The sequence below is a fragment of the Drosophila hydei genome, unplaced genomic scaffold (assembly GCF_003285905.1).
Source record: "Drosophila hydei strain 15085-1641.00,03,60 unplaced genomic scaffold, DhydRS2 tig00008125-arrow-arrow-pilon, whole genome shotgun sequence".
NCBI classification, from domain to species: domain Eukaryota; kingdom Metazoa; phylum Arthropoda; class Insecta; order Diptera; family Drosophilidae; genus Drosophila; species Drosophila hydei.
In genome coordinates, this window is record NW_022045835.1 from 451,559 (window position 1) to 576,441 (window position 124,883).

Consider the following 124,883-nt stretch of genomic DNA (forward strand, 5'->3'; position numbering starts at 1 on the left):
CGAAGTAACCGAAGTAACCACTGGCACCAAGGGAATCCCGCAACGATATCATTTCTACTTTGCTTCCATCAGCAATAATTTAGTTGTCACGCTGCCATCTCTAGTTATGCAGCTCCCATTCCCAGGAATTGTCGACACATACACACCTGCACACGCACACCTGCATTTATATATATACATATATATATATATATATATATATATATATATATATATAGATAGCTAAATAGTTGCGTTTTGGGTGGACGACGTCGCATCCAGCTGTGCAGCAGCGCCTCGTGTGTCAATGGCCACACACGAGCCCCATTTGGAGCTGGGTGTTGATGGCCAATGGCGAAGTTAGAGTAGATATATATATATATGCATATATATAGTAAATATATACATGTGTGTGCATTAGCATCTGCATCTGCATTAGCTTCCAGCTGCAGCTGAGCGCATGCGATGGCCAAGTTTATGAATTATGAGCGTGTCGCGTGAGATTGAGCGAGAGTTGTAGTTGGATCTCGCATGGTAGTTGGAGTGTGGGGGCAGAGCTCTGGCAGCTCTTGCAGCTCTTTGGCTGTGTAGAACACGTTGTCTCATTTTTACGCTGCACGCCAATTTTGGGTGAAACGTTGTTGTACATTAACTGCCAGCCCATTTGTTAGAGTTGCCCGTTTTGGTACATCTCCGCTATCACAACGAGCATCTGCTGTGGCGGACTCTTACGGCTGGGCCTTAGCTGCTCACTTCATCAGTTCTTCACTGCTTCACTTCGTCAGTGCCTCACTTGTTGCATGTTGTGCTAATTGTAGTGATCATGTAGCTCTCTTATGAGATAGCAAATCGAATGCCAAATGTGAACGGGCCATAAAATGTCAGCTATGAAAAGAATTGTTTGATATTGATATATGTATACATATGTTCATATGTATATTTTTTTATTTATTAGAAAAATATATAAAAAAAAAAAATTAAAAAAAAATATATAAAAAAAATAAATTATGAAAAATGCTTAAATTGCATTTTTTCGTAATTTTTGGTATCTTTTTTTAAGCTACTTATATTTATTTATTTGTTTCTATATATATATGTATATATGTTTATTTATTTTTCTAAATAAATTATAAATTCTAATATTTTTTTGTTTTTTATTTATTTATTAATAGAAAAATATATATACAAAAAATTAAAAAAAATATATAAAAAAATAAATTATAAAAAAATTTTTAATTTCATTTTTTCTTAATTTTTGGTATCTTTTTTTAAGCTACTTATTTATTTATTTGTTTCTATATATATATTTATTTGTTTCTATATATAATTTATTTTTCTAAATAAATTATAAATTCTAATTTTTTTTTTGTTTTTTATTTATTTATTAGAAAAATATATATAAAAAAAATTTTAAAAATATATATAAAAAATAAGCTTTCATTTATTATATTTATTTGTTTCTATATATATATTTGTATATATATGTTTATTTTATTTATTTTTTTAAATAAATTATAAATTTTAAGTTTTTTGTCTTGTACTATTTAATTATTTTTTATTACAATTTTTCGTCATTCATGTCAAAAACGTGTAAGAAAATTGAAGCTATGAAAATAATTGTTACATATTAATAAAAAATCTAATATATATTTTTGATAAGCATTTTAAATTGTTTTTTTTTTTTATGTTGTATTTATTTATATATTTGATAAGCTTTTTAAATTTGGTTTATTATTTTTTTCATTTTTATTTAAAATTTTATTATGTTTTATTTTCATATTTTTTTATTTATTAATATATATATATTTATATATATAAAATCATTTTTAATAAGGGATATAAATACTTTTTTATTTATTTATTTTGTAAAATAAATGTATAAAGATGTATATATTTTTGTATTATTTCTAATTTCTTTATATTAACTAAAATAAAAATAAAATTCTTTATTGTGTTTTTTTTTCAGGCAACTCAATTTAGAAAGTCTAAAGTTCTTATGCCTGGCTTAAAATAGAAAAATGTGAATATATAAATATATGCACTTTATAAATATACATTTTTATTTCTTTTTTTAAACTTGTTTCTTCAATAGAACTCATTGATTTGAATTTATGATTTCCTGGACAGACACAAACAGCAACAAAAAATACAAAATTTGCAATCGACAGATCAGTTTTCTGCTACGCACAGCAGGGCCATGTCAAAAGAATTGGAAAGAAGTGAATGTCTGTCCGTGTTGATATTTTTGAGAGAGTGGACCCACCGCATGGCCGAATCAACCAGTTCAAGCGCGCAGTTGGATAAAGCCTTGGCCATAGCCAGATCGGCAGCTGCCATTCCTGCAATTAGGGCAGCTCCAGCGCCGGACGAACGAACAGACATCCATCGATCCATCCAGTTGGAGCTGGCCAGCGACGTGTCTGTATGTCGACTAATGATGATAGTTGCAGCCAGATCTCTGACGATCGAGTGTGAAGCATCTGCGTCCCATTTGATTGACAACTGATCAACGTGCAACGTGCAACGTGCAACGTGCAACGTGCAACGTGCCGACTGTCCAGCTTTGATGCTTGAATCTGTTTTCCAACGCTTTTGGAGGCATCCTTTTAGTCACGTAACAGCCGCTAACTTGATAAGCCATCGATATAGAGTTTTTCTTCACTCGTATACCCTGAGATGGGGTAGCTTAGCTCTAGCTATGGTTTGTCTATATGTCTATATGTCTATATGTCTATATGTCTATATGTCTATATATCTATATATCTATATATCTATATGTCTATATATCTGCATGTCTATATGTCCTACTTCATCATCTTCTGTCGATTCTCTGTCGGACATCTTCAATGGGTGTTCACAGGGTATTTCATCAGCCTCGCTGCAGCGGCTAACTGTGCTTTTCTTTTAATTTATTTGAACCGCATTTCCGTGCAGCACTTATAATTAAAAATATAAAAAGGAAAAACCCGTTCGCCTTACAAATGGGCCTCTCATATGCGGTCAGATAGTTTAGTCAAATTGCAGACGCCGAGGCAGTCCGATGGATCGTTGCAGATAGCCTGAAACTCTACACTGCAATCCTCGACTGCTGCATTTGCAATGCAAATTAGAAACGGCAGCAACAGCCCCTCCCCCTTGGGCCCGACTATCCCCCGCCGCCCAGTACTGCCCCTCTTCGAGCTTGTAATCGAGCGTCGATTCAATAAAACATTTAAACATTAAACTGCTTTTATGCAAATTGCCAGCGTGCGCTTAATTTTCGATCCAGCTCTAGCTGCATCCCCCCCTACCCCTCCCCCTCTCTCTCTCTTTAGGCATCCGGCTATGAAGATTCGCTTGAATTATCTTTAGATCGCATGCATGTAACACCTAACCCAGCCTCCAGCCCCCGAAGCACCTGTCGCTGATAACATCTAGAGTGGATCGTCTACAATTTAACTTAACTGTTGCTCCCTCTCCCTCTCTCTACCCCCTCCTCTCTCCCTCCCTGTTTCTATCTCTTTCTGCTTAATGGCAGTGGCTGCCTGGCTAATCAATAGCTTATCGCTATTAATCTCTGGCTTCGATTTACCTTTGGCAGGCAACTTTGCTACTCGTTTTGTAGCTGCTGTTCCTCGTGTTGCTGCTGCGACTGTAGAAAGTTGCTTGTTGGATTTGCCTCTGCTCGAGCGTCTATCTTTACACTGGGCTCTGTCCCAGCCTCTCTCTTTCAGTCCTGCCTCAGCGTCACCCTCCTCCTACCCCTATCCTGGTCTCTCCTCCAGCTTTTGTTCCATTCTCTTCTGCTTCTGCCCCTCGTCTGCTATTCTAGTCTCTCCTTGAGCCTCTACCTGAGTCCCTCCTTTCCTTGCTCTTTTGATAGAGCTTCTGCTTCAATCTCTGCTGCAGCCTCGTCTTCAGCTTCTGGCAGTCTAGGCTCCTGCTTCACCTAGCTCAGCATTTACCTCAGCTTCCCCTCCAGTCGCTCTTCTGAGCTCCTCCTCTTCGCCTTCCTCTAGCTCTTCCCTTCCTATTCCTTCTACTCCAGCTCTAGCCTCTACCTTAGTCTCCAACATTAGTGCCTCTTCCACCCAGTCCGTCTCAACCTCTGCCCCACTGCCACTCCAGCTTCTCTCCTAGTCTCTAACTAAGTCATTGCTTTTACCTCTTCACCAGTCGCTGCCTCAATTGCTATCTCAGTCTCTTCATCCTCTGCCCCACTCCTAGGCCAATTCATTAAACATCCAATTGCTGTCGCCTGTTTGTTAAATCGCTTACACGACCATTAACTTAATTGGCAGCTCGGGTCAATTTAATGGATCGTTCAGGTCAACTACTTAAGCAGTAAGCAGCTAGACCAAAGTGCAGGCTTCTTGACTTACGTGCAGCAGGTGAGAAAGGTGTTGGCTTAAGCTGTGCGGCATCGATAGCATTCAATTACCAAATTGAAGAGGTTTAATTATGCTGTACTTATATAGAATACAGAGGAAGCAGTAGCCTGAAGGCAGGCCTATCTATGTATACTAATTATAAATTTGATAGAGACCAATTCTTGATAGAAATCTCATCTAGCGCTCATTATTATATGAAAATAACTATGAAATGAATTATTTTCAGTACAAAGCGCAATTTGATATTTGATTGAAAATATGAAATTAATATGTAAAAAATTTCAAAATGTTAAAAAAGCTTTTACATTAATAAAAATTAAATATATTAAAAAAATATAATAAATTATATATTATATATATAATAATAATAATAATATATATATAATAATAATAATAATATATATATAATAAATTATATATTATATATATATAATAATATTTATAATTTTAAATTTTCATAAATAAAACTACAAAAAAAATATATTTTGTATCTTTTAAGCATTTATATTATTTGAGTATAATTTACAATTTTTTTTCTTATTTTAATTAACATTTTAATATTTTATTTACAGAGTTCATGTTAGTACTTAATTTTCTTATATATATATATATATATATATATATATATATATATATATATATATATATTTTTTTTTTTTTTTTTAATAGTTTTTCTTATGTGGTTTATGCAAAAGTATTGAGTATTTTAATAAACCCATATATTCTCAAAAGCTTTAAATGAATTCTTTTTTTCCAGCAAAAGAAATTCCTTTCAACTTTTTAAAACGTGTTTAAAATTTATGAAATAAATAATTATATTGTATCTTAAATCAATAAATTTTAAATAAGCTATAAAAAATTTAAATTTAAATAAATTATTATTGTTTAAATAATTATTAAGAAATTTTGATAAAATCGTAAACAAAACAATTATTAAATAATTAACAACTAATTTTAATAAATTTTGAGTTTCAAGTTTTTAAAATATTTGTTTCATATTTTTTCAATTTTTAAAATATAATATAAAATATAATATATGTAAAAAAAAAACTTTTATTTAAAAGTTTTCTTTTTTAAATATATTATATTTTCTAATTCAATATTTAGAGTATTTTTTGCTACAATTTCTAACTACTTTTAAAAATGTATTAAAATGTTAAAATGTTTTTTCTTTTATTTTTAACACACTTTTATAAGTTATATAAAACATTAACAAAAATCTTAAACAATTTTTACAACGTAAGAAATGTCTTTTGGTCATGTGAAGTTCGCATTAAATGCGAATTGGCTTTGATTATTTGTGAACAAGTTTGCTGTAATTGATATGAAGCTAAAGTTCGCAATTTATGGGCCAAGCACACACGAGCTGACAGCCACACACACACACGGGCGAAACTAGCTGTATATATAGTGCACTATAATCTGATCCGTTGATGGTCATCAATTTGCGCAGCGCATACGCCCTGTAGGTCAGGCGAGACGCTAAAAAAAAGCTGAAAAATTAAACCGCTAGACATATTTATGAGGCCAGTGCAGGAGACAGAGGAGCAGCAGCTGGGCGGGACGGGGCTAGAGGAGCTGACTTAACATGCGCCTGCCGGGCGGCAATCGCATCGACAGGCACAGCCGCAGCATCCGCCACAGCATCCATGCTCCATCCAGCCTCTCCAAGTCTCAGTCTCTGTTTTGCGTCGTCGCCAGCGGTTGGCGCGTGGGCAGCGGCTGTCGCCCGAAGTGGATTTTCTGTTCAACAAGTAGTTTATGATGTTTTTGTCAATTCATGGCAAAATTAATGACGCTGCAGAAAATGCACACACACACACACACACACGCACGTAGAGCTGGGAGGCTGTGGCTGGGTTGGAGCAGCTCTCGAAGCTGCGCAAATGGGCGAATCTGCTTGAGGCTCTGCCTGCGCCTGCGCCTGCGTCTAGGCGTTAAAAATTGTGGCCTATAAAACTTATCGAGCTGAGCTGAGCAGTTGCTTTGCCCATGCCCCCTCCCGCTACGCTACCCTCTGCCAGCCTCTGCCAGCCTCTGCCCATCCTCTGCTCAGTCTGGCAGAGTCTGCATTTAAAAAATGCCATTAGTCACATTTGTGGGGCACAGCGTCGCAGTTGCCGCTTGTTACCATGACTTGTAATTTTAAGCATACCCTAAGAACGTGCCAAAGAGGGTATATTGATTGTGTGATAAGGCATGTGACGTAAATGTTATCAGATATGTTAATAAGCACCTATAAATTCACCTTTCTTATATCTAACATTTAGTTTTTCTATAGATATTTTCAATTTCTTTAATGAACCCAAAAATTGATTTAGAAATTTTTTTTATTTTCTACATAACTCGAGAACTATAAGCGCTAAAGGCTTCACATTTTCCACATAGATGCTCTACCAGAAAGCATATCGATAAATATATATCTTTTTTTGATTATGCCTAGCCTATATGATTATCTTAAGCATAACTCGAGAAGTTTAAGAGTTACAAATATGAAATTTGATATTTGGTTGCTCGATACCTAAATTTAGATATATAATATTTCTTTTTTTAAAGTGACCAACCGTAACGTGGTATTTCAAAGATATCTTAAAGCTTTTTCAGCATAACTCAAGAACTATAAGAGCTGCAGACATACAATTTGGTATGCTGACGCGCGTTAGGCATACATTATCAAATAATATTTCTTTTTTTTGGAATAACTGTACCTAAATGGCTACTTTTTGATTCTCAGCCTCTGCTTAAGGCATAACTCGAGATCTATAAGAGCTAGACATATAAGACTTGGCATGAAAAACTTTTGGCATACCAAATTTAATTTTAGTATAGCTCAAGAACTTTAAGAGTTGCAGCAAACAAAAGGAAATCAGAGTCGAGCTAGGGTATTCGCCAGTGAGTCACGTCGGTGTCGGGCTTATTTACTAGTTCGACTAAGTGCAACCCGTTTTTCGCAGCCCCCAGGCTATGAGGAGGGGCGTGGTCAGAAGGGGGCATCTGCGTGCTTTGGTTGTGGCACACAACACAAAAATATTTCTATTGCCGTTAATGGCGTTAATAATTTTTTCTGAGTCGAGAGCCGAAGAGCAGCAAATGCAAACAGCAAATGCAGCTGGTAGCTGGTTAGCCTCTTGGCTGCAGCTGCAGCAGCTCCTTGAAGGCACTCGAAATGGAGTTTTGGGTAGGTGTGGATTAGCAGCGGGCTGTCATGTTGAAGATGACGTTACATAGCTGCGAGTGACAGGCGGCAAAAATGTCTAAAGCGAAATACAAAAAAAAAACAAAAATACAAGATACAAAATATAATTATGAAAAAGGAGCGCTGGGCGGCGCCTAATGCGAAATTAATTGAAAAAGTAAAGCTAAAAAAAAAAGAAAATAAAAATAGCTAAAAGCTGGGCAGCTGCTCTACAAGAGCGCCAGCAGCAAATGCTATATCGAATTTCGCTCTGGTAGCCAGCCACTTGTCATTGCACGTAATCCGATACCAGAGCGCGGCTAGAGACTAGAGACCGAGCCACTCAGGCAGAGGCGGGCATAAGCACATGTTGAACAAGCCTTACCAACAGCAGCAGCAGAATGAGAGGCATCCCAAGTCGACGACACATTGCAAGGCAGGTGCAAGAAAAAAGATGCTGCTGCATGCCTCATTTGCTGGCATCATTTGCTGTTGGCAGCGGACATGAACTGCTAAAACCCGAAACCAAAAGCCATAAAGCCAATGCAGTTAGCCAATCCAGATGTTACAGTTGCTAGATTAGATCAGGCAAGAGCTGTTAGATGGAAAAGATGTGAGATAGGAAAGATGATCTTGAAGAGCAGCATAGAAAAGAGTTTCATTTGGAATATTAAAAGGAAGAATTGAATGCTTCATAGATGCCGCTGCTGAAAAAAAAACAGCCAAAATAGAGATACATAAGCTAGATGAGATCAGCAAGAGCTAGGAGAGAGCTTCAATTGGTAGCACAGATTATAGCCAAATATTTCATTGGCAAAGGTCAATTGAGAATTGGTATAGATCGTTGGGATGTGAATGGCTGTGTGCGCACTTGTTTGTTGTTGATTTTGATTTTGGCTTTTAGTTTGAGTTTTAGTTTAGTTTTTCATTTTCTTTGGGTTTTTGTAATCACAAAATGCGAGAGACTCGTTTTTTTTTTGGTTGAGCTCTTTGACAAATTCGGCAAATGGCAAACTACAAAACCAGCCTCAAGCAGGGGAGGCAGACGTGCGAGGGGGGCGTGGCAGCGTGAGCTCTAGGCTCTAGATTGCCACAATTTATTTGCGCATAAAAAATGCAGCGTGTAAACTCCAATTAGACGCTAATTTTAGCATACAAATGCATTTAAATAAAATGCAAATGTGCGTGCAGGAAACTGAGTGTGTGTGAGTGTGTGTGTGTGGCACATTCACCTGGGCTAAGGCTAAGGCTAGAGGCTTAGCAAAGTGAACGGCTGCGCCTATTAAAGCAATCAATAAATGGCTGACATGCCCAGCCAAAAACACCAACAAATAAAAATATAAGATAAAAAGAAGTTTAAGCCAGCTGCTGCTGCTGCGGCTGCTGCCCCCGCATCCGCCTTCGTCTTACGGATGTAGTCAGAGATTAGGATGCTGTAAGAAAACCAAAAATATATGTGACACTGCCAGCCTAGCTGGGCGTGGATGCAGGCAGCTCAGCTATCAGAGAGAGGCTAGAGATGAGAGCGTGACACGAAAATTATCGAATGATAATAAGAAGTAGGGCAGATGGGGAAGACAAAAAGTTAGAGAGAGAGAGGAATGTAGAGGGAAAGCGAAAGAGGCAGAGAGAGAAAGTTAAAGATATAGAGAGAAATATAGAGAGGGAAGGGAGGATAGAGCGGGAGAAAATCAAATTAACATGTTATTATTTTCCTAAATATATCCAAAAGGATTGACAGAAAGTAAAGAAGAGAGACGCAAGGTAAGCCAGAGTTAGAGGAACAAAGAGCCAGAGAAATAGAGAATAATTGACTTATTAATATATAATCGAAAAGATATATTTATATATATATATATATATATATATATGTCTATAAGGATCCAAATAGAGAGTTAGAGGCAGACAGCTGAAAGAAGGGTAAACAAGATAGTAAGATAAAAGATAATTTCGCAATACTTGGATCCAATTTGAACATTTTGCTATAATATAAACATTTTATTTTATAGATATAATAATAGATAAAAATAGGTAAATATAAAAAGTACTGGGCACATATATATTTAAGTACTTATAGAGTGAATACTGAAGCTGCAAATCAATATTGAAAATATTTCAATATATTTTTCTCTATAAGAAGAGCTTAAAAAAGAAAACAATAAAAACATATTCATAAAAATATTTGAAAGAAATAAATTATTAAGTTTAATAAAATTGCAGAGGAAAAACCCAGTTCAAAATCCCCCAACTCAGACACTTTGATAGCAACAAGTTTTGTGCTGGGATTTAATCTTGCGCTTTTCTTGTTTATGATATGTAGGGACTGCTATATAAAAACTTAATTTATATTTTAAAATTATGTAAAAAAATTAGAGCTAAGCCAAGCTTAGACAAACCTAAGCCTGGTATGCAGTCAAACTGAATTCAGATATATAAAGATTTAAGTAAATTTGTAATCTTCAAAATCTGTGATCAAAATTTGTAATATTCAAAATCTGCTAACTCCGCTTATTTCATAATAATTCTAAAAATTCAATTTTCACTCTCGCAAATTTTCTTCTCCAAGTACTAGATGATTCTTACAATAATTTCCCTTCAAACTATATACATATAAAATTTGAATTCATATCAAAATGACTCAAATTCGAATATATTTCTCTAAATACTCGCACCTTGTCGTGCTGCCACCCACGCACTCGTGTCACGAATTCCACTTTAGAGTCTCCCAGCGGAAAAACAAAATTGAAAAGCCTTAAAAAACCTGGATAGACAACCCGCAGGGTTCGCGTGACTGGGCACAAATATGATTTGGCAATTATATGCGATATATAGTCGTACACCCAGCGGGCAACGAGAGCGCTATGGGCCACGAGAAGCTATGGCCCACGTAGCAGTTGGCCACGGTAATTGCCAATTATGCGACGAATCAAAGCAGCCAAATTTGGCCAAAAGAAAATCAAAATAAAGTCAGCTTTTTATTGCAATTCTCGAGAGTTTGGCCCCAAGCAACAGTTGCCGATCAATGCAAGCAATCGAGAAGAGGGTATGATGTACGTGTGTGTGGCTATGGGACAGGTGGTATGAGGCAAGAGGAGGTAGCTGCAACAAATTATTCTATGGCTGGAGAGTTGAAATTTTAATAGATGTTTCAACTGAGCTAGAAATGATTCATTTGTTATCGATATTTCCTCATAATACTGCAATATGGAAAAAAATCGATTTGGAAATTTGGTTTTTTGAGCATAGCTCGAAGACTTCAAGAGCTAGGCACATGAAATTTGGTATGAAGATGCTTGCTAAGTCTACCTAGATATAACAAATATCTTTTATTGGATACCTAGTTCAAAGACTGTAAGACTTAAAAGCTGGAGAACTATATGAGCTAGAGATATCAAATTTTGTATGTGTGTGTTTCTAAGTTTTACTTAAGCATTTAAAACACCTTTTTTAAATTCTTTCTTATAGCTGAGTACTTACAGATAATTTAACCAGCTTTTTAGGCATAACTCAAGAACTTTTAAAGTTAGATGCCACAAACTTAGTATGTATGCGATCTTAAAGCAAGCACATAAATAGAAGTTGTCACTCTTTGCATAGCTATTTCTAACTAGTTATTATTTGGATGCTTCATTCATTTTTCAATATAACTCGAGAACTATAAAACTTAATGACATTAAATTTGCTATGTAGAGCACTGTCAAGTATTTACAGAGATACAATGTCTTACTACTGAGATACCTTATTCAAAAACAATAGCAGCTGTAGCTATCAAATATGATATGTTGGCTAACCTATAGCATTTCGCGCTCTGAGCGCTGCACCCGCCTTGTCTCCAGGGTAAATGCCAGTCGCTTACACCACACGCTCAGGCACATTGTTGTTGCTGTTTGGCTGCTTTGTTGTAATGAAGTCATTATAAAATATTGCGTCCAATGCACGCACCGTGCCTGACCAGGCCTGAACCGGGGCCGCTGGCTCGCACGGCCATTGGCCATAAATTCTCATTCGTTCGTTTTCGTGCCGGGTCTCTGAGCTCTCAACCTGTCACGACAGCTGGGCCACGTCTAATCTAATCCAATTGCCAAGTCGATTGTCTGTGTGTGCGTGTGCGTATGTGTGTGTGTGTGTGGAACCAGTCAAAGTCTTGCAACAAGAGATAGTGTCGGCTGCTACTCCTACTCCAACTCGAACTCGAACTCCGACTCCCACTCCCTTTTGCCCACAGCTCGCTCCTTTGTGCTTTTTATTAATGCCTGTAGCTCATTAAGCTGACGCTGGGCAGCCCATAAATTCACCTGGCGCAGCTACTCCAGCTCCGACTCGAACTCCAACAGCAATCCCAGAGCCAAATCCCGCTGCCAGTTGCCACGCCGTTGACTGATCGAGGTGTCAGAGTCGAGCCACCGATCTGGGCCGCAGCTTTATGACTCCACTTGACTGCAACTGACACACACTTTGTTTCAGCTGTCGCCCCTGCTATCCGTGCTGTCTTGCTGTCTAGCTGTCCGGCGTACATGTCTGTGCATTTCAATGATCTCCTTGGTGGCCGGTGGCCGGTGGCCAGCACTCGTTAACACTGCCTCTCTCCCAAGGGCTTCATTTGGCTAAACTAGCGCGCTGTGCGCCCAATTTTTAATCAACTGCACAAACATTGATTAATCATTTTCACTGTGACGCAAAAGAGGGCGGTTCCAAAAGTACTATAAATAGTATTACAGATGATATAAGCAGGGCAACAAATTGATACAAATTTATGCAAAGCAATTAATCCAAGTTCAATCAGCTTTCAGTCAACCCTCGTTTAGATTCTCTGTAAGCTTCTATGCAAATTCAAAATATATATTATAGACAGCTTTTTCATATAACTGATAAAACTAATTGAAAGGTAGCTAACAGGTAATATTTATTTAATTATAATACCTTCTCAATATGCATGCAACTATGCGTATACGCAATATTTATAAATATATTTTTATGCATCTATAAAGTCATTTTAAATAAATATTTATAAATATATCTTTTATGATTATGAAGGACTTTTAATCAAATATTTTGCTGCATAGTAAATTTTGAAATACATAAATATAATATTTATTTTTAATAATTTAAACATATTCCTATTCTGCGTATAAGCAATATTTATATACTCTCAATATATTTAGATATATTCCATTTAAATTTGATAAATTTCATTTTAAGTCACCACAAAATCCAATCAGTTTTTGGTAAAGGGAAAGGGAAATTTAGTGAAATTTCTAGGAAATTTAAAAGGTATATTATTTGAACTAAATGCCAAAAATAGAGGGGAACTTAAAGAGTACATTTGCGTAGAGGGAAATTTAGCGTAGCATGTAGAGGGAAATTTAGTAAGTACATTTTATAAACTTGGGATATTCCCTTATCCAACTAGATATTGCGATTTCCAATTGGATACACAGACATTATCAGATCTATTAAAAGTCGGAAAATTTGATTGATTCCTACATAATTCTCTATTGTATTGTTTTGTACTAATTTATATTGCTTTCTTCTACTTTATGGTTTGTTCTAAATACATATATTTATCCGCCTCGTTCCTTCTTATACCTTTACAGCTTCATTCGCTTGCAGCAGCAGCAGCACATCATCTACTTGCTGCATCCAATTTAGCTCAATTGCGGCTCTAAAGCCTCATTCAACCTTCTTTCACTTTAGCAGCTGTCTCAGCTGCACATTAATCTTCACACCAGTCTACTTAGCTATATGTGGCTTATGGTGTTAATCCTCTGCATGGGCATCGATGCGTATACGTAATATGGCACATACTTAAGCTTGCCAATTACTTTTTTTTAGAGATTATGGTAGTTGTGGATAGGGGAGGAAAAAAAACTGAGTAACATATATTGGAAGAGAATGTTCAATAGGAAGCTAAGTTTATGTATGTAGTTGGATTAGCTATTAAGAGGAGGGGAGGAGAGTGAGAAGGAGAATGAGAAGGAGGGTGAGAAGGAGGGTGAGAAGGAGAGGGAGAATGAGAATGAGAATGAGAATGAGAATGAGAATGAGAATGAGAATGAGAATGAGAATGAGAATGAGAATGAGAATGAGAATGAGAATGAGGAGAATGAGGAGAATGAGGAGAATAATGAGGAGGACAATGAAGAGGAGAATGAGGAGAATAATGAAGGATACAGAGAATGAGCAGAAGACTGAGTAAGAGAATCCGCATCATTGGTATATCACAATATAATAATAATTAGCCCTATGCTAATGATAATGCTAATAATGATGAGTTTTAACAGAAACATTTCACTACAAAGTGTTCGCTAGGGTATTTAATGCACTGCCAGCTGGCTGATGTCGCTTGAGAAGCTTCTTTTGTTTGCTTCTCATCTCCCACATAATGATGCGCGTACGTCGTGAAGCCAACAAAGATGCCAGCGGCATCTGATTGACATCAGTAAACGTGGCACGTAGCTCATGAGGCGACTTTTTTGCTGCTGATTGAAGCGAGTTACAAGCAGCCAATCACACACGCACATATATGTAGTTAAATATATATATATATATAGTTAGATAGATATATATATAGATGGATCTGGAGTATTCAGTTTTTTGTTGTGGCACATTTAAAGGCGTCATTATTAGCGCTACAAAGGAGGCACTAATAATTGTTTGCATTTCAAATGGAAGCGCCTCACTAATTGGAACAGTTGCTGTTGCTGCGGCTGCTGCTGCAGTTGTTGTGGATGTTGCAAGCCTTTGAGTTTTGTTATCACATAAATTGTGCGCACAAATCTTGATCTGCAAATCATTTTCGACAACTTTACGGCCGCGCGCACGTTCAAAAACGTGCATAACTTTTGAATACACTTAAAGAAAAAAAGCCTATGAATAAATTACAATTTTTGAGGGCATATAAAAACCATATGAAACTCAGTGTTTAAAATTCCTCTACTCAGCTTATGACATTTTTCAAGTAACTTGATACTTGATGCTTAATGTAAAATTCAATTTGAGTCTTAAGTAAACCTTAATCTCAAGCAAATCGGTTTATATCTTATTTAAAAGGATACACTCAAGCATAAAATCCGCAATTAATTCATTCAAAACTTAGTCTAAGTTCTCCTCAAAATATATGTATTCTATATATATTGGAATTAATATGAGTTTATGTTTGATTTAAAAAACAATATTGACTATCATAGTTCAATCTCTCAACTGCATAACTGAATATATATAAATATAACTGAATATATATAAATATAAACTGAATATATATAAATCTGCCATTGTTTTTAATTTTGAATTAGCTTAAAAAATATATTCAAAAATATTCTAGAGTTTGATCTTCTAAGCCTGAATTATTATTATTTGAGCTTGTAATATTTTCAACTAAAAAAAATTTCTAGTACATGGAACCTGTATTATTTTAGTAGACTTTTCTTCAACTGTCTATTTTTTCAAGACACAAATTTCTAAGTTAAGCAAAAAGCTCTTTACTTTTCAAATAAAAATTTCAAATAAAAATAAAGTTAAAAAAACTTGAAGTAAAATAAAGTAAAAAAAAAATAAAGTGAAGAAGTGAACTTGCACTAAAAATAATAATTATTTGATTTAAGTTGAAACTAGATTAAAAATACTTCAAATAATATTTAAGGATTCAGATTCAGTACGTTAAGTTCTATATAACAATTAACTACTTGACCTTAGATTAAAAACAAATATGTATTATCGCCTCATTTAAATAACAAAAAATATATATATTCAATATTATTTAAAAAAAAACCTGTTTTAAAAATGTAAACCAAAATTCAATTAAAAAATTATAAACTTGAATAATAGATTTAAAAAAAGATAAATAGATTGGAAAAATTATAAAAAAAAATTATATAAAAATTTACTAGAATTTTGGTGAAATAAATTTAATGCAAGCTTTACAAAGGCTTGAGCTAAGTAATTGTTGAGTCAAGCTTAAAAAAAAGTAGAATAAAGTCTCTAGCTTAAGGAAATTAAGAATTAAAATTGAAATTGTGAATTGAAAATTTCAGCTGAAAGAAAACAAATTTGACTTAAATTAAAAATTTGAATAGAGCCAAATAAATATGACTTCGACTTGAAAAAGAAGCTTTAAAAATTACTCAATAATTTGAACTTTTTTTAAGCAACTATGAAATACAGCTAAACACAATTGATTTGTTTTCAGTGTATTTCTTTTTTTAGTCTCCTTTTTTTGGCCACGTTATCTGTTGCTTAGATCAAAAACACGCACACTCACACTCGCACACACACACACACACACAACAGGCACTTCACTTTGTTGAGCACATTTCCTGTCTCACTTTTTAGCAGCTCCTACAAAAATATTGAATTATTTACGGGCCCAACTAAGCTGACATTTAATTTAAGTGCCAACACCAGCGCTCGTGGTCCAACTGGAACGGCGAGCTCCAATTGGAAGAACTGTCTGCACTAATGAAATTTATGCATTTATGCCAACGGGCTTAATGTGGAGGATGTCGTCCGTATGGATGCCATGATCCATGTTAATGTCCATCAAATAAATGTGACTCTGCGGCTGTCAATTCGATTGTTGAACATGTTGCAAAGTTGCCAAGGAGTTGCAGCAACGACTGCGCCGCACTGCACTGTGGACTGCACTGCTCTGATCAATTTGCAATTAGCCGCACTTGCAACGGTTTGGTTTGGATGCCCTGCGACACTTGCAACAAACAGCAAAACAACAAAACAGCTGCGACGTTTCCCGTGAGAAATTTCAATTATTTTAATTAGCGTTGCGATCCGCGCGGCTGCTTTATTAGGCGACGACAACAACAACAACGACTGAACGTGGAAGGCGATGTTAGCGCGTCTGCGTCTGCGCAGAGTCTGCGATGGCGACTGCGACAGCGTCTTCCAGTTTGCCGCTGTTAAGCGCCTGCGGCCAATTTCCGCTGCCGCCGCACAGTGGAACGAGTCGGGCCGGATGGTGTGACAAAAAAATTAAAATTTTAACAGCAAACATTTATGGACAAATGAATGTGCAGAAAATTGAGCGCAGTTTAAGAAGCCAAGCAAATATTTTTGTTAGCAATTGCCTTTTACAGGCAAGCTCATACCAAAAGCATAAACAGGGTATATAGATGTTATATATGGCTTACAAATATTAAGTATCATTAAACACAAAGCTTCTTTTTGATATTCAGCACTGAAGCTGGCCCTTCCATTCAGCGCGTGTACAAAATTTTGCATAACACAATACACTGTGCGGCGCTGACTGCGCTGCTGGCGTCGCTGTTCGCTTGGAATGCCAGCGTTGATAGCGGTGTCAGAACAGGATTCTGGATTCGCTCGTTGCTAGTTGAAGTCGAAGTCGGAGTCGGCTAATGACATGTTTTGGATAATGATGACGGGCAACGGATTGGAAGGAGTCCAAGCGACGATGGCGATAAAGAGTGGAACTTAATTGAAATTGATGAGACACTGCGCTCAGCGCTCAGCGCTGGCCATTCGGAAAATTACGTACAAAGTTGGCAACGTTTTGGCCAAGCAAATCAATCTGCATGCCAGCAGTCAGCGACGACGGCTAACTGTGTCAAGACACCGGACCACCCGGCAGTTACGATTCTACTTACATATAGATAGATATATATATATATGTATGTGAGTGCTGCAATTCCAGGTGCTTTATAATTGGCCGCTGCGGTGTCAATTGCAGCGCCAGCGCTCAATTAATGGCAAACCTACGCCGCCTGCAGCTGCCAGCTCACTGACTCCCCTGGGAGTTGGCAATGTGACTTGCTGCTGGGGCTGCGCAGTCGCCTGCTGTGCACGGGAATGCCAATTTCAGCAATTAACAACAATGGCCATAAATGCGTGAAACGCATAAACTGACTGGAAAGCAGCCAGCAAAGGTAAGAGCGAGACAGAGGGGGAGAGAGGGAGAGCGAGAGATGCGTTTGCAATTCAGCTATAGCAACTTCCAATGTTTAGCGGATTATTCTCATTGGAACGGCAATTGGTGTGCAGCTTTATGTGCTCACACGATCTCCAATTTGAATTTGAATATGAATTTTTGAAACTTTGCAACGCCATTTTGTTTTCTTATTGGTTTGCGCTGTGTGCTGAAATAAAAGTAAGCGGTAGCTGCGCTACGCAGCGCACCGTGGCGACCATTGACCGAGCCAAAGGCCAATGGCGCACATTAATCAACAGATCATATTCGTATATTGGCCATTGTTTATGCAGTTATTAGGATAAATAACTTTAAAAATATGATCGGAACAGTAGCACGACTATGAGATGCCCTGTAAAGACACGCAAAAGGTACAGCTTAGGTTAAAATATAACTGTTAATGGTTGCTGAAATATGCATCAAGTCTGATGAGTGTGTTGAACGACTCATAGATACCCTGTGAATATGAATTTAAGGGAAATGTTAATAATGTTAATGGTCTTCAAGCATTACCATTAATGTTAACTAACAGCTATGTTAAGTTAGCAGTTTGTAATCTATTATTGCTGTTAACTTACATCTCTCTCACATCTGTTAGCAGTCTATACGCCTTGCATACCCCATTTAAATAATTTACAGCGCAAAGCCAGCAACAAATTAGTCCAAAAATCTTTACTGTTTTTTTTTCGTTTTGCCCTTTGGCTGAAGCTGAGAAACTGAGATTCAATTTATTTATTCACTTTTTTCTTTCGGCTTCAACTTCACGTTTTTTATGATTCAAGGCGCTGCAATCAAAAAGCCAAGTTCAATGACTCAATAAAGATTGATATACAAGTGTGTGTAGGTGTGTGTGTTGTTGAAAGGTGTCTAAATAGCTGTGAATGGCCTGTCTGGCTGTGTAGGGTCTGCGTTTGATGCATAGCTGCTTGAGTTTCGCGGCCTTGATTTAATTTGTTGGGCAAATGAACTATTTAACAAGATCTTTTCATGTCAGCTGTCAGCCGCAAAGCAAGGGGAGCATGCGAAACAAAGGGAAGAAAAAGAGGCAAAGCTAACGGACATTCTGATTTCATTTCCTGTTAGTGCGCGGCAACGTGTTTGCATTGTTTTCTAACTGCACAGACATGATTCACGGCACAAAGAAACAGTAGCTGAATAGCTTATATAAATATATTGATAATATCATCCATGACATTTCGTGCGAAATGTGTTACAAATGCAGTCAGAGCAGAATTCGGAAACAGACACGTTCGCCGCACTAAACAAGTTTGATTATTACGAAACACGGCCGTTGAAATTAAAAATTGAAGACATTGTAAGAAACAGAGAAAAAAAACACAGACACCGAGCTCTGCTACCTGTACAGCTGGAATTATTTGCACCTTATCAAATAAAGTACAGACACACACAAATTAGAATATCTATCTTACAAACAGATCGTAAACATCTCTCTGCCCACAGATCGAACGATATACATACATACAAGCACACACATACACAGACACACACATGTACACACGCACACATACATACGTAAATATTCAGCGCGCTTCCATTCTGTTCACTAATTCCAAATCTTGGAAATTAAAGCGTTTTTAGCACGTCAAACGCAACTAAAACGCGTTCCAAGTTCCAGATCCCCGCAACAACAACAACAACAACAATGACAGCAACAAAGGCACTCACTACAACAACAAAAACAATGCATAGCCGAGCCGAGGGCCGACGCACGTTCGCTCGTTGGGGGGCTGCTGCTCGTGTTTAGCGGGCTTTCGCTTTCAGTTGCTGCTCGTTGCTGCGTCCGATTGGTTTTGTCTTTTAGCTTCGCTGTCCGTTTCGCTGTTCGCTGTTCGCCGTTTTCGCCGTGTCGCTATTCGCCGTGTTGCCGCTGCTGCGCTGCGCTGCTCTCGTTCACATTGAGCCAACGGTAAAACGCTTCGATAACTCAGCCAAATCGATAGCGCACAAAAATGTATTAAATTCTTAGATCCTGTGTCCTGTGTCCCGTGCTGTGTTGTGTTGTGTTGTGTTTGTTTGAATATGGATACGCAGGAAAATCATCGCGGTTCGGTATCCTCGAATAAGTCACTGGAAGTACCAGTGACGCCGTCGCGTTCGCCTAAAAAGGTATCCTTCTCCGACGAGCTGCCTGGCAGCCAAGTACAAGCCGAACCCAGCGGCGTAAGCCAAGTGCTGCAGCAGGCTTCGCAATATCTGGAACGTTTGCACGGCGCACGCGATTTTCCAGTCGAGGATGTTGAGCCACCACCCGCTGTGCTTCAATTGGATACGCAATCGGTGCAGCTGGAAACGGTAACTCAGACACAAGCCTCTGCCGCCGCCGCCGCCGCCTCCGCCGTCGCTGCTTCGCCGAGCATTCTGATTGGTGACGATGGCAATGATTACGCCAATGGCAAGCAGGAAGTGCCGTATGATCAGCCGCAATCGAATTTGTACATGGAGCGATACAAGCTTCATTTAGATAAAAACTGCAGCTCCATGGAGCTGGAAGCGCGACGCGAGAAGCAGCGCTGGCTCTTGATATCGGAATGCAGCGCCCGCTTCGGCGAAGGCAAACACACGCGCGAAGCATTTCGCAAGCTCTTCCTCGACGAGGTACGATTCATCTATAGTTGCATTAATTACTCTCACTATACTATATACATCTAGCTCTATATTATACAAAGGGAGTATACAAAGTGGCTGTGTCTGTGGCAGATAAAGATAAAACTACATTAACATACAGTGAAAGCTCTGATAACGAATAACGACATGCTAAAAAGCCAACGACTTAATTTTGTAGCTGTGAAATGCTTTAATTAGACAATTTTTTTGTGTTGAAAAATTTAAGATAAATTAAAGATAAAGTAAAACTAATATGTTTATAAAAATAAATACTAAGTAAATTAAATATATAAAAATAAAATGAAGAAGTTAAAAGCTTTTTAACATAAATATAAATAAAAAATGTAAAAATATAATTACAAACTTAAAAGTATATTAAAATATTTAAAATTGAATTTAGAAAAAATTAAATAAAAATTTAAAAAAAAATAAAAAATTTAAAAATTTTAAATTTGAAATAAAAGCATACAAAAAAATAAAAATTTAAAAAACAAATAAAAATATAAAAATTTTAAATTAGAAAAAAAGCATACAAAAAAATAAAAATGAAAAAAAAAACATATAAAAATATAAAAAATTTTAATTAAAAATTAAAAAATAAAAAACAAATAAAAATATAAAAATTTTAAATTAGAGAAAAAGCATACAAAAAAATAAAAATTCAAAAAAACATATAAAAAATTTTAATTAGAAATAAAAAGAAATAAAATACAAAAAAAAATAAAAATATTAGAATTTTATTTAAATTAAAAGTAAAAGTTTAAATAAAAAAACTTAAAATGTAAAAATTTCAAAATTAAAAAAACCTGATTAAAACAATAAAAATTATAAAAAAATATGAGAATTAAAAAAAAACAATATTTCATGCCCCAATTTTTTCAAGTAATGCCATTTCCAAATATATTTTGCTTTCGTAAAAATCATAAAATTCTTCTGTTTAAATAAGCCTCAAATATTACTCTAAAAGATACATAACGCAAGGATATTTAAAAATTAGTCTAAGCTCCGAAAACTCTCATTTACGAATTATATTGTTAAATTTATATGTTAAATTTTTTCATATACAAAAACTAAAAATTTATTTATTTAATAAAAATAATTTCTACATTGAATTATTAATTTCTGTACATACATGATATTTATAATTCAGTAATATATACAAAATATATTATATACAAATGTTAAAAGTTATTTTAAGCTTTCTTATAATTTAATTCACAATTTTCTAATTGTTTACATTTTTTGTTGCAATATCTTAAAACACGTTTTCAAGTAGCTTGCTTCATGGCCAATAATCTCTTTATTCTTAAAAATTAATGATTTTAATTATTTGGTATGATTATATTAAAGTTTATAACTCAGACAGAGCTACAGACCCACAGACCTACCTTAAATTCGGATTAGGTAAACAACTGAAAAAAAAACTGAAATATTTTCTGACGAGTTTTTCTTTTGTCTGTTTATTTTTAAAGGTAAAACTGGAACCGTAGGGTTTTTAGCTAAAGATAGCTTTTACCGTGTGTGTGTGTGTGTATGTATTGACCTTGTGCTACATATTTTGTGGTCCTTTACCCGCAGCTAAATATTAAACTCGTTTATTTTGTTGGTTTTTTGATTTATGCTGTTTGTTGCAGTAGCCCTCTCCCGCGGTCTCTCTCTCTCTCGCTCTCTCTCTCACACGGGTTTTTAGCTTGCTTTTGCATTTTGAGGTTACTTGACTTATGTGCGCTTTAAAAGTCAGCCTTCTGTCAAGAGTGATACCAAGGTACTTTACTTTTGAGGCTTTGGGAATAGTGGGCCCCAATGCAACGCTTGGGCAATCTCCTCTTCTAGTGGCGAAGGTAGTATGTACAGACTTTTGTGCATTAATGGTGATACACCACCGTTTTGCCCAGCGTCCGAAAGAGTCCAGATATTTTTGTAGTGAGTCTGAAGCTTCTTGCGCAGATACGTGACGTGATAAGATGGCGGTGTCATCTGCATAGGTCGCTATGAGTACTGCATCTGTACTTCCTATATTTGGCTCGGGAGTTGGCATATCTCCTGTGAATAAAGTATAAAGTGTTGGGCCTAGAACACTACCCTGTGGTACTCCAGCCATAATTGGTCTAGTCAAGGATACTGTTTGCCCCCTTGACACTTGGAAGGTTCTTCCAATAAGGTATGAGGATAGCAACGCGAAAAATGGGGCTGGAAGGGTGGTCCTCACTTTCTGCAGCAGTCCCAGGTGCCAAACTCGATCAAACGCCTGTTTGATGTCTAAAAAGACGGCAGAGCAGTACATCTTTTCTTCAAAGGCTCCAAGGATATGGTGCACAACTCTGTGAACCTGTTCCGGTGTTCCATGCTGTCTCCTGAAGCCAAACTGATGGTTTGGAATGGCCTCCTGGCGTCCCAGATGTGTCAGTACTCGTTCCAGAAATATTCTTTCGAATATTTTGGAGAGTACTGGCAACAGGCTAATTGGTCTGTACGACTCAATTTCTCCCACGGGTTTGCCAGGCTTAGGAATCATCACAATCACGGCGCGCTTCCAGCAGGCTGGAAAGTGCCGGATGCGGAGCATGGCGTTGTACACCATAGTTATGTAGTCTATGGTGGAGTCAGGCAGTGCTCTAAGGACTCTGCCGTTTATTAGATCATATCCAGGGGATTTTTTTGCCTTCACTCTTCTGATGTGTTCAAGAACCTCTTCTTTTGTACATCCAGTTATCTGGTCTTCAGCTGGGAGGGGCGAGAGAACGATGTCTTCTGTTGCTTCGATTTCTGAGGCCTCTGCGGTAATCACCGGCGTGAATTGGTCTTGAAGGTGGTTTGCAAAAGCCTCAGCTTGAGCTTCGTCTCCAATGTGCCAGGAACCAGAAATGCTCCGAATGGGATGACGTCGTATTGGCTGCCGTTTGAGCTTTCTTGTAAATTTCCATAATTGAAACTCTGCGTCAGTGGGCGATTCAGCTCGTACCAGCGCATCGCTGATACACCTCTTTTGAAGCAGGGCGAGAGCAGCTTTAAGATGCCTCGTGGCTTCGTTGTACATGGATTTGGCATCAGGCGTGCGTAATCTTAACCAGCGTCTCCTGGCCCATCTTTTGTGTATTAGTAGGTGTTGGGCCTCCAAGGTGAGGGGGATGTTGTACGGAGACTGTTGTCTTGTTTGGCAAGATGGTGGGGCGGCTTGGTGCGCAGCTTTGACTATTTCTTCCTGCAGTTTGTTTGCTGCGTAGTCCACGTCTTCAGGAGTGTTAAGTTCCATTTCTATGTGCAAAGAGTAATGGAGCTCGCGCCTAAAGACTCCTAAATCTGATCCTGCTGGCAGTAGTTGTTTCCTAATGGGCAAGGGCTGTGGCTGCGCGTGGATTGTGACTATTAGTGGCAGGTGGTCAGAGGATAGGTCCAAGGATTCTTCAATGGTCAATTGCCGGTCACAGATGCCTTTGTAGACAGCGAAGTCGATTGCCGAGGGCCTGTGTCCATTAATTGGGTAACGGGTGGGGGCTCCAGTCGCCAATATGCTGAATTGTAAGTTTTGAATCGCCTCAAATATGACTTCTCCGCGACGATTCGCACTATTGCTTCCCCAAAATGGGTGCCATCCATTCCAGTCGCCGCCGATGAGGGTCTTATTCAACCTTTGGCCTAGAACCTGTTCCATGTGATGATCACACAGACCAGTGTTTGGCGGAAGATAAATTGACGCAACTTCGATCGCTCCAATAGACGTAGGCAGGGTGATGGCTGAGACCTGCATTGTTGCGTTGCAAATTGGCAGTAAAGGTGTATGCGGTATTGTTGCTCGTATGAGGATTGAGGATCCACCAAAGCAGTTTGCTCCTTCACCATGAGCCTGATAGTGTTCGTATCCGAAAATTTGTGTAGTGGGGCACTCATGAGTTTCTGTTATTAACATTATATCTATGTTTTCTTGTGAGAGAAACGCAGCCAGTTCCTGAGTCTTGTTTCTCAGGCCATTGGCGTTCCAGATACCCACACGTAAAGCCATTATTTGTAGGCAAGCTTGGTTATGATGGCCATTAAACTGTTTAGCATGGTTGCTTGTTGGGATTGTACTTCTCGCATCGCTTTGAGCTCGGCATTAATTGCGTCAAACTGACGTTGTTGTTGCTGAAGCATTTCAGTGAACAAAGTGTCACTTGTGGTATTCTTATTTGACGGTCCACCTCTAGCGGCCTGTGCGTAAGAAACACCACTAATAGGCGTTGCAAAGCTCGTGGCTTGGGTAATGCTCCGGGGCCTTGTAATTTCGGAAGCAGTACTCGGACCCGTAGACGGTGTTTGTGTGGGACTCCTTTTTTGTGCTGGGGATTGCAATTTGCGCAACCGCTTGTATACTTGGCAGCCCTTATAGTTGGCTGGGTGCTGTAACTCACAGTGCACACAAGTTGGTGCCTGGTCCTTTTCGCGGGTGCAGTCTTTGGATGCGTGTTTCCCGGCGCAACGCACACATCTGGGAGCTTTGTGGCAGTAGCGTTGTGTGTGTCCAAATTCTTGACAGCGATGGCATTGTGTCAGGTCGTTGTATCTTCTTGGCAGTTCCACTGTGCAGCGTTGCCTGCAGACAACTCGAATGTCCAAAATTTCTTTGTTGTTGGGGGCCTGAGCCACGTCAACAAAAAATATATTTAGCGGTGTTTTGTCCATACGGCTCAGTGGGTTGTGCACATTTGTAATTGTGTGGCCTTTGGTTTCCAATTCCTTTTTAATTAGTGTTGTATCAGTGCTGGAGTGAAGCCCTTTGAACACGACTCTATATGGTTTGTCCTCCTTAAGCTGGTAGCAGTGGAACTCCAATTCCAGCTTAGTAAAGTGGTCTATAACTCTGCGATAGTCCTCACTGCATTGGGTTAATACACCTATGTTATTCTTCTTTGGCTTAATTACGTATGATTTAGCATCAATTACTTTATCTATTATCTGTTGAAGTAGGGCCACAGACTTGATGTTTGGACACCATATGGGGGGCGGACGAGGTTTCGGTGTAGTTTGCTGGTCGGTCAATACTGGGGCTTCTGGAGCTACAGGTGATTCGCTGTAGTCTTCATCTTCTTCTACGAGCAGTGAAAATCGATTTTCTGATATTAATGCTGCATTGCTGGTGCTTGGTTCGTCGAAGATGAGCCTTTTCTTGATGGTTTTTGGTGAATTTGGCTGTTTACGTTTCGTGTTTTTGTTGTTAGTGATGCCTTGCACGGAGGCGATATCTATTTTTGAGTTTATTGGCATGATGGAGGCTTGCCTATTTGCCATCACAACGTTAAGCTGGGCTTGCATTTCTGCATTTACCTTTACAGCTGTAGCGAGGTTATTGACATTAGATGTCATCGCGGATTGTGCTTTTGAGTGCAGGCGCACTCGCGCCAAGCGACGAAATTTCGTAAATTGCAATTAAAGCAATTGAGTTACGCGGAAGCAAGCGATAAGAAAACGCTGCGTGTGCGGTTTTTGTTGCTGTTGCGTTGAAGAATGCACCGCAAAGTTCTATTTTTAGAACTCTGCAGCAGTAGAGCTTAAGCGAAGGCTGTTCGAATTCACGTCTTTACAGGTCGAACGACTGATCGCGATTGACTTTGCGTTGTAGTCTATAAGAAAGCTGCTGAACCAGTCTCCAGGCCCAGGCCAAGCATCAAGCTCATCTCTTAAATATGCACATTTTTTCAACGGGCTGGGCAGCTATCGCCCGATCAAACAAATATACATACACACATATATACATATACAAGCATATATAGATATATGCAGACGCTAAGTATCGTGCCATTGAATGTCATTAAAATATATTAATAAGCATTTAATTAACGACAAAGCCATTCGATTATGTTCGCACTGCCCACAAAGGCGCATAAATCAAAGAAGTTTCTAAACAAATTCTCTTCAGCAAATAGCAGCTGTCTATCAGTAGATATATATATATATATATATTTATATATATATATATAAAACAATAGCCAATAGGCAGGTTGTAAATACACTAAATTTATGTGAACACTAATTGATTGTTAAGTAAACTCATTTATATATATATATATATAGAGAGAGAGAGAGAGGGAGAGAGAGCACATATATCTATCTAGAATTAGCTAATATAAGTTGAGTTTATTTTGAATGTGCTCATGTGTTTTGATTTCGCTTCTTTATGATTCTTTTAGGAATTTCAGCAGAAACTTTTTCAGCTTTTCGATCTGGAACGTAATGGATACTTGCTGCAAGATCGCTGGATCGAGCATCTCAAGGGACGACTAACGTAAGTATGCCACTTATATACATGTGTGTGTGTGTGTGTGCAGACTAAGCCATATACCCTGTAACTGACCACAATGACTAATCGGGCATATATTTGATCTACCCAGTAGTTGATTCAGCTGTGCAAGCGGGTATATTGGTTCGGTTTACTCTACAACTGCTAGAAGTAATGATCTGATTAAAAGCAAAACTCGAATACCCTGTAATTGTTGCAAGCTGAACATATTATTAAGAGACAAATGCTAGAAGTGAAGTTGTCGTGCTCTGTTTATACCCTGTAACAAAACTACAAAATAAATAAGTTTTATAAAAGTGTTCAGCTGGTTGTAGACTGTATTGCATTCCTACTGATATATATATATATATATATATATATATATATATATATATATATATATATATTTGTAGGTAAGAGATATTTGTTAACAGCTGATCCTATATATTATACCCTGTAAATGACTGAGTAAAGCAGCAGGCAAACTCACTTTATAATGTCCTTCGTCAGCCCCTAGTCTGCCCTACGCATGTCTATATAATAATGACTTGGATACAGCATTTTATTTGTAGGATATTTAGTTGCTATTCACTTTCAGCTAGATCGAATTTTAGATTTTCTTTTCAAGCTTCTCATTTGCCTGTTTTCAAAGCGGTGCCAAAACAATTAGCTCGATGCCAGGCAAAAAAGCTGTCTCACTCTGCCACTCCTCGTTGCCCCCGGCTCGATGCACTATCCTCGATCTCAGCATGTCACACACGCACATACCATACCCGTAGCCAGACCCAACCCAAGCCGAACCCAGCTGCCCTGCTCCAGCTTCCACACCAGCCATCTCCATTTCCAGCCTCGTTTGTGCTGGCATTCCAGCTGCGCTGCACTTTGCACGCCAACTGCCGCGACGATGCCATCGCCAATGGTGATGCTATCTGTGTTGTATGTTAACATATACAACAGCTAACATAGTCCGCATGCCCGCTGCCCCAACGCTGCCCCCCACCCAACCAAGCCCCAGCAGCTCTGGCAGCGACTGTCACTGGCCCGCCTGTCGTAATGAAGTCATTCAAAATACAAATATAGCGTGTCGAGGGAGGCGATAGAGCAGGAAGGCTGGAAGGCACCAAGCTTAGGTTGTAGCTGTAGCTGGCTGAGTTGGCCTTGTTTGACTGCAGACTATGCAATCATGCTGAGGGAGGAAGTAAAGAACGTGGCAGGCTGGAAGGCGGCGGACTGGAAGGCTGGCAGGCTGGAAGGCTGACAGGCTGGAAGGCTGAAAAGCTGGAAGGCTGGAAGGCTAGAAATCTAGCAGGCTAGAAGGCTAGAAGACTGGAAGGCTGGAAGGCTAGAAAGCTGGAAGGCTAGAAATCTAGCAGACTGGAAGGCTGGCAGACTGGAAGGCTGGAATGCTGGAAGGCTGGCAGGCTGGAAGGCTGAAAAGCTGGAAGGCTAGAAGGCTGGCAGGCTGAGAAGCTAGAAGGCTGGAAGGCTGGAAATCTAGCAGGCTGGAAGGCTGGAATGCTGGAAGGCTGGAAGGCTGGAAGGCTAGAAATCTGGCAGGCTAGAAGGCTAGAAGACTGGAAGGCTGGAAGGCTAGAAAGCTGGAAGGCTAGAAATCTAGCAGACTGGAAGGCTGGAATGCTGGAAGGCTGGCAGGCTGGAAGGCTGAAAAGCTGGAAGGCTTGAAACTGTCTTATAAACTAGTAGCTCAAGCTACGAGACTAAGCCTCATGACTTACAAGCATATCACGGGAGTAGATAGCTGAGATTGGAGAGAAGCTGGAAAGATGGAAGCTCTGTCTATAGACGTTGTCGCTGAAAGAGTTAGGAGAGTGAAACTGGAAGACTAGAAGCTTTTGCTCAAGCTCTAGCTCTAGTACTAGAAAGGAGATTGAGAAGGAATTTCTCGATAGGAAGTCTGGACATGCTTTTCCTCTACCTCAATATCAAAGTTGAACTGTCTTCATTTTTTTTTTTTGGCCCTACAGCGATGATCGTCAAATGGACTTTGCGGAGCAAATCGAATCGGTGGCCTACGTCATCTGCGGCGAGAAGAGCCAAGTGAGCTTCAAGAACTTCCGCGATATTTGGCATACAAGAGGCGTACGTATATCAAGTACTATATAAGAAGACTCCTAGTTAGTTGAGTTATTTTGCAGATTTTGGATAAGCTCTATCGCTTGATTGACATCGATGGCACCAATCTCATCTCAACCAACCAGGTCATGGAATTTATTTCACATCTGACAAACTCCAGGTAATGTTATAAAGAGAAGTCTGAATGTAATGGGAACTCAAAGAGTCTGAGATGGGAGATGTAGACAACAATAGATCTTAATTTTACTGATATTCCTAGCACTAAATATATATATAATATATATGAATATATATAACGATTCATCATCCTTCTCATCATCATCCAACTCTTTGCCTTTAGACCCCGCACAGGCTTCGACAAGAGCTCGCTGGCGCGCTTGGAGCAGCTCTTTCGCAACACTGTGGGCAATGAGCAGGAGATACGACGCGAGGAGTTCCAAAAAATTGTCACCTCCAAGAATGTAAGGGAACTAAGCCAGTCAACTATGCACAACAGCAGGATTAACCCATTTGCATTGCAGCCCTTCTTTACGGAGCGCGTTTTCCAAATATTCGACAAGGACAACTCGGGCTCCATCTCGCTGCAGGAGTTCATAGATGCCATACATCAGTTCTCAGGACAATCGGCTGATGACAAGATAAGGTTTCTCTTCAAGGTCTACGATATAGACGGTGTGTGCGTTGACTAGCCCAAGAGAGGCCATAAGTAATTCGCATGATATTTTCCAGGCGATGGTCTCATACAGCACAAGGAGCTGCACGATGTGATACGGCATTGCATCAAGGAGAACGGCATGGAGTTTTCCGAGGATCAAATTGAGGATCTAACCAGCGCCATGTTCGAGGATGCCGATCCGCATAACAGCGGCGAGATTACCTACGAGGCGCTCAAGAATCAACTGCACAAGCATGGCGGCCTGCTCGAGAATCTCAGCATTACGTAGATAGAGAACTTGTTGGAAGGTGCTGCGGATATAGATTTCATATTTCTCCTACTTTGCAGCATTGATCGCTGGCTGGTGCCCATCGCCGAGGAGCTGCCGTCTGGCAGCAAAACGTCGCGGCTGTGGCACACAATACCTCACCAGCTGACGCTGGCCTACATGAAGAACAACCAGGTGTTTGTCACGTATCTGTTCTTCTACATTGCCGTCAACCTCTGCCTGTTCATCTCCCGTGCCATACAGTATCGTGCCAGCAATGGCTTTGTGATCATAGCAAGAGCTTGTGGTGAGTAGCCGAGTTGATCTGAACTCCTCTATAAGCGGAACTCCCAGGCAGCCTGGTCAATTCCATTAGGAGTCTAGCTCCTGTCAGTTAGCCACCTTAATCCGGTTTCCTTCTGCACACAGGGCAGTGCCTCAACTTCAACTGCGCCTGGGTCTTGGTGCTGATGCTGCGCCACTCGCTGACCTACCTACGATCGCGTGGCTTATCGTCGTTTCTGCCGCTGGATCATCATGTCTATCTGCACAAGCTGACGGGCATTACCATTTCGGTGCTGAGCCTGGTGCACACGATAATGCATCTGTTCAACTTCTCCATCATTGTGATCAACGATCCGCAGATAAACGCCGGACATTTCACTATAGGCGAATGGCTGCTGACCGATCGCCCGGGCTTGTTCGGCCTGATACCGGGCTGTGCCAATCCCACGGGCGTGGCCCTGCTGGCCATATTGATTGTGATGTTTGTCTGCTCGCAGCCGTTTGTGCGGCGCAAGGGCAGCTTTGAGGTCTTCTATTGGACGCACCTGCTCTATGTGCCCTTCTGGATACTGACGCTCTTCCATGGGCCCAACTTCTGGAAGTGGTTCATGCTGCCCGGCTTGGTCTACATTGTGGAGCGTGTGCTGCGCTTTGTCTGGATGCGCGGCGAGCATGGCAAGACCTACATTAGCTCCGGCCTGCTGCTGCCCTCGAAGGTGATCCACCTGGTCATCAAGCGGCCCTTCAACTTCAACTTTCGGCCCGGCGACTATGTCTTTGTCAACATACCAGCCATTGCGAACTACGAATGGCATCCGTTTACGATTAGCTCGGCGCCGGAGCAGGAGGACTATATGTGGCTGCACATACGCACCGTGGGCGAGTGGACGAATCGCCTCTACCGCTACTTCGAGAGGGAGCAACAGAAGCTGCACAAGGGCGAGGTGAACACGCATATGCACGCGATACCAACACCCAGCTTCATGCTGCTCAACGAGGCACGCAATCCAGCTCTGGCTGAGATCTCGCGTCCGCCTGGCACGACGACCCCTCAGACGGACTTCCTGGCCCGCACCATGGCCAGCCGGGGTGGCAGTCCGGATGAACAGCTGCCGCCGCCACGTCCACCCAGGCAGCATCGCAAGCCAGCAGCAGCTGCGCTGGAAGCCCCAGCCCCAACCACAGGCGTCAATCGCATTAGAAGCATTAAGAAGAGCCTGCAGCGCACCTTCTCACGCAAAGAGTCGGAGCCGAAGAACTCAGGCATAGCCAATGGCGCCTTCCTGGGCGAGACGGAGCGCGAGCAAGCGAGCCACAAGCAGCGGCCCCTAGAGAAGAGCATTTCGCTGCCGGACATTAGCATGAAGAGCAAGAAGCGTAGTCGGCTTAAGGCGTAAGTTTTAGCTAAGATTGCAATTGGATATACCTCTCTCTCTCTCTGTCTCTCTCTCTGTAAGCCTTGCTGGGATTCAGACATCTGTGCTGCTCTCTATGAGCCTAGATAGGCAATATATATTCTATCCTATCCTTAGACAGCTCAGATTCCTACGTCCCTCTCTCTGTCTCTCTTTCTTCCTATCAGCCTAGCCTGGAGCTTCCTTTCTCTCTCTCCCCCTCTCTCCATAAGCCTAGCTGGGATGCATACATCTGTGCCGCTCTCTATGAGCCAAGATAGACATAAATATTCTATCCTATTCCGATTCCTACGTCTCTCTCTCTCTCTCTTCCTGTCAGCCTAGACTGTCGCTTCCTTGCTCTTTCTCTGCCTCTCTCTCTACCTCTATGTTAACCCTTTCTCTCATTGCTAGCCTAGACACAGCTCTCTCTCTAATATCAACCCCCTTCTGCCCTATCTCTAATTCGAATCCTTTGCAGACTGCGCGCCTTGGGTCGCTCCGAGTCGGAGCGCGCCTTTGATGACCAGCGCTTGAGACGTGCTCGCAACAATAGCGTCGGCCTGGCCTATTTGAGTCCGCAGAACAAGTCGCTGGCGCAGAGTTTCCGTTACATGCGCAACAAGCCCACCATCATAGCCTTCAAGACGCCCAGCCTGGAGCTGAGCGAGGCACAGCAAGCAGCAGCAGCAGCAGCAGCAGCTGATAGCAATGGCAGCATGGAAGTCAGCTCAGCGGAGCAGGCGGAAGGTGGCTCGGAGCAGCTAACGCGGCTCAGCCTGTGCGCGGAGCAGAAGCCGCTGGAGGTGGGCAGAAGCTAACAAACTAATCCCTAATGCCTAAGACTAACCTAACAAATATTGCTTGCTCTCCAAGGATAACACAAACACGGGCAATCGAAAGTCGCGCCTGCGTCGACCCACATTTCTGCGCACGCTGTCCACCTCCATAACTAATCGGGGCGGAGGCGGCGGAGGAGGAGGTGGCGGCGGCGGCAGCTCCACAACTAACAGCGGTAGCAAGGTCACACTCGATGCAGGCGTCATGGAGGTGGGCGTCATACACAGAGCTAAACACACGCTAGACTAACCCTAATCCTCTGCTAATCCCTGCACCGTTTCAGATCTTCATAGATGGTCCCTATGGCGCTCCGTCGAGCCACATCTTTGGTGCTCAGCATGCGGTGCTCATTGGCACTGGCATTGGGGTAACGCCCTTCGCCTCGATCTTGCAGTCCATCATGCATCGCTACTGGAAGGCGCGGCACAGCTGCCCGAGATGTCAGTTCGAGTGGGCCAGCGAGATACCCAAATCTGTGATGAATCTGCGCAAGGTGGACTTCTTCTGGATCAACCGGGATCAGCGCTCGTTCGAGTGGTTCGTCAATCTGCTCTCGCAGCTGGAGATCGAGCAGGCGGAGCTGGGAGGCGCCATGGAGCGGTAAGACCCAATGAATCCAAACAGCAACTAATCCTAACGGAGGTTCGCTCTCTTGCCAGCTTCTTGGACATGCACATGTACATAACCAGCGCGCTGCAGCGCACGGACATGAAGGCGGTTGGACTGCAGCTAGCTCTGGATCTGCTGCACGAGAAGGTAATGAAGACCTGTTTAGCCCATGATAATCCGACTCTCACATTGCAACTCTTCTGCAGGGCAAACGGGACCTCATCACTGGCCTCAAAACCCGCACCAATGCGGGCCGACCCAATTGGGATAAGGTCTTCAAGCAGCTGCAGGCACAGCAGAAGGGCAAGGTCACTGTCTTCTACTGCGGTCCACCTCAGCTGGCCAAGACGCTGCGCGTCAAGTGTGATCAATACGGATTTGCCTTTCGTAAGGAGTGCTTTTGAGTTCGCCAACAATTCTCATTCCCATGTCCATTCCCATTTCCATTCCTTTTCCTGCTCCCATGCCCTTTGCCTTTATCATTCATATTCACTTCCATCTTCATCTTCAATTCCCGCAGCATCTCCAATCCCAATCCCAATCCATCTCAAAACCCTACTCAATACTCAATTCATATTCATCTCAATTAGGTTCTGGGTTTGTTTTCTATTTGTTCTATTTATTCGTCCTCGTGCTTTGTTGCCTCATTCGCTATGCGTGTGTCCCAGCTTGTAAATATATCTTTATATATATATATATATATATCTACGTAAATGCATTATAATAAAAAATTGTTATTCTATATGTGGGTTTATGGTTGCGAGTGGAAAATGGCCATGTGTTGTCTTTTGGGATATGCTAAGATTGATTATGAATAGTACAGTGATCACTCGCTTAGATGAACTAAGAGAAACAACATAATGATGAATGCCAATTAAAATCCCTAAACGACGAGTCTCATAAATTACAAACACAAATCGAATCCAAGTAGAATAATAATTAACATCATTGCTTTAGATCATATATATATATATATTTCTCAAAATATATATACATTTACATTCATTGACAATATTATTGAACATCCTTTGCAAGGATCTAGTCAGAATTTGACAAACAATTTATGCTTAAATACAATTCTAATCAGTAAAAAAAATCTTAGATCTTTCGGGCAGTTATACATGCCGAGCGTTCACTGTACTACAGCCGCTGTGTGTTGTCCACTTCTTTAAGTTAGCCTCTCTTAATTTTGCATTGCTGAAGTCTTAATGCACCTTTGCAGGTGGCTCCGAGTTCTACATCTGAGACGAATTTCTAAGCAACTGGCTAGATCTTAACTTCATTTAAGATGCACACACACTAACACACACACACGCACACACACCTAAATAAATGTACTAGCAACTATTTGGGGACTTCAGTGCTTCAGCCAGGTGGTAAAATTAATATTGCTGGGCCTCGACTTGCGCTCAATGGTAATTGTCTCATCGTCAATGTTATCCACATTGTAGAATTCGCGCAGCTCGGCTATGGCCGCCTCCTCGATCTGAGTGTGAACGAGCGATTTGTTGCGCATGCGTTCGTAGCTCTCGCGTTGACGGCGCTCATCGGCGAGGATCTGTGAGAAGCTATTGCCGGGCTCAGGCGGACTAGCTACCTGGCCACCACGCATCATATTGGCAAACGAAGTGGGATCTGCGCTGCTGCCCGTCGCAGCTGCAGCTGGTGAGCTGAACGGCTCGGCGTATGATGAGCTCGGAGAGCTGGCTGTGACGCCCCAAGCATTGGGCACTGGCACAGGTGCGGAGCTATTCAACTCCACTGGCGCCCGCCAGCTTTGCGACTCGGACGAGAGACGCTTACGCTGCTTCTGCGACAGCTTAGCCGACTGCGGCATTAAGGAACTTAAGTCCAGATTGTAGCTCTTGCTCAAGGGCGTGCTGCACTCAGCTGAACTGTTAGCTGACGGCGGTGGAGGCGTTGCTTCCTTTATATGCATGGCACGTGGCGATATGGGCACAAGCTCCGGCGACGGCTGCTCCTCCTGCTTGAGCACGCTGTTGACCTTGAGCGCCGTCTCGGCCAGCTTGCGCTTTTGCTCCTTTTTGTCCACAACGCGCGACCAGTTCTTAGCCTCATTTGCTGCTGACGCTGCTGACTCGGGCGATGTGGCTGTGGTTGCTTGAGCTGCTCCTGTTGTTTCACTTAGACTCAGCGAACGCATCATGCTGGATATGGCCTGCTGTTCGTAATGACGTGCATCCTGTTTGTTGTGCAGCTCCTTCTGCTTTTGCTTGCTGGCCTCCTTTAGCTTGGCATCCTAAGAAAAGCAAAGTGTTTAGGTTAGTTAAGTGTGTAAAGGACTTCAGTTTTATATTGAGCAATTGCCAAAACGAACCGCATCCATTCGATAATCCAAATCGACTTCGCAGCCATCAACAAAACTGAGCAGCAGCTCATCTTCAATTGCTTCCGAAAACGGCGTGATCTGTCTATAATCGAAGACCGACTGAAACATTCCCCGATAGTGGTCATTGAGTCGCTGCAGTGTATTCGGCTCGCACTGCTCGATGCTGCGGTAGCAAAGAACACGCGCCAGATTCTGGCAGATGAAGTCGAGGCAGCCCTGCTGCAGCAGCTTGCAGTTGTACATCGTGGCAAATTCCAGCATCTCACCGCACTTCCGAATGCTAATCTTATCCAGAATCAGGGATTCACACACATTCTGCAGCGATTCAATGAAATACTGATCACAAAGCGTAATCATATTATACAGAAACGTTTCCGTATAGTTCTGCTTGCAAAATGCCTCCGTATCGAGGCTATAGAGATAATCCAGCACTGGCTCCAAGTACTCAAAGGGTACGCCATCAAAGTGAACTGTGGTGCGCTCGGCCCACGAGTGCATGAACATCATTTCAAAGTATTCGAGACGCGCAACTAGAATGCATTTGTGCGCTTCTAGCACTTGATTATCCTCGCAGACAATGCGCACATCGTAGAGCTCTGGATATTGCGAGCGTTGCAGACGATTCAAACGCTGCCGCGGTGGCATGGGGAATTGCTGCTCGGTGAGGTAGCTGAGGAAGATTAAAAGTATAAATAGAGAGAGTCTAGGAGTGGCCCAATTGCTCACTTGTTGACATATTTGGCCAGCTCATGTAGTTGGAACTTTTCCAGATGTGCATGGAACATTTCGCAGACGCGACTGCGCTTTGCTGGTTTGCTAGGGCCCAAGCTCTGCTGCAGGCAGTCAATGTCTAGCAAGAGAAAGCGAGTTAGTCAGTTATTCGAAACTCTTAAGCCAGCTACTCACCCTCCTCTGTGGGCCAATAATTTGTGTAGATATGCTTCAGCACCACTTCGAACATTTTGCCCGTTAGATTCTCAAAATTTAAATAGATATTCTTATCCAAATACGCGCGTATGAGTTCTCTCAAGCCGGGAGCACGTCCAAAGACTATGAACTTATGGGCCGCAAAGCGTTCGCCATCCACATGAAAGACTAAATCATGCACAGCATCCGCTTCACTGGTGTCATGGTAAAGTTTCTTAAAGCTGTGCTCACGTCTGGGTAAAGCGGGTTTTCGAAAGTATTTCAAATGCGATTCTTGAAGCACTGCAAACGAGACGAAGCTCTCATCGCACACAATGTCCACAACACGATCCACATTTGGCACACGCTGCAAATCGATGCGAATGTAATGTTCCCTAGAGATTTCTGTGCGATGCTGGTCATTATTTTGCCATATATCCAAATTGGGCTTAGATTTCTCTTGAGAACTGGCGGGCAAAGCCAGCTGGTGGCATTTACCACGATAAACGCAGCCATCCATGGAGAGCAGCAGCACCTGATTGCATTTGTACAAGATGCGCTTGATTTGTGGCATGCGAATGGGCGCGAAGATGCATCTGAAAAAGGCAGCTTGATTAGCGATTGCAGAGTTGAAGTAGGTTCAATTATAATTGCCTGTAGAACTGTTGCGTATTCTCATACCAAAGAAAGACCACATTCGTTTCAGTTAACATCAACAGCTTTAAAGCCGCCGCAGAGCCTTTTGTGGAGTTTTTTATATGACCACCCATAACAGAGATGCTCTTTAGATGCTCATAACTGTAAAGGAGAAACAGTTAGCGACTATAACTTTTAGCATGAAGATAACCAACTTCGGTGTCTTGATTGTCCTTGGCTTATCCGCATAGAAGAGCAGAATCAACTTCTCCTCGGTGTAGACAACGGTCGCCGCATTATTTGCCTCCACAAAGCGTATGCTGGTGCGATCCGCTAGCTTTAGCTGAGGGTTGGAAGAGCAAGCCTTAGTTGTGTTTAGCAAATCTTTTAGTTTGCTTACCAATGTGGGAGCTGCAATAATTTTTGTATACGCCAATGTATGTCCCTGATGGGAACATAGTGCTTGTGTATTGGATGAGTGTGGTGTAGCATAATTAAAATTATGACTGCGGTCACTCAAGCGCTACTGAAGTTGTTAAATATTATATATATATATATATATATATATATATATATATGAGTATGAGTATGTATACACTTGCATACGTAGTTAAAGAAAATGGAATAGTTCAAAAAAATGAATAAGTTCATGTGCACGTAATACTTGTTTACATACATACATGCATACCTACATAAATATGCTGCCAGTGCATAAGTATGTTTGCTTGCTTGTGTGCAAGTGTGTGTGTGAGAGAGGGAGAGCAACGAAGTTTCTCTCGGTAGCTGCTGCTCATTTCGTATTAATTTCTTTTTATTTACTTTTAGTTCACACAGATCAGGTTTTCCAGTCATCAAGTGCCTGTCCTCGCTGCAGCTGCATTACATTACATTTCTTCGTCTCCCTTTTAAGCATATTATTCTAAGGTGCGAAAGAGAACAAGTGGATGCCTGACTGCCTGACTGGACAGGTTAAATGCGAGAACGCAACCCCCGGAAATGCCAATAGAAAAAACTCGACCATAAGCAGAAGCAGATAAAGCGCCTGCATAAAGAAAACAACGATCAACAAAAAACTAAGAAACAAAACAACATAAAAGAACCAGTGCTGCGTGTATTTGTGTGTGTAAGAGAGTTGAACTAAATCAATGCAGCTTTCTGCACTGGAACTGCAGATAATACACACACACAAATCCAAATACACCAAAACACACACATGCACATAATATTTGGCACAAATTGAATGAATGGAATAATTATGTTGTGATGGGCTCGTGTTCGTGTACACGGCGACACTTTCTGCTGTCAACATGCTTCCTGCAAATGGTAAGTGTGTGCGTGAGAGAGAGAGAGAGACTGCCATATGGTTGACCCTAATATTATTTTATTTCCCTATTTTTTATGGACATGCAAACAATGCTTGATATCTGTTCCCATTGTTAAACAATCGATAGATAACGATTATCGAACGCCAGGTATTCGACTTTCTCGGATATATGTGGGCGCCCATATTGGTCAACTTTTTTCAAATATTATTCATCATATTTGGCTTCTATGGTGCATATCATTTTAGAATCAAATACATTATAACCGTAAGTACACCCCTAGCCCAGGCAGCCAGAGATAACAAATCATTTGACGATAACCCAAATTTGATTTCACAGTATTTATTATGGAACTTTGTGTGGATCGGCTGGAATGCGTTTTTAATATGCTTCTATTTGAATGTCGGCAGCCTGGATAAGGTAAGCAATTGGGGTCAAAACACAAATAACATATGGGAAATAGGGTTTAGGTTGATTAAACATGGTATTTATAAAGTAAAAAAAAAACGATTTGCTTTTATGAGGCAGCAAATTGTATTTGAAAAGATTTTCTTTAAGTGAAGTAAACAGCTTTCAACCTCTTTTAGATGATTAATAGAATCCATTTATATATATGTTGATATATTCATCAATCTAAATATATACGTGTTTGTACATTTAAGTCTTACAAAGGTTGTTTTTAACTCCTTCTCAATTATCGGCTTAAGAGAGTCGTATCACAAAATCTCCTATACTCTGTAGACTATTTTATATATATTTTTTTATGTAAATTATTTTATTATATAAATTACTTTCTCTTGCTTTTACTTCGATATAGCTCTATTATAATATCTTTGCTTATCAATTCTCTACATTAATTTCTCTCTTTCGTCTCTTTCCTCTTATAGGATGGCGATTTGCTTAATATGGGCACTGGCAGCGTCTCCTGGTTCGAGGCGAATGGCTATGGCTGTAAGCCCACCTATAACATCACCTCGGATGATCCGTTTCGACCTTTGAGGCCGGAGCGCGTGGAGGATTGTCTGTTGGACTATACGCTCGTTGAGGTCATACATTCTGGTGTACAATGCGCGCTGGCGGTGAGCAAACTATATATATATCTATATAAACACACACGTATATGTATATATATATATATATATGTTAATCAATTTTAAGTGCTACGAATTGTCATCAATTGTCTGACTCTTTCTCTCTCCCTGTCTGTTTAGCTGCTGGGCATACTTGGTGCGATTCTAATCAGCTGCATATTTCTCGATGAGGATGACAGATGTAAGTTGCTGCAAAGCACTACAAATTCAAAGCACATACAACTATGTATATATATCAATATATATTTGTCTAAAAGTCAAGCACTCTTTGGTAATTGGTTTCTAACAATTTGTAGATTTGTCTTTTGATTTAACCAACTTTTTGTATATATATTTTTATTTCTTATAATAATTTCCCAAAGTTCCCAAAATCTTAAGCTGAATGTTTGTGTACGCAACGACTGTCATGTTTATATATATAATTGTTAAACTATATATTTATTTATAAACAAAAGAGAAGTGAACTGTGTTATGTTATATGAATTTCAATGCTTTGATATATACAAAAAAGAAAACCTGCCCGGAATGTCTTCCATTTTGTTGTTTTTGATTAACCTAGCGAAATGTTTATAAAACGAATGTGAAACAAATGTTATGAATAGCAGAAACAACCATATGCCATATACATATATACTCTATACATTTATCACAAATCATATACCATATCTTATACATATATATGCTCGTGAACGTAATCTATGTTATAATTATGTTATGAATCCAGTGAGAAGAGCAATAATTTTTGATTGTTATTTAATTGTTAATTGCTTTTGCTGTTTAATCGCACACACACACACATAATACACACTTTATTTGTATTTTATTTATAATGTTAAAGCATCTTAAACAATTTCTGGTTTACAGTCGATTTCATGAACGGCGATGCGAAGAGTCCACAGCACACCGTCGTCCATCCAATGTACGTGAGCTATACAAGTATACCAACAACGTCTGCAAGCGCAACAATGCAATCAAATAAGCATATGCAGCAGCAGCAGCAGCAACAACAGCAGCAGCAACAGCAGCAGCAGCAGCAATACTCACTGCAATTCTATCATCAACACAGACACAAATCGAGCAACAACAACAATAGCAACAACAGCAGCTACAATAATACACTCAGCAATGTTCATCAACAGCCACAAGCACAGCAAGCAAATAACCTTAATGCATACCAACCACATTTAACCCACACAAGTGGCAACAACAACAACAGCAGCAGCAGCAACAACAACAACAACAACAACAGCAACAGCAGCAAGAACACTCGCAGCAAGTCGCAGCAACCACAACTGAACCACATTGAGAGCCAAAACAAAGAGCAACAGCAGCGCAAGCGTCTCTATCAAAGCAAATCACCTGCTTTAAACTCTGTCAGCCCCATGTCCCTGTCCATGTCCATGTCCATGTCACCGCAGACAACCTCCTCGCTCTCATATGCCTCGCTGCAGAACTCGAATCCACAGCTGAGCAACAGCAATTATAGCATTTGCAATGATACGTCCAGTGGACATTTCGCACGCATTCATCATAAGCCCAAGGCTCCCAAATCTTTGCCAGACATCAAATATGCCCACGTGGCTTTGGCCAGACTCTCACGCAATTTGGAAGAGGATGAGGATAGTTTCTCGTTGCACAATTTATCGCCCAATGGCGACAATGGCGTGACCTATGTGCCCTTTCAGAGTCCCACACCCAATAGCTTGTTTGTCGAGAATAATAATGTGGGCACGCCGCACATAGCCTTCAGCTCTCATCCACAACAGGCCAACAACAACAACAACAACCATTATCCATATGAGCAGCATGGTTTGCCTTTGCCTTTGTCAACCATTTCCAGCTATAAGCAACTGCCACGTCCCACACAAATACCGCTGCCCACTGTGCCCATACATAGCTGCCATGTCGAGCCAGAACCGGAGTCGGAACTAACCCTGTCGCCTCCGCCTCCTCCTGTGCCACGTCCGCATATCTTTCAGCCACGTCTGGGTCAAGCGCCCTACCCTGATCTCTCGCCCGAGATAGCCGAAAAATATGCCATGCCCACACAGCATGTGCCCAGTGGCTCGCCCATGGTGCGTCGCAGTCAGCGTCGACCACGTCCACATCCAGCTCCGGCCAATTTCTGTGATCAGATACGCGACACACCACCCGGCTATATGTTGCGCGCCCGTAGCCAAGATCAGCTGGAGGAGCAGCAGGCACCATCGCAGTCCCAATCGCAATCGCAATCGCCATCGCAGTCAGCGCCGCATGTCAATCGACGCAGCGGACGCAAAGCTCGTCCGCGCTCCTTTTGCAATTCCATTGTGGGCGCCCAAGCCTAAAAGCATTTCACACACAGATCCTCATTGTGCTGCATTCCTTTTGACCAAATCTTATAGACTTTTAGAGATTATTCAGGCGTTACTCGCTCTTATTTCAACCGAAGCTGCAGTTGTCTCTCTCTCTTTCACGCTCTCTTTGACTCAAGTATGTTCAGCTCCTTTACAACTCTTAGTGTCTATATAACCATCTCTCTCTCTCTCTCTCTCTGATAAACATATATAAACCTCTACTGCGGGTGCTGGGCCAGATTTGCCGCTTGTGTGTCATGTGTTTGTCCATACTAACTAACTGTATATTACGATTTAGTATGTGTTGTCATCTTTTTTGTTGTGGCTAACAGAGTTTAATTTTAATACATACTACGAGCACGACCTAGGCACACTATAGATAGGGACAGATTACGCGTGCTCGCTTTAAGTGCAATGCAAGAGAATGGTTTCGACTTCCAAAAACTGTTTCCAGTTACAGTTACTGAAAAACAAAAACAAATATTGATCTGTGCTCAGTTTAGAACTGTTCCCAGCTGCAATGTTAAGTAACAAGCGTTGAGAACAGTTACATGCTTAGCTGTAGACACTTAAACCAACTGTTCACAGTTGTTTACTGCTGTTCCCAGTTTCAGCAGGGAACACACCAATACTTAGCTCTACTCACTTTAACGAATTGTTCTCAATTGTTCACTGTGTTACGGTATAGCCACATTTTAATGAACTGTACCCAATTGTTGTCTGTTTATATGCTGTTGTTCGCAGTTCGAGTTTCAGTTTGAGTGTAGCGTAGATTGTAGATTCACTGAAACAAACTATACCCAATTTGTTCTAAGTAATCTATAGGAACAGACTAATACTAAACTGTACTCACTTTAAGTGTCATATAAGTCACAGGAATTGCATTAATCGAAGCTGTTCCCAGGAATTGCTCCCGCATGATATCGGAACACTCTCAATTATATCGAATTCCAACTGCTCCAATTGCAGCTCACGCAAATGGAAAACAGAAAAGTTAATTTCTTACACTTAAAGAAATTTAATCTAGAAAAATGCACAAAATAACGAACATTTTCATTATAATTAAATGAAAAAGAAAGTTAAATAATTTTTTGCGTCTAGATTTGCCTTGCATAGCACTTGAAGTGGATAAAAAATAACTAGATTTAAGCTAAATATCGGATGCCTTGATAGCCATTCACTGAATTATGTGACAAACACAAAACAAAATACATACATACATACATACGCGCTCTCATATGAGACTTTCCATAATGGCTGCAAACAACATTATGAAATGTGATAGAAAAATGTTACAAAAAAGAAACAAACACAACAATTGAAACGAAACGAAACGACATGAAACGAGATAAAGAAAGAAACTATAAACTGGGAAGGGAATATAATGGGAAGATAAACGTAACGCTAAGCGGAAAGTCCAAATGCCTTCATAATTTTATGTTCAACTGTGATACTACATAACGATAACAAATTATTAAAAACACACACAAAAAAATGTCACAAAAATTGTTAAACAAAAATCAAAATATTTAAATTTGCCAATGCAACCAAAATGCCTTTAAAAAGAAAACTTTTTGTTGAAAAAAATATAAAAAGAAAGAAATTTAAAAAATTTAAACGAAATTCGTTATACATATAGATATATCTATATATACATATATATATCAATTGTTAAGACTAGTTGTTAAGCTTTACACAAGAGAAATTCGCTAATTAGTTAATAGGCAGAACGATCTATATAGTATATATATATATATATGTGTGTAGTTCTACTTATAGAGTCTATATAGTTCTACGAGCTGATTGCGTGCCAATATATATTCTGCAAAGCGTTTAACCCTCTAAAAATATTAATAATAAATGTTCATTTACACAAAATGTTTTTTGGCTTTTTGTTATCGATCGATCGTTATCGAACTATATATAATCTGGTTAACTGGCTTCATGTAGCTGCTATCATCTAACTGTATCTCTCTGTCTCTCTCTCTCGTAGCTAATCCTGTATACATTTTAATCACACACACACACCAAAAATCAAAATCTAACAATGCTCAGGTAACTGCTGTTAACTTAGCTAGCTATATCTGCATTACAATACAATTTATCGATCATCGAACTAATTTCTTGTATTTCGTTATCTGCAGTGAAGCACATTAGCAAGCAGTCGAAGCATCGCCAGTCGCTGTATTCCATTGATATAAGCGATACGATACGACATCGCACGGATGTGATGTTGGGCTTTGGCGATCCACACGATCAGGATCAGGATCAGGATGGCGGCGAGCTGAGTCCGAAGCCCATGACGCCGCGCCGTGTCAAACGGCGTTCGGTCATGGCGCGCGGCACGCATGGCAGGCAGTCAACTGGCGGCGGAGGCAGCAGCAGCAGCAGACGCTCGCATCACGGCTCCAGCAATACGTTGAGATCGAAGCATGGACATGGACATGGACATGGCGACAGCAGCAGTGGCAGCTATGTGCGCAGCAGCACGCGTAGCTCGCGGCGCAAATATCAACAGAATCCGGTGACCAAGTTGCTCGATCAGCAGCAACAGTTGCAGCTGCAACAGCAACAACATCAGCAGCAGCAACAGTTGCAATTGCATCAGCAACAGCAGCTGCAGCAACAGCCGCAGCTGGGCTCGTTTCATCGTCAGCGCACGTTGACAGCTTCCAATCTGCAAAGTCTCAATGCGGACATCGCCAACAATAGCAACAGCAGCAGCAACATCAACAACAGCAACATCATGAACAATAGCAACTTTTACCACAGCTATCGCAAGAATATACCACTCGATCCCATATACTACAACACCAATGGGCAGGGCATGTTGCTGGAGCAGCAGGCATCGCCGCCATTGCCACCGCCGCCGCCTCCACCTGCACCGCTGGGCGGTGGTCACTACAATCCCAGCTATCAGCACTCGACCACACAGCTCAATGATGTTGGCCACGCCAGCGATGAGCTGTATAACAATCGTCCGCCGTCTGTGCGCTCTAGCTATTCCAATTTCCATGGCTCACGCCCACTCTCCACCGCCTACAACAATGCGGAGAATGTTTTCGTGGGTCTGAGCGGTGCCAGCGCCAGCCCGCCGCAGCCGCCCTGCACGCCGCCACTCTACCAGCAGCATCCACTACACCAACAACAGCAGCAGCAGCAGCAGCAACAACAATATCTGCCGCCGCCTGTGCCAGAGCCAGCGCCTGCTTATGTCAGCGCCCAGTCTCATATTAACTTCTCAAAGCGTACTGCCTCCAGGGAGAGCATACGCTCCATGGCCTTTCTCAATAATGGTCCGCCTGCCTACAATCTTAACTATCATACGCCGCCTGATTCGGAGACAACCATGTGAAGAACCAGTAACAATTATTTATAGCTAGCATATGAATCGTTCAACAACTAATGCATCGTTCAATAAGTTAAGACCATCGTCTGAGTCATCCAATAGCAATACTTTCATATGAACGAATCATTCAATAACTTAAAGCTATTATTCGAATCAATACTTGATTAACTTAAAACTATCAATTGATTCTATAATGACTATCATATGTATTCTGTATTCAAGAACTTAAATCATTCAAAACGTCACAGCTCTCATATGAATGAATCATTTACTTACTTATTCATATCAAATGATTCATTCAATAACTTAATTTAAAACATAAAAAGTAATAGTTCAGATATATTATAAATTGGAATCAGAATCATAGCTATCAATATCATTAGAATCCTATAAAACTCTGATATATGAATCCTTCAATAACTTATTGACATCACATGGATTCTTAATAAGTTATTGAATGTCAAAGTTGTCATATGAATCATTCAATCACTTATGCATCAACCATCAAAGATCTCGATTGATTCGAATCGCACACTATTTATATCGCTATATATATAGTTAACTGTAAGCAATCGCCCACAAACTAAATGATAACTGTTTACTTATATCTTATACAATTATCGCTAAATGTATTTAACGTTAAATCTAAATTAGTTTTTAAGCTTCTGTCGTTTTACCAAAGTGCCTTTGTATATATATATAAAAACAACAAAAATAAATAACTCTTTTGTATGTCAATTTTCTATTTTCAATTTATGAATTTAGATAGGAAAGTTGATGTAGATATGTACATAAAGATATGGTTAACTGACCTTAAAATGTCATTTGCTCAGCGTATATAGATTATTAAGTGTAAAATTCTAATATAGATATAGAGATATAGATATAGATATAGATATATATATAGATATAGATATAGATATAGATATAGATATACATATAGATATAGATATTTATATCTTTAGATAGCTAGGGAAAGTTTATCTTCATAACTCGTTTGTAGTGCGGGCTGTAGAAATTGTAGACCAGACGTAAAGCTTGATATTTTTATATATATTTATAGGCACACATATTTAGATATATATATATATATATATATATATATAAGAAACTATAGTTCAGCTGTTATTCCTTGCGACACACTGGAAATAGAAAATAAGTTAAAATTATATATATGCCATAGACTTAATTCAGGTACTACTCACGCTCATCTGCATCCCAGCCCGGTTCCAATTCCAGTTGCCTATTACGCTCCTTCAGCCAGGTGAAAAGCGGTGCAAAGTATTCCAAGATGCCACGCCCACTAAGCTTACGTTCACGTGTGGCTATAAACATGACATCGCGCCAATGTTTGCTGGCGCCCAGTTGCATCATTTCCCTGTATGAATAATATATATAGATATATAGTATATGGATATATCACCAAAGTCGAGCAGGTATATATACCGCATCATCTTTCCCGCCTCAGAGCTGTTGTGAAAATCGCAATTGTGCAGAGGATAGCTAGGATCTCCGGGCTTATATTGATTGCTAGCGAGGCAAAAGGCGCGATAGAACTGAAAGCCAAGGACCTCAGAAATGAATTTTCTGTGAAGGAATAGAAAGAACTGTGTAAAGCAAAGAAGGCAAAGAAGCGGAAACTTATGTAAGACAAGAGAGGCTATATAAGACTAGGAAGAGTATGGAAGGCATTGCAGACTGTATAAGACTAGAAAGACTATATAAGACTTGGAAGAATATATAAGACTAAGAAGACTATATAAGGTAAGAATTTCTATATGAGACTATGAAGACTATAGAAGACAAGAAAGACTATAAGACTTTGAAGTCTATAGCAGAGAAGATAAACTATATAAGATGAAGACTATATAAGATTAGACAGTGTCTGTAAAGAAAGACAAAAAACTATTTGAGACAAGGATCTCTATACCAAGAAGGACTATATAAGACTTGGACGACTATAGCACAGAAGGTAGACTGTATAAGATAAGGAAGACTATGAAGACTATATAAGATTAGACAGTGTCTGTAAAGAAGGACAAAAAACTATTTGAGACAAGGATCTCTATAATAAACTTTCTTTAAAGGAAATGGAACTGAAAAATAAGCCAAAAGCCTCTGTTATCAAATAATTATTATAGGCAATTCATATAAGTATTCCTGCCCACCTCGTGTTCGATCTCTCTGGCTGCAAGCCGCGATAAAATTTATAGTCCAAGTCAAAGTCCCTAGCAGTGCGCCATATGGGTGGCTGTACGCCCGCAAATTTGTCCTGCAGACGCCAATAGGCGCAGTTGTAATCCTGGACGCCAATGCGACCATCCATGACATCCACGAGGAATTTGTCGTTGATGAAATACTGCGGCACAGCCAACAGCGTGTGAACGCCCATGCGAAAGAGTCGATTCAGCGATTGATTCTCCGTTAAGCTGTCGTTCAATAGGATATAGAGACGATGGAGGTGACGTGGCGTGCCCGAGGCCAGAACCGCGGTCTCGCCTAGAGCAGCAGCAAAGCCCGGACAGGGCTCCGTGTCCAAGCCAAAAGGTAGCTCGCGTTTGTAGAGATTGTACTGCAACTCCGCCATGGTGCCATGGGTTTGCATCAGCTTCTTGTAGTTGGGCTTCGGACAGTAGCGCATCGCCACATCCGGTGGAAAGTAATAGACTTGGGACTTACAATCCGGACCGCCTTCATCATCATTCATGCGTCTCAAGAAGCGCTCGTAGAAGTTGCTGTAAACGAAGAGCATAAGAGTTGAGACTGCGTTGACTGACTAAGAGATACCCTGTAAATGGGGTATTCTATAGCTCACTTGGACATTTTATTGAGACCCAGCAACTCGAAGAACTCGACGGCCTTATTGTTAATCTTAACAGGTGTGACGAGCACCTCCTCCAGACGATGATGCACTGACGGCAGCTGATCCTTGGGAAAGGGCGTGCGAAAAATCTGATGTGAATACCAGGCCTGCGACAACATCTGGTCGAAAACGGGCGCTGAGATGGCGCCGTCATCTTTGAAATTTGCCTTGGGATAGGCCAAAATAGCCGAGTGCCTCAAGTAGGCGTGCATTTCTCTGTAGAGCGGCATTATCTCCCAGATAACTAAGGAATATGGATGAATTTATAAATATACATATATACCAGAGGTCAGTCAATCAAACAACCAAATTTGTATTCAATCAATCGAACGACTAAGCCTTCAATCCTTCAATCAATCGATCAATAAGTCAGTTGATCAATCGATCAATCGGCAAGGCAATCAATCAATAAGCTATTCTATCTGCAAAGCAATCCAATCAATCAGTCAATCAGTCAATCAATCTATTACGCTTCTTATCAGTAAGTTTATTAATCAATCAAGACCCTTTGCTCAGTTAACAGTCAATCATTGCACAGAATAGCAGTCAATCAATCAATGAGTCTATCAGTCTATCAGTCAGTCAATCAATCAATCGTACTTCAATCGCTTAAGCATTCATTGCATAAATATACATTTCCAGCTACTCTTCCATCTCTACCCAGTACATCAATCAATCAATCACTCCTTCTGGCACTACTCTTATCAGTCAATCAGTCAGTCAAGTGTTCAGTTGATCAATCAATCAATCGGCAAAGCAATCAATCAATAAGCTATTCTATCTGCAAAGCAATCCAATCAATCAGTCAATCAGTCAATCAATCTATTACGCTTCTTATCAGTAAGTTTATTAATCAATCAAGACCCTTTGCTCAGTCAGTCAATCAATCAATCGTTCTCCAGTTGCTTAAGCATTCATTGCATAAATATACATTTCCAGCTACTCTTCCATCTCTACCCAGTACATCAATCAATCAATCACTCCTTCTGGCACTACTCTTATCAGTCAATCAGTCAGTCAAGTGTTCAGTTGATCAATCAATCAATCGGCAAAGCAATCAATCAATAAGCTATTCTATCTGCAAAGCAATCCAATCAATCAGTCAATCAGTCAATCAATCTATTACGCTTCTTATCAGTAAGTTTATTAATCAATCAAGACCCTTTGCTCAGTTAACAGTCAATCATTGTACAGAATAGCAGCCAATCAATCAAGCAGTCTATCGGTCAGTCAATCAATCAATCGTTCTTCAGTCGCTTAAGCATTCATTGCATAAATATACATTTCCAGCTACTCTTCCATCTCTACCCAGTACATCAATCAATCAATCACTCCTTCTGGCACTACTCTTATCAGTCAATCAGTCAGTCAAGTGTTCAGTCCGGCTATCAGCTCTATTAGTCGCTCCATCAGTCTATCAATCAATCAATCAATCACGCTATCATTGATTAAGTCTATCAATCTTCAATCAGTCTCAATCTCTGACAAATTATAATATTCCATAAAAGTTTTCATATAGTTGTCGCGCCTTATCTTACCCTCCTCCATTTCCGCCTGGAAGTTCTCCGTGTCATAATACAAATACCAAGTTCTCGATGGCGTCACATGCCCGTTGTAGGTGGCTGCGATGCGCAATAGACGCACATAGTCAATGAACGTGGATCTGGCCGTATCCTTGTCATTGATAGCTGTGCGCCAGTTGAACCAATTCAGCTTCAGATCTTCGTACAGCTTCGTGTGCATATTCTGATTGTAGAGCTGCGGGTACATGGCCAACGGTCTGCGCGCCGAGCAGTCATCATTGGAGCAGACCAAGGCGCCGCTGATGAAATTCTGCATAGCTCGCAGCAGGTCCTTGGCCTGTTCATAGTTGTCTGGCTTCAAGCCCTGCAATTGCAGCTTAGCCAAGCGCTGAACGCGTCGCCGTAGCAACGGATCCTGCAGCTGCTCGACGGGCACAACACTCAGATTGGCTGCCAGCTCGTAAGCCAGTTTGTAGGTCTCTGTTTCCACTTCCTGTTTGCTGGGCGCCTGGCCACCCAGCGGCGATTTACCTTTCGAGGTGAGCTGCAGAAAGATGCGACGACGCATATCCCATATACGCAGCATACGCTGCGTGGCCATATCAAGTATACGCTGTGTAGACGCCTCATATTGACTGGTATGATTCGATGTGGGCGTGGCAGCGCAGCAGGCAGCTGCCAGGAGCAGGAGAAGGGCCAGTCTATGCCAGTGCATGGCGGAACTGTGCACTGCTGGAGCCTTGAGTAAAGCTGCCCCGCTTCAAGCTTATTTCCGCTGAGCAGCTGTTGCCGATAACTCAACTGAAGTCGTCTGTGGCTTATCAATTCTCAAGCTGCGTTGTTGCTTTACGCTCATTAAGTATTTGTTCACTGCCTCCAGATCTTCTAGAGCTGCGAGCTATACGAGCTCTCATTGCGCACTGAGCAAAAGATTCGATTGTGTTCTCCTATAAGGGCATAAAGCTACGATCGAGTGGGTTGCTTAAGAAGTACACACAAATTAATAACATTAAAAAAATAAATCATAATTAAAAATAAATAAAATTTTTGTTTATTAAATTAATTTAGATTTGATATAAATTTAAATTTCTTGACTCACAAAATGTAATAGTTTCTTGGGCAGCAACTTTTATTACCACCCACTCTCTACAAAGATTTTGAGCAACATTTCTTATCAGCTTGAAGCTCAAATAGAATCCATAAGCGCAAGCTCAAGCTTGCGAAACCGTCAGATCTAATTCAAATTTATGAGAATGGAAGAGGAGAGCAATAAACAATCAAACAATCACAGAACGTATGGAAGCATATAACTAGAAAAGTAGAAATATAGCAACACGGAAACAAGGGAGCATGCCTCACATATCCCAACAATACATACTCTACATACTCTACATACTCTACATACTCTACATACTCTGCATACTCTACATGCTCTACATACTCTACATACTCTACATACTCTACATACTCTACATACTCTACATACTCTACATACTCTACATACTCTACATACTCTACATACTCTACATACTCTACATACTCTACATACTCTACATACTCTACATACTCTACATACTCTACATACTCTACATACTCTACATAGTCTACATACTCTACATACTCTACATACTCTACATACTCTACATACTCTACATACTCTACATACTCTACATACTCTACATACTCTACATCACTATTGAGTAAAGCACAATCGCCTACTTGAATTTATGAGAATCGAGGAGGAGAGCACCGACTATGAAAAACATTTGATTTAAATTGTGGAGCTGTGCAGTAAACGTAGTCTACTTTTTGATTGGCTATCAAAGAACACACATGCACATCCATTCACACTCTCATTCACACACACACACTCACACACACATATTTAAATAAGTTTGTAGTTAAATATGTAAAACGTAATTTATCCGCTGTGTTGCAATTGCATTGAGATACCGTTGCAAAACACTTCACCTCTCCTTCGCCCTCCTCCGTGCTCAAGGCCAAAATGAAATGAAGTATACGCCATGTGGCACACCGGTTGAAAATTACAGTTAACTTGGCTTTCGATTGAATGGCGAGCAAAGAGCTGGCGTCGCAGCATCCAATTCATCTTTTGTTAGTCAGTGGCCCATATTTTGGGCTTAATAATTTTGACGTTTTTAGACAGCGGCCTGCGGTGCAACAGCAGCAGCAGAAGTGGCAGCAGCAGACGCAGTAGCAACGACAGCATGAAGCAAAAATAGTGGGAAATTTATTATGCCCAGCAGCGCATTTGTTTATGCCGGCAGGAGTAAAAACAAAAAAAACTGTGGCAAATCGACGCTGGCAATGTCGAGTTTAGCCGAGTCGAAGCCACGTTTTCCTTTTCTTCTACTGTTTAGCCTGGTTGGTCGGTTGCTTTTGACATTTTGGCCAAAACATTCGCCGTGGGTCGCTGCGACACGCACATGGCACACGCCACTGAGAAGGAGAGCAAACGAGAGAGCGCGCGTCCTGGCATGTGCGCAATAATGGGAAATTTGTTTGGTACTTATTCGTCTGGCTGCTCTGCAGATTACGTCAAACGGAAAGGAAAACCCGTTTGCTCGCAGTCAGTCACCAACGAACCTTAGAACCGAGCAGTCGCCATTGCAATGCACGCGTCCGTAGTGCGAGTCACACAAATACAAAAGAACAAATAAAATATTACAAAAAACCAAAAAAAGTCATATATATATACATATATTATAAGAAAAGACAGCACACTGACACATACACACAGACTGAGGGACACACACACACCTACCCACACACACACTTAGCGAGTCTGAGAAACAGAGATTTACAAGTGCAAGCAGCGAAAAAGTCTTCTGCGCCCAAAAATAGAGTGAAATGTGCATATTGTTGTTGTTGTAAAGCAGGATATAACGGAAACTAACCTACATTTTCGCGCTCTTTCGCACGCTTTCGCACAAGCCAAGACCAAACTAACACATACACACCAACGAACGAATGAACGAACAAACACACACGCACACATTTACAGTAACTGTGACGCCTGTGCTGTTGCGCGCTCGCTCGCACGCGCTTAAAACCAGAAAAAGAAATCAACAGTAAATTGTAATAACACTTCTCAGCTTAAGGTGTGTGCGTGCAACGCCGCCGTCGCCGTTGTCGTCGTCGTCGTCGTCGTTATTTGTCGTGGTATGCGTGTGTGTGTGTGTATGTGTGTCAAACAATGTGCGTGCCAGCGCTGTTTTCATTTTTGTTGCTCTTGCCAGTGCCGCTGTGCCTGCTTGGCCAGCATTGTTGCATAGAGAGTCGCGACTAAAATAAAAATGTAATTAATGTAAAATATATACATACAACAACAACAACAACAACAACAACAACAAGAGCAGAAGAAGCAGCACTAGTAGTAGCAATCGCAATAATCATAACAAAAGTGTGCCCAGCTGTGGCCAATTGAAGGAGCCGCAGTAAAAGAAAAGAGAAGAAAAAGGAGAGCAGAAAAGCAAATTGCAACAATCGAATGCAGCCTGCATATGTATGTATATATGTATATATTAGTATGTGTGTGCGTGTACATATAAATAGTAACTAGTGCATTGGGCAAATTGAAATGTAAATACACACAAACAAACATACACACACACACACACATATGCGTACGCGTGTGCGTGCGCTTGTGTGCATATCCTGTGCGTTGTTCAGCGATTACATAAAGAAAATAGCAACAACTACGACTACAACTACAACAACAACAACAGCTACAAACAAATGCAATGAAAAGCAATTAAACATGTTTTAAGGTAAATCAGCGAACAGTTTCAATGCAGCATATGTATGTGTGTGAGTGTGTTGGCGAGTAGGTGTGTTGGTGTGTTGGCGTGCGTGTGTGTATGCGTTTGTTTGCACATGTGTTGCCAATGGTCGAGGGGGCGTGGCGTTTGCTGTGTGCGCTATTGCGGCCTTTGCGGTTGTGGCTTGTGGCATTGCCTTACTTTTTGTTGTTTTACTGTTTCTGTTTTCGGTTTGTTTTTTATTTTTGGCCCATAAATTAGCGCTTGATGTGCTGCACTTAACTAGCGCACAGACGAAGAAGGCAAGCAACGAAAGGCCAACAGTGTAGCATAGCTCAAGGCGCAGGCCAGCTTCCTAACCAAATGCCCTGAGGTCACGCCCAAAAAAAAAAAAAAAAAAAAACAAAAAAAAATTAAAATAAGCGCCGCCACGTAGCTACGTGAGCTGCTCTTATTGTTGTAATAAAAAATATATTTTGACGATTTGTGTGTTAAGCAAAAAAACAAACGAAGCAGTGCAGGTGAGCCAGAGAGAGTGAGAGAGTGGGATAGAGAGACTGAGAGCAGGAAATAGGGGCAAAGAGAGGAGGTTAGCTGGCATACCGCAGGAGTTCCGCTAACTGATTTCTGTGCGCTGCTTGGCCATTTGCTTATCGACTGCCGCACGCAGCAAAGAGACAGTAAAACCTAAATTAACGTACAGCTTGCTGTTGCTAGACTGCTTATATATTATTATCATTAGTATATTTGATAAGAGACAGTGAAGCCTCAATTGAGGAACAACTAGAATATCTTGAAAATACTTGAACTTGCTTAACTCTATTTATTGAATTGTTCAACTTGCTTTGCTTAGCTCTACATACTGCATATATGTATATAAGAGGCAATAAAAGCTTCATTAAAGAACAGCTAGAAACAACCGGAGAGAGCTGTCAAAGACTAGCTACATATAATATATATTTATATTCTACATTTGTTTATTTATGAATATATTTAATAAGAAAGCTCTAGCCTAGTGTGCCCTGATACGACGATATCCTGAACCCCGACTGATCATACCGCATAGCTTGTATCAGTCCATACACTATACTTAGCAAAGATACGATACAATAATGCTCTATTGATATACAGCTAGTAACTGTGAAGGATACACTGCACAACTGAGTTTCTATTCTCGTTTTCTATGTGTAATTTTTGAAACTACCCTCGTTTCTATAAAGACATATTTTACTATGTAACTCAAGCAACTTCTTACCGCTTCTTATCGCTTCATTGTTCACTTTCACATGCCTTCACTGTACATAAGTACACACAGCTCCCGCAACTCTCACTCGCTTAGGCAGGCTTGCCTTTATGACTGCATTGTTGCGCACTCTTGACACCTGTCCCCCACCAAGTACCCCTGCTCCTTGAGCACACTGCCCCCACTATCTCACGCTCATTCAATCACAGTGCGGCTTCCGACAGGAGGCTGGCACGACACACCTGCCTGCAACTATGCGAGCTGCTGTGCTGTACTTGATATTGAATATTTTATGGCACTTCATCTAACGTTTTCCATTTCGCCAGCGTCAGCGGTGTCAAGAAGTTTTGTAAAACACAACAGGAAGCAGGCCTACCTACCTACATATACAACTAAACGTAGCACCTAAGTCAACCAAACACACGCACACACACACACACACACACAAAAGCAGTTCACAGCATCCGAAGCTTGGCCTCCTTCGGCTTGCCTTTTGCTGTTCGCCATTTATCAATTCTTGTAACTTACTTTTAGTTGTGCGTGTGCGTGTGCGTGTGTGTGTGTGTGTGTGTTATGTGTGTTTAGTGGTGTGTGTGCTGCCATAATGTTAATTAACTTTATCTTTTGGTAAAGCTTTAAGTCTTAAAGCGTGCACATTTTCCGCTTCTACATGTATTCTTCCTTTCTCTGTGTCTCTCTCTCGCTCGTTTATCTTTTCCGCTACGCACATTACGTATACGTTACGTAAACGTAATGCGCTAGCAAGCTTACATTACGCATACGCCGCGTAAGCCTTCGTGTAGGTGACTTAAACTGCACATTATCTGGCAGCCAATTTCCGCTTAATGAGCAGAGACAATTGAGCGGAACGCAAGTCGCTGACAGACAGAGAACATGACTATATATATGTATATATAAAATGTGAAGATATGGAATTGGCCTTGTAACGTTGTCAAATGTATTCTAATTTGGATGCGTAGCGCAATTCACTTGTAGAAGCCCAACTAAAAGAGTTACCAAACTAATAAGTTGTCCTTTTTCTTCTACCCCAATTTCTTTGCATACCAATTGCCTGCAGTAAGCCCTGACTACAAAGCACAAAATGTGAGGCCAACAACAACAATAACAATAAACGAGCCAACAACAAAGTATCAGCAACAAAAGGCAAAGGCGTTGAGCCATGCCCATTATTGGAAATACCCGTCAGACTCAACAGATTTGCATAGCTAAAGACGCCGACCGAAGGATGTCAAAAGGAAGGACATGAGGCAAATCCAAAATGTTAACAAAGGCGACAATATTAACGCTAAATGCGACGATCCCAATGTCTGAGCAGTACTAAAGTGTGACAGAGACAGAGTGAAAGACAAAGAGAGACAGAGAAACAGACAGAGAGAGAGAGAGAGAGAGAGAGAGAGAGTGGGCGAGTGGGAGAGAGCATGCAGCTGCGTTAAGAGAGCAACAACAAAAGCAAACAAGGATATTAACGAGGACAATCAGTCAAGATGAGTGATGATCAAACGCTTGCAGCACAGAATGATGATAAAGGTAAGTTCATAAAGGTGCCACAAGCACACACACACACACACACACACACACAGACAGATTTATATATAGTATATAGTAGTTGCCATAAATATCGAGTATGAAACAGATTGTCGAGGCGAACGACGCCTGGTTTGAGTTGCCATCAAATCTGCGCCCGGTCCTGGGCCATGCATATCAAATGAGCCCCAGCCAAGAGGGGAGCAGATGGGGGCGCGGAGGAGGACTCCTCTGACACCCAGCAACTGGCCCAAAGGCAAACAAGCAAGAACCACGCGCCAGCTGGCTCGACTAAGAGATGCCCTGTGTGGGCAGAATATGCTTAACAAACATTAAATCGTATATATTCTATATATATACACTATTCCTTGTAAAGTATTCGACTAAAGGATACTCTGTAAACTAAGGCATTGATTGTAGCCCTCGAAAACGCGTAGAGGACAGCAGTTGGGTATAGAATATATCTTTAGCATACATCTAAGCACACATAGTAGATAGTATATTAATCACATTAGAGTTATTTACAAAGTATTCGACTTAGAGATACTCTCTTTTGCGCTTGCCCTCAGTTTACAGAGGTTGCAAATGGGAAGAAGTCAACATTTCAGTGTATATAATGCTCTAATAATATGCACTGATTTCTATTAACACTACCCAAAAGTTATACGACTATAGATACTCTGTTTTGCAATTAAGCTTAGATTATTCAGTCTAAAAGGGTAAAAAGTTGGCGTAGAGCTTATAGCACATAAGTATATATATAATAGATATATTTGGTATGTTAAAGCTGTTTACAGGGTATTCGACTAAAAGATACTTGATTAGTATTTGAACCAAGTTTATTGATGAATAGAAGCGTACGAAAGGCACAGTGAAACGGCCTTCAAGTATAATCAAACTCATATATATTCCTTCTGTTGAGTCAAATTCTAGGGTATTCAACTAAGAGCTACTGTCTTTGTGTATAGTTAGTAGACATTAAAGTTGGGATGAAGAATCAGTTATTTTTTCGCTGTTATATATTCTTGTTATTAAACTGTTTACAGGGTATTTTGTAGTCTTATAACGGCTACTAGTTTGGCCTAAGGATTATGCAGGCAGTATAAAAATATAATTCGATTGTCCAGCGAAAATGGGGACATGGATTACAAGTCCAGCGCGATGCAATGCAACCCAATTCCGCCACTAGTTACAGGGTATAACAACACGCAAAGCTAAAAGCTGTGCAGGGATTGGCAATGAAGCCGACATTAGAGCAGGGGCCACAGCATGGAGCAGGGGCTACACCAGGGGCCAGTAAGGGGCACATCTGCATGATGTGGGCGAGTATTTACGGTTAGCTGCTGGTGTTGTGTGTGCGTGTGTCGCTTGCTGCTTTTTTTGCTTTTGTGGATGGAGGGAGGCAGGGGGCAGGTGTAATCAGGAGTAAGGGCAGTCGGCTACGTTCCGGACTCGTGCTTGGCTCATCAGCATAATTAAATAGCCATTGCTCATTGTGTGTGCAGCTCAATAAAATTTGACTCAAACTCGAATCAAATATGCCACACACTAACTCACACACACACACACACAAAGCTTAAGGAGCAGCAGAATTTGGAGGCTGTTTAAATAAATGATAAACTAAAAACGCAATCGCTGGGGGAGCGACTAGCCATCTCTGTCAGCCACACACACGCCGCCTCTTCCTCCACCGCCCTTGCTAATGACTGGCCATAGGTTACGCAACGTGGGGCATGGGGCATGGGGCAAGGAGGGGGCACTGGCATTGGTACAATTGCCAGCTGGGCCAATTGTTTGGCCTTAACGCAAACCGTCGCTCAGTGCAGCGGGAAACAATGCACAAAGGCCAAAGCGCAGCGCGTGAGGGGGCGTGGCATGCAGCGACAACGGATTACAAATATGAACGGAAACGGAAACTAATTAAATATGTAGAGCAAACTGTGCAGCCGTTTACCTTGGACTGTATTCTATTTTATTTAAATTTTCTTTTTATTCCGTTTTTGTTTTTCTGCTTCGTTTTTTATTTTTGGTGGCAATTCAATTTGCCTTCGGCCAGGAAGCGTACAGTAAAAGAAAGAAAGTGCAGCACGCTGACTGGCAATTATGTCACACACACACACATACACACACACTCACATACACACATGCAGACTCCCAGTCACCATTGAACTTGTGCAAAGGTCTGCACAGCTGCAGCGACTTTTAACATGAATGCAACTGGCGACTTGCAGCTTTGACTGGTTTTATTACCTCTTAATGGCTTGGCCGCGTGGGGCATGATGATTTCATGATAAAGCAAGAAACAGGTAGAGGAAAGAAACGGCGTAGACAAGTTGGCATATTTCTTAGTCAGCAGATAATAGCACAAGTTGCAGACATTACTCGAAGACCTGCTCAGGTCTTCAGAGCTAGAAAATATTTCACTTCAATGTTATAAAATTTTACATGTGTTTGATGTTCTTAAAGCATGCACAGAATATAAAATATATTTCACTTTTTCGAAACGCAATCCTTACTCGAAAACTTTGATAGCTGTGGCTATAAAATTTCGTATGTAAATGCTCGTAAAATATACAAAACAATATATACGCCATTGATATGCCCGGGCACTTGACTTGAGCAGTAAAGTAGTTAAGGTATGTCCAAGCTCATAAAATATATAAAGCGATAAAATATCTCACTTTTTATATATTGCAAGCTCAACAACTTGAAGAGCTACAATCGAGACAGTGGGCGCAAAAGGACGCTTCAAGTATGAATGGATATATGAGAATAGTTAAAGATAGATATAGATCTAGATGTCTGCCTTAAAGGTAACACAGTTTGCTATCTGAGCTAATGCTAAGCATTTATGGATCGAGAATAAATTAGTTTTTACTTGCTTTACTTTACTTACTTTTTCATATCCAAACTTTGAGAGGCAAAAGATTTTATGTTATTTTATTTTATTTAATTTATTGTCTAACTCAAGCTATATCCAGCTAAAGTGAATCGACATTGCATATTATATATAACTATATACATATTTCCTATATAACCAGGCAGCCTGATTCTATTGTCAGGGTATATTATAGTTGTGCATTGCCTTTTAAGAGCGCACTTGTTTGTTTGCTTTTTCATTTTATTTTTGGTATTTTTGGAAAAGTCAAGTTTTGCTACATAACTGTGCCGCTGCACCTGTGTGTGTGTGTGCACAATTTCCTTTTGACTTTGTATCTGAGGCGCTTTTGAGAATCATTTTGCTTCCGCATAAACTTTAGTCGCGCATCTGCCGAAGATGTTGCAATCAGGTTATTGTTTGTAGGAGATGCTGCTGCTGCTGCTGCTGCTGCATTATGTAATACAGGGAAGATGCGTTGGTTGCATTTAATGTTAATGTGCGACCGCCAACCGGTTGCCCATCATTGGAGCCCTGCTTCCCAGTTCCAGTCTCCCAGTCGCGCACTCCTTCTCTTTCCCTCCGTCGCTAGCCACATCTGTCTCTTTCTGTTTCACTCTCACTGTCTGCTTGGCTTAATAACCCGCTGCTGTGTTGTCGTAGTCTCGACTGTTAATCTTCATCAAGCGTTACATACGAACTTGATTTTCTCGGATAGCTAACGACCTGTACCGTCTGCCCTCTGTAGCACATATGTGTATAAACTAAAAAACTATAGTAGAAATTATTGTATTCAAAATGCATTTCATATGCTTTTTACCTAATCACCGTTACTAGCTATACCCTCTAACTAATTCCGGGTATAGCGAATACTCAAGTCATGTTTGACAAGGTTTCCCTTTGTCAGCTTTTCATTCATTGTCCAGCCCAGGGGAAGCACTTCAACTGCAAAGCTTTCCATTCATAAAAGGCATTAATAATTAAAATGATTAACATTTATTATATCAGTTACTTCCTACATTTATTTGCTCAAATCGATTGACAATAGAAAATATTGTAAATAAATTTGATAGAGGAGAAATAGTTTAATTCGATTTTGATTAGCACACTCTGTGTAGACATATATATATATATATATATATATATAGTCATATATATATATATATATATTAGTCATTGGTTGACCCATGTTTATTTCAATTTATCAATTGAACTCAGGTGTATATTTAGCTGTCTAGCTGAACTCTACTGTCTGTCTACTATCTGTATGTATCTGTATGATATGCTATGTATCTAATTGTCTATATATTTATGTATATGTAACTATGTATGCAAATCTACATCTATATACATATTTCGATTTGTTGTTTTGCTTCTGTATCTATGTGTCTATCTATCTCTTTATTTATCTATCTATTAATCTCAGAATATCTCAATGAATACATTTTGATATTTCGATACTACTTCTTTCATGGATACTACTCTAACAATCCAATAGTCGATGCATCTTGAAGTATCTATCTCTCTATCTACGTTCTATCTCTTTATTTACTTAGGTATCTATAGTCTATGCATCTTGAAGTATCTATCTTTTGATCTACGTTCTATCTCTTTATTTACTTATGTATCTATCTATCTGTTGAGCTGAGTAGTTATCTCTTTTTTTCTATCAATATCTCTGTATTTACATATGTATCTATATCTATATAATTCTTTAACAATACATATATATATTTATATATATATGTATATATATCTACATATGTAGCTATCTATCTCAACTCTTCTCGCATATATCTGTCTCAATGCTTCTCTAATTTTTCTATTATTTCTATCTCTCTATCTACATTTGTATTTTACTAATATATACTTCTCTCTCTATTAGTCTTTCTCTATATCTTTATATGCACCCATCTATCACTTCTCCGTTATCTATCAATCTATCCATTCATCTACCTATCTATCTCTATGCATCCACTTAACTATTTTTTTATAAGCTTACATATCTATCCATGTATACGAGTATCTGTATCTGAGCAACGTTTACTCTATGTATCTAGCTGTACATCTAGGTATCTACTCATCTAACAATCTACGCATCTATCTACCCATTGAAATTGAATGAATTTTATCTACATCAAGCACATATCTCTCTGTTCATCTATTACTACTGCTATTACAAAAGATCTTCAATCTTAAACTCATTTTTAACACATTAATCACATTAATCTTAGTCAGTTGTAGCTGTTACATAGTTTGCATAAATTCCTAATTAACAACTCTCACTTTTTATCGAAGATCTAATTGAATTAAGGGCATCTGAGCCAACGGTGCGACATTGAAAACTTTTTCCGCCTCTTATTATATTTGTAACAGCTGCCCTCATTGCTGTTTGCTCTTGCTCTTGCTCTTGCTCTGGCTCTTGCCATTGTTGTTGGCTGCTGGTGAAGTAGTGTTTATGTAAGCACCTGGTTTGATGCTTATATATATATATATATATTATGATTCGGCTGCTTATGATGGCTTTTGATAGGTCTTTTGTTAACACATTTATGTTGCCTCTCGAGTGAATCAAATTGTATATTAATTAATTTGGCAATAGATGGAATCTGATCGGCTGGACTTGCACAACACACAACACACAACACACTAAGCTAAACGAAACGAAATACCGTATGAGAAATGTTAATCAGCTGATTTGCATTGTTACATATACGTATGTATGTCATTTCCACCTCGCCCATCCCCACATTTCTCTCGATCTAAAAAAGAAATAACGGTTAATGAATATTGCCGCCCACTTGGCCAACAGCAGCTGGCTTACTAATCAGCAGCGAAAGCCAAACAATGGCCAGGACCATGAACTGAAACATAGAGAGAATATGCAAATACATGACAGATACACGGAGAGCAGAAAGATACAGATACAGATACAGATACAAAATAAAAGATACACATGCAAAATGTCAGATGCAGACACATAGAGAAAACGTGCAGATACTTGGCAAGATACTTACCGATACAAATTGTTAAATAAAGATACATGGAAACACATGTAGATACTTAGCATATGCTGAGCATGATATACATATAAATATATATCTTAGACAAGTACATAGGACACTTGGACGAGTAGATACAGATGCAGAATACGCAATGTGAGATACAGAGAGCACATGCTGGCGTTAAGGGAAAACATAAAGATACAAATGTACAGATACAGATACATGTGTTCGAGTGAAGATACAAGAAGAGAACATGCAGATACTAAGATACATACAGATACTTATAAAAAAAACAGAATACGCACGCATTTGATGGGACCAAAGATACATTTGATTGCAGTTGCCTAGCGTCAGATGCAGCTACATTTGATGGCCTAAAGATACAGATACTGTGAGTCATAGCCTAATAAAGATACATTAAGTAAGAAGCAAATGCAAATATGGTTAGAAAGAGACAGATATATGAATAGAGATACGAAAAGCAGATACAGCTACAGATACATTCAGATAAATACTTATTAATCACAGCAACATCAAAATTAGCCTTAGATACAGTTACAGTCAGATACAGATACATTTGGTTAGAAAGAGATTTTACAGATAGTTATTTCAAGATTGAGATACATTGCACAGATACAGATACGAATACATAGATATTAATTATAAGATACAGTTGCAAATAATTTACTTAAAATGCAATTCAACTGAGATACAGATACATTGAGTCAGTCAAAGATACATTTATTGCAGCACACAGATACAGAGACATTAAGAAAAGTTCCAGTTACAAATGCAGATGCAGAGACATTTAGTCTGATGCAATTACAGATACATTCAGCGAGTTACAGATACAGTTACAGTAACAGCTACATATAGACGCTGACCAAAGATGGGATGCGGGCTCGGTGACCATGACCTCGTCTCTGATGTAAGAACGCGTAGAAATGAACGGCGAATCGAGACAATTTGCGTTACAATTTCGCCAACGCTGCAGCAGAGCGTGTTATGATGGTTGTTGTTGTTGCTGTTGTTGATGATGTTTTCGGTTTTGCTGGTGGCAACAAGAGAGATGGCAGTGGCAGTGGCTGTGGCAGCTGCAACCAGCCAGTGGCAAGTCTTAACCCAATGGCAACCCAATTACGGAATCAGACAAGAGAAATTACTTAAGAAAAAATGAAAATGCGAATTTGTTGTCATGCACAAAATAATCCGCTTACGTATCTCTATTTACATCGATATACATGTGTATATATATGTTTGTATATATGTGTACAAATTCTATATAAACCAAAGTAAGAGAAGAAGAAGACTTATATATAAAAATGCTTTGATAATGCTGCTCAAATCGCGTCGCAATGTCAAACAAAAGCTGGAAAAAATCTTTGAATTTTATTTATGTTTTGATCTGATTTTGGAATAATTTAAATATTTAAAAATAATAATTATTTTGCTTAAAATTAACCACAATTTGAGCAGCATCAAACTACAAATATTAAATAGCTTTGACCTACCCTATACACATTATCTAACTATACTTGAGAGCTTCCAGATTTAAGCTACAGTTCAAATTTATCGCAGAGTTTTGTATATAAAAATATGTAGAAAAATCCATAATTTCAGTACAATGCGCAAAAAGAGTATTTAAAAATGAAATAATTTATCATATATAATTTAATTTATTATTTTATTTTATTTATTTTAGTAAAAAATTTATATAAAACACAGCTTTCAAAACCTTTATACACTGAATTCTCTTTTCCAATTGGTTCAGTATATCCAAGTATTCAAATCCAATCAGAACTCTTGGGATTGATTTTCCTTTTTAAATCTTTTCCCATTATTATGTCTTGTCTCTAACACTTGGGCTTAGTATAATTTCAAATGAAACTTGTTCTTAATTCTCATGTATATCATAAACGATTTGTTTATTGTTGTAAATTATAAGTTTATATTTTAAATATAAATATAAAATTAACGTTAAATCTTCAAATAAACAATAAAAAATCAATTTAATATAATTTGTTAAACAATTCCAAACACATTTAAATGAATCTATTGACATAGTAGCATATATTTGAAACGCTTAAAAACAATTGTAATTGGCGGCAATTAAAATGATATAATTTTGAAATGTTGCCAAGCTGATGACAGCTTAATCATTTCTTGAAGAGAGACAGTTCATACACTAATGTTAATGGGTTAACAACGAGTTTGAACGAGATGAAAAAACTCGAATTAAAAAAAAATACAAAAGTGCCGAAAAAGACCGTAAGCAAAAAGGGTTTGGCCAATCAAAGCAAAAGCAATTCCCAGTGCCAGCCAACGGGGCCGTTATGCAAGTAACTGTCGTTGCTGTTGTTGTTGCTATCTCTGTTTATTGTATAAGGCTAAGGCTCACGGGCAGCGCCAACAACAGCAACAACAACAATGTGACAAAAGGAATTGCCAATAGGAAGTTCATATCAGCAAGCAGCATTACCATAAGCATAAACGTAAACACAATCAAAATAACAGTTAATATCTAACCAGTATTGGGCGCCAGCAGCAACAGCAGCAAAAGCAACAACAATAAATAATGAAAAAGACGACAGGAGGGGTTCAGAGTGGCGAGGGCTTCTGTCCAACTTGCATATTAATTTGTTATTGTTGTTGTTGCTGTGTTCGATAAGCGATTTAAAAAATTTCAAATTTTAAAACCAAACCAGATTTTCACTGTTAGTCAATGAAAGTGGAGCAATGGGCCCCGCGCCGGTCCCTCTGCGTGCAGCAAAGAGCGGAAGAGCTATTTTCGATCTTGATCTCGCTACAAGTTTTGCAAAGGGCGCCTCGTCTCGTGTAAAAGGTCAACAACACTCTCGAAAAAAAAAACGAAACGAAACGAAATGAAAACGAAAACGAAAACGAAAAGGGAAAAATAACGAAATGTAACGAAAGTGCCGAGCAAAACGCGACGGCCTTCAATGGGCCGACTTCGTCTGCAGACTGCCTGCCTGCAGACGCACTCTCTGCTGCTTACCCTCTGCCGCTCTCCCTTTCGCTTCCTCTCTCTCTTTCTCTCTCTGTAGATAAGCTCTTGCACTTGCTAGTGGCCAGCTTACATAACCCGAGCGCTGCTCAATTCGGCAGCTACGTTAGTTGGTTTCGTGTATAAAACGCGCCGCTGCATCGTTAGCCGAATCATTTACAGTTTGTCGTTGTTCCAGCAGACGACACAAAGCAAAAGAAACAAAAACAAAGCCCATATCCTGTACCAGTAAATCGAAACGTTATGGCGGCGTATTTCATAGTGAGTGTTCTTGTTGTTGTTGCTGCTAATTGCAATGGTTGCTAACTAGTGTTGTCTCCCTCTCTCTCGTATCTGCAGCTGAGCGTTCTGCTGCTCGCCAGTCCCGCTGCATGGAGCAAGCCGACTTTTGGACGTGAACACGTGCATATACGCATCCACCTGCCGGAGAGTGGTGGCGATCATGGTGGTGGTGGTCATGACCATGGCCATGGTGGCGGCAGCGGCGGTGGCGGCGACTTTTCCGCTTATGAAATACACGATCAGGGTCATGGCGGCGGTGGTGGTGGCTATGGCGGCGGTGGTGGCGGATATGGCGGTGGTGGCGGCTATGGCGGCGGTGGCCATGTGAGCACCTTCGCTGTCATTACTGAGAATCATCATGGCGGCTCCTCAGGCGGTGGCCATTATGGTGGTTCCGGCGGTTACAGCGCCGGTGGACACGGACATGGACACGATGATGGCAAGCTGGCTGTGATTGCAGCTGCTGCAGGCGCTGGTGGTGCACATGGTGGTGGTGATGGAGGCCATGGTTACAGCAGCGGCGGCGGCGGTTCACATGACAGCGGCGTTGCACATATTGCGGCCATTGCTGCCAGCTCGGACTCCTCTTCACATGGCGGCAGCGGCTATGGCGGCTACAGTGGTGGACACGGCGGCGGTGGTGGACATGGTGTTGCTCAAATTGCTGCCATAGCTGCCAGCTCCGACGCCTCGTCACATGGCGGCAGCGGCTATGGTGGCTACAGCGGTGGACATGGCGGTGGCTACAGCGGCGGCGGCGGTGGTGGCGGACATGGTGTTGCTCAAATTGCAGCCATTGCTGCCAGCTCCGACGCCTCGTCACATGGCGGCTATAGTGGTTACAGTGGTGGTGGCGGCCATGGAGGTGGTGGCCATGACGATGCCCATTTGGCTGCTATAGCTGCGGCGACTGCGTCCTCGTCTGGTTCCTCACATGGATCTGGTGATGCAGCCTACAGCAGCTATGCAGCGCCAGCTAGCGGCTGGACAGGCGCCGGCTCCAGCTACAGTGGTGGCTACAGTGGTGGCTACAGTGGTGGCAGCAGCTACAGTACCGGCGGCAGCTATAGCACTGGCAGCAGCTACAGTGGTGGCAGCAGCTACAGTGGCGGCCATGATGATAGCCAAATTGTAGCACTAGCAGCTGGTGGCGGCGGCGGTGGTGGTGGCGGCGGTGCCGGTGGCAGTGGCTACAACTACGCCGCGCCCACAGGTGGTTGGTCCGGCGGTAGCTCCGGCTGGGCCTAAGCCAACAGCCAACTCTGACCAACTCTGGTCGTCTAGTCTATGTTCATGTTCATGGCCCCCACGCCCCATTGGAGATAATAAGTTATGATTCACCGATCAGCAACCCATACGCAGCATCCATTTAAGCATCTTCGCAACATACAATCTTCGTATTTATGTAACCGACCCCTTTCACTCCCCCATAAAAGGCGGATTAACCCAAATGTTATGTCCATGTACAAAATAAAGTATGTAGTGTAATAATTTAAGAGCAAAAACCAACCAAAACTCGAGTCTATCTAAAAGTCAAAGCCACAAGAGATTATGTCAGACGAGGTGAAAGTGTAGAAGAAGATGGAAGCTGGGAGATGGGAGACGAGCCGAAGATCAAGTGAAGCTGAAGACGTAAGGCGCGATGATGCAATGAAAATTCAAGAGCAATCAAAATTATTAACGTTCGTGGCAATGATAATTATGTTAATTAACAAGATAATGATGAAGTTTCTTTATGCAATATTCATAGGAAAATAGCTAGTTGATGAAATGTGAATGGTATTAGATACATGTGGTATATGATTGGTATATATATATAAATAAATATGATATATATGATATATATGATATATATGATATATATGATATATATGATATATGTATATATATATAACTGATTATCTAACAAATTTTAGTAGACAATACTATTTTTTTGAACAACTAAGCTTGGAGAATTTTTCTTTTTCAATTTTCATTGTCTTTATAATATTTATTATACAATTAACAATTGATATCCGACAGGTAAAATCGGACAACCAAATCGGGCTTAACTACTTTTGATGATATGTTTTTGTGGCTGATCTAGTAGAAAACGCTCGGTCGTACGTCAGCAAGGCGACTCGAACTACATTTGCTACTGACCGAATTTATCTTTGTTAGTCATACTTGGAGCCCTTTAATATGCACTAACTGCAGCTTGTCCTCAGTACAACTGCGTCCAGTTGCATCCTCTTTCCGCGTCTCTTCCAAACATCCTTATTTATTGCACCTTTGCTCTATTATAGTCTCTACTATGAGCTGAGCGGCAGATTCTGTGATGCTTATGATTCTTATAGTAATATTGTTTATGTAGAAAGAGAGAAATATGATAGACTCAGCTATAGCCAACCCACAGTCTAATACCTAATTTATATATCTATCTTAGTAATATATCTAAAGTCTGTAGCCTGCTCTAAAGACTGACTCATATGCTGATATCCGTCTGTTGAAGGCATGGCAAATTTGAGAAAGTCTAAACATTCTATCAATTTTTGAGCTAAAATGCACAGTTTGACAGTTGGAGGACTGTTGACCTGACAGACTCCATGCTTAGCTCTGTACTTAGATTCATATATATATATATATATCTATAATTATGTTATATTCTAAAATATAAACAATTTAACAAAAGCAATGGCTTTTGTGCCATGCAAACGGGTATTAGACAGTCGCTCAAATTCACACATATATATATATATATCTCACATATGTTAACTATTAACCTGAGAGCTAGCTATATATCAGTTATCTACCTATCCATGCATCAGTTAGACAATTGCATTCATATTTACCCTGTGCTTTGCCTTATGAAGAGTTCAATAAATCGTTCATAAATTTAAAAGTTGGTAGAAAATGTATTTTAAATGTATATTTGGAACATCTTTAGAATCCCGAATATACATTTTGTGCGCGCGTAACTTGAGGATATAAAGTCTAACAAACGTTATCTAAAATTTTAAAAAAGTTAAAGTTCATATATTATTTTTCGAATTGTTTTTTATTTCTAATTTACTTGTTTTAATGCATACATATTTTTTTCACATTTAAAATTTAAAAAAAATTTTGGACTAAATAAAGAAGGATGCAGTAGAACATGTTAAAAAAACGAAAGCGTCAAGAAAATATTGCTGGACGGGAAAATTGTGAATTCTGGCATATTTGTCTCTTTGCAATCGAAATTTAGTCAGCTTCTCCCATGTTCCATTGTTTTGATGTGTTTGATTTGAAATTGTCGTTCTACTTATGCACTTGGGCTCTCGGTATCCATTCAATTTTTTTTATTTTTGTCGTTCTTCTGATCCCGCTCGAGTTTCTTGTAGGGAACGGTAAAATGGTTGTTGAAGTAATCGTATATGGTGAAATAGCAGGCGGACATAACACCGGACTTGAAGAGTGTGGGCCACATTCCCTTGTAGAAGCCAAGTAAGCCCTCATTGGCGAAGGTGGTACGTATGCATAGCATTATCGTATTACAAATGGGGTTCAGGCCGAAGCTTTTGCGGTCTTCCTGAAAGTGGCTGAGCATGGTGCGTTTCTTGATTAGATCAGCTGGATAGACAAGTACTTTTGCTAGAACGCCGGAGACGGCGCCATTTACAAATAGCATTCCTCCAGGTATTTCACGGGAAATTTTTCTGTGCAGCTTTTCTTCAAATAGAAAGTGGAGTATCGTGAATGTTAAATGATTTAAGAATTTATAAATGACAAAATTGGCACCGACTAGCGGATAAATTTGCACTAAAGTCATCAGCATTCCACTGGAAACACCTCGAAGACCTTCACGCTTAAACACCTTATGTACGCCAGAAAGTGGCTTTAAGGTGCCGGCAGTCGTGCCAGGATCGGCCGCAACCACACGGGTCCGTACCACATCGAAAGGCTGCGCAACCACTGTGCCCAGACAACCGGCCAAACCGCCACACATAAAATATGATAAATGGACATGATCGCGACCAAATTTATACTGCGACGCAGCCGTATGGAGCTGTTCGTATGACCAAAACTGAACCAGAGCATAGGTGACACTCATCACTTGTGCTGGCAAATGACCCTTCCAAATGCCACGGACGCCCTCCTCCCGAAATATGGTTGAAAAGGCTTGGTACATGCCCGCATATTTGGATTTGTCCGAACGCTTCTTTAAAGGCTCCACCTGTAATTGGAAGCGAATCTTCAGCACGTCGAACGGGTGCGCAACGAATCGGGTTAATGCACCTGACACACCACCTCCAATGGCCTGCAGCATTTGTACCTGTGCAGAGTTGGCACTGGATTTCTGCAAAAGTTATAACATATAAATCTATTTAGTTCATCTGCAGTGAAATAGGAATGTGTCCGCCTTATCTGAAACGCCCTGTGTTTAGGAAAACATTTACTGACTGTGGCGCACTGTGCTCGTTGTGTTAAGTTGTCTTCTAGGACAACGTGTATACAATTTATTACCAAAATTACCGACTTAGTAGTGCATAGCACCCTGTTTGCCATTTGAATAGTAAAACCACTTTCAAATTGCAAGCTCAGTTTCATGTGTCGCCCTGTAATGAATTTTAGCCCATTAGGTTTTCCGGAAGGAATACCCTTATTATAATTACCTAGTACATAACACCCTGTTGGATATATGAAACAAAAACGAACATTTTTACTACCTTTAAAGACTTATTTGACACCCTGTATGGCACCACTTTGAACGAGCAACTACTTTTCCAGTCGACTTCTAAGATGTATGTGACATTTAAGCTCCCAAAAACAAAAGCACTTTATTTCAGCCAAGATTTATGTGACACCCTGTGTGATGTGCTTAATCATTTACTAACTCTCTCTCTCTCTTTCTCTCCCATTGGTTGCAGTTGCCAAACAGCAAGTCGTTGCCTACACGCAAAAGTCGCAGGTCAAGCACGAGAATCGGCACATTCAGCTGGTGCGCGAATATGGCTTCCATCCGCGGACGAAGGCCTCCGTGGAGGATGGCGATGTATTGCCACGAAAGTTTGAGCCTTTTCCGGAGGATATGTACGGCAAGCCGCTCGAGGAGATTGACACCTTTATATACGAGGAGGTAAGCGAACGCCCCAGCGCACTCGCGCAACATTCATATGCATATTAGCGTGGCAAACGAAACAAAGCGAAAACGAAACAACAACAGCAACAAAATTTATTAAAACGCTGCATTTGGCCCATTGCCATTTCCATAGCCTTTAATTAATAACTCACAAACAAACGAACAAACACAATCACACACATACATATACACACACGTACACAGGCCAAACCCAAACCGTTTCAATGCCCCTATTCACAGTGTTCGGAAAGTGGCACAAGCGGAAATGGAACGCGCTGTCGTCGCCATTGTTGTTGTGCAAAAGTGCAAAATGCAACGACTTAATGAAAATGAATGTACTTTTTGATGCCAAAATAGAAAAAAATAAATAAACACTGAGGTTAATGCAAATGCAAACGGCTAGAACAGCCCTCGTGGGGCCACCACTTGAATAAGCGCCACGGATATCAGCATAATGTGCCACAAAAAAGGCAAATAAAGTGAGAGTAAATTTAGCAACAGCTAAAGTAAAGAAATACAAATACAAGTACACACACGTGCACACACGTACATATATACAAACAGGAAATGGGTCAGGCGGAGAGTTTGCCTTAAAAATGGCCGAGCAGCAATGTGACAACAGTTTTTTTTTTACGTGACTGCTAACTTAAATAAACTGCCAACTACCGACAGGTGGAGCCAGCAGCTATGCAGCAGCCCAGCCAGGCAGGTAGGCAGGCAAGCAGGCACTAAGCAAGCAAGCCAACGAGCCGGACAAATTATAGACGAACATGCAAGTTTACTCAAGACTTGGCGGCATTCCATAAAAAACACACACGTAAACGTGTTCTGACCAAATAATATCACTGGTCTGAGTTGGGCCGTAACGTAAACATGCATTCAAATGGCCATCAGGGCTGGCGCAAGTGTAACGTAATGTTGCCAGACATTTGAGCACAAGCACGCATGGCAACGCCAAGGCATTTAGGTGTATGCGTGTGCGTTGGTGTACATTAAAACGGGGAACGGAAAATCAAAGTGCTTAATGGCATTTAATGGCACACTTTAAGCCGGCCAAAAGCAAAAGCAAACATCTGCGGTGGCATGTGATAAGAGACCAGCAGCATGTTTGCCAAAATGTACACAATCTAAGAACAGAATTTGCCCCATCCCTTTCACTTCATTTGGTTACAAGTGCTAACACAACTTTCCATTTTGCACATACGCTTTTTCTTAAGCTCACAGACATGCATACAGCTGCCCAAAGAGAACATGTAAATTTACAGAGCAGACACACATACACACAACTAGTTGGGGGCCAGGGCACGAGCAAGCTGCCGCCCAATCGTAATTTCTGCTTGTTACATTAAAATTTCTGCTTGTTACATTAAAATTTCTGCTTACACGACTAAACGACAAACGACCTTGGGGCAGGGGATAGCATTTGATTATCCTCGGCACACTTAATTGAAGAAATTAACGCTAATGAACCTACAATTCCTACCCAAAGCACGAGGCAAGCTCTCAGTCAATGCCAATCAGAATATTCGGCTAGGAAATCGATTGTCGCTGCAGCTGCCACCGGTGCCGCCGCTATGTCTGACCATACTTTCTGGTCTAATTAGATGGCGCACCTTGGTGGACTTTGCAAGACTGATCACCGGTTGGATGCTTGCCATTTGTCTAGTACTCACCTTATTCTCCATTATCCGATTCTGTTTAACGCCGTTGTCTTATTCGCAACTTAAAAATAAAAGACCAGAATCAGCTTCTCGTAAAATCCAGCTAAAAAACGGAACGTATGGCAATTTTTGTATACAATCTAGTTACAAAAAACACGCATTGTGGGCCAGCCGCAAAAGATTCCTTAAATGACGTTCTTACTATTCAGCTACAAACACGCAGGCGATGGTTGGCCCACACTTGTGTATACATAGAAATTTGGTTATGTTGAAAAAGCACGCTCGAAATAATTCCAAAAATTCCTCGAGTTTTCGACTAACATTAACACAAATTTATTACTTTTTTGTGGAACGTTTTTAAACCAGCAATTTATTAAGTTTTCTCAAATGGAAATTTCAAAGTGAATTTTTGTAAAGCACATTTATTTTTCTGGTTGTCGAAAACTAAAGTTGCAAATTACTTCGGGCTTCAATTTGCCCAGTCGGTATTTTTCATTTTTGTACGTCAGAAGTTCCTGAAAACAAAGGAAAAAACACAATATAAGTACCGCATGAGAATTGACCAAGTTAAGCAACAAATGGAGCGCTAGCGCTCCGTCGACTGTCTATAAACGGTACTCACCACGAAAATGGTCGACAGCGGAATGGCGCGTTTACTTAGACCTTGCACGCATCTTCCTGCGCTTACGCTTCAACCTACGCATACGCTTCTTACGCCACTGCAAATACACAAGGGTACACAATCAATGTAGCAACTGCTTTTTAAATATTTAATACACTAGTTTTTTTTTTCACTTGAGCACTTATTGATTTGGAAAAGAAAATTGAATTTTTACCTTAGCTCTCATTTTCCTTCTGCTTACGAAGACGGCCTGAGAACGAAAGAACGATGGTCGAACGGAAATCTAGCTGGCAGCTTCGCGTGGCTTGAGTTTGACAGTTCACATGTTATCGATAGGTCGCATGACATCTGTTTAAATGAACATTTCTGTTATGTAGTCAGCAATTCTGTTAAGTGGGCAGTAGCACTGTTAAGTGGTACTGCCAACGATAAAATGTAAAATTCAACCCTAATTGGGCGCCAATATTAACTTTTTTGCAGACATTTTGTGTGGTGTCGAAGCGTTTCCGCAAAAATTATATACATCGTTTTACGGGCACCAAAAGCCTATTCCTCTTCCATCCATGGAGTCCATGGCGCCGTGTCTGTGTCTACATAGCAACAAATCAATTCTTCGACTACTGTGTAATGGCAACTATACTGTTCAACTGCATATTCCTAGCCATGACAGAGACTGTGGAGGAAGCGGAGTAAGTAGTCAGTTTACTTTGATGATGGATCTTCAATTAATCGATTACTACTTTTTAATTTACAGATATATCTTCCTGGCCATTTACTCAATTGAAATGGTTATCAAAATCATTGCCAAAGGCTTTTTGCTCAACAAATACACCTATTTGCGTAATCCATGGAATTGGCTGGACTTTGTAGTCATCACCAGTGGCTATGCGACCATTGGTATGGAGGTGGGAAATCTGGCCGGGCTGCGCACATTCCGTGTGTTGCGCGCACTAAAAACGGTATCCATTATGCCGGGCTTGAAAACGATTATCAATGCACTGTTGCATTCGTTTCGCCAATTGGCAGAGGTCATGACCTTAACCATCTTCTGCCTGATGGTCTTTGCGCTGTTCGCCTTACAGGTTTACATGGGTGAATTGCGCAACAAGTGCGTTCGAAATGTGCCCACAGATTGGACGAATATATCGCATCTGGATTGGAAAATGTAAGTGGATAAATAGCCTACGATTGAATAGAGACAGAAGAAATTTGTATGTGAGAAGCAAAAGGAGACGCCATTTTGGCAATTTTATGAACTATCAAATTCTGTTATACGCCCATATAACATTTATGAGTCAAAGATAAAAACCGTTATACGAATCAGCAGATCAAAGCAAAGCACAAAATTACAGATGTTTTGGTATAATCCAAAAATTGTTATACATGTTAAACTGTTATACTCAGTTGAGAATGTGAAAGCAATACAAGTTTAAGAATACAGGGTTTATTTTAGCAGTTTTAGCTGATAGTAAAGACTATGGTATATATTTATTTCTGCTTACATAGTATGTATTCATGCACTTACTATATGTTGATCCAACTTTTCAGCTGGGTCAATGACACTGATAATTGGTTGTATGATGAGGAAGAGATGCCCACGCTGTGTGGCAATCTGACAGGCGCTCGTCATTGCCCGCTGGGCTATATGTGCATCTGTGTCGGTGATAATCCCAATCATGGATATACGAATTTCGACAACTTTATGTGGTCCATGCTGACAACGTTTCAATTGATTACGTTGGACTATTGGGAGAATGTATACAATATGGTAAAGCAACTCCAGCTACACAGCTATTCTTATAATCTTACGTCTACTATTTATTTCTAACACAGGTTTTAGCTACGTGTGGTCCAATGAGCGTTACATTTTTTACAGTGGTTGTGTTTTTTGGCTCTTTCTACTTAATCAATTTGATGCTGGCTGTTGTGGCCTTGAGCTACGAGGAGGAGGCGGAAATAACAAATGAAGTAAGTTTTCAAACAGGCCAAAAATAAAGAGATTTAGCTAAACATTCTTTTGTTTTTCTAGGAGCGCAAAAAGGATTTGCTGGATCATCGTGATGATTCCACATTTAGCTTTGATCCGTCAGTGTTAAATGTCAAAAAGCTCAATAAGAACAACAAAAAGAAGATAGATTCACGCAAAGGCGTGCTACTCGCCTCCTACAGCAAAAAGAAGACGCGTCGAAAAAAGACAAAAGGAGGCAAAGACAATATCAGCGTTGGCAATGGCAACGGCAACGGCAACGGCAATGGCAATGGCAACGGCAATGGCAATGGCAATGGCAATGGCAACGGCAGCAATGGCAATGATCATGAACGATCCAAAACGCACTCGGCTACGCCTAGTCCAGGACCAAGTCCGCGGCATAGCACCACGGATCGTCCTTCGGCTTTGGCGCTGCAGGCACAGCAGCAATACCAGCAAATGGAGCAACAGCAGCAGCAGCAGCAACAGCAACAGCTTGTTCAAAGCGAATCAGCTGCAACATCACAGCAGCGGACACGCATTAGCTTTAGAGAGGGCAGTGTTAAGAATCCAAATATGCTATATCCCTCGGACTATAAGGGCCAGCTAATCACAAGCAGTCGCCAGACGAGCTCTAATTCGAGTGGAGGCGTCAATCGTGAATCCTCGCAAGATGATTCGGGCGTGGTAGATGATCACGATGAGCAGGAAACGGTGAACGAAATGGGTCATGTCTCTACAGTAGAGCTGGCTCTATCCCCACGCGAGGTGCGCCTAATCAAATGCAATGGAAATATAGCGCGAATTAAGAATCACAATGTCTATGCGCTGCATCAGGAATTCTCCTCCGAAGTGGTCGTCATTGGTTAGTCAGCAATTGATATAATATAAGCTATATATATTATAGTTTTTTTTCTTATATATGTCAGATGATCTGCCTGATCGCAACTGTGATCGCTGCGTGCACTGCTGTGCGGATTACGAGAGTTGGTTACAATTCCAGAATTGCCTTTACAAGGTCGTGCGTGATCCGCTCTTCGAGCTGGCTATTACGCTGTGCATTGTGCTTAACACCGCATTTCTGGCCATGGAACATCATGGCATGAGCGAAAGCTTTCGCAATGCCTTAGATGTGGGCAACAAGGTGGATATTTATAAATATAGATATGGCTACAAAGCCAGCTATATGTAGTCATCGTAAAAGATCTAATATCTAATTAGAATTTAAATTTAAATTTTAGGTGTTCACATCCATTTTCACCTTCGAGTGCATCGTGAAGCTGATGGCTTTATCCAAAGAGTTCTTTCTATGTGGCTGGAACATCTTTGATTTGATTATTGTCACTGCCAGCCTGCTTGATATCATTTTTGAGCTAGTTGATGGGCTCAGCGTGCTGCGTGGTCTGCGCTTGGTAAGAAGACTCTAGGCAAACACTATAAACAGATTTTTCTACTTCGACTCTTCTTGCAGTTGCGTGTACTGAAACTGGCGCAGTCTTGGACAACGATGAAGGTGCTGTTGAGCATCATTATCTCGACAATTGGTGCGCTCGGCAACCTCACGTTGATCCTTGTTATAGTCATCTATATATTCGCTGTGATTGGCATGCAATTGTTTTCCAAAGATTATACGCCCGAAAAATTTGATCCTGATCCGGTGCCCAGGCAAGTTTGTGCCTATATATAATCTACATATAAATATGTATAATGATGTTTTTCTTTTACAGATGGAATTTCAATGATTTCTTTCACTCTTTCATGATGATCTTTCGTATTTTGTGTGGCGAATGGATTGAACCACTATGGGACTGTATGCGTGCCGAAGAAGAGGTTGGATTCATAACTTTTAGTCAATATATATTTGTAAATATATTATATATAATGTTTTTACCATTACAGCAAGGCGCGTCCACATGCTTTGCCATCTTCTTGCCCACGTTGGTGATGGGAAATTTTATGGTTTTAAATTTGTTCTTGGCTCTGTTGCTCAACAGCTTCAATTCCGAGGAGCTGAAATCTAAAAAAGAGGCAAGTCCAATGCGTTTTCCATTTCGAAAGAGAAATGCTTTTCGTATCTATTGTTATGTGGAATGTCTATATGTCTATCCGTTAAATGTGTATGTATGTGTGTGTGCCACTTAAACAAAAGGGAAAACCCTTAAACTAAAATCCAAACCAAGTCTTGAGCACAAGCGCAAAGCTTGTCATTAAAATCCAAATGCTAAAAACAAATATTTATATAAAACTTATGTGTCTCAATGTATATCTACATCTATATGGTGTTTGCCTTGCACTTTGTATGCGTGTTGTTTGAGTGTGATTCGTGTGTATCTAGATTAACTAGATTAAGTATCTAAAACCACATTCTACACAAAATGCATTAAAAAGAAAACATTTGATGCCCAATTGAATTATACACTAAAAATGAAAGTAAAGCACTTTTTACTAAAACAAAAAAAGGTGTAACATACACTGAAACAAAATTATTTAAATTCTCATATTCACTCAAACACCTAAACTATTGCTGTAATTGTTAATCAATTAATTTTTATATATTTCAAAAATGTTTTATGCAATTTCGGCTTTGTACGAAATTTCGTATTTCTGTTGTTGGTGTTTTATTGGAACGTATGTCTATTGCATTTTCCTTGATAAAAACCCTGTCTAAGTCTCAGTGCCTTAAGTCTCAATATAATAATCTTTTCATATGCACTAAAAGTCTAATTGTATTAACTAAAAAACTTAAACTCTGTTCGTCAACTTTTGCACAATGCGTTTAAAACTTTTTAATACTAAAACACAACACACACAAAATACACCTAAAAAATACCAAAATAATAACCCAATATTTAAAAAAAACCACACACAAAAAACCGTTAAACAGATTTTCAAGAAAAAGGTAATTTTTTCAAACTCAAACTTAAAAAAAACTACTTAAACAAATTGTTTGCTGTTTTCATTTATTTTTATTTAAGAAACTAAAAAATAAAAAATTAAAAAAAAACGCCTGTATATAAAATCAATTGTTAATGTATTTGTAAAAAAATTGCAACTAATTATTTTTGTGTTCCTAAATGTTTAGCTTTTTGGCTGTTAGATTGTATATTGTTGCATTGGACTACTAATTCTATATATATATGTGTGTAAAATTAAAAAATATATAAAAATTATTATTAGTAGTGTAATCTTTAGTTGTGTATACACTTTCTATGAGACTGTTCGATCTAATGAATTATTTTTGCTTCGTATAGGAGGTGGGCGAGGAGTCTAAGCTGGCCCGCAGCATCGAACGTGTGCGTGACTTGATAAGAAAGAAACGGCAGGAGCGCAAGGATCGCAAGGAGCGTAAATTTGCAGAAAAGTTTCAGCAAATAGTGCTCGAGGCACAGCAGCAGGCGCACTCTGCAACGGTGGCAGTTAGAGAGACTGATAAGCCAGGTCTGCTGGAGGAAACAAAGTTTCATAGATTGAGCTATCAGGTGAGTTGAGCTGAAATATCAAAAGAGAGAAACGCATTTAATATAGTTATCTTGTTACCCACAGGAATCCATGAATCGTCCTGTTTCCGGCTCTGACTTTGGCTTTCAAATTCCACTCAGCGATGGCCTGCACACCATAGTCGATGGCCTGGAATATGACGAGGAGCCAGCAATACAGCTCCAACAGCAGCCTGTGACTGATTCCCTCCCACCCACATATGAGTGCGCCATGCTACATGCCTCGAGCAATGGTGTTGCCTCCAATCTAACGCCTTTGGCTGCAGCTGAGCGTAGCCGATTACAGCACCAAATCTCCTCGGGCGTGGGCACACAGCAAAATGATTCGCTGCAGAACGATTCGGCCACGTATACGGAATCGATAGAACTGCGTCTGCTGGGCCAATACAATTCCACAGATACAGATCCGTACGCCTATGCAGCGGATCAACGCAGCGGCTCGCTGCAAGACGCCGACGAAGCCTTCATCAAATATCAAAAATCGCTGCTAACACGTTCGCCTAGCTATCGCAAATCCCTCGATCGCCTATCCCAATCCAGCGGGCAGTCGCAACGCTCTTTGTTGCCCTCGCGCAGTCTCAAATCCGACGAGAGTGCCATGCGAAGACATTCAAGTGGGCACTCGCTGAACTCCATTTCACTGGAGCAGGACGAGCTGTTGTCGCAGCAGGCGAATTTGCGCGAGGAGCTGCTCAATTGTGATCAGAAAGAGTTGTTTCAGTTCCTGCAAGAGGACGAGGAGCTGCTGGGCAAGAAGAAGCCCACTACGACAAGCAGCATCAAATCGAATCTTAGTTATATCTCCAATTCCATAATGCAAACTCTGGATTCGAGGCACAGCGGCAGCCATTCCAATGGGCAGCAGGAGAGCGAACCGCTAATGGAACAGCATTCAGAATTTGACAATATCATACAGAGTTTCGAAAAAGAACTGGAAGAGATTAAGCGTTCGACTAGCTCGCTGGAGAGAAAGATTTCAACACTCTCCGAGCCCTCGCCTGCAGCTGATGAAGCAACCAAAGCGATCATGGATCATATTGCGATCATAACTGGCGCATCGGAACGTACGGCTGCAGATGAGGTAGTGCACCCATTAAATCCCTACGATAGCTACGATCTATCCACTGTACCGCGACGCTCTCAATCAGTCAGCGCCGCCGCTCAGCGACAATCCGTAAAGCTCAAACGACGCAGCTTGGAAAAGCAGCGCAAGATCGACGAAGACTTTAGCATATCGAATGAAATACGCAAAATCTGTGATCAAATACACGCCCCCTTTGCAGCAATGGAGGCGCTGGCCGTAGCAGCGACCAGTGGCAGCCATCAGTCGGGCAGCCAGTCGCCCTTTATGAGACGCAAAAACGATCCATTTAGCGTGCAGTTCGATCGATTTAAGCGCCTGTCGCTGATCGAGCGCGTTGAGGAGCTGCCCGAGGAGGATAAACCCATATCGACGCTTCGCATTGAATCGGAGAAGATGCCGCGCAAGTTTCTTAACAGCGATAAGCTGCGCATGGATAGCCTCTCGCTGAAGAGCACCAATTCGTATGAGAATTTACTGATACAGAAGCAAATGTGTAGAGATGCTGCCAAGCAACCAGCCACGCCGCCCACATCTCTTAAATCGAGCATTGAGCCGCCGACACTGGCGCAAATTTCATCGCTGAAAGCAACACCGCCGCTGGCTGCTTTAACTGAGCATCAGCAGCATTATCATGCGACAAGCATACAACAAACCACAACACAAGCTGCAACAGTAGCAACAGCAACAACAACAAAGGCTGTGAGCACGGCTGTGACTAGTAAACAACGCCGTGCCGAGCATCCACAATCGACATTAGACAAAGCCGCCTCCTTTCAATCGGCACGCACCGAATCCCATAGCTCGGGCACAGCTTCACATTTAGCTTTGCCCGGGTTGGGCAACAACAACAACAACAACAACAACAATATTAATCGCCAGCAAGAGTTGCTTAGAGCTTCTAGCAGCGAGAAGACTGAGCCGTCGGTAAGCAAACCATCGACGTTTGCACGACTAACCGAAAAACCATGGCATTGTCTGGTATCCTACGTAGACGATCTCACTGTCGGTGGGAGACGTAACTCGCAGGGCGCTTACAATGATCCCATGACTTTTCCCAGCTTTGGCCAGGCAAAGCCGCCAAAAGTGCCAGACGATTGTTTTCCACAAAAGTGCTACGAACAGTGAGTGATACCATAAAACCATATCTATATCTATATCCATATATTTTGTGTTTTCCAGCCTGTATTTCCGTTGTCCATGGTTCATGTCCTGCATGGATACGCCGAGTGCCAAGCATTGGACACGCGTGCGTACGGCTGTCTTGACGGTTGTCGATACTCCGGCCTTTGAGTGGTTTGTGCTAGTGTTGATCTTTGCGTCTAGTATTACGCTCTGCTTCGAGGATATCTATTTGGATAGCAATAAGACTTTAAAGCGTGTGCTCTATTGGACGAACTTCTCCTTCTGTCTCATCTTCGTCGTGGAAATGGTGCTCAAGTGGTTGGCTTTGGGATTTTCCAAATATTTCACCAGCTTTTGGACTATACTCGACTTTATTATAGTTTTTGTAAGATCAACAGCAATAGACTTTGTTGTCTATATATATTGATATATATTTATTTACTTTTCAGGTCTCTGTTTTCTCGTTGCTCATTGAAGAGAATGAGAACCTTAAAGTTCTGCGCTCGTTGCGCACTCTTCGCGCCTTACGTCCGCTGAGAGCCATCTCTAGGTAAGTAGCCGACCGAGTTTCTCTAGGTTTAGGTTGCACCTAACTAACTGCTGAATGAAAGAAAGAAAGAGAGAATTCTCTATCTAATGCTAATCCAAGTGTAAGCTCTCTATCTCTACGTAGGTTTCTACTTTCTTATAACTCTTATTTCTTTTAAAACTCAAATCAAATCGAATCAGCATCAGCGCTCAATGAGCTGTGCAGTGTTTAATACAATCTCGTCTTCTTTATGAATTTCGAATAGAAATCTATTTTTGTAGTACATATCTCCATTTCTCCACATATCCATAATGTACATAGCTAACGACTCGTATAGTATAAAAACTATCCTCTGTATATAAGCAGTCAACACTTGTACATACTCTATATATATTTTGTGTAGTTCTTTTAGCAGATGAGAAAAGCACATTCCTTATATTATAATTGGGCTTTAAAATGTGTTTTGTAGCTGTATCCCCCCAAAACGAAATTGTCCCATCCGTAACAGATTTTTTAGCGTTTCATAAAACATTTCTATTCCAGGTGGCAAGGAATGCGGATTGTAGTAAATGCTCTCATGTATGCAATACCATCAATTTTCAATGTACTTTTGGTTTGTTTAGTTTTTTGGTTAATTTTCTCAATAATGGGTGTACAATTCTTTGGTGGTAAATTTTTCAAATGCGTCAATGAATTGGGCGAATTGCTGCCAATTACTGTAAGTATGCCAAGACCCAGATCAGGATCTGTAATTACGTTTAAATGTCAATATATAAATCGAAAATCTGATTTAACGTATTTCACTTTGGCACTTCTTGTAGGAGGTGAACGACAAATGGGATTGCATTGAGCAAAACTATACGTGGATCAACTCAAAGATCACCTTCGATCATGTCGGCATGGGCTATTTGGCTCTACTGCAGGTAGCCACCTTTGAGGGCTGGATGGAGGTGATGGCGGATGCCGTGGATGCGCGTGGCGTCGACTTGCAACCTCAGCGCGAGGCCAACTTATATGCGTATATTTATTTTGTTATATTTATTGTGTGCGGATCGTTCTTTACACTCAATCTATTCATTGGAGTTATCATTGATAATTTCAATATGCTCAAGAAGAAGGTAAGCCATATGGCCTAAGTTCTTAACCAGACTAATCAAAATACTCTCTAATTGTCCAATTGTATATATTATAAATATAAAAAAGCAAGTCTAAACAAACCTCCTAAACAACCTTAACAAAAAACTCACTTGAAATGTACAAAACAATCTGTGTATAAACCCCGACCCCGCCCCCCGTTCATTCAGTTATCGGTGTTCTATAACTAGTGTGTGTTTTGGTGTTTATTTTCTTATATTGTTTTTGATATATATATGTGTGTATTGTATGTATTGTATATATAAATAAATGTTCATTCTATTCTCATCACTTTTATATAGTATGAAGGAGGAGTGTTGGAAATGTTTCTCACCGAATCTCAAAAACATTATTACACCGCTATGAAAAAATTGGGACGAAAGAAACCACAGAAAGTTATTAAGCGACCTATAAATCATTTTTTAGCTATGTTTTATGATTTATCCAATTCGAGAAGGTAAACAAAACCAAAAAGTTTTCTGCAAAAACCCACAAAAACAAATTGTTTTGCTTAACCTATACTTCTATGTAAATTTAAAATATATAGTTTTAATTATATACTCTAACTGTTAGCTCTAAAAACATAATACTCTACTACTGGTTAGGCAGACATCAACACGATCCAGAACATTGTCTCTCTCTCTATCTCTATACTATATATCTATATATATATCTAATTTTTGATTTGGTGATAAAATCCATTTGAACACTTCACATTCTCCGCATTTGATGATGTTTCGCTGGCTGTTTTGTTGGCTGCTTCTTTAGCGCAACCCGAAGAAGTCGCCCAAACGCCTTTAAGCCATAATGCAACTACAATTCTTTTCCAATCCGATATGTTTATAGATGTTTTAGAGCACTACTATACGTATATCTTAACATATATAGATGTTTCCTAATGCATTCCAAAATTGAAATCTTAACGCACTTTGTGAAGTGTGGGCATGCTCTATAAAGTAAAGTAAATAGTTAACAGAGTTAGTTGTGGGGGGGTTGATTTAATCTATGTAACTATTATAATACTAACAATATCGATAAGCATGTCTATAAATTTAGATCTAGTCTTTAGTCTTATGCTACTCAAATATCTGTATATATATTTCGATAGTTTATGTTTTTTGAGCAGCATCTGCACTTCGGCACGCACGAAGTCTGTGTCTCTCCTATTTATTCGAAAACTCTTTACTTAATTAATATCTGTTTGTAATTTCATATGTATGTATACGAATGAATCGGCATCGATCATATATGCAGATTCGAAATAGCGATCTTTGTACTGATTTTTCTAAATATGCTTACCATGGGCATTGAGCACTACGATCAGCCCCACGCTGTGTTCTTTATACTAGAAGTGAGCAATGCATTTTTCACCACTGTCTTTGGACTAGGTAAGCCTATATAAACTGATAGCTTAAACCACACTCCAAACCTACATGCATTGCCTATTCTTTTATCGACTCGTTTACTCACACTTTTACCACATTCACTCATCCACAGAGGCCATAGTCAAGATTGTGGGTCTGCGCTATCATTACTTCACGGTGCCTTGGAATGTCTTTGATTTCCTGCTGGTGTTGGCCTCCATCTTTGGCATACTCATGGAGGACATCATGATTGATTTGCCCATCAGCCCGACGCTGTTGCGTGTGGTGCGCGTCTTTCGCATTGGCCGCATCTTGCGTCTCATCAAGGCGGCCAAAGGCATACGCAAACTTCTCTTTGCTTTGGTTGTCTCACTGCCAGCCCTCTTCAACATTGGCGCCCTGCTGGGCCTCATCACATTCATATATGCCATATTGGGCATGTCGCTGTTCGGACATGTCAAGCTGCAAGGCGCACTGGATGACATGGTGAACTTTCAGACGTTCGGACGCAGCATGCAGCTGCTGTTCCGTCTGATGACGTCGGCTGGTTGGAATGATGTGCTGGAGTCGCTAATGATACAGCCGCCGGATTGTGATCCGTTCTTCAATAGGCAGACGAACGGCGATTGCGGCCATCCGCTGCTGGCGATCACCTACTTTACGAGCTTCATAATAATCAGTTATATGATTGTGATTAACATGTACATCGCCATCATTCTGGAGAATTTCAATCAGGCGCATCAGGAAGAGGAGATTGGCATCGTTGAAGATGATTTGGAAATGTTTTACATACGTTGGTCCAAGTAGGTTCTCGAATATGATTTCGATTTTCGAATTCGAAGTCTTGAGTGAGCAACGAGCACACGAGCTGGGCGAATACTAAAATTGAGTTTGCATTTGATTTCGTTACAGATATGATCCACATGCCACCCAATTTATACACTTCTCGCAACTGTCCGATTTTATTGCCTCACTCGATCCACCATTGGGCATCTCGAAGCCCAATAATGTCGCTTTAGTGTCATTTAATCTACCCATCTCGAAGGGTAATAAAATACACTGTCTCGATATTTTGCACGCGCTAGTTAAGCACGTGCTAGGTCATGTCGAGGAGACCGATAACTTCAAACAGTTGCAGGAACAAATGGATGTCAAGTTCAAGAAACAGTTTCCAACAAGAAAAGAATTGGAAATTGTTTCATCAACACGGATCTGGAAGCGCCAGGAAAAGGCAGCAAAGACCATACAGACCGCATGGAAGGACTATTTGCGGTACTAACAGCAGCTAGCCCAGAGCATCATTTATTAATATTTATAACAACAATAATTCTTATATATTTACGACTTATATGTTTCTACGCTTACTTCACAGGCGCAAAAGTGAAAAGGAACGCTCCAATTCGGGCGATAGCGCCACGCAAAACTCTAGTCCCGGCGGTTGGCAATCGAAGCTATCCGCGCTCAACTTCTTCCATCTGCAGGTGAGTCCGTGACATATGCTTGTCCCATGTCTTGCCTAATCTCACTCTCTCTTATAGGTAAGCCGTCGCGGCACTGCCTGCTCCAGCCGCGCATCCTCGCGCAAGTCATCCCGCGCCTCCGATGGCTCTGATCTTAGCGAGCTTGCAGGTCCTTGGCTAAACCTGCCATTGATGCTCGTCTCTGGGGCGGATGATGTAGTCAAGGACATCAAACAGCAAAGCGACGAACTGGGCAAACGGTATTTAATCTTGCTCTTAATACACACCCACACACACACAGATGCATACACAAACATATACACACATGCATATATATCTATATAATATATTTATATTTATATATATCGTAAACGTGATTCGAAATGCAATTTTTAGACGAAAGGCTTTCACAATCATGAACAGCAAACAGCAAACAGCAACAACATTGATAAAACGAAAAAATGTTTGAAATTTCTTTAACGTCTTTTGTGTTCCATCAATATATTTAAAAAATTGAGCCCTATTTTTAGCATATCCTCTTGTATCTCCCTAAACTATGAGTCCTTGCTCGCCGAAATGGTCACAGCCGTTTTAAGAAGTGGCTCCCAGCCTAATGGCTTGAATTATTTAGGTAAAGCCAATGCTTATATCAGTTAGCTAAAACAACAACAACAATTACTATTACAATTACAATTACAATAACAATTACAACAAATACAAATTAGCAAATATCTGTCAAACTCTTAAGTTTTAAGTTCTCTCTTCAATAACTCGCCGCCACCAGCTCACTCATATATATACCTTTCTCTGCCGCTCTCTCTCTTTCTCTCAATAAATATATATATATTTATATAATAATAATAATTATATTTACCCAGTAACTCGTACAAGTCGACTTATATAGTTAGTTTCAACATACTCATACAGCAAAGCAAAACTAAAAAACAAACAGTTTCAAAAGTCTCTCATTGCTGCCAATGCTAAACTCTACAATTAAAAAACCAAACTTTATGCAGTAAAAATAAAAATTATGAAATGAAATTATCAAAATTTATAATTTGTAAGTAGTTGCTCTCTCTGTCTTTCGCTCTCTCTACATAAGAAACTCTCTGAAAATCGAAAATCAAAAATCAAAAATTCGTTTGAATGCGTAAATTTTAGTTGTTTATCTGCTCAGTTGCTTAGCCGCTGCTTGCCCGATCTTTGACACGATTATCATTATAACTTTATAACGATTATCATTTAACTTTTTCTACATTCCGTTACCGTAGCAGCATATATAATCTAAATATATATTATCAGCATATACAGCCCGAAACACATGCAAAAAATGCAATATTCAAAATTCAAAATTCAAAATTCAGCGATATTTGAGAAATTGAACAAACCAATTATTATTGACACATTCACACTCTCACATACCCTGTATTATAATAATGTACAGCTTATTGAATTTGCAGCTTTTTTGTACAGTTCGATTGAAACAACAACTATGAATCCATAATTTCGTCAAAAAATTGCAGAGAATTTGATTAAAAAAAAAAAATAAATATATATCTGTATCTATTATCTATCTACAGTCTTGACCATACCAATATCAATATATAAACAAAATTTATTGGTTTTTTTCTTTGGATCATTATTATTTCTATCAATCTATAATCATTAGCGGTAGCATATTTGTGGAAGCGCCTCGAGCAACTCGTCGCCGAAGCTTTTATAATTTCTTTTTGCGTCATCAGGATGCTGTCGATGACAGCTTAACCTCACCTTCAGTACATAGAAAAAGTAATTATTGACAAGTGCCTAAAAACACCGAATCACTATATCACTATATCAATCAATCAATCAATCAATCAATTTGTATGTGTATATATTCTCTTGTACATAGCCGCCACTATAGACTGCACTTACAATTATTTTTAAGCTACTCACGTTAACCATTCCAGTATATAGATATATCATATTCATGTGGCTTTAAATCTCTCAATATTTCAATCTCTCTCACTCTCTCTCTCTCTCTCTGTCTCAACTGTCAAACTTCAACTCAGTTTTTATCATTGTGATACGATTCAATCGCACATCAAACGTTGCTTTTGCCAATCAAAATCAATCATCGTTGTACAAACACACTCGCACATTTCGTTAACCATAACTTACTCTATATATATATATATATACCCCAACTTTTACTTAAGTAAATACCACTGAATATATTATTAGTATTTTAAGTACACTCTTCTACTATTTAGCGACTCTACGTACTATTGACTCTACTATTTACTAAGTACTGTACTGCCAAAACCATAATAAGAGATATACACTGAATTATTGATATATACCGAATACAGACAGACCGCTCACTCTATAATATATAATATATATGGTTGTGTAATACCTTCGCTATGGTATTTCATCCTGGAATCTTAATTAAAATACTACTGTTATTCAATCCGTTACTCAAATGTGTTGCTCTGCAACAGTTCAATCATTATTCGATATATAGTTATAACTATATAAGCTTGGGATCGAGTCTTATATAAGATCTAATTTAGCGCCCCTAGTATATGAAAATATTCAAGACTTTCAATATTCTCAGACCAATGCGCAGTTAATTTTAAATACTATCTCTATTGCTAATACTGTGGCAGATAATCTACTACTGAAGCTACTACTATAGTACTACAACTACTGAAGCTACTACTACTGAAACTACCATTTTAGTACTACTCCTACTACTACTACTACTACTACTACTACAACTACTGAAGCTACTACTACTGAAACTACCATTTTAGTACTACTACAAATACGGCTACTACTACTCCTACTACTACTACTACTACTCCTACTACTACAAATACGGCTACTACTACTCCTACTACTACTACTACTACTACTACTACTACTCCTACTACTACTACTACTACTACTCCTACAACTACTACTACTACTACTACTACTACTACTACTACTACTCCTCCTACTACTACTCCTACTACTACTACTACTACTACTACTACTACTTACCTACAACTTATCTACTGTTTACTTATAACTTATCTACTGTTTAACTACAGCTCACTTTACCTACTTTACTTACAATTTATATCCTGTTGATCTTTGCCCTCTTTTGTCACACGATCCCCTATCTATTATGTACTTTGTTCGTATCACGATCGTTATACACTAATGCTGTGCATTTCACCTACAACAGCAGCAATGAACACCAGCAACAACAACACAACCTCAATCTCCACATCCGTCACATCTGCCTCCGCCTCTACCTCTGCCTTCGTCTCTGCTAGCGCCACTACCGTTGAAAGCGACAAGCAAACGCAACACCAACAACAGGTGGCGCCAACTCCAACGCGTAAGCGCGCCTCTAGTTTTATTCGCAAGAAACCGCCCCTAGAAAGAGGTTTGTCAGCACAAAGCGCTTTAAGAGTTAACAAGAACGCTTATGTCTGTATGTGTGAACCCCTATTCTATACTCTGGAACAACTCCACTCATATAATTCCTTCCATTTTGACAACTTTACAGCGGAGGCCCCGGCACCGGAGGTGATTGTGACGAAACCATCGCCAGAGCAGCAAACTCATCCGCATGTCCATGCACTCAGCCTACGGCCGGACAATGCAACGCTTGTTCATGTGCTGGTGCATCGTGAGAGCGAGGAGTACAAAGAGGAGGATGAATGTAGCCTCTCATCCCCGGGCCAAGGCTCAACAAGTGGCAGTGGTCATGACAAGCCGAAACCGCCGCAAATACGCATTAACACTGGCTCAGCGGAGAGTGGAATGGATACCTGTCTAATGCCCACAGTGCAGATAATGGTAGATAGCCCTAAGGAGCCGCCTCGCGGCGACTTCAGTGCTGCCTATACACCCACTGTCGATGTGGATGCGCCCATCGATGTGAATGTGCAAGGAGATACATCGCAAGTGTTCTACGAGTACAATCCCGAGTCGAATGTGGATAATAGCAATGATATAGAACCCATGGACGAAAAGCTGCCCGATGCCGAAGATAAGCAGAGATGACCTTCAGTTAATATGGCAGAGCCAGATAAAGAACAGCAGCAAGAGAAGCATTCAAGCAGCAGTAGCAGCAGCAAAACGAGCAGCTGCAGCAGCATTAACAGCAACAGCCACAACAGCAGCAGCAGCAGCACCTCATCAGCTAGCCAGTCAACTGGACAGCGTCCAAGTTGACAAACTCCAGTCTGAGAGCAATTTTCACGTGCATTTTGGAAGAGTACTTATAAATGCTTAGACCTAGGCACGGGGCAAACGTTTTTGCCCCATTTGTTATTCTAGTCGATTAATTATATATAAATATATATATACATAGTTGCTTTATACGATACTTAGACAGAACTATCCAATGTTTATATCATTCTATAAACATATATATTTAAGTCTTGGCAACAGTGCGCTGTGCGTCCAGCCAAGTGTCTAGCCTAGTCTTAGAACTAGAATTAGCTTAGTTTTAACGAGAAAAGAAATCAATATAAACTCTGTGTTAACAAAACGTGCATTATACCGTACAAGTGCGTACACGTTGTAATACTCAAAAATCAAATCAAATGGAAAACACTAATATTAACATTAACATTAACAGTAACAGTAACAGTAACAGTAAAACTTAACATAAACATTAACATAATATATATGATAGAGTTATGTATAATTAGATACTAGCTAAAACGGTTGGATTTTCGTTGTGACAGTCAGTCAGTCAGTCAAGTGGCTTTATCGGCCGATTTCGAAAGATATTTTAAAGGTTGTTTTTAATTATACAATACAAATACAAATACGATACGAAACATACTTACATAGGGTATATACATATATATCTATATACACACATAACTTAACAATCGCGTTGTAGACTTAGGCTTAGAGTTTGTTTTTCTTCAGTGCAATACGTACATATACGTATATATATATATAGATATATACATATATATATATGTATATATATATATTTTGTACATATGCCAAAGGAAGTATTTTAAAGCTAAATATATTTAGAAATTACTATTCATAGCAATATATAAAAAGAATTAGCTAGCGACAATTGAATTGAAATATTAATGAGGAAAGAATTTCCCTACTTTTTCCCTACATTTTTTTGTTTGTTTATTTTATTATTATTATGATAGTTCAAGCGCATAAGTACAAAGGAGAAGTATTAACAAAAGTAGTTTCCAATACTCTTTGCAAACAATCTACTCACACTTATTTCTCAGAACTCAGAAATATCAAGAATAAGAACTCAAACTCTAAAAACAAAACAAGCCAAAACACAAATAATGTCAAGTGATTGAAAACTCCAAAAATGAAAACTAAAAAGCAATTTAAATTCATCTAATAGCTAAGACCCAATCGGGTATTTATTACATATACCAAATACCACATGCCATTTGCGATATTTATGGTACAGTAACACTTGTCACATAACGTTTTCTTTATTCCGTAATACTCTTATGTAACGAAACTAAACAGCCAGTTTTAACCGCAGTCCTACCTAAGCAATGTGCATTGATACAACTTATGCTATATCGAATATCTACCATTTAGGCATAAAATGTTTTTATTTAGTACATATAGAACATATTATATGTGTATATATATTGAATTGTGAAATCAAAATTTGCATAAATGCTCTTCTATACAAGCTTCCACGAAATGACATTTGATATCATGTATATATGATAAACTATTTAATATACACAATATTACTATTTTATTAGGCCTGGGCCACGTTTCGAAGAAACAAAAGTGAATTATGTTTAGTTTAGCTGCATGCAATCAATCATATGTTAAGTTTTTAATGACTCCCCTCCTACATGCGCCCACTCATTAACTGTATACTATATATTTACTATATATATATCTATCTATATACAACAGACAATCAGACAGACGATTGATCGTAAATTGAAATTATGGTACCAACTACAAATCGTTTTCTCCAGAACAATTAACAAATACAAAGACGTACACACTTGTGATTTTAAACTGCAATTTTTACACAACAAACAAACAAACGAACAACAAAACTTAAGATCATAATAAACTTTTAATTAGAATTGTTAACAAATTGCTAAATAATGTTTAAGTAATAAATTATTGAATACAAAGCAGTCAGAAACCAAAAAACCAAACCAAAAAAATAAACACTCGTCAATTAAGTGATATTTATTAATTGGTACATATATAGGCATATAAAAAAGCAAAAGCAACAACAACATATATAAAATAGAGTGTACCATCTTTCAATTTGTAAATATATATATACACACACACAAATTTATATATATATATTATTAAATTATATAGCAAAGCTTTAATTTTTCATTCCAATAATCGCTTAAAGTTATTGTAAACTAAATCTTTCGATTCACAACTCTGAAAAAAAACAAAGGCAACATTTGATTTAGTCATAGAATATAAAGACAATAAAAACGAATGAGGCATATATTAATATTATATAAAAATTAAATAAAGACGGGACAGAGCTTCAACAATTCCAAAGAACCCATAAGAAATAGCTAAATAAACCAGAAAAACTTAGTCCAAAAAATTGAACCAACCAAATATATGAAAGAAAAACAGTCCTATGCATTTAATATAGCAGTGGAACGAATCGTCAAACAATGCAAATACATAAATATGTATATGAACAAATAGTGTATATATACATATATATAAATAGTTAATAACAATTAAGTACAGCTGGTTTGATTAGGCATGCCTTACAGTATAAACGATTTTATTTGTTGAGGTTCAAAGTAAATTTAAAAACAAAACAAGTTAACGTTTCATATGTATATCAGCAAAATAGATGAAAAAAGAATATATATATTAAAAATAATTATATATAATTAGTTATATATAGGAGCATACAAATTGTTTAACATATGCTCTGCAAACAATGTCAATTATTTTTAATTTGCGTTAACAAAAAAAAATAATACAAAATAAGCGACAACTTGGCAGTCGGGTATAACCGACTGTACAATGCTCGTTCATGTTACAAAAAGTATCTAAATTAATTTATAAAAATTTGTATATTTGATTTGATCTCAACCGTCATATAACTGTTGGATATATATAGTTATCCGATTTATCAAGCAGCTTGCAATTGTGTTTATATAACTTTGTAACTGCTCTATAGAGAAGTTGAAGACTTTAGCTCTTTCACTCTATGTCAGGGGCTCAATGAGCCAAGCTATATAAATTGAATATTACTATCTATAAAGTATATATATTTTCAATTTCTAGTACCGAGCTTTATTATTTGGTAAACAACGTTGGCTAATTGCCAATTTAATGTTAATGTTAATATACTCTTTTTCGCAACATGGACGAGTATAAATAGAACAAATACAAAGAACAAAATGTAGTATAAAACCCATTTTTTGTATATTAGAAACGCGTTTTAGTCCTCATTCCAAGCAAAATAAAAAAGAAAATGTTTAACCTTAGCTTCAAATTACATTTATATGTATATACATATTCAAAGCTGCGCTCAAATTGCAACGGATCGAAGACAACTCAGCGTATGTATATATATATATATATATGTATAGATCTAGATATATGTATATATAATTCCAAATTTTCAGCACATTTCTTAAATGATTTTTGAATGAAAATATTTTGCCAATTTGATTTGCTTTGATCCGCTACGCTCATAGCCATAGTTAAAGATATCATCTATATATATATATATATATACATACATACATATATATGTATATATATTTCTATAGTGTCACATAATGAACCGAATTCATATCAAAAGCAACATAAACAAAAATCTAACATTTGCAATAAAAACATCTATATATATATATATTATATATATATATATTTACTCGGGTACAAATTGGTACAGTAAAGACATTCGTTTATACAATATTTACTGTCTAAATATTATATAATCATTATACTTATACTAAAAAAGAAATACTTATACGTATAACTTATCAAAAGTCAAAATTTATTAACTGCAAAACGAAAACAAAAAGAAAAACAAAAAAATGAGAATCAACTTTTAAAACTGAAAACATTTGAAAAAAAAAGGAAAAAATTATTGAAGCATAACAACAGTTGACCACGGTGCACAGCGGATGTGAACAATGTTCAGAGTAAAGCATATAGTCTATATAAAAAATTAAAATAAATAAATAAAAAGACAAAGAATTTGTTGATAACAATATAAAATAGCAAAACAAATTGTTTTCAGTTGAAAGTTCCAAATATATATATATATATATATATGTATATATATAGTATATATATGTGGAGCAGATCGTAACTATTATATAATAGTGATTATTTCCATTCGGTTAATAACTCTTAAGGGTTTTTGTTAAATTTCATTATATTTATATATTCATATGTTAATAAAAATAATTTCCAACTACAAAATAACAGCCAAGTGGAAGCAGGACGCAGGATACAATAGAAACAGTGGGCAGGAGCGTAACAAAGTATGTATGCGAGGGTAGTCTAATTAATTTCTAAACTTAAAAAATAAATGTGAATTTTATAATATTTTTATATTTATTTTTATATATAAATTAATTTTTATTATACTTTCTTATTAAGTTTCATAATGTTTTTAGGCTACCCTCGCTTATGTACACCGCCATTAGTTACTTTTGCAGCAGCTGCAGCATTTGTTCCAGCTTCTGTTCGATGTGCTCTAGGCGTCTCTCGGTGTCAAGCTCTCGCTGGCGCTTCTGCTCGCCGCTGGATCGCTGCTCGATGAGTGCCAGGGCCAGCTTGACGGTGCGATTATCAATGCGGGAGTATTTGCCCTTTAGCTGTTTATGTTCGCAGTCCTGATTCGTGGGCAGCGCCTGGAATCGGACATTGTTGCGCTCCCGCATCTCGGTGGGATCGATCAGCGGTATGAGCACCTTGTTGCCATCGTTGGGCAGCACCGAGATCTGACGCAGCGCCAAATAGTTGGGATAGATGCGCATCAAACGCTCATAAGTCCAGCGCAGGGGTTTCGTGCTCATCAGGTAACCAGTGCGTCCTTTGCGATCCATCAACACCTGCTCATAGCGCAGCAGCGTGTTCGCGCGGCAAATGGCGCCATTCAGCTCCGCCTGGGCTTTGATGGCCTAAAAAAAGAACGGCAAAGGCTAAGTAAACGAGCAACTAGCGTTCAGTAAGGGATTAGCTTACCTGCGTATCGGATACGGCCAGGCCATTGAGCAGGTTAAACAGCACAATAGTCATGAAGAAGACGAAGAGCAGGAAGATGAAGTAGGTGGGCACACTGTTGAATTTGATGTCTCCAGCATCGAATTCGCCCGTAAACATGACTATGGTCTTAATCAGCGCCTCGATGGGCTTCGAGAAGCTATTGAAGCCATCATCCTTCTCAGCTCCCGGCTTTGGCTGCTGCTCCTGGTCCTGCGGCTTGCCGAACAGTATGTAAAAGCACAAGCTGAAGGTAACCACGAAGATGGAGTAGAGGCCAAAGCTCTTAATGAAGCTACTCGAGACAGCACGTAGCATCAGCATGTGCGTCGATATCGATAAAACGGGCAGCGAACCGACCAGCAAGCAGAACTCCAAGGCAACCAAGAGGATCGTGCATACAGCGAGTACGCGCTGTGTCTCCTTATCGAAACTCGACTCCTTGCACGTCATAATGGCCAAAACAATGAGGGCCAATTCCAATAGATTGGTAAGTGAGAAGAAGTAGTTCCATTTGGGCGCCATGAGTAACTGTATCAGCTCTCTTATGATCAGATAACAAATGCCCATCCACGAGGCGATGGCGAAGATCGCAGTTAGATTCGTGTCGCTCTCGTGGAACTTGAGCAGCGTGTAGACGACGATGGCGCCCGTGAAGAGGGTGTAGATGACGAAGTTGATATAGAAGATGCACGAGAGTCGATGCCATTTCAAAAACAGAAAGCTCGAGATTAGGGGATGCTGCAGCAAATGTCGCAGCTCCTTTGATTTGGCTATGCAAGCGATGGGCGCCATTTCGTCCTGCGCCGGCGTAGGCTGCCCCTTGAGCGGCTGCTGCTGGAGAATTGGCTGCTCTCGCATTAGATTCTTGTAATCGATGATTATCTCAAAGTTTTGATCGCCCGGCTTTTGGGCGTTTGTCGTGATGCACGAATCGAAATGCTGCTCCAACAGCTCCGGCCACATATCCTCTATGGCCAGCTCACCGAAGACGCTCTTCGCGCCGATGTAAGCACCGCGACTGAGCAACGTCTGCACCGCCTGCATATTGCGATATTTGACCGCATAGTAGAGCGCTACTTGGCCACTGGCATCCCGTTCATTGATGTCCACCAGCCGGCTATCGAGCAGCAGCTCAAAGCAACGCGAATGATCGCAAAAGTTATCCAGCGGCTGTTGGTCTAGCCTACTGATCACGGCGTGGAGCAGCGTGCTGCCTGGCTTCAATTTGAGCTCCGGATGCTGCAGCAGCTTCTCAAGTGCACGCCAATTGCCCCAGATGACGGCCAGCTCCACAGCCGAACCGTCCTGTTCCCTTGGCCTCTGATTGATGTTGATGCCTGTGTTGAGTATGGCCTCGAAGGCGCATTGCTTGCCCCGCTTTATGGACTCCAGCAGCAGCGGCAAGTACTGCTCCTGCTGTATGTTGCGCTGGTTATCCTTGTCGCTGAGGCTCTTGTGCTTATCGAGCAGCTGCTCGAATTGGGAGTCATCGCCATCGCGCAGGTGCCGCAGCAGTCGTTCAACATCAATTTCTTCATCGACGTTCACCAATCGTTGCGGCGGCAGCTGCAGCTCTGGATGCTGCGCCAGCAACATCTCACGCACTTGACCATTGCGAGAGGTGTCGATGTCCAGATTGGGCTGCTGCAAGAAGAGCTTCACCAGCTCCAGCTTGTCAGCGTGCTGTATCTTTTTGTTGCGCAGCACCAAATGCAACGGCGTCTGCTCGCCCTGATCCACGACGTTGGGCGAGGCGCCGTAATCGAGCAGCTGCTGCATGCATCTGTGCACCTGCTGCACATTCTCTGGCGTCAAATTCTTGGCCAGTGAGTGAAGTGGAGCTAGCTGTCCATATTTACGATCCACCTGCACCTCGGGACGACGCAGCAACACCGCCAAATTCAAGGGATCTCTGGAATCAGTGGCGTAGCTTATAGCTGCCTTGTTGTGCTTCAGGTTGATCTGCAGGCGTGAAGAGGCTTAAGATAAGCTTGAGCTCTAGTTAGCGTTCAGTATCTACTCACATGATTCACATTGCAGCCGTGGGCAAGACACTCCTCGATAAACTCCGCACAGCCAGGTGTCGACAAAGCCTTCTCATAGATGCTCGCGTGCCGCTCGTCCTCCAGATTGGGCTGTGCGCCCATCTGAAGCGCCGCTCTGAACTCATGTAATTTGCGTTTGGCCAGCGCATCAGCCAGCTGCGTCTGTGGATCACTCAAACCGCAACCGGTCAAGTCCATCTTGCTTGTGTAGAGGTAGAGGTAGAGGTGTTGACTGTAAAGGAAACGGCACAGGTGAGCATGAGTCTGGCCTAGCTAAGCCCATGCTAAAGATGTCTCTGTAACTTGGCATCGTAATAGAAATGAATCAATTCTAAATATTTTATATATGCGGTGGATACTCGAGCACTTCGGGTTTTATATTGTTATAGAATATATTATATATATATATATTATATGGAATATATAATTATATATTATATGGAAAGTCATTAAGTCATTCTTAGTCGGAATGAAGTGACGAAACAGTCGATAGCTGTCTGTTCTCTCGTGTGATCGATTGCACAGAAATATTCAAATATTATTTTATATTATGTTATATATATATATGTTATGTTATATATATATATATGTATATGTTAAGCGAGGATATGACTAATTCTTCAATGATTATCATAAATCATATATATGAGCAGCTCTATGGGGTTTAACAAATGATTTCTTCAAATCTTATCTAAAGTCTTATCTTATCTAGATTACTTATACAACTATCGACTGACCCTCGGAAACAGTAGACCAGAGCACAGAAAAGCAGAAACCCACATTCAATTTAAAACGTAGTTGCATTTGTCCAGCTATTCCATTTGAGCTATGCTAAATGCGAGATGGGGGCATGAAACCTTGAAGCTAAACAAAAGTTTTTGGCTGCCACACACACACACACACACACACACACACACACACACGCACCCACACACACACACAAATATAGAGAGATGCTTGACACACGCTTCATGGTACGCTGATTTTCACAAGCTGTGGAACGGGCGGGTTTTGGCCAAGTGTTGATGGCAGCTTGACCGTTTCTTTTTGTTTTTTGTTTGGTCAAAAGCTGCTTTACAGGTTTTAGGTTTTTCTCAGAGACAATCCAGCAAATACAAGATAATAAATGTACAATTGGATTTTGTGCGGTAATTAAGGAAAGCGTTCGCTTAAGTGCTTTCTGTGGTTCGCTCTCATCTAATTGCTTATGAAATTAAAGCAGTTGTGTGGGCGTGGCTCCATGTTAGCCTTGTGATCCGCTGACTTGGCGTTCATGGCGGACTTTCGGGTTTTTCGTTTCAGAACCATCATAAAGAATAATCATAAAATAATCGACATATCAATATCAATATCAATTAGCAATCAATTTGTTGCGCTTTACGCTTTCAATTCTTTTGCGATCTTTCGGGCCGCAAAGCTCGACTAGAAAATGCCGAAAACACCAATGAAATTTATGGCAGTTGGGCATAACTGAGCGTGTAATACTCGTTTAAAATGAGCGAATGATGTGATGTTCATCTCCATGTGGGAAGCAGTAATTATTTTCCTAGCAAACTTAAAGATCTTAAGTCCAAATCTTGAATTGTCTGAGAGCCTTTAGCACTTGATAGGTAGACAAACAGAAAAACCAATATACTCTTTATGCACATCTGGAACGAGTATTAAAGTAAAAACGAATTTAAAGCGGCTTCTGCTGCTTCTTCTTCTCTTGGGAGGCTATTCAAGTCGAATCTGTTTTGACGCTTGATATGTGTGAGAAATCGGCTAATCACGCCAGAAGAAGCTCATTTGAATATGCCCCAGCTGCTGTATATATAATCAACTGTACAGCCGAGTAGAAGAAGAGGAAGATGATGCTGACCAGCAAGAAGAAGCGAGGCTATCGATTAGTAATCAGCGAACAACTAATAAGTAGCTGTCGTCATTTGATAGCTTTTACAAATTATTTATTGTAAGACGAAAAAATTTTGGTGCTTGACCCCATGTCTTGAGAGCTAACTCCAGCAGGCATTATTTGCAGCATCACTTCAGCTAATTGGCTGCCTTTTTCTATCGGCTTGAGCTGTCTCTATTATTACATTGAAGATAAATGATAATTGGTGCGGCCTATGAACTTGGATTGTGTTTATCAGGCAGACTTTATTGGAAGGTGTTAAAGCCGCTTAATTAAAGGCAGCAAAGATTCGAACTCTGCACTAAATGGAAATTTTGTTAATACTTTAACAAACTTAAGCTTATTTACATTTGAAATACGAAACATTAGCTGGACATGACTCACTAGCTTTGTATTCAGAAAGGGCAAGGGTTCGAACTAGGCATCGAAACTATATGCTACAATATATATATCTATCTATATGTATATATATATAAATATATAACATATTGAAGTACAAATAGAAGCTGTATTTTGAAATATGCTCAAGCAGACTGACTAAACCTACTATAAGATTAGTCACAGGTTCGAACTACCAGCCGAGTCTGAAACAATATAAATTCGTAAATATTATATGCCTCATTCCATTGACTTATGGAATTATATGGCTTCGAACCAGGCATAACTTTCACATGTATAAACATAAAGATATGCAGATATTTAGATATAAGAAAACATTCAATTCACACTTGCTTTGCCGACACAAGTTCGAACTCCGCAATGCCTAAGGCTAAGGCAACTGTCGTAATATAATTGTCAACACATTAGCCTCAGCATTATTTGCCTTTGTCTGCTGTTTGCAAAGCCAATTAAAGCTGTCGCATGACAAAAGAATTCATTGTTTAATAGCAAATAGAACTTAGAGGTATTAGAATGAAGTAATTGAGCAACTGTTTGGTCTTCAGCTGCTTCTCTCTTTACTTTAGCTCTGAAAAGTAAAAGTGCCAAATGCAATCTCTGCTGCACTTCGAAGAGCTGGACAAACTTGTTCAGCGAGTTTTCCTTGCAAACAGAAATTGAAGAAACAAAAGTTGAGAAATAAATACTTCGAGGAAGTTTTGCGCAACTCAAGTTCCATGACAAGTTTATTGCACGGATAGCATAAACAAAAAATAAAACGGAAAAAAGAAGCAATTAAATGGGCTTCAGTGGAGAGTGCCAGACTGCCAGATACCCACGAAGCCTGTGTGGAGCTGTTGCTCGAAGCATGTATCCCTGTATCTGATTGATGAAGGAATGTCCGATCTTATGGAAATAAAAAGTATAAGTTTTACTTTAACGGATGCTTTATTGACTTGACGGCAGGACAAACAGATAGACGCATCCATAGAGGAGCAGAGAAACATGCCCAAGAACAGTGGTACATCAGCACTGCAGACGGGGGATACTGATCTGGAATATATATACGTATATACTTTATGTGCTGGAACACTCCTTCTTTCGACTGTTACATACATTTCGACGAAAACGTTACACTCCAAACTAACATTTCCAATGGTTTTAGGGCATCAAAAAACCAAAAAAAAAAAAAAAAAAAAACATTTATGTTTGTCAGCAATTTTGGGACTCGAGTTCGCTGTACGTGACGAGCTGTCTCTAAGAGGGAGACGGGCGTGTCGAAAAAGTCGGGCAGCGTGATCTTAAAAAATCTCTAGAAGCTCTCCAGATGGGCCAACTGCACACACGCACAGTCAAGTATATATATATATATATATATGCTATAAGCCATAAGCAAAATCGTTACACTTTTGTTTGTCTTGAACTGATTGGCTTTAGCGAGCTTCTGTTTATTTCATTTATGGCCATTTTTAATGCAGCTGCAAAAAAACTGTTTACATTAAGAAGAAGTCTATAAACACGAACGAACACACTTTTTCATAGAGCTAACAAAATCTTGTTTCTTAATGCGATCAAGTGCGCAATTATAAACAGTTCATGCTTAGCAAGCTGCAATGAGCTAGAGTCGAGTGCGCTCGTATACCCTGTATCTTCGAGAGAAATCTTTAACAATTTCATTATGCAATGACTTTTCGAAGCTTAAAGAGTCTAAACGAGGAGTATTTATATAAATATATATTTATATATATACCCTGTGATTAGCTTATGTGAAGCTATTTAAATGTCTTCAAAAACTGCTTTGCTTGTGGTCAGCTCTTTTTCTAACCTAAAGAAGGGAGTCAATATATATATTTTAAGCATACATATTGTCTGTTATCATCTATCTATATAATTATATATATATATATATATCGAATTTGAATTTGAGATATATTGTATAAGTATAGCTAGATATAAACCCTTTAATCAGCTTCCTTGAAGCTAGACAAAAAATGGAACTTTTCAAATTTTCCTTTGACTTTTGCTTTCAAATCTTTGTTAAACTTTTTGTGGATATTAGAAAATGTTAGTCATACAACTATATATATTTATAACTATATATATTTATAAATAATATTGTGTATATATTATATAACATAACCTGTAATCAGCTTCTTCAAAGCTTTTACAATTTTTCTATCTGCCGTAAAGCTTTTTGGTTTTAATCATATCTACTGGAAATTTTCAGAGCTTTAAACAGGCATAGCAGACACTATAGACTCTCTACGAACTACATATATTCAGTAATATATATGTTTATGAAATAAGATAAAATAACATAAAAAGCCGCTTCTCTTGCCCGCTTCACTCTCTGTTGCAATTGAAGCAAGCTCTTTTTTCGCTAGTTTTCAATGGGTATTAGGAAAGCTTGGCCCTAGTAGTACAGCTCGTTTCTGCTTTTTATCTTGTCTTTAGTTTGAGCATCTCCGAAATTGTCATCATAAAAAACGTCATAATTAAGATGGATGTGCTTGAGGAGGGACTGAAGCTGAGCCGTCTGAGCATGACTTCATGCTACGCTCTTTTCTCTCTGGCTCGCAATGGCATATGCCGAAAAAAATTCATTTCCAGCATGGAAACACAATACACACACACACACACACACACACTCACACAGAGACAATAAGTGGATATATATAGTGTCTATATACCCAATGTGCACTTCATAAACAATTGGCTGGCCTAGATGGAGAGCAATAACAAAAACATTTCACGATTACAATAACAAGAGGTTAAAGTGGGCAGAGGGAGAGGGCAGCAGAGTGTATAGGGGCTGCCCCTCTTTCAATAATTTGTAAAATTAAACGAATTAAATACACACACACACACACACACACTCACGCGCACAGAGAGTGTGGAAAATCGTGGCGAACGATCGAGATTCGCTGCTTGTGTTAAACAAATGCCACGACATATTCCAATTAATTATATAAAACGAATCTAAAATTTCAATTGCCAGCTAAAGAGCTAACAGTTATTGGGTTAAGTACGACACCCCCACCCACAGCCAATCAAATATGTGCCAGCTACGCCACGCTTTATGGCTCGAAAGATAAAGTGAAAAAAAAAGTACAAATCGTGGGCGGAGCCAATAGCAGCCAAGCAGGAGGACGGGCAGGTAGCCAAAACGTTAGCTTCAAGAGCGATTCAGCGAGGTTTAGGCATGTCCATGCCTTAAGCAGTCAATTATTTAGTTTATACAGCTAGAGCAATAAACATATGCAAATGCCAACGCACACATGGACAAATATAGAGTTGGATTAATGTACACATAATTGAGCCTAACGGAAATGGCGTCTGTGTTTATGTGTGTGCGTGAGCGTGCCTTAAGCAAATGTTAATTGAGGAACGCAGCAAAAACTGCAATCTATACATAAATAAATATATATATATATATATAGTTATATAAGAGTATATATATATTGATTCTCTCATATCACCAGCTATTGCCTGGCCAAAGGCGATGCCTTAAAAGGCAGCTACAAGTGTTTTTTGAATAGATCTACCCACTGAATAAGCCAAAAAATGGTTTAGAAAAACTCTTTTTAGATGAGGTCACAGTACTTTTAAAAAAGTTAAAGACAATATATATATATATATATATATATATATATATATATATATATATATATATATATATTTTTATGCATGAAATAGTGTTTGAAGTCTTTTAGTCATTTGTCTTTAAAAATTTTAATTAATTAATTGCAGTTTCTTTTTGTCGTTGTTTTTGCGCGCATTTTATTCCTTGATTCGAAAAACGTGTTTTTGAACTTTTTTTATATTTAATTTATTGTTGTTGTTGTTGTCGTTGTGTGTGGGTCGTAAGTGCTGAGCAGTTTGCAACTGCGGTTTGCTCATTTGTATTTGTTATATCTGCATTACAAGCATGATTCACTTTAACTGTCATTTCGTTTATTGAAATCTCTGTCGATGAGTCTGGGGAAACGGCTTCTTTTGAGATAAATCACTTTCGATTTGCATATTTATGATTCATTTCGTTTCGAATATTTCAAGTGTTCAGTTTCATTTCGAAAACTGCCATATTTGGGTTTTTATTTTATACACTCACTAAATGCTTGCGCGCCAGACAACTGCACTCCGAAATATCCAAAGACCAACTGATCAGCAAGTTGAACCGATCAACAAGCGGCGATTCCCAACAAACCAAAAAGCAAAGCTGTACATTTTAACGGAATAAACTAGAGGCAGGCAAAAGTATGCCATGTGAAAGCGGCGAAAGGGTTTCAATAAAGACAACTCCTGAACGTGGGCAACACTAATTTTTAGTTAAATAAAGCATATTAAAGAAAAGTAGTTAAATAAATATTTGTATAACTGATAGCTGATACGGTTACGGATATCATATGCAAATACATAAACATTAACATGTATAACATTGCAAAATAAATCATTTAATTTCTTACTAACAAAGCAATAACTTTGCTTCACTACACATCTGCAATACCAGTTGGATATCAGAAAATGTAAGATCTGACAAGTCGAAGGAGCTGCCACAAGGGAAATTCAAAATATTTCTATTTAAACTGAAGTCCATTTCACATAATTACAGTGCATGCTTTCAGGCATTTTTATAAAATGCACCGACATTAATTGTTAACAAGTGCTGCATACTTTCGGGGTAGTCGATAAAAGCTGCATGTAAATAAATATACATTATTGGAAAAGTGTTGCATACTTTTGAGCGATGCGAGTATTATCTGCAGCTGCAGATTTAAAGAAAGTTTGTCTCTATAAATGCGCATATCTCGAACAAATATGGTCCGATTGAGCCTAACGGAAATGGCGTCTGTGAGAGTGTGTGAGAGTGTGTGTTTATGTGTGTGCGTGAGCGTGCCTTAAGCAAATGTTAATTGAGGAACGCAGCAAAAACTGCAATCTATACATAAATAAATATATATATAAATATATATATAATATAAATATATATATATATATATATATATATATAGATGCGAGTATTATCTGCAGCTGCAGATTTAAAGAAAGTTTGTCTCTATAAATGCGCATATCTCGAACAAATATGGTCCGATTTTGAAATGATATACCTTTTTGAACTCGTATTAAGCTACACTTTCGTTTAGCCTTACAGTTTTTCCAATCCAAGTGATGTCAATTTTTGGCAAAAAACGTGATGGTTAGCCCATGTTTTTCGACAAAAATCGACTTTTCTTGAAATTGAAAATTGTTTAACGCAATCGATTCTACAGATCCTCACGAGCACAAAATGGTATCTCTTTCGAAGATCGGACATATAGTAGAGAAGATATGATAATATAGTTATATTTATGACCAGAGCTGCTGCTTGAAGCGCTTTAACATAAACCGTTGCTGTTGCTCAATACCCCTTTAACATAAGCTGCTCCACAAACGTTTAACAGAAGCAACAACTGTAGAATAACAGCTGCTACTGTAGATTAGAAAAACATGTCAGATTTGTTGTGTTGAATTATTTTTTAGAATGCATAAAGTTAAATAATTATTTAATCGCAGCGAAGTTTAACAAGCGCTTTCAGTCATATTATAAACATATATACTTAAACATAAATTATTTATTAATTTGATAAAAGTCAGATCGCCGGGCCCCAAGAGATGACATCCAATGCAATGCCCTTCAGACTCTCAGCATCGATCTCATGGCTTGCCAACGTTTTAATAATTTTCTGAACATTCTGTGATTTCTGTAAAGACAAAAATACAATAAATATGAAAATAAATATGATATAGTGCATTTCCTACCATTGTTTTGTCCAGAAGCGATTTGAATGCGTCGCTTCGTATGGCTTCATAGAATTTGGGAAAAACTTTGCTACTTTTACGTTTCTCTTTAATTAACGCCACAAAACGGTCGCGCGGCAGGTGCGTCAACAGCTCCTGAGCGAAGCTCACAAAGCTGTTGACACTGGTAGCTAACTTCTGCGCTTGAGGTAGATCCAGTGGCACAAGAACCACGACCAAGTTCTTCAAGTCCCTGTCATCCGCCTCCTCCAGCTCTTCGGCAATGCCATTTTCCATAACTGATTTATAGCCATAGGTTTTGTATGCATATGCTCTGAGCTGTCGTCTGAGACGTTCGTCGATTACAATTCTCGATCTGATAGCCTTATCATTCAAATGCACGAAATTTATAACCTCAATTATCTCGGGCAACGATTCGGCGAGTTGCTGCAAGTGCTTAAAATCGGAACTGCGCAGAAACTTGATCGCTTTGCGGAATCCCGAATCCGTTAGCATATGTTCTGCGATGACCTCATCGATAACAATGCTCGGTATCAGGTCGATGAAGTCGCGTAGATCCTGCAGCAGCTCTGGGGAGTAGGTGACACGATCAACTTGCAACTTTGCTGGCCACCAACGGCTGCTGCTTGCTAAAACCGAAGCGCCGCACAACGAAAAACAAACAATTGCGAACAAAATCTTCGACATTCTCAACTAAACTGATCGACCCACACTCGTCCGTGTTTGACGGAGAACTGACGCTCTACTTGAAAATGAATTATGCTCAGCGTCTGCTACTCACGCATACTAGGTTACTGTATAAGTTTTTCAAGAGAGACGCCGAAAAGCGTCGCTTGTAGAATCACAAAGAAAAAAGAGGTTACGTCGATAAGACTAAGTTGTTGAATTGTCTTATCTTACAATGAGCGTTGGAGAGAGTAAACACATATGCACATATATTTTATGAGTACATACAGAAGTGATCCGCTTATGTTTGCACATTTTCGATTGAGACGCGCCAGAGAGAGAGAGAGAGCGATAGAAAATGTATAAGAGTATAAGTGCTCGTCGCCTTTTGCTTTCCTTACCTTCTAAAGAGCGAAATTCAGCGGGAGAGAGCAAATGCCGGCAAGACGGTTCATTACGCATAAAGCAAATCAGTAACAAATTTACAGTGGGCTTAATTGGTATGCGAACGCGATAATTCCAGATATTTGATACTCGTTTTAAATTCGCAATGATTTCTTTAATTTTATATTACTTATTATAACTATTATTTTTTGTTCGAAATTATATACATGAATTATTTTATAGGTAAACTTATTGATATTTCATGTATGCATATAATCCTATATCTAGTATATACTGAGACTATAATTAAAGATTGCACATTTCCGGCCCAAAGACTGCTAACATTTATCACAATTCGCATCCGATAACTAGCTGATGCGATGTAAGCTAGGTTTATATATATAAATAAATACGTGAATGGATATATAATCTACATAATTGTTCAGTTAACTATAGAGTATTCATTGCTTGTCTGGTATAAGGAGAGTTCCACAGTGATGTGTCACCTATAGAGGCAACTATTGCGATATCACCTGCAGTCAGCCCCTACCCTACTTACACATATGTATATATAATTCTTATATTTAGGTATAAATTGCACCTTATGGTTTGGCAAGAAACATAGTATTATTGCACCTGTTGGTTGCTTAACTTAATGGAAGTCTTTCGTCTGGTTCAGATATTGCACATTCCTAACCTTTATATATATATTTATGCATATAAATATGTATATGTGTATGCATATGTAAACAAACTAACTTTTGCGGATCATCTTGTAGAGCACAGAGTGGGTTTCGATGCTCTCCGCACCTGATTCCCACATGTCCTCGGCATTCGTCTCCTCGTCGGAAGAGCCGCAACAGGTGCTGTGACCTCTGCGCTGCTCATCCTCTGAGGAGTACGAGGACATCGTATTGGAGCAGTGCAGCTCATTGGTTTGCGAGCGAGTCAGAGTTTTGTCAGATTCAGCATCGCTTATATCCTCGCCAGCATTTGGAGCTGGTCGGTTGTTGCCCGGTGAGACCATATGCTCGAGATCCTCAAACCGTGAGGCATCCATCTCCAACCTATTGCCATTCACGCTCTCCTCCTCATTGTCCTCGATGGTATCGACGCGTATGATCTGACGCTTGAAGTTGTAGCGATCGTAGACATTGCGTTTGTACAGCTCCGTGGAATCGGTGCTCATGTACCCGCTGTCCAACTGTCCGAAACGCTGCTCATAGTAGTTCTGGCCCACTGGCTGTGTCTGTGAGCCCGGCTGCGCCGCTGCTGCCTCTATGATGGAAGCAATGCCATCCTCATCCTCCAAAAATCCAGCTGCATTCTTGGTGCCATACGTCGGAGCTGGACTTTGGCTTGGGCTGAACTTGTTGGCCGCCATGGTCACAAATTTGCGCCAAGCATTTTTCAGATCCTTGGCCTTCTTGGCCCGATCCTTTAGGCCAATGGCAATTTGCATGCCCGCCGTCAGTTGCGCCGGCTCAATCTCACAGCGATAAACGGTCTGCACGTTTACATTGGCGCCGGTTGTGGAGGTGGTGACGCCAATGTTGGCCGCTCTTTGGGGATAGGCGATGCCAACGGGCACTCCAGCATTCCTGTACAGCTCCTTGGTGCGCTCTGAGAGATGGCTGCTGCTTCTATTCGACCGCGAGCTAATGGACAGCGCATCAAATTGATTGAGATCCACGTCCTTAAGGTTCTTTACATTGTTGTTGTTGTTGTTGTTGTTGCTGGAGTCAAGATCTGAGGTGTCCTTCAGCTCCAGATCCAGCTCCTGCTCCTTTTCCTGTTCCATTTCGTTACTGCTCTCACGCTTCCGTCGATTGAGATACTTGTTGAGGCTGTAATCATTGCGCAGGCTATTCATTTTCTTGCCATAGATGCCTTCGATGCCATCGTAGTCCGCATCCAGCTGCGCCTTCTGTCCCAGCACCGAGGCCTTTCCCTTTAGCCGCTTCGACTGCTCTGTCATGGCCGAGATGACGCTGGACATGGTATTGTTGCAGGAGTTATCCAGGGTATCCGAGACGCCAGTCAACTCGGTTATCTCGCTACGCAGACTGCAGGCATCTTCATCAACAGCTCCTCTCTCTCCAGTCTCCTGGTAGCCAGGCGAGGGCGGTGGCGGAGGCAAGGGACGCTTGTTGTGCACCAATGGAGCGCAGTAGTGCTGCTTTGCCTTGCTCGGCTCAGCAGCCTTGGCCGGCTGCTGTTTCTCCGGCAGCTTGGGCGAGGATATGGTTATCGTAGTCTTATTAACACTTGCCTTGGTCACATCCACCATGGACAGTGTGGGCGAGGATTGCAAGCCACGCTGGCGCCTGGAATGCTTGGCCTCCAGCGTCAAGAGGCGACCCTGTTCATCGCTCACCTGCTGCTCACCCTTGAAGTTCTCCTGCACAGCCAGAGGAGATTCGTAAATCTCGCGCAGATTGCGAAAAGAGTTGCTGGAGCGTAGTATAAAGGAGGCTGTGCGTGGCTTATTCAGCTGGCTGCTCTCCACCGGACAGCTGCCCAGCTGGCGACTGAGATCGGGCAAGGAGTTGATCTGATTGTAATCCTCGACCTCGGCTCTGCTCTGACGACCATGATTATCCCAGGCATTGACGTCGCAGAAGCTCTGCTTCTTGGGCTTGCGATCGAGTGTGTCCGGTTCGAATTGATCGCTGTCTGTGCGCTCCATGTCGGAAGGCGGCTCGTGCTCTACCTCGATGGTCATGCTGCCACGAAAGGGCGTGTCGTACTTGATGCGTGCTGCCGCCTCCTTGTGCCGCTGTGCCTGGTTATGCTGCTGGCCATGCTGATGCTTGCTAGCTAGACGTTTCTTCAGATCGCCCTCTTTGCGAAATCCGTTGATGCGATCGTAGACCGTGTGGCTGATCTCCATCTCCTCCTCCAGCGGCAGAGCTGTGCTTAAGCTGGGACTGAGCTGTGAGCTGACATCGGATGAGGGCGAGCTAGAGGAGTGTGAGCTCTTGCGTTTGCTCGGCTCCAGACGCTCCAGACTATCCGTTTCATAGTCCACGATCAGATACTGCGGCGATTTGCGCCTGTAGATCGGCGAATCTGGCTGAAACTGCTTCAGGCTCTTGCGGCTCAGTGAACTGTAGTCCGGCGTGGGCACGGATGGAATGCTGCTCTGTGTGCTGCTGTAAATATCCTTGATTTTCTTCTCGATGGTGCTGTCGTAGTCCGGCGTGGGAATATGCGCCGCATACTCGCGCTTCAGCGAATCGTATATCAACTCCGCAGGCTTCATGTTGCGCAGCATGTTATAATGCTGCCGGTCGAAGGAGTTCAGCGAGGTGGGCGTCGAATTGGCCGCTGCGAATTGATCTAAGACGTCGCCCCGTTTGCGCAAGGATTTGGAACGGCTGGAAGTGCTGCGCATGGAGCCCACCGGCGAATCGGCCAGCATGAACTTGGGATTGTTGTAGATCTCGCCGCCAGTTTCCGCAAAGCTATAGACATTGGCGGATACGGTTGCCGTATACGCCGTATAGCTGTCATAGGAAGGAGATTTGGGTTTGACGGGCTCGGGACTGGATTTGCTGGAGCGCGAATCCTTGTTTGAACTGGACTGGGACTCGGACTTGGACTGTGGCTCCAGTTGCGACTTGGGCATGGGCGGCGGAGGCGGTCGCTCCTTGGGCGCTGAAATCTCCTTGCGCTGCGTGGCTTTTGTGGGTGAACCGCTGCTCTTCTTAGACTGCTGCGTTGGCTCCGAGTTGGGTACGCTCTGCAGCCACTGCTCAATGCTGTTGCGCTTGTCGCCCAGGCTCTTGGCTTGCAAGTTCTGCTGCTGCAGCAGCGGTGCTTTGCATCTAGTCGAGCTCGAATCTAGGCTGGCCTCCTCGGGTATGATATTGAGCGATGGCTGATAGCGCTTCGCAGCCATCTTATACTTGGCAATGGCAATAACCTCGCGTATCTTCTGCAGAAACTCAATGGCAGCTTGTGGCGGCTCCTGCAGCGCAAATACATGGAGATCAGAAATGGTTTCAAGTAGAGCAATCCCAATGGGACTTACCGCTAATAAGTGGGGCTCAAAGTAAGCCGGATTAAAGTAGAGCTTCTTGCGCACATTGCCATTGACCATGGCGCGTAGATTCTCCAGCTTCTCCTCGCTCATCAGATCCTCGATGACAGCCACATTCTCTGTGGGCAGGCACTCGTTGTCCTGCAGAAAATCCTCTGACTCGAGGGAGGAGCTCTCCGCCCCAGAGCTGTGACCCGGCTTGGGCGATTTGTTCAGCTGTGGATGCACCAGAACCGAAACCGAAGTCTGCAGTAGAACCAGGTCAGGCTGTCTAGCAACGATCAAGTGTAGAGCTATTTCCACTCACCTTTATCTTCTCCTCCATCTCGCACTCGGAGTTCGAGTTGGAGATGTCGCTGGCAAAGCCCGAATTGTGCTCCCGTTCGCCCAGCTGCGGAAAATGTTGCAGCAGCGGATTGTTCTTCACAATGCCCAGATCATCCTTAAGACTGGCCATGCTGGCACGTGTGCCCGCCTCATTGCCATTCCCATTGCCCAGGCCCATGCTGTTGGCCGAGTAGATGCTGCCCACTCGGCTAAAGGGTGCTCCATACGTCACTTGATCGTTCTTCGGATAGTTGATCTCATTGGCCAGATTGTCCAGCGAGTGCCGAGAGTTGTGACGTCCACGACTCTTGCGCTTCTTCATGTACAGATAGAGAAACACGGACGCGACATAAATGAGACCCAGCAGCAGGCTGCAGATGCCAATGACCACATACTCTCGCATGGTCATGCCGTCCGAGGTGGACGCCAGAGTTGTCGAATTGGCGGGCTGAAAGAAGACCTCCGGCACATCTAAGCGACAGTTGGGAGGCACATTAAAGCTGGCTGCAGATGAGCTGCTGCGGATACTTACTGTGCGTATACTTGACAGGACTGCCATTGACACGGAAGGCAACGCAAGGAGAGTGCACATTCTTAGGCGGCATCAGATGATCTACGAGAGAAAAGAGAGACAAATAAGGGAATTCCAATAGCTTAAGCTGCTGTCCTTGGCTTATCTATTGACAGTCTTTCTGTTTGCCTCTCTAAATATTTGTCTCGCTGTCTGTCTGTCTGTGTTTGTATCTCTCTCGATCTTTGGCTTTTGGATTACACTCACCTTTCTGGCTGGCATTTAGGGCCACGGTCATGTCGCGACACACCAGATGCACCACGATGAGACGGCCCTGCATCTTCTGCCTCAGCTCCGTCTCGCCCAGCCACTGCAGAAAGCTGCGACCCTCGTCGCGAAACATGCGAAATGGATAGTCCGTGTCAATGGGGTTACGCAGATCCGACCAGCCATTTGAGCTGAGGTACTGGGCGCCCGTAACCGCACAGACAGGCGTGTGTATGTCTAAATGCACATACATATATATAGAGTTGGGTATATATGGTGTGTGGGCTATACTTACTGGGAAAACTGATTTCTCTGCTGGGGTAAATGATTTGGCCGCGCAGCGGCAAAAACACAAATGGAATTTTCTCCGACGATGAGCCGCTAACAAATGGTGAGAGAGAGCATTCTGCAAAAATAAATAAAAGAAAAACATAAACAAAAATAGCTCAATGAGAAAGTCTGGACAGCAACGACAACAACATTAATAAGAAATATGAATTAGAAATAATATCTTAAAATTTATATTACAGCAGTGATAACATCAGTCGATCTACTATTGATACACAGCCAGACGAAATTTCCCAAAATAAAAAAACGCTCTTACTTTCCGTCTTGATGGATTTTCGAAGGTTTATTGTTATTGTTATTGCTGTTATTGTCATTGTTGTTGTCAGCGAAAGTTGGCTTAAACTATTTTTCCTTTCATAAAAGTGCTTCGACTTGATTTGTTCAATAATAGCACATATTTGCCATGCTAGTCGATGGCTACAGCTGCCGTTTGTTATGCTTTTCGTTACCCTAACACGCGCTGTTGCTTGACTTGCGTATGAGCTGGGGCATACAGGAAGCGAAGCTATGCGGAGAATATAGGGCATATATCTGAGAGGCTTCTAAAGTACAATTTTGTGCAGTGTCGAGCATCTATTATAGACTAGAGAATTACCTTTGCTTTATATGAAATAAATCTTCTAAAAAAAATCAGCTAATTCGGTAGGTCATATGCTCACATGCTAAATTTTGGGTTGACTAAAACGAGAACTTTCTTTTAGCTGATCTCATTTAGGCTAGGAATTATCTTATGAATTTTTACAGTAACTGAAAATATTTCGAAATGAATTTAGTTGCTACATGCTATTGGTATTTCCCTACTCTCATTTTAGCCTTGGTCAACCTATCTCCAGTTAGTCATCTGCAATTGCAGCGTATCTAGACTTCGACCAGCTCTATTTAGGGCTCTTCTCTTGTCGCTGTGTCGCTTATATTTTGCGTCACGTTTCGTTTTCATTCTCCAGTTCGAGCGCTCGCGCCCTGCACAATTTTGTTATTATTATTACAGCATTTCTTTTTCGCAATCAAAGCAGAATAACATAGTTGAGCAACCATTGTGATTTTTTTTTTTTGGCTATAATATATATTCAGCTAACAATGCCTGGGAAAATGGCAGCGAAATTTCCCAGCGCCACTTGCCACTTGTGGAAATGGAGCACACAATTTGCAACGAATTGGCTGACTAATTATTTAGCCAGTGCTTCCGCGTCATCGTCATCGTCATCAGCTCATCCACTCGAGCACTTACCATGTATGTCATCCACACAGATGCCCAAATCCTCGCGATAGGCGCGCAAATATGGCAAGCAGCGACAGCTGCAGCCGTCCTCGTCGGACGCATCAGCCTCCTTCTGCATAGCCACGCCTCCTGGCTGGGCATTGCCCCGCTGCAGTTTCATGCGACGCGTGAGCAGCTCAAGCCTCGAGCTGGCCAGCGAGGCGGTGGCTTGACCCACTGCATCGGCAGCTAAACAAATCAAATAAACAAACAACGCCACAGATTAGGCAACGTGTGGCAAATAAAATTTCCATATGAATAGACCAGTTACCGTTGGAATCGCCACCCAGACGCACGACAGCCGCTGTGCCGCTGGACAGGCCGATGCAGGTGTCCGCGTTGCAAGCGCCGCCGAGACCCAAGCCTGCGTAAAAAGAAAGAGAAACTGTTAACGGAGACAGGCCGAGTAAGAGAAGGGAGAGATGAAGGCAGGCAGACTGACAGAGTGGGAGAGCTGAAGAGAGGTGAACGGGCAGAACTGTTGTCAGCTTGATTTAAGCCCGTCACAACAGAACGAGCCAAGGGGCTACACTGAGAGAAGCAAAGGTTTAAGACAAATAAAATATATAATATAATAAATAAAAATATACAAAATAAAGAAAAGATCTAAAGCGATATAAAAGAGAGAACAAAATTATCTAAAATGGCTTAGAAAAAATAGAGCTTTGAGCTGATGTTTCAAGTATTCTAGCTGCCTCTGGTATATGATTATTTATTCTCTGGTCCATTGTGTTGATATAACGAGATTCCGTTTTCTTTGCATTAATTCAAGCTATACATAATATCGTTAGGTTAACTTAAATTATTAATATAATCATAAAAATCATGGTGATCAATAATATATATTTGCACAATATGCTTACAAGTTAAGAAGATGGAAAATGTTGTTCAAATTGAAATAAGTCCAAGGAAAGTAAATTCTTTATCTCATATCAAATGAAACTCCAGTCTTTAGTCTGGAGACAAAAGCATCTAATATATGATAGTATTTATATATATCAAATATTCATACTATAAACTCTCCAAAAACCTAGTGAAATTATATAAAACTTTCATTTTGCGTCTCTCAATTTAAAGTCAGTTAAATTTCTGTGAGTGTAGCTAAGCTTGGCTAATAAGTTGACTAGCTGGAAATTAATGCTGCTGTCAGCAGCATGGCTCACAGCATTAGCAGCATCAGCAGAAACAACAGCTACAGTTGCAGCTTCAAGCATGAAGCTTAAGCTTTTGGATTTGTATTAGGGGTTATATAGTATATGTAGTAGGTGCTTACCGCTCGTATAGAAGATATCGCCATCGTGATGCCTTGTCAGATTGATTAGCTGTCCGTTAGACTGTTGCAGATCCTCTAACAGTAAATTTGCTGGCATTAAATCTGCTAGTTGATTTCTCTGAATGTCGCTGTGTCGCTTCTGATTGTTGTTGTTGTTGTTGTTGTTGTTGTTGGCAGCGGCAAAGACAGCCGCTTGGGTCGCTGCCAAGGAGGTGGCGCCAATGACCTGCCCGCCAGCTCTGCTTGCAGGCGCTGTGGGCGTGGCGTCTGCTCTGTGACAGCAGCAAGCGAGCAGCAGCAGCAGCCAGAAGGAATAGCCAATGTTGGAGCGAGACATCGCAGCAAGCGCATCATAGCTAATGCATGCGACCGGGTCGAACTGGGGCTAAGAAAAAATAAATAACGAAAAACAAGCACATTTAAGTCATAAATAAGTTGTACAAGAGAGAAAACGCGCCACTAATTAAAACAAATCCAAAACGCAACACCGCGAAAAAACAGCAAAAAGGCGAAAAACACACAGAAACCAAAGAAAACAATTCAAAAGGTGGGCTGTAAACGGCTAGAAGATACGCTGAGCACGCGGAAATATTGAGATATATATTGAGTAAGCTGAGGTGAAATATAAATTCTAAAATTGAATGGCTTTAGATGCTCTTGAGTTATAACTAAGGCAAAAGATGGGATATTGCTCAAAGTAAATTGAATTAATATATACTAGATTACTTTAAAACAGATTATAAAATTAGAAAAATCTGATAATATGCTTATTCTTAATCGAGACAGAGCTCACATCTATATCAAAGAAATTTTAGTGACTTAGATTTGATAGTTCTCGACTTATGTTTAGTATCGAATTGAATTTTTATTGGCAGTAAAATAAAAGTTGAATAACTTAGAAAGAAAGAAATATAAAAATAAATTAATATTTATTATGTCTTAAGTCGCAGACATATCAAACTAACTTCAAATGTAAGTTATTTCTTACATGTTAAATGTCCTAAAAACTTCTACATAGCAAATTTTATGACACTCGCTCTTAAAGCTACGGTAAAAACAAAGACTTTAATTTAATTTTTATAGTTATTGTGAGGTAGAATGAATGCATAACTTATATGGCGAATAAACTAACGGCACAGATAAATATTTATAATTTGAGTTCTTAAGTCTTGTAGCTTGGAACTGCTTCGACTCCTAAGACCATTATCGTTATCTAGAATCTGTAAGCTTTTTATGTCTAGCTACATGTAAGGGGAGGCTGCAACACACGTTGCCACATAAACATTATACCCGTTTTGCTCATTTGCAATAGCTTCAGGGTATGAAAGAAAAACAAATACGTTTAGATTTCCCCACTGAGTGCGCTTGTCCACACACACAACACACAACACACACGCACGCACACCCAGGTGACATTCTTTAAGCGGCGGTAATGAGGCAAAAATTGTTGTCGTCCATTTTTGTAAATGGAGCAGCATCAAAAGCCAAGTGGTTGTTGTTGTTGTTGTTGTTGTTGTTGTTGTTGTTGTAGTTAGTTGCTAGTTGCAGCGGCAGCTAACGGACAACATTTAAACAAATGTTGCAATTAAAACTCGTTCTGCGAGGCGAAATGTATATACTTATAAAAAAACACCACACACACGAACGCAGCACCACCAGCAATAGCTAACAGCACCACCGGCTAGAATTATGCAGCGGTGGAGCAAGTGCGTCGCTTCTGCCTGGGAACAAGCTGCGTATATGCCACACATATGTATCTAACCTGGCCTGGTCGCCGTATACCGTTACAAATGCGACTGCAGTTATGTCTGCTTAATCTACATATAGCCAGTAAGAGAGAGAGAGGGAGAGGGGAGATCGTTGTATTTATACCGCTAATCAGTTGCACTTTAGCCGCTTGACCATAATTTACATAAATATTTCACACAAACAAAACAGCACCAAAATATTATTGGGGACTTCTAACTGTTTGTTACACTTAAGCTATACACAAAGAAGAAGAACAACAAAAACAACAATAGTCTAAGTGGAAACAATCATTATGTTTTTTCTTCTTACTTCTATTTTGTGGCTCTAGAATATGAGAAGAAAGCGATAAAAAAAGCAACAGTTGCGGCCTAATTTGAAAGTAAAATTTTTGTGTTGTAAAACTGAAGTTCGTTGCCAGAGTCTTTTGATTTGCTAGTTCGTTGCTTGAGTCTGTTTGATTGAGCAGTCAAACAGCGAACCATTTTGTACAGTTAGCTGGCACTTAAAGATTAACAATAATATATAATACCATGTATTTATGGATGAGGCTGCTGTGGCCCAATCTCTTTGCATTTTGAAACAATTTAATGACAGAAATGACCTGATTTTCAGCTCGATTTTTGTTTGGCTTGTTTTGCTTTGCTTTAGCTGGTGCAGCAAATGGAATGGTTGACTGATGTGATTTTGATGATGCGACTGGGAATTGTTGCGCTTTTGACTTGACTTTTTGCATTCGTCTAAACTCAATTAACAGGTAATTGAACTTTGCGCGCCAGGTGCATATATTATATGTATGTATATATGGACAACATGCTGCTGCTGCTGCTGCTGTTGCTGCATGCACGTTCATTAATTATTAGGCAACACGATATGCTGCACATTGTTCTAAGTTTGCGCATAAATTTATGTTTCTCTCTATATATAGCTATATAGACACAGATACAGATGTATATATATGCAGCTGTAACCTATGCACACGCAGATGCAGCGCACACACAATTGTTGTTGTTATGGGGCATTGTCTGCTTTTGCACTCGCTACACTTCCGAGTCCACGTCACACTCGGCTCACTTTTAACACTTAGAACACACGCTAGTCGCGTATGATTCTCTATATAGACTGCTCTCCTCTGCTTCACTCTTTGCTCTCATAACAAATTTGAAATTTATTCAACATATTTGCGGCTAGCCCGCTGGCTGGCTGACTAGCTGAGTGGCTTGCTGTTTGGTCCATTGTGTGGTTAGAGAAGCGCATCATTTGCTCGACGCCTTAATGTGCTTTAATATGTACTTATGCCTGGCCTGGGCTGGGCTTTTAGCTACGTCTGGCTAGGGCTGGCCAACGGTTTTCAAAATAGTTGTTAAAACTAAATTACGACAGTGCAATCAACTCCAAGTCGAGCTCCACTCGACTGGTCAGCTACCATATTGACCATATTGCAGGTTGGTCGTATTTTTTTGGCTTTGACTGGGCTTCAGTTTGGTTTGGCTCGGTTCGGTTGGGTTTGGTTTGCTGTTTAGTGTTCGGTCAAATTACTTTCACCTTAAAAGATCTTGATCTATTCGTAGTGCCCCTGCCCAGTGACCTAAACTCAATGGTCTGATAAGCTTAATTTCATTCAACTGCACAGCAAGGGCAGCCCCAGCCCCAAAAAGGGGCCACAACAAAAAGCCAAAAAAGAGAAATAAAAACAAAAACCTTTTTCTTTTACTAGTTATTAGAAACGTTGGAAATGTGTGAAAAACAGCTTGATAACGTTGTGGAAATGTAACCATATGTGGCACGTAGCAGCAGCTAAAGGTCGAGCGCGTGAAGTGTGTATAATATGAATGAACAGTAAATGGAACTAGGGCCGCGCTGGCCAACAGTTGCTGATTGAGAAAAGACATGCTAGAAGACTGTATAAGGCTTATATGATCCATATTTTATATAGCACTATATGGATACTGATCTATTGAAAGAATTGTGGATATTACAATATAAAACTCTTTAAATTTAGTTTGACTTAAGCTACAACATTTTTGAGTAAGATGCAGCTAAGAAGGCAGTTATAATTGGTCTTCTAACTCTTCCTAGAATATTTAGCGTTTTTTAAGAAACTTTTTTAAAGGAGTTAAGATTTTCCGTACAAACGCAATTTTAATTTAGAATTAAGAATTTTAAGTTCAACTAAAATTTCTGCCTTTAGTTAATTAATTTAAAATAAATAAATCAATCTAACGAAGCTAAACTCAAGACACGTTCTTGGTAAGAGTAGCCAAAGGGTCACTTAAAAAACTTTTGTTGGACCTCAAAACTAACCAAGAACAGTTAGTTTTAATTTCCAGATTCTAGCGAAAAACTATAAATTTTTTGTTGATAATTGTTGATAATTTTTAAATGTGTTAAACAAAATCAACTAAGTATACTTAAGAAAATTATATAATTAATAATTTATAAAATATACACACAATTATGAATATACGAGCATATATGTATATTCCCATATGCTCTAAAGTATCTAACTAAGTTTTCAACAATTCCCAAAAGTTAGGTGCCATAAATCACAGCGAACTAATCTGTTATTAAAAATTGGGTCGATTCTTGGCTCGCCACAAAAGACTAAAAATTCGCTCGACGCGACATCCGTTTACTGCCTGAAAGCCGTAGAGAAAGGTTTTAGCTAACGTTGGACAATGGTTTTTATAAAAACATTCTTTCAATTTCTTTGAATGAAAAGCAAACAAAACTAAATGACATTGCTGATATGTATAAAAATATATAATCATATCATTTGCATATCTAAACTATACACTATATACTTGGTCTCTTAGTTTATGCCCCATGATAAATTCACTGTCACCATTTAGGCCTCAGATTCGTGTTACCAAAATCTTATTGTCACCCAGAAAGCTTCAAGAGGCAATCAAAACTTGCTGCAGAGTTCTTGAGCAAGCTTTATCCAGATCTTGCCAACAACAATTCACAGAGCTAACTGTAACTTTCTTGTTATTTTTTTCGGGTTGGGCAAAAGGAAATGCAAATTGTACTCACAGCTCGTTCGCAGGTTCCGGCCAATGAATATAAATTAACACCTCAAGTGGAGTTTGCGGAAAATGCTTGAACAATTGCTATTTAACGGTACAGCTCTTGGAGCTTGAATTTTCGCATTGCTTTGGCAAATTTTCTTTCGTTGAATATTAACTAAATACTCCACTTCATACGATTTATATATACATATAAATTTGATTTAGCACACATGAACTACACTTGGAAAATCATTTTTCCAGTCATATTTTGTACACATTTTTCACATTTGTTTTTATATTCGTTTTTCTTAAATATTTCTTTACATATTTTTCGTCACGCCAAAAACAAACACTTTTTTCTTTTTCTTTTTTTTTAAGCAATAGAAAGCTTTTTTTTCTCTTTTTTTGAGTGCTTCTTCTTGTTATTTGAAGTTTAGTTTTTAAGCCGCTGGCACGTCTATCAAGGTCGCCATCAACGAAGCGACTGCGGCTTGAGCCGAGACGCTGAGGAAGTCGGCGAAAAATTTTCTGCTGCTTGGTGCTTCTGCTGCTTGGTGCTGCTCGCTGCTGTGCTCTTTGCTCTGCTCTCAAACGAGTTTTTCTTTTATATATTTTTCATTTGTTGTCTTTTGACTACTTGGCTTTACGCTCTTATATGTCGAAAGTATAAGTTTGTTTTGACAAATTGTATAAGAAACGTTTTGATGTGTGCGAATGCCAGCTAATTAGCGTACTTAACATAGCAAGTATACGCAGCGTGTGCTGTTCGATAAGAAGACGCAGATAGATGCTGCCACTCGAGTACCGTTTGAAGTGTAAATAACATTGCGTGTCTGGACAGCTAACGGTGCTGCCTCTCTCACTTGGATCACTTGGATGACTGTTGCACGTGCCACGAGTTCCACAAAGAGAAATGCCGCCTTTTCGGCCTCGCTCCAATTTGATTGGCCACATCAGTTGGCATCATTTGTCATTGGTTCAACATCATTTGCAACAATTTACAAAGCCATTTTCAACCTCTTAGTCACACTTGAGTGTTTTCTACTCTACCAAATTAACTAGAACAAGTGAAAACTTTGACAACTTCACGTCGCATTGCGTTGCATGCAACAACAACAGTTTCCATTGAATGGGCACAAATATGAAAGATCCTTACAGCTATTTGACTCGCATTCGTATCGCATTCGATGTTGAGTTATGAGCGTTGCCGTTGCTCAAATTACACGGACAATCTGTTTGACATAAGCAAGTTATAGCATATAAGGCGTTCGCTGCGTTTGCTGCGTTTGCTGCGTTTGCTGCGTCGCCATCCAAAATCGATTACACAAACTGGTTTCAATTAAAAACAGTTAAGTAGCCAACAACAAAACTACTGCAATAACAACAAAATATCGACAAAGAACTCTCATATATGAATTGACGAACTTTCAATGCACTTGCCACAAACATAACTAGCAAAAGTATAGCCATTGACTGGGGTTATCTAATATAATGTATTACCTTTATACCAAGTCGAGTTCATAGTTTATTATCATAATTAACTCTTGTGCAAAGTGTTGCATAAAATCTTAATTTGTTGAAATTAATTAATAGAAATTATACAACTATTTTGATTGTGCACTATAATTGAGATTTGGCCTATATTTAAGAAGCATATAAATAGATACTAGAAATAATTCTTATAATACACAATATATGAATATAGATGGAAAAGAATTTGTTCTTTGCTAGCCTCATTGAATATGAAATTGTGGCCATTAAAAAAAACCTACAATTCTAATTTAAAGAATTTTTATAAACAAAAAACATGAAGTCGCGTATCAAAACTTTGACATCTGCAGAGCAGCTCACTCTCCAGACTCCAGGCTCTCCAGCTTACTCTACAGACTTAAAACTGATAAAAAAAACTTAAAGAAATTTTGCTAATAAATTGAATGCCTATGAAAAACATTGAACAATGTTTTTTAAATATTTGCTGGAATAGTAATTTAGCTTTATGTTAAGAAGAATTAAACTCTAGCTCTATAGACACAGAAAACATTCACCATAACCGAAGAGCTTGAAGATTGGGATATTCCAATGAAGCGCAGTGTACCATATGAAGCAAACGCAACTCACCTTTAAATTAACGTATTTGTGCATGGTAAATCTTGCTATATTCCATACAGATTTTCACTTTGGCATAAATTGAAAAACAAAGGCAAACAAAAGTTTTTTACAAAATACGAAACTCAACTAAAGCAAAAGTTTCTATGATTTAGAGTTTCAAAGTGATTGAAAAGAAAGAAAGCTTTTCTATAAAATGAGAAACTACTTTGATCTTAAAGATTGCGTTCTGCGTTGATCATTAATCAAGCCAGTCCAAAGACACAATCTTTTATTGTCATAGATAATTAAAAGGCATGCAAGCCTGAACAAGTCTTGACAAATTTAGAATACTCTCAGTTAGAGTATATTGCAATAGCGAGAAAAAAACTGCTTTTGCTGCAAGTGTCTCGCGTCTTGCAGCTCTGGCGGCGCTGCAATGTTTCAGTTTCCATTGCCATTCCCCATACCAAATGTGGCCTGGGCAATAATTATGCTTTAGTTGGCGACAGAGCAACAAATTCATGCTATAACTATTAACGGCTGCATTTACAGTTTGTTTATTTTTTATTTCTAAACAGTTTTTCTTTTTAGAAAGTTTTGTTGTTATAATCGGGCTCAGCCCGTTGCAGCTGTGTGCAGCATGCAGCCATAATGCAGCTCATTTTATCCCAGATCTTGCGGTTCTAAAGGCGTCTTCGATTTTTATGACCCAGTGAGAGCTTTTGGCTTTGATATGCATTTCCATTTCTTCTTCTTCTACCTCATCGTCTGCTGCTGCTTCTATTCATTGTGAACATGCATTTATTTGATTCGATTCGAAATCTAAATCGAAATGTAGTTGCCTCTCGGTCAGCTTTAACTGCACTGCTATTCAGCCCAGACTTATCTCCAGATTCGGCATAAATTTGTTTCTTGCTGCAGATCTGCTGCTGCTGCTGCTGCTTGCTGCGTTACCTACACACAATTACCCCGCGTATCGGCAGGCAACATGTTCCATAAATCTTTAACTGTAAACTGCGGAGAATAAAAAAATATCATAAAAAACAAGTGGGAACGCACCAAGGGAAGGCAGCTGACTGCGTAATACTCGCTCAGTAGATACTGATGACTTGAACAGATATCTATTTATAGAATTCATATGTGACTTTCTTATGCCCCAAACTGAAGAGGACTATGAAAGGATAACGCGGGGCCACGCTTGAGGGTTTAAGACGGCATCGAAGGAGAAGCTGAGCAAGAGCAGAAAAGATTCCTTGAAGTGTTTCGAGAAGTGTAGAAAACATAGGCACAAGTGTATAATATCTGATGGGTATTACGTTAAAGTCTTCTTCAAGCTGGTTAGAGAGTCGAAATTCGTATGACATTTAAGTAAAAATATAAGTAAATTCCATTAAGATCTCGTCGCAGTGATTGCTTTTCAAACAATCCTGATGCTATAGCTAGCTATAAAATGATAGTAAGCTAATTTGGAGTCTGCGCTTAGACTTAAACGAGTATTATTCCAGGTTGATGCAGTTGATCTTAAGTGACGATCCAGCTGGGCAAGCTGCGGCACCTCTTTGCCAAGCATGCCTTTGGCATAATTATATAATCTTCACAATCCATAAGCATTAGCCACACACGTGTATTATATATACTCCCAAGCCATAAAACCCATATACCCGTTTCGAGCGAGTATAAAACACAGGCAGCAGCGCTGTCTGCGGGCTAGTACAGCTTATGCAAACTTTGTACACACGTCTCGCTCGCATCGTCCAGCCGGCGGACAGGGACTGGCACAGGCACAGGCACAGGCACAGGCTGGACAGGCGATCCAGTCGCGGTGCTCGTCTGATCCGTCGATGTCGTCGAGGCGCAAACCCGTTCGCCTCTACCCCGCGTTGTCCCTGGCAGCCAGTCAGCCTTGTTATTGATTCACTTGTTGCAGTTGTTGTTGTTGTTGTTGTTGTTGTTATTGCTCTTGTTACTGCGGCTAAACAAACTTGCAACGAGCAATGCGAGATGCTCGCAACTGGCTGCAACTGCAGTTGTATTCATAAATAACGCTTGAAAAATGTTTGCATTGGTCCAGTATTTTCCTCTTTTTCGGTTTTTTCTTTGCTTTTTGTATGTGAGGCCGAAACTTATTATCAATTGCTTCGATGCGCCGCCGCAATAAACATGAAAATGTGCTTTATATGAGCTGCGCATTGCGAGAAGCGGCATGTGGTCCATAACGGTACAAGCAGAGCTACAAGTGACGCTACAAGACAATTATGTTATGGGGGAGTCGTCCGGCTGGTTAATGTGATCTCATATACTATACAGAGCAGCAGTTATGCAAAGGTTGAAGCATGTGATTTAATCCGTGAAATGTGTTCTTAATTAATCAAAGTCTTGGCAAATGTGTGACATCTTTCATGTGTGCTTGTCGCTGATGAACTTGAAATCGGATTACGATCGTGGAAAAAGGACCTGAGGTCGCCTAGCAGAAAGGCTTGTTGTAAAGCTCTGTTTCCAACTTAAGAACTGCTTAGAATATGGCTTAAGTAGATACCATAGATAGGTCACAGCTGCTCCATGGACACATCTATAGACATCGCAAATATAAACTTTTAATCAGCCTTAAAGCTGCTCTGACTTGTTAAGGACTTGCCAAAGATCTTATGTATAAGCTAAAGTCAGCTAACCCTGCCAAAGACATCATAACAAAGCTCTTATAGATAGATCATGCAGTCAGCTAAAGCGAATTTAAGGCAAATGCCAATGATACAACCAGGAGCTTCTATATAGACGGTCAGACTTCCTTCCAACGCCAATGATATAACCAAGAGCTTCTATATAGACAGTAAGCTCTTATATATAGATCAAACAGTCAGATAAATCGAATTTAAGGCAAATGCTGCCAATAATACAACCAGGAGCTTCTATATAGACGGTCAGGCTTCCTTCCAGGCAGTCAGCCTGCCTTCCAGCCAATTTATATGCTTATTTACGCCTTCCACATAACATAAAAGTCAAAATGCCCTGCCTAAACCATATCCTGCACAATTAAAATAGCAAGTCAATCGATATGCCCGCCAGAGCGTTAAGTCCACACGAATAAAAAAGATATGAAACTTGAGATCCATTGAGTACGCAATCAGGGGCAGAGCTGCGACTGTAATTGCTATGAAACCTGCTTTCGATAGCAACTAAAATAAGACTTAAGTCAGTTATCGGGCTTAATTATCAGATCATCATAAAACTGGACAACAGTGGCTAGACAAATGTGCGATAAACAGCGCAAGAAGGTAGCACCCCATGCGGCTGCGGGGCAGCACACATAAAACTCACACATGGATGTTGACCATAACGGATTGTGGATGCCACTGTGGCATATGACGGCTGCTGCTGGAGAAGGTCGCCAAGCGTACAGCACTTCCATTAGCCAGGGCATTGGTCAGGCAGGCAACCCACTGTGTGGCGTACTAGGTGGCTCCTCACATACTGCTGACTGCTGACTGCTGACTCCTTGTTCGTTGCATGCTGCAGCATGTGGCATGCTGTTTGCTAGACTGTTGCAATGTCGCTTGATTGACAGCCAACAAGCCAAATGCATTTCAATTAAACGCTAACCGCTACAAATATTTCCATTTGTGCGAGCTGGTCAAGTGGCAGCCGCAGCTAAACTTCTGCTGCATCGCTAAGAACCGCTTCTTATGCGCGCTCGGCGCTTAAGAAGGGGTATATTGGTTCTTGTGCATATTTGCGTGGGTATGTAGCGAGAATATTGAAGGCGTAAGACCCCTATGACCCCTATAATCCTGTATAACTTCATGGAATATAAAGATTTAGATCTGATGACTTCAAGTCTTCAAATGTCTTAAGATTGAAGACAAGCGATGAATCAGAGCGTGTTGGAATGACCGAATTTTGGGGAACAATAATAATATATAACAAATTAATAATTTGTATATTAAATGTTTTTGATTTAATGCTGAAGGCGGACTACAGCAGACACCACTTGGTCAAGATTAAAAATGATTTCCTGCTAAGAAAAATGATCTCCTACGACGACCTCCTACAAAGCTATAGACCTAAGCCAATTTTATAGTCCGATCACTAATGGTATTCGTTGAAGATCTTGCAAAGGCAGCTTATGTTTGATATATTTCAGAAGTGAAGATCTATAGATAAAAGATATACCAATGAGTTCCATTGAGAACTGTCTTCACGACAGTTCGAATAGACATGCTCTAAAGTCTTGTCTCTTGTCTTTTGTTTAGCGAACGAGCATTGTGCAGTTGTTTGCTGAGCTTGCTACTGCAACGTTTCCTACTCGTTGCCACTGCTTTGTTGCCGCATTTTCGTGGCTAGACGCGCGAAGCCGCCTTTGAGTACAATTCTGTAGCAGAGCGGTCAACTGCTCATCAGTATGCTGTATAAATTAGAGCATCAAACGGCGCTTTGCCAACTCGGAACTGGTCTATACTGTTATTGGCTCTATCGAAACAGATGCATGGCCAGTATATCCAGCTTCGAGTGTGCGTGTGTAGAGCTGTTGAGTGTGCTCTGTGTGTGTGCCACAAGCACGCTTGCAGCTCAGTGAAGAGTTCAATGCTGCTGCTGCTGCTGCTGCTGCTGCAATTGCTGTTTGTTGCTGTCTGTAGCAGCAATTGTTGCAGCCGCGAGGCTAACGATGTGCTCTGCACTTGTGCATATATTGTTGTTAAATTGATATCAATTTGGTTTAATGCCGCTACCATTATGAGGCCATTAAATTGTTAGGCCTGGTCAATGTTAAATAAAACACTTTATTAGTTCCCCCTCCAGCTGCAGGAGTCAACAGTCTCGCGTCCATTGGCGCGTGTTATGCGAACTTCCACAAACATTGCAGCATAATAACTATACCCTGTAGCTAATTAGAAGTGGGGTGACTCAGCTGACAAATGTGAAACTTATCTGCAAGAAGAAGGGGCCTCAGTTATGCCAATGTCTGGGAGGTGTGGCAGGGTCGCTTACTTTTTGCAATTCCAAATTTTGCTGTTTATGAATCCAGCTATTTCTTATAGAACAAGTGCAAGCAACAAATATAACCCAGATCTCTAAAAAGGGGTCTTGGCTTGTGATGCCATTCTTGCTCCATCTAACTACCTTTCCATCCATATCTGCTTCGATCTTCACATTCAGTTCAAGCACATAGTTTTCAGACCACCCTCGCTATGCTAGAGCGTTTGTCGCTGCACAGGTCGATCGCTTCCTTGAATTTTTATGACAACACCTGGGAGTAGCTGCAACTAGACAAACATACTCAACGGCTATCGACGAGGTCTATTGCTATTTTGGCTGGTCATTTGAGTGCTCCGTTAGACGCCTGCAACTCGTTTAAGAACCTGTATAAACCTGTACGTAAGCTGAAACACGCGACAATCCTGACTAAAACGAATAAACTCCTCTTCCTACACTAAAAAACTTGCTTTAAATCTCCGGC

The 124,883-nt window shown here is 40.3% G+C and overlaps 10 protein-coding genes across 15 annotated transcripts; 4 read left to right on the forward strand and 6 right to left on the reverse strand.

Moving 5' to 3' along the window:
* Positions 1-16,363: 16,363 nt before the first annotated feature.
* On the forward strand, positions 16,364-32,984 carry LOC111598461. Its single transcript, XM_030225208.1, has 15 exons — positions 16,364-16,494; positions 19,408-20,074; positions 26,248-26,342; positions 28,322-28,436; positions 28,493-28,590; positions 28,771-28,891; positions 28,952-29,102; positions 29,160-29,370; positions 29,434-29,660; positions 29,783-31,031; positions 31,514-31,838; positions 31,909-32,082; positions 32,156-32,472; positions 32,532-32,628; positions 32,688-32,984. Exons 1-15 carry the CDS (start codon positions 16,364-16,366, stop codon positions 32,883-32,885), a joined length of 4,176 nt encoding a protein of 1,391 aa, XP_030081068.1. The 3' UTR covers positions 32,886-32,984.
* Positions 32,985-33,560: 576 nt separating this feature from the next.
* LOC111604577 (inhibitor of Bruton tyrosine kinase) lies at positions 33,561-37,059 on the reverse strand. Its single transcript, XM_030225209.1, has 8 exons — positions 37,054-37,059; positions 36,774-36,818; positions 36,589-36,716; positions 36,392-36,535; positions 35,738-36,333; positions 35,558-35,681; positions 34,820-35,501; positions 33,561-34,741 (listed from the first exon to the last, which is right to left on the reverse strand). Exons 1-8 carry the CDS (start codon positions 37,057-37,059, stop codon positions 33,839-33,841), a joined length of 2,628 nt encoding a protein of 875 aa, XP_030081069.1. The 3' UTR covers positions 33,561-33,838.
* A 141-nt stretch (positions 37,060-37,200) lies between these two features.
* Positions 37,201-44,719, forward strand: LOC111604487 (sodium/potassium-transporting ATPase subunit beta-1-interacting protein). Of its 5 annotated transcripts, XR_003944345.1 has the most exons (7): positions 37,201-37,696; positions 37,825-37,962; positions 38,035-38,115; positions 38,583-38,774; positions 38,907-38,967; positions 39,651-41,258; positions 43,116-43,131. XR_003944345.1 is itself a non-coding variant. In XM_030225214.1 (6 exons), the coding sequence occupies exons 1-6, from the start codon at positions 37,637-37,639 to the stop codon at positions 44,475-44,477; spliced, it is 1,743 nt and encodes a 580-aa protein (XP_030081074.1). In that variant the 5' UTR covers positions 37,201-37,636; the 3' UTR covers positions 44,478-44,719. The 5 variants fall into 5 exon arrangements, 4 of the variants coding, with proteins under 4 accessions (XP_030081074.1, XP_030081073.1, XP_030081075.1 ...); XM_030225214.1 differs by lacking the exons at positions 39,651-41,258; positions 43,116-43,131 and adding an exon at positions 43,267-44,719; XM_030225213.1 differs by lacking the exon at positions 43,116-43,131 and having other exon boundaries at positions 39,651-42,634.
* Positions 44,720-45,554: 835 nt separating this feature from the next.
* LOC111604554 (angiotensin-converting enzyme) lies at positions 45,555-49,765 on the reverse strand. Its single transcript, XM_023322651.2, has 6 exons — positions 48,873-49,765; positions 47,287-47,578; positions 46,640-47,206; positions 45,918-46,058; positions 45,677-45,849; positions 45,555-45,613 (listed from the first exon to the last, which is right to left on the reverse strand). The coding sequence occupies exons 1-6, from the start codon at positions 49,570-49,572 to the stop codon at positions 45,597-45,599; spliced, it is 1,890 nt and encodes a 629-aa protein (XP_023178419.2). The 5' UTR covers positions 49,573-49,765; the 3' UTR covers positions 45,555-45,596.
* A 5,524-nt stretch (positions 49,766-55,289) lies between these two features.
* LOC111604611 (sodium channel protein 60E) lies at positions 55,290-88,287 on the forward strand. The gene is made up of 27 exons (XM_023322725.2): positions 55,290-55,430; positions 69,504-69,712; positions 72,479-72,687; positions 72,753-73,163; positions 73,547-73,766; positions 73,832-73,966; positions 74,028-74,832; positions 74,897-75,111; positions 75,209-75,379; positions 75,439-75,632; positions 75,695-75,797; positions 75,867-75,995; positions 77,219-77,446; positions 77,511-79,669; positions 79,728-80,055; positions 80,120-80,220; positions 80,743-80,917; positions 81,021-81,317; positions 81,636-81,790; positions 82,588-82,721; positions 82,831-83,500; positions 83,610-83,969; positions 84,070-84,178; positions 84,236-84,417; positions 84,688-84,788; positions 87,375-87,626; positions 87,702-88,287. Exons 1-27 carry the CDS (start codon positions 55,388-55,390, stop codon positions 88,199-88,201), a joined length of 8,595 nt encoding a protein of 2,864 aa, XP_023178493.2. The 5' UTR covers positions 55,290-55,387; the 3' UTR covers positions 88,202-88,287.
* On the forward strand, positions 64,543-66,107 carry LOC111604479 (glycine-rich protein DOT1). Its single transcript, XM_030225220.1, has 3 exons — positions 64,543-64,596; positions 64,675-65,394; positions 65,632-66,107. The coding sequence occupies exons 1-3, from the start codon at positions 64,579-64,581 to the stop codon at positions 65,863-65,865; spliced, it is 972 nt and encodes a 323-aa protein (XP_030081080.1). The 5' UTR covers positions 64,543-64,578; the 3' UTR covers positions 65,866-66,107.
* On the reverse strand, positions 67,749-72,313 carry LOC111604610 (mitochondrial thiamine pyrophosphate carrier). The gene is made up of 4 exons (XM_023322724.2): positions 72,213-72,313; positions 71,999-72,095; positions 71,389-71,891; positions 67,749-68,932 (listed from the first exon to the last, which is right to left on the reverse strand). The coding sequence occupies exons 3-4, from the start codon at positions 71,398-71,400 to the stop codon at positions 67,925-67,927; spliced, it is 1,020 nt and encodes a 339-aa protein (XP_023178492.1). The 5' UTR covers positions 71,401-71,891; positions 71,999-72,095; positions 72,213-72,313; the 3' UTR covers positions 67,749-67,924.
* Positions 88,288-92,770: 4,483 nt separating the features above from the next.
* LOC111604609 (transient receptor potential cation channel protein painless) lies at positions 92,771-101,886 on the reverse strand. Its single transcript, XM_023322723.2, has 4 exons — positions 101,820-101,886; positions 95,416-95,668; positions 93,371-95,353; positions 92,771-93,306 (listed from the first exon to the last, which is right to left on the reverse strand). The coding sequence occupies exons 2-4, from the start codon at positions 95,632-95,634 to the stop codon at positions 92,830-92,832; spliced, it is 2,679 nt and encodes an 892-aa protein (XP_023178491.2). The 5' UTR covers positions 95,635-95,668; positions 101,820-101,886; the 3' UTR covers positions 92,771-92,829.
* A 1,325-nt stretch (positions 101,887-103,211) lies between these two features.
* Positions 103,212-104,256, reverse strand: LOC111604605. Its single transcript, XM_023322718.2, has 2 exons — positions 103,508-104,256; positions 103,212-103,449 (listed from the first exon to the last, which is right to left on the reverse strand). Exons 1-2 carry the CDS (start codon positions 104,192-104,194, stop codon positions 103,339-103,341), a joined length of 798 nt encoding a protein of 265 aa, XP_023178486.1. The 5' UTR covers positions 104,195-104,256; the 3' UTR covers positions 103,212-103,338.
* Positions 104,257-104,884: 628 nt separating this feature from the next.
* On the reverse strand, positions 104,885-119,588 carry LOC111604561. 2 transcript variants are annotated; one of them, XM_023322672.2, is made up of 10 exons: positions 119,462-119,588; positions 112,587-112,971; positions 111,585-111,677; positions 111,284-111,502; positions 110,003-110,113; positions 109,708-109,944; positions 109,462-109,542; positions 108,910-109,400; positions 108,594-108,818; positions 104,885-108,530 (listed from the first exon to the last, which is right to left on the reverse strand). In XM_023322672.2, the coding sequence occupies exons 1-10, from the start codon at positions 119,483-119,485 to the stop codon at positions 105,312-105,314; spliced, it is 5,085 nt and encodes a 1,694-aa protein (XP_023178440.2). In that variant the 5' UTR covers positions 119,486-119,588; the 3' UTR covers positions 104,885-105,311. The 2 variants fall into 2 exon arrangements, with proteins under 2 accessions (XP_023178440.2, XP_023178432.2); XM_023322664.2 differs by having other exon boundaries at positions 108,594-108,848.
* Between the last annotated feature and the right edge of the window lie 5,295 nt (positions 119,589-124,883).

Coding starts and splice junctions, on each gene's coding strand:
- LOC111604479 (XM_030225220.1), top strand. Junction 65,395..65,631: donor GCGGTGGTGGCGGACATGGT/GTTGCTCAAATT, acceptor AGCTACAGTGGT/GGCTACAGTGGTGGCTACAG.
- LOC111604577 (XM_030225209.1), bottom strand. Junction 36,717..36,773: donor TTATTGCAGCTCCCACATTG/GTAAGCAAACTA, acceptor TCCAACCCTCAG/CTAAAGCTAGCGGATCGCAC. Junction 36,334..36,391: donor AATACGCAACAGTTCTACAG/GCAATTATAATT, acceptor TGCCTTTTTCAG/ATGCATCTTCGCGCCCATTC.
- LOC111604487 (XM_030225213.1), top strand. CDS start 37,637: ATGGGCTCGTGTTCGTGTACACGGCGACACTTTCTGCTGTCAACATGC. Junction 37,697..37,824: donor CAACATGCTTCCTGCAAATG/GTAAGTGTGTGC, acceptor AACAATCGATAG/ATAACGATTATCGAACGCCA. Junction 38,116..38,582: donor ATGTCGGCAGCCTGGATAAG/GTAAGCAATTGG, acceptor TTCCTCTTATAG/GATGGCGATTTGCTTAATAT.
- LOC111604561 (XM_023322664.2), bottom strand. CDS start 119,485: ATGCACAAATACGTTAATTTAAAG. Junction 110,114..111,283: donor CTGTGTGGATGACATACATG/GTAAGTGCTCGA, acceptor TTATTTTTGCAG/AATGCTCTCTCTCACCATTT. Junction 108,531..108,593: donor TTGAGCCCCACTTATTAGCG/GTAAGTCCCATT, acceptor TTTGCGCTGCAG/GAGCCGCCACAAGCTGCCAT.
- LOC111604554 (XM_023322651.2), bottom strand. CDS start 49,572: ATGCACTGGCATAGACTGGCCCTTCTCCTGCTCCTGGCAGCTGCCTGC. Junction 47,207..47,286: donor GGTCTCAATAAAATGTCCAA/GTGAGCTATAGA, acceptor CTTCGTTTACAG/CAACTTCTACGAGCGCTTCT. Junction 45,850..45,917: donor GAGGCGGGAAAGATGATGCG/GTATATATACCT, acceptor TTATTCATACAG/GGAAATGATGCAACTGGGCG.
- LOC111604609 (XM_023322723.2), bottom strand. CDS start 95,634: ATGGACTTGACCGGTTGCGGTTTGAGTGATCCACAGACGCAGCTGGCT. Junction 95,354..95,415: donor ACGGCTGCAATGTGAATCAT/GTGAGTAGATAC, acceptor TCACGCCTGCAG/ATCAACCTGAAGCACAACAA. Junction 93,307..93,370: donor TGGCCGTATCCGATACGCAG/GTAAGCTAATCC, acceptor TTCTTTTTTTAG/GCCATCAAAGCCCAGGCGGA.
- LOC111604611 (XM_023322725.2), top strand. CDS start 55,388: ATGAGTGATGATCAAACGCTTGCAGCACAGAATGATGATAAAG. Junction 81,318..81,635: donor TCAATATGCTCAAGAAGAAG/GTAAGCCATATG, acceptor ACTTTTATATAG/TATGAAGGAGGAGTGTTGGA. Junction 84,179..84,235: donor TCAACTTCTTCCATCTGCAG/GTGAGTCCGTGA, acceptor TCTCTCTTATAG/GTAAGCCGTCGCGGCACTGC.
- LOC111598461 (XM_030225208.1), top strand. CDS start 16,364: ATGTTAGCGCGTCTGCGTCTGCGCAGAGTCTGCGATGGCGACTGCGAC. Junction 28,591..28,770: donor TCACATCTGACAAACTCCAG/GTAATGTTATAA, acceptor CTTTGCCTTTAG/ACCCCGCACAGGCTTCGACA. Junction 32,473..32,531: donor CTGGGAGGCGCCATGGAGCG/GTAAGACCCAAT, acceptor CTCTCTTGCCAG/CTTCTTGGACATGCACATGT.
- LOC111604605 (XM_023322718.2), bottom strand. CDS start 104,194: ATGTCGAAGATTTTGTTCGCAATTGTTTGTTTTTCGTTGTGCGGCGCT. Junction 103,450..103,507: donor CGCTTCTGGACAAAACAATG/GTAGGAAATGCA, acceptor TTGTCTTTACAG/AAATCACAGAATGTTCAGAA.